The 141390-nt window shown below is 50.9% G+C and overlaps 3 protein-coding genes, 2 long non-coding RNA genes and 3 pseudogenes across 7 annotated transcripts; 3 read left to right on the forward strand and 5 right to left on the reverse strand.

Annotated features, from left to right (window-relative positions):
* Positions 1-7163: 7163 nt before the first annotated feature.
* Positions 7164-16795, reverse strand: LOC148590769 (Fanconi anemia group G protein-like; annotated as a pseudogene). Its single transcript, XR_015914252.1, has 7 exons — positions 16729-16795; positions 16580-16638; positions 16171-16317; positions 9333-9493; positions 9035-9101; positions 8056-8563; positions 7164-7302 (listed from the first exon to the last, which is right to left on the reverse strand). The product of XR_015914252.1 is annotated as a Fanconi anemia group G protein-like (transcript).
* Positions 14807-16053, forward strand: LOC148590770 (endogenous retrovirus group PABLB member 1 Env polyprotein-like). The gene is made up of 2 exons (XM_088538610.1): positions 14807-15355; positions 16000-16053. The coding sequence occupies exons 1-2, from the start codon at positions 14807-14809 to the stop codon at positions 16051-16053; spliced, it is 603 nt and encodes a 200-aa protein (XP_088394736.1).
* Positions 16796-27868: 11073 nt separating the features above from the next.
* LOC104570048 (GPI ethanolamine phosphate transferase 3, catalytic subunit-like) lies at positions 27869-45178 on the reverse strand (annotated as a pseudogene).
* An 890-nt stretch (positions 45179-46068) lies between these two features.
* Positions 46069-53415, reverse strand: LOC104570047 (stomatin-like protein 2, mitochondrial; annotated as a pseudogene). Its single transcript, XR_015914253.1, has 10 exons — positions 53402-53415; positions 52658-52790; positions 52481-52580; positions 51798-51856; positions 51348-51449; positions 48183-48317; positions 47370-47514; positions 47188-47267; positions 46855-46981; positions 46069-46200 (listed from the first exon to the last, which is right to left on the reverse strand). The product of XR_015914253.1 is annotated as a stomatin-like protein 2, mitochondrial (transcript).
* A 725-nt stretch (positions 53416-54140) lies between these two features.
* Positions 54141-59029, reverse strand: LOC104564356 (atos homolog protein B). Its single transcript, XM_088538609.1, has 7 exons — positions 57776-59029; positions 56732-56790; positions 56262-56358; positions 55669-55827; positions 55327-55395; positions 54756-54961; positions 54141-54351 (listed from the first exon to the last, which is right to left on the reverse strand). Exons 1-7 carry the CDS (start codon positions 58853-58855, stop codon positions 54198-54200), a joined length of 1824 nt encoding a protein of 607 aa, XP_088394735.1. The 5' UTR covers positions 58856-59029; the 3' UTR covers positions 54141-54197.
* A 1248-nt stretch (positions 59030-60277) lies between these two features.
* Positions 60278-86689, reverse strand: LOC148590771 (uncharacterized). The gene is made up of 3 exons (XR_015914256.1): positions 86605-86689; positions 62788-62900; positions 60278-60367 (listed from the first exon to the last, which is right to left on the reverse strand). It is a non-coding gene; the product is annotated as an uncharacterized LOC148590771 (long non-coding RNA).
* An 11866-nt stretch (positions 86690-98555) lies between these two features.
* LOC148590772 (uncharacterized) lies at positions 98556-100683 on the forward strand. Its single transcript, XR_015914255.1, has 2 exons — positions 98556-98704; positions 100638-100683. It is a non-coding gene; the product is annotated as an uncharacterized LOC148590772 (long non-coding RNA).
* A 19284-nt stretch (positions 100684-119967) lies between these two features.
* LOC104569122 (uncharacterized) lies at positions 119968-141051 on the forward strand. Its single transcript, XM_088538608.1, has 6 exons — positions 119968-119983; positions 120031-120761; positions 133242-133389; positions 137829-137921; positions 139028-139187; positions 140442-141051. The coding sequence occupies exons 1-6, from the start codon at positions 119968-119970 to the stop codon at positions 140725-140727; spliced, it is 1434 nt and encodes a 477-aa protein (XP_088394734.1). The 3' UTR covers positions 140728-141051.
* Positions 141052-141390: the final 339 nt, after the last annotated feature.

The raw sequence follows: 141390 nt of genomic DNA on the forward strand, positions 1-141390 counted from the left end.
GCAAGAAAATGTAGAAGGAAATTAGTTAATTATCTTTCCTAAGTCAAAGGCACCAAAAGACTTATTTGAGAAAAGAAGGAAGAATTTGAACCCATCAATTCCTGAGGAGCTCTTCAAAGTTGCACACTAGCCAGCTGCAAGAGCAAAACAAAACTTTTACTTCGCTTGTTAGATACTGGACTGTTTTCTCAAAGTAGTCCAGAAGTCTAAGGTCACAACAGAAAATGATGCACACACTGGCTTGATTTTGACAAAAACAATGAAAATCTTCCTTTGCCCTAAGGAAGTGGCAAGCGCTGGCAAAAAGTGAAAGCCTTGCAGACAAAGCTGCTGGCTGTGCACTTTGGCTTCATGTAGCTCTTTGAGGGACAAAATAACCAGGAGGGATCAAACCTTGAGGAGAAGAGGTGGAAGAAGCAAGTAGGAACATTCCAACAGTGGAATGAAGCCTGTGGCAGCAGTGGTTAAGTTCACTGTGTCTTTAAAATTACATCATTTCAGCTAGCAGCAAGGGATGACATACACCCAACATGGTGTTACCTGTCTCTCTGACAGCCTCAAGATTGAGCTCTTGCCAAGACAGACTATGTGATACTGATTCCTGTCTTGGACACTTAAAGGGGAACAACAACAAGCAGGCATTTAGGGCAGCCAGATTGCTTCAAAACCTTTTGGAAACCTCACACAAGACCTAGTAACATGGGTAACATGTTGCAAGCAAGAGGCAACATAATTTTAAGGAAACAATCAAGTTACTAAACCTAACTTTCCAGAATTCCCCTCCCTTTTTCCTCTCTGAAAAGGAGGGTGCAACAGGTAACAAATTAATGTGCATCCATTTCAATGGGTATGTGAACCATACAGACCACTATCCATGCACATTCCTTAAACCCAAAAGACACAAGAAAGGACATTGGATGCACCTACAAAGGAGCTTATGAATCCCATCTTCAAGCCAAAGCATTTTGCAGAGCCTCAGAAGGTCAGGAACTCCCCCAAAAAATTAGCAGAGCTATAAGGCATTTTGAACCAATAAATTATCAAGCTTACAGATTTTGTGGGGGGAACGGTAGATAAAAATAAAAAACTACCTGTAAGGTCCTTTTGCAACAGCATTTGCTCCTGGACACTGGGAATTAACTCTATAGCTAGATGGGAACCAAAAGACATCAGAGAGAAACAAAACTCCTATCTTGCCTGTTCAAAGTTAGAATGTCAATCATCCCAGTGCAGGGGCGGTGCATCCAAAAGCCTTTCCATAAGAAACTGCTACCGGACTTTGGCTACACAAACTGCCATTGAGACTGAGTAGCTGCCCCTGAAGATACAAAGATTATCACAGACCCTAAAAACTCGCTGGGGAACCAAGATAAAAATAAACAGAAGGGGAATACGGCACCATGTGAACGGCACCTTGTAGACCAGAATTTTCAAAACCATAAGTGGTATAAAAGTAGAAAAACAGTTCAAATAGCTTTCAAAATACAGCAATATAGCAGAGGTGCATTTGGTTCCACTAAATGTTAGGGAAAAAAATAGTTAACATGGAAGAACTGTGAATCTGCAGAGTTCCTCGAGTAAGAAGTGAAGTCCACATGAATGTTTTCAGTATATTACTGCACTTAAAGCAATTGAAGAACTTGAATGAACTTAAAAAAAATGGAATAAAAGTTTCCAAGGAACAATATATAGGCATCTAAATGAACGGGGTCAACTTCACTTAACTCATCTGAGTTCTGCAGCCAAAGAAACAAAAGTATTAAAAAATTACACGCCAGCTACCTGGGAATGTGATGTTATTTGTCATAAGAGGAGAATAAGGACTTTGATAGACAAGCACTAGCTAGTCTTTCAGGAGCAGTATAAAATATTATCACAATTTGTCCTTATTTACTCTCTCCGCGGGGGGTCCCCTTGCTGCAAGTGACAGGATGGAGCAAAACATATTTGTGCACCTCAGCCACCCTCGCCCAGGCTCCAGCATCTAACCTGAGGGAAGGAGAGGCTGAACTGAAAACACAAACTGCAAAGCCCACGAAGAGTGGATCTCTTTGGCCAACCTTCCTGTGCACGGTGCCAACCTTCAGTGAAGGGCCATAGCAGACAGCTAACCTAGTTATTTCTTAAAGCTCTCCAATGAGTTTTCATCTATTTCTGTCAGAGAGACTCTGGTCTAAATCCTTCACATCATCATCATCATCTCTTCTACCTACTTGAGTGTTTGGTCAGCTCCCTCCCATACTTTACTTTCCCTGTCCCTGCTTTCTTCCACCCATTCAACAAACCAAATACGAAACGCACCTTCAGATTTGGCTAAGGGCTAAAAAGAAATTCACAGCCTGCTTCAAGCCCGCTGCTCAACAGAGGCCAGAAGTGAAGACAAAATCCCCAGAACAATTAAAGGTCAAACTTGCACTTAAGATCCCGCTGTCTTTAAAACTGAAGAGAATGGGAGCTAGCCTTAAAGACCAACAACAATCCCTTCCCAGTTCCCATCCTTAGCCCACTTTTACTTAAGAAAACAGCCCTATAGCCCCTTTGACATTAGGGAGCAGGAGAAAAACAGAATGACTTTTTACAACTTACATCCTGTCATCATTTCCCTGTGTCAGAGAATCCCTGGTTCCATATGTGATAAAGTCCAAAGGCTGGGCTAGACAGTAGGAATGAGTTAGGACATAAAGTACTTTATGATTAGTGTTTTTTCTGTACTACCAGTCTCTCCATAATATCAGGGAATGACATTTTTTCCCCGAGTAGCCTGTGCTAAATATACGGGGGGGGGAGTCATACACACACAACATGATTTCAGCTTTCCTAATGAAAGTGGTCAGATCTTCTGTATGTCAGTGAGACTTCTTAATCAACTTCCTCATGAACTAGCTTCCAAGACAAACCCGTCAACAGTTTCTTATTGACTTAATCCTGAACAACTGTTACAAACAGAACTATTTTTGACAGATGGGTATTTTTAATAATAATAATAATAAAGAAAAAGAAGATAAAGTGTTTTCCTATTAAAGCAAATAAAAGAGAAATCTACCTACCAAAACAGTCCAGGAGAATCTAACAGCAAGTTCATACCTAACGCTCGAGATGCCCAGTTCTCAAACCCTTTTTCAGGCCAGTACATGGGGAGAAAGCACAAACCTCTTCAGAGGGCCATGCTCCACTCGCTCCTGTGCTGTTACACACTGAACTCACGCTCCCTTCAGCAAGATCGCTGCCAACTGCACCGACCCCAAAATCCCAACTATATTTTTTCCCCGTTACAGAGTAACTTTTGTTGACACCTTAGTGATGAGACCATCACTTCCAACGCGAGCTCTGCCACAGACATTAAATTCTTGACACATCTTGTTGGGGATGACTCAATAGGAGTGAACTGGTCTAAATTTCAAGAGTTGCAAAAGGAAAAGAAAAAGTAAACACAGGGCACTATGGAGACTGAGAGCAGGTGCAAGTCCAACGAGTCACTTCAAATACTACTAGATCCAGAAAATTATTTTCAGGTTCGATTTTTACTGCTCTCGAGGGCCAGGGAAGTGGCCTGCGCACACGGGACGGGAGCAGAGAGGCCACTATTGGCCAACTCATGTTTTTGAGACACGTGAAAGACAATCTCCAGCCCTGGAACAGAGAGCAGCGCGAGGCGAGAATGAGGCGAGGAAAACATAGCAGCTTCCTCAGGTGCCGTACAGCACAACATGTCTGCTCCTCTGCACACTGAGTCACCGGCCAGGCCTGCAGGGAGCGAACGGGGACACGTCCCCGCAGCCCCCTGCCCTCCCTGCGGGCCGGGGCCCGGAGACAAAGCGCTGCCCGGGGCCATGGCCTAGCGCCGCCGGGAGGGCACGAGGCCCGGCGGGCGCCCCGGGGCCCGGCCAGGCCTCACCCTCCCCCCCGCCATGACTCGACACTCGGCGGGGAGGCCCCGGCACGGAGGTCCCCACGGGGAGCGGTCCATCCCCCGCCGCGGCGCGGTCCCGCCTCCCCGGGCCCTGCATGACACAGCGGGATCGGCGCGGCGAGCGGGCCCGACGCGGCGCGGCGCTCAGGGGATAGAGGGAGGCCCGGGCCCGAGCCCGGGCCCGGCACCGCCACCGCGGCCCAAGCCTAGGCCCAGGCCGCGGCCTGCAGGGCGGCGAGCGGCCGGGCAGGCCGCACTTACTCGGATGCCAAGGCCATGGCGCGAGGAGCGAGAAGAGGCGGGCGACGGCGGCTTCTCAGGACGGGCGGCGGCGACAACGGCGAGAACTTCGCAGAGACTGGGACCTCAGCGCCGACTCATCGGAAGGGAGGGGAGGGGGGCGGGGGGGAGAAAGCTCCGCCTGGCGCGCAGGCAAGCAAGCCTAGCAACAGCATGCGATGACCAATGGGAAAATCCACCCAGCAGGCGGCTCAGCCAATCGGGAGGCAAAAGCGGAGGAGAAAGCGAGGTGGGGGGAAGCGCTTTTCCTCCGCCCCGCCCCTCTTCTTTTGCCCACCCAATCGTCACGAGCCAAGCGCAAAGCCCAGGAGCCAATCACAGCGCCTCCTCCGTGTGGTGGTTCTAACTGGCAACACGGCACCGGCAGCCAATGGCAAAAATCGACCAATGGGAAAATTGAGCGAATGGCCCGCCCTGCGAACCGTCTAAGGTCGCCTACCCATTGGCCTATGCCTGATGAAAGGGAAACGAGTAGCGCAGTCAATGGGAAGGCGGAAGGGCGACTGATTGACGGCTCAGGGGGCTCCACCAGTGTGTTGAGCGCAGCAGGGCTCAGCCGCGTGGCCAAGGCTGGGGCGAGACAGGCTGTATCAGCTCGGGGAACACGAACAGGGAATGTGCTCCGAGCAAGCCCGGGGGAAACTGGGAAGTGCCGTGGGGGGCTCTGGCGCAGCTTTCCAGCCCCTTTGGACACTCCTTTTCCCACAGCTCCCAGCCCGTACTGACTCCTTCTGGTGACATCAGAGTGGGAAAAGAGATGCAATCAACAGCTGCTCTCCAGCAGCCTATGCTGATGGTCACTCCCTTGTTTTCTTCTTGATGCGAGGTTCTGTTCCACAGGGCCAACTCGTACTTAATACCTGTGCCCTCCCTCCTACCCTTCCTTTTAAAGTGGGGGGAAGGATGTAGAGCTGGACTGGAGAAAAGCAAGTGTGAGAGGCAGCCCTGCCCCAAGGCTCCAGGTGTCAGGCTCTGAGCCTGGCCACCCCAACCCAACTCAGGCCACACTTACAGGTGACATGCACAGCACCTGGGCCATATGTGCAGGGCCTTGACACGCTTCCCTTCCGAGTCCTGTTCCCAGGGCGCTTCCTCTGGGGCTGCAGGCCCTATTGAGCCTACAGCTTGGCCCGTCCAGGCTCTCGCAGGTTTCTCAATCCCCCCTCTAGCACATGACTTTGTACCTCAGTTATCAGGATATTTCCCTTAAGGAAATGTAGGCCAAAACACACTTTTCTTGAGAGTGACCTCTCCAAGTCTTTTTCCAAGTTATTCCTAGTTCACTCTTCTCTTGCTGTTCTCACCCCTGCAGTTCTCAGTCACTTGTTCCTTCTTGTGGGAGACATAGCCTGCCAAAGACTTGGCTGATGGGAGTTGAGGGACTTTCCTGTCCCCAGACGAGCTGCAGCAGATGCTGGGCAGGAGCAGGAGCCCCTTCACCGTAGCCCACTGCCACAGTGGGGGCTAAGAGCTGTGCAGTGGACACGGCTCCTCCAGGAGGGATCCCGATCCTGCTGCCTCCATTGGCTTGCGCAGCGTGTTAGCGGAGCGGGACCTCAGCACTCTGAGCTTCAGCCAAAACCATTCCCGGGCTCCAACTGGCAGCGACCACGTAAAACGCCAAAGTATAAAGCACAGGTAGGAGCGACGCTCGGACAACTCTCTGTTTCATCCATGTCACAGCTCCCTGGAGCAGGGAATGCAGAGCTGGCCCCTGTTGATAGAGCTGCATAGCCTGTGGTGACTTCAGAAGGGCAAGGATATTTCTTTTGGAGGCGCTGGGACCACGGGCTCCCTGCTCAACCCACAGGCTCACAGCAGCTCCAGGCAGAGTCGAGGCCACTGTCCCCCCTGCAATGCTTTGTTGTGAATCACTCCAGGAGAAAGGTCATAGAAAAACTTATAAATTAGATCTGAGGCTTTTATTAGTAACTTTTAAAGCAACTTTCTTCTGTTTCAGTCCTTTGGGAACTGAACTTAATCCAAGAGGAATTTGGAGTCTTGGAGAAGCCATTAAGGCTTCATGTCATCCTGGTGCAGGCAGGGAGGTTTCAGCAGGTATGTGGTGCTGGGTTAGCTGTTTGTGGTCTGGAGATAATCCTGTATGTCTCTAGCAAGAGATTCATTCTGCGGGAAGGTTGCCTGCTTCAGACACAAAGGGTAGGGCCTGAAAGAAAAAAGGGTATTGCAGCAGTAAGGACTATTCCTTTGCCAGACTCTTACAGTTCATTCCTTTTTCATTGCACAGTCCTCAGCTCTGCCCCCAGCCTTTGCTCTCCCATTTGCTATTGCAGAGTCAGGTTGACTCTCTGACAGGTCTCGTGTGCCCCAGCGAGTCCTGCAGAGCCACAGCCTGGGTAAGCACCGAATATCAGAGCAGAAACGGCGGGAGGGGAAGCTCCTTTGACAGAGCTGTGCTGCAGCTCCAGGCTGGCAGGAGCTGCGCTAGCTAAACCATCTGAACACAGTTCAGGGTTTGCTTTGCCAGCAGGTCTGCACCTCAAAGCAAGGCCCTGGCTGGGTGTGGGGGGAAAAGCCTCAGACATGACTGCGATGGGCGTTCGGAGAGCAGTCCTGACTGCAATGATCCCACCAAACCCCATAGACCCACAGAGTGTCCATGCTACTGTAGCATCCACCAGCTACAGCTTCACCCCGGAAAGCAGCTCCAGCCATTTCTTAACCCTCCTCAAATGCAGCTGCCCATTCTGCTCCCTTCTCTCCCAACATGCCGCAGCCTCCAGGCTGCCAGGCAAGGACATGTAGCTTCCTAGGATGATGCAAGATACCAGCTATCCACCTCCTGCTGTAGTCTTTGTCATTTGAATGTAAGGTCTAAAACATGAGACCTTCCTACTGAAAATATCAAAGCAGCCCTGGAGAGAGAAAACAAACAAACAAACAAAACCCAACTTGTGGCTGTCCTCTCTGTTCCTCAAAAATGAGCTTCTCACCTGGTAAGATCTGCAGGCCGTACTGGAAATCCAGCAAGGTTTCCCTATGCTTCCTCAGCTCCAGGAATTGGGTACCTCGCCCAATGAGGGACAGCAACCCAATCTTCTGGAGCAGCTTCACTTCTGGTAGGAGACTCCCTAGCATGGAAAAACAAAGACCCACACCCCTGGAGATGGCATCCTCTGACAGTCCCTCACCCACACAGCAAGGCGAAGGCAGGTTAGCAGTCAAGACAAGCCAAACATTTGCCTGGCCTGGTTCATCTTCCAACTGCCCTGCTCCTCCATGACCAGCCAGTGCCCAAGCTCAGCCTCTTTGCTGGTTGCCAGGCACATCCCAAAATGATGGCAATAACATTGCGAGAGACTGTCAAGGAACAAGGGACCTTCTGGGAGAGGACAGGCCGGGAGGTGGTAGAGGGTGAGAACAAAGAGCAGCATCAGCCTGGCCTTGGCTTGGCTGCCCATCTGCAGTGGGGAGGGAAAGGCCAAGCCGTGCTTGTCCTAAGAGACCGGTGCTCATGGCATCCACAGCACCTCCAAGGCAAGAAATACATTTGCCAAGAAAGACCAGGAGGGGTGGAGAGAAATCCTTAAAACACCAGGAGCAGCACGACTGGCTTAAATCTATTCCCTGGATCCTGGATTCAGGGAGCTTCCCCGTTCACAGCCCACTTAGCTGTCACCCAGCACATGGGGACAAGGCAGGGCTAAGGACAACCCTGTTCTGACCAAACCAGTGGGTCTCTTCAGAGGCTCCAGTGAGGCATGGAGCTCAGCACACTGTGACAGGCACCTTCTGGGAGAGGTGATGCTGGGCCTGGAGCCTTGCTCCTGTTGCCACCAATGCCAAAACCCCAGGATCCAGACAGAGCCAGGCCCTGTCCATACCTGCTGTTTCAACACCAGGCTGATAAAGCTGGACTCGTAAGAGATCATCAAGGCACCTGAGGGAGGGAGGACAGAGGAACTTCAGTGCTGTCTGCTGCAAGCAGTCACACCAGCCACCACGCCAAGCTAGCCTCTGTCATCCACTGGTGCCCCAGCACCCAGATCTTCATGACCTGCTGAACTGCGTTACAGCCTCCTTGGTCTCGCCCAGCTTGGCCCAGGCCCAGCCCTGGTGCAGATAGGCAGCTGTTCTCCACATAAGGCAAGACAGACTCTCCCTCTTCTGGGACGGGGCCACCAGCCAGCTGTGTCTCTGGAGATGGGCACTCCGGCTGCTCTGGCCTCTCCTCGACTCGCAGTGTCTGTGGGATGAGGTCGGCTGTGCGGCTCACGACCTCCTCGCACACGGTTATGGCATCCTGAGGCCTCCCTACCTGCTGCAGGGCAGATGTGGCTTCCAGGAACACCTCTGGCAGCCTGGGCAGAGTGATCCTCCATCCAGGGGGACCTGGTGTGGAAAAGTGCTCAGACACTGCACTGCACAACTCCCAGTGCAGCAGTGCAGCCCCACGCTTGCTGGGAACACACAGCTGGCACTCAGCAAAGCTCAGACCCACTCCCCTAGAAACTGGAGCCTGCTGGAGGCAGAAGCTGTGGAGCAGCAAAGGCTCAGCAGAGCCAGGGAGGCAAAGCCCTAGTCCTGAAGTGAAGGACATCCAAAACTGGGCCAACAGCTACTTTGGAAGATAATGGGAAACTGTTTCTCCAGTAGTGCCAACTCCAAGGCAGATGCATCACAGGTCAGAGGTGCCAGCTCACAGCTCTCACTGCCCCTGTGCAGCTCCCAACTTGCTTCCTTCATGTCTCAAGCTACACAGTGAAACTGGGAGTTTCAGTTATGAAGCCTGGTACCAGTCCTTCAAGTGGGGATCCAAACCTTATCTCCCAAGGCACCAGGCCAGCTCTTCAAGACACCCACCTGCTGCTGCAGTCCATCCTGAAGCAGAGACAGAAAATCCAGGTAATGTTTGACAGCATCAGCCACCCTGCAACAGGGACAGGACACATGGAAGGAGCAGGAGACCCCACAAAGTGCCAGCAGCCAAGTGTAACCTGAATCACCATCCTGAAGGCCCTCCCCACCCTGCACTTGCTCTGTCTGTGCTGACCATGACTAACAACAGACCTGTAACAGCAACACTCAACTGGAGCACAAAGAAAAGTACAGTTCACAAAGGAGCAGCTTGTTGCAAGAAGAGAAGAGGCAGCTCCGTTACCTCCTGCCCTCGAGACACCTCTGTGCCAACAGGTACTTCACTTCAGACAAGTGTCAGTGGTGGAGGAGAGAAGCCAGAGCTGGCGTGTGGACAAGGTGCTCCATTCGGATTAGACAATGGGGAGCAGGGGAAGCAGCTGCTGGAGTGTTTCTTTCCAGAGCCTGCAAAACAGGAACAGAGACGGTGGTAGATACAGATCTCACTTACTAGGGCACAGCCACCTCCAGGAAGAGCAACCAAGATCACAGAGACAGGCAGACTTTTGCTCTCCACGTAGCATCAGGAAATCTCCGAGGCCATCCCAAGCACACACAACCTCAGGCTTTCAGTTCCAGGTGCTCTGCGCTGCCTGGAACAGCATCTCTCCTCACAGCCACAGACCTAGTTAGATCAGCTCTTGTGCTGTTAGCAGCGACAGAGATCCCTTCTGGCTGTGTTTGTATTAGGGAATTTCAAAAGGCAGATGATCTAACTTGGTGTTTACTGTTCCTGCTGTAGGGATTAAAGAGTTAATATAGAGTGCACTAATAAGCTAGTCAATACTTAGTCTCAAAGTGCAGGAATTCTTGATAAATGGCAGGACAGGTGGCTCTGCATGGAGGGGTTGCCTATCTTCAAGGACTCCTGATATATGGCAAGACGGGATGGTCTGCATGGAGGGGTTGCTTATCCAGAGGTGTCCCAGTCGGCAATAAAATATAGATAACATTGACATGAAAGCAGAACAGGAGAACGGGAGGGGGAACATTTTTAGGGTAAGAACGGTATAAAAGAGGGACGACCAAAGTGGTCGGGGTCCGTGGTGTGACCCCTGCGTGGGAAAGCCCGGACCCCAGCTAGCTGGTAATACTTATTATCTTTCTCCTATTATTAAAAAGCACAATATATCGATGGTGTTTGCCTCTTTCTCCGTCGATTCGAAAACTGGACCTAACATTTGGGGGCTCGTCCGGGATTTGAATACGAGAAAGAAGAAAAAATAGAGAAAGATAATAGGTCAGGGGAGACCTGTGGTGGTGAGCTGACGGTAATCCAGGTGGACGCACCAAAGGATTGTCGGCTGGAGCCCGAGGGAGACGTCCCTCGGACTCCCAGAAAAAGAAAGGGTGGTTGGTTGGGAATACCGTTTCTCCTTGACGAGGGGAGACCGGTTCGGTAAGGGCGAATTCCGTTAATAATCGCCCTTACTGGTTTACTGGCAATTGTATTAATTTTGGTTTTAAGTGACGAGCTTGATACAATGGGACAAGGGAAATCCACCCTTTGTCATTTATGTTAAATCATTTTGGATATGTTAAGCATCGGACACATGATTTATCTGTAGAGGTGTATAAAAACTGATGGGAGATATTTTTGTAAAAGTGAGTGGCCAAGTTTTGACGTAGGCTGGCTGAGAGAGGGAAGGTTAGATTTAAAATTGGTAAGGAAAGTAAAAGAGGTAATAATGAGATCTGGGTCGGAAGGGCACCCAGATCAATTTCCATATATAATCACATGGGAGGACTTGGTTCTGTATCCACCCCCATGGCTGAAACCTCTTTTGGGGGAGGGTAGAAAGAATGAAAAGGTTGATATTTACTTAATGAAAAAGGAAGGGAAAAAGGTGGTATTATCAGATTCGACTTTATATCCAGAAATATTGGATGAAGAAAGCGGGCATAATTCCCCCCCTTACGCACCTCCGCCTGAGGCACGAAGGGAGGTGAGTAGTAGTGATCAAAGGAGGGAGGGAGGGGAAGACAGGGGCCCAGCGTTTGGGACTCGATCTTACCAAAGGGGAGACGAGGGAGGTGTGTCGAGCACCTCTCAAGCTTTCTCAGTTAGAGCAATTGGAATAACAGGGCCTCAGGGACAGCGTACGTATCAATACTGGCCATTCTCTTCTAGTGACTTGTATAATTGGAAAAGTCAAAACCCCTCTTTTTCCGAGAAGCCGGGAGCGTTGATTGATTTATTAGAATCCATCTTGTTTACACATAACCCTACCTGGGATGACTGTCAGCAGCTTTTAAAAGTGCTATTTACGACCGAAGAGCGAGAGGATCCTGACCGAGGCACAAAAGTTGGTGCTAGGAGAGGACGGGAGACCCACCGGGCAGCAGAACCTTATCGATGAAGGATTCCCATTGGTAAGACCACCATGGGATTTTGAACAACCTGAAGGTAGGGAGCGTCTCCGAACATACCGGCAAACGCTGATGGCAGGGTTGCGGGCGGCGGCGCGTGACTTAACTAAAGTAAATGCTGTCAGGCAGGAAGCCGAAGAAAGCCCTGCCGCTTTCTTAGAGAGAATATTAGAGGCGTTTAGACAATTCACTCCTTTAGATCCTATGAAGGAAGAGAATCGGGCAGCTGTCATCTTGGCATTTGTAAATCAAGCTGCACCAGATATAAGAAGGAAATTACAAAATATTGATATATTGGGGGAACAAACTTTACAGGATCTTTTAAAGGTAGCAGAAAAGGTGTATAACAACAGGGAGACTCCAGAAGAAAAACAGGAAAGAGTGAGAAGGGAAGATCGGGAATATCAGGCGAAAGAAAATCGGAGAAATCAAAGGGAGATGGCTAGGATATTTTTTGAAGCAGGAGAAAAATCAGGGAGGCGAAGAAGGGGACCACCACCCCCCAGAGGAGTTGGGGCATGGTTAGGAAGGGATCAATGTGCAATTTGCAAAAAGAAAGGACATTGGAAAAATGAGTGTCCGGAAAAGAGAGAAAGGGGGCCACCGAGAGTACTGGTGGCGAAAGAAGATAGCGACTGAAGGGGCCGGGACTCGGAACCCTTCCCCGAGTCTTAGATAGAATTAGGAATGGAAGGGAAACGTGTAAAATTTCTGGTAGACACAGGGGCTGAATACTCAGTAATAAATAAAGCAGCGGGGAAACTATCAACAAGGAAAACTCGAGTACAAGGGGTAAATGGGAGTAAGGGGTATCGGTGGACATCAGAAAGGAAAGTAGATGTAGCTAATAGACAAATCACGCACTCTTTCTTGTATATACCGGAGAGTCTGGTACCCTTAATGGGCCAGGATCTCTTAACTAAATTAGGGGTAAGGATATATTTTGAGGATGATGGAATAAAAATCAATGACCGGGAAGGACGACCGATACAGGTCCTGACCGCTAGATTAGAGGACGAATATAGACTGTATAAAGAGAGGAAGGAAGAAATTGGACCAGAAACTCAAAAATGGATGAGGGAAATCCCAGAAGTATGGGCAGAGAATTCGGGAGTAGGAAGAGTTAAAAGTAAAATTCCTCTGGTCGTGGAATTGAAACCAGGAGCTCACCCGATTAGGGTTAAACAGTACCCAATGACCCCTGAAGCTCGACAAGGGATAGCGAAGCATATTAAAAAGCTACTGAAAGCTGGCATTCTGTGTAAATGCAAATCTCCGTGGAATACTCCTCTGCTGCCAGTAAAGAAGCCCGGAGGAGATTTCAGGCCAGTTCAAGATTTGAGAGAAGTTAACAAAAGAGTGGAGGATGTGCATCCTACGGTCCCGAATCCATACACTCTGTTAAGTACGATGCCACCAGATATGGGATGGTATACGGTTTTAGACTTAAAGGATGCATTTTTTTACCATCCCCCTGACGGAACAGAGTTAGGAAATGTTTGCTTTTGAATGGGAAGATCCCGAGAGCGGATACAAGGGTCAGTTAACTAGGACCCGATTACCACAAGGGTACAAAAATTCACTGACTTTATTTAATGAAATACTGCAGGAAGATCTGAGTGAATTCAGGAGACAGAATCCTAGTGTGAAATTGCTTCAGTATGTGGATGATCTGCTGCTAGCGGCAAGAACGAAAGAGGAGTGCGAGGAAGGTACGAGGAAGTTGTTGCAAGAATTAAATAAACTAGGATACCGAGTAAGTGCTAAGAAAGCTCAGCTATGTAATCCGGAAGTAACATATCTGGGATATAAGATACGAGATGGTAGGAGATGGCTAACTGATGCCATGAAAGAGACTGTTCTTCGGATTCAGGAACCCAGATCTCCAAGAGAGGTTCGAGGATTTTTGGAGACGGTGGGATACTGCCGTTTGTGGATACCTGGGTTTGCAGAAAAAGCGAAACCTCTGTATGAGGCGAGTCGAGAGAAGCGGACTGGCAGTGGACAGAAGCTATGAGAAAATCTTTTGAGGAACTGAGATTAACCCTGCTAGAGGCCCCTGCACTTGCACTCCCGGACCCAGATATGTGAGCGAAAATGCGGGAGTTGCCAAGGGAGTGTTAACGCAGAATCAAGGCCCTTGGAAAAGGATAGTGGCGTCCAGTTGCCGCAGGGTGGCCCTCATGTCTTAGAATTATTGCAGCCGTGACGTTAATGGTTAAGGATGCAGACAAACTCACGTTTGGGCAAAAGCTGTATGTAACGGCTCCTCATTACGCAGAGGCATTACTCAAACAGCCGCCTGAAAGATGGATAACAAATGCTAGGCTGACTCATTATCAAGCCTTGCTTTTAAACCCAGGAAGAATTATGTATACATCCCCAATGACTTTGAATCCAGCCACCCTCCTACCTAACCCAGAGTATGAAACACCTATGCATAATTGTCAGGAGGTGTTAGCTGAGACTACAACAGTGCGGGAAGATTTGAAGGATGAGCCGATGCAAGGAGGAAAAGTGTGGTTTACAGATGGAAGTAGCTTGGTCGAGCAAGGAAAAAGAAGGGCGGGAGCTGCAGTGGTAAATCAGAACAGAGAAATAGTTTGGAGCCAGCGTTTACCAGACGGCACTTCGGCTCAAAGAGCAGAACTGAAGAACAAAGTGCTGGAGAAGGATATTACAATACAGGAGGAAGAATGTTAATTCCCAAGCAGATGGGACAGAGGATGGCGCAGCAGTTGCATAGTACCACACACTTGGGGGAAAGAAAAATGGGACTGTTAATAGAAAAGTTCGGGTTGAGATTCCAAGATCAGAAGAAACTATTAAGAGAGATAATAGAAGGATGTCAAGTGTGTCAGGAAATGAAGCCATCAAGGGTCAGAAAGGTACATGAAAGTATAAGGGAAAGAGGTGGTGAACCTGGAAGGCATTGGGAAGTAGATTTTACGGAAATAAAACCAGGTAAATATGGGTATAGATATTTATTGGTATTAGTAGACACATTCTCGGGGTGGGTGGAGGCCTTCCCCACTAAGCGAGAAACAGCCCAGGTGGTAGCGGTCCCATATATGCAAACGGGACATTCTGTGGGACAAATGGGACAGTCGATGGGTTACAACAACGATTCCCTGCGTGCGGGATTATCCTTAGGAGCATATGGGGGGGGATCCATCAGGACAGGTACATAAGAGTACAGATTTACTATGGAATAATGATACCGTTAAGGCCTTGCCAGATGGAGTGTTTTTAATTTGTGGGGATAGAGCGTGGCAGGGAATACCTAAGAATGCCTATGGGGGACCGTGTTATCTAGGGCAACTGGCAATGATAGCCCCGTTGTTAACTATGAAGCAGGAACAAAGAAGGCAAAAGCGTTCCCTTGGTTTAACACCGGAATGTAATGATAATGTACAATTAATATCTGTAACTGCGCGGGTCGCCTTAGCTATCTTTGTACCAGGAGCTGCAGCAGGAAATGCATTAAGGGAACTTTCGAAGTTAGCCTGTTGGAGTGAGAAGCAAGCAAATGTGACAACCGAGGTATTGGAACAACACCTGCTCAACCAGAACAGCCTGCGACATGCATTACTACAGGACAGAGCGGCTATAGACTTCTTGCTCCTCGCGCATGGACATGGATGTGAAGAGTTTGAAGGACTATGTTGTTTTAACCTGTCTGACCATAGCCAATCGATTCACCAACAATTGCGCTGGCTCAAGGAACACACTCAGAAGATAACACGGGAAGAAGGACTGATAGACGAATGGCTAAAGTCGTTGTTTGGGGAACTACCTGGATGGATATCAGGACTGATAAAAGAAGGATTGCGCATATTTGTAATTCTGTTATTACTGTTACTGTGTATCTGTATAATGTGGAAATGTGTAATGGGGGTAATGGAAAAAGCTACAAATCGAGTTAATTCTATGCATATAATGTTCATGCGACAAACTCAGAAGAATCGAGAAAGGATTCTCTGATATGAACAAAAGAAAAAGGGGGGAATGTAGGGATTAAAGAGTTAATATAGAGTGCACTAATAAGCTAGTCAATACTTAGTCTCAAAGTGCAGGAATTCTTGATAAATGGCAGGACAGGTGGCTCTGCATGGAGGGGTTGCCTATCTGCAAGGACTCCTGATATATGGCAAGACGGGATGGTCTGCATGGAGGGGTTGCTTATCCAGAGGTGTCCCAGTCGGCAATAAAATATAGATAACATTGACATGAAAGCAGAACAGGAGAACGGGAGGGGGAACATTTTTGGGGTAAGAACGGTATAAAAGAGGGACGACCAAAGTGGTCGGGGTCCGTGGTGTGACCCCTGCGTGGGAAAGCCCGGACCCCAGCTAGCTGGTAATACTTATTATCTTTCTCCTATTATTAAAAAGCACAATATATCGATGGTGTTTGCCTCTTTCTCCGTCGATTCGAAAACCAGACCTAACACTGCCAGGCGGAGCAAGGCTGCCACAGCGAACACACACCCTCTTACAGAGGCAACGTCTTTTAAAGGCCCCTTTACTAAACACTTTAAGAGACTGATGTTCCCCAACACCGAAGCGTACGCTCGCAAGCCATCAAGAACATGAACTCCAATCCAGAAATGTTGCCTCAGCAAACAGCCAGGTGCTACGCAGGGGGTCCTGACCAAGCTCAAAAATGACCCTGAGGCCACACCTCTGCAAAAATGGGGACAGCAGACAAACCTCACAGAGCACAGCCAGGGCCTGCAGCTCCGCATCCACCTCCCCCAGCTCGTGGTACACCGCTGTGGCATGGGACAGGGCAGGAAGGCACTGGAAGTCCACCTGGAGGGCCCGCTTGAGGTGCTGAAGGGCTGTCTGAGGCTTGCCCTAGGAAAATGGCAAGGAGTGCACATAGCACATCCGGGCCATTACTCAGCAGGATGCTCTGGGATATTAATTTATGAATATTTATTGTAAACGCTATTTGCTTCTCTTTCAATCCGTATTTCAAGCTTCCATTTGAAAACACCCTCACATGCCTAAATCACGTCTACATTCACATGTGTTGCCTCCTCGCTGAAAGTGTTATTGCCACCATAGAGGGGACCTTTTGAGAGGTCTGTGCATGAGAAACTCCAAATTTCCCTACCCAAAGGAAGCCCCAGGGCCAGTCTGAACACAGTGAGGCAGCATTGGCTGCCCCAGGAGCTACAGGTGCAGCAAGACAGCAAGCAAGAAAAAATGTGTGACAGACAGAACACAACAACCGGAGATGAGATCAAGCACCTGCTGCCCCACCGGGCCACGTGGCTGCACAAAAGCTCTGCTTGGCTCCCATAGCACTATAATCCAGCAGGAGCTGCATGTCTGCAACCAGGCAGGCACCAGAAGACAGACGGAAGAAAGAAAAATCCTCAGAAACCCCTCATCAGCCTTCTAGTTTTAGCAGGATCCGTGCTGAACCCAGTCACCTACCTAAAGCCAAGGAGAGGTAGAAGAAGCCCTGTGGCAAAGCAGAGGCTCAGCTAGGGAAAAAGCAGAGGAACTCTTTGGAGATGCGAGGCTGAGGCTCGCACACCCAAAGGCTCAGCCTGGCCGTTTCCCAAGGGAATCCCAAGGTTGGGAAGAACAACCAGGATAACAGCAGGGGGAGGGGGCCCTGGGGCAGGAGAAAGGGACAGGTCCCCTCCACACAAACAGCCGCCGTGCAGAGAATCTCCTTCAAGTCTTGGGCGCTCTGAACTAGGGACACGGAAGCCCCCTCGGCAGGTATTTTCCATGCTCCGAGCAGGGAGAGGAGTTGGGTCTTCCCTTTGCTGCAGGGAGCTCTCCCTGGGTCCTGCAAACACAGAGAGAGAGGGGAGAACATCAGTGCTGGGACAGAGGGAAGCACAGGGGCAGGGAAGCTCTTTGCCAGCATGCTAGGGAGTTATGTCCTACCACCCCCCCCCTCATCCTAACTATGACCTGCTTGGGGGAATAATTCCTTCCTCTTGCTGGGCAGCATCTCCCACCTGAGAGCGAGGGGCCCCTTTGGGACCTCTGGCAGAGCAGCCCCCATGGAAGCTGGTCCTGCTGATGAGCAGCAAAGGTTGCTCTAAGACATGCCATTCAGAGCTTGCTCCCTGCAGAGGCTGCGGCTCTGCTTGCAGCCCCCTTCCAGCTGAGTCACCCGCCTCGCTGGCGCCTGGTGGCCAATGGCCCCGGCAGGCAGGAGCTATTCTGGGACCCGCTAGGCTAAGCAGGGCTGCCAGGGCAGGATTACTCATGCTGAATGAGAAGCACCGAGGGGTTCAAGTCTCCAAATGCCACAGCAGCATTTTGGAGGTTTTATGACAAACATGGTATTTCTGCCAGCTCTGTGTCCTTTACCAAACCTGCAGGTGGTTATTTTGGTCTGCACAGATGTAGCTGGGATGCACATTGAGACTGCTTGGAAGCTCCCAGGGATAAGAGTAAAGCTAAAATAGAAGCCCCTCAGCCACGGGCCAGATAGGTCTCCTGACATGAACAAGCAATTCAGACACTGTCCCAGAGGCAGAAGGCACAAGACACCCAGACAATTTGGCTCAGTGCTAAACTTTAAGCGGATTGCTTAAAAAGCATCAAGCACCAGCTATGGAACAGATCAAGCTGCAAAATCAGCAGGAGAGGAGGAAGAGATGACTTCAGGATCCCCCCAAGGCGAAGGAAAGACACATCCTGCAGCTGCCTGGTCACCTCAGCACTGCTCAGGTGTCAGAAGAGGCCGGTGACACTTCCCAGGTGGTTGGTCGCCAGCCACCACGCTCCTTGCAGGGCACCCAGCCGGTGCAAAGGCGCCTGCAGCTCTTCAACAATCACCACCTGCAGCACCTTCTGCCACAGCTTCTCAGTGCTGAGATCCTGCCCAGCGGCCCTGCAGGCCTCCAGGACTGTAAAAGAAACAACCGTGAGGCAATAGGTCTGTGCCTTGGAACAGACATCCTCCCAAGAGTGGGAGGAAGCCTCAAGCAAACAGAGGCTCTTCCTAGCAAGAGATGGGAAAGGGTTTCAGAGCTTGCCTGGTCTCAACTGGCTACAGGAGCTCCCACAGTTAGTCCATTAACCCACACCAGGCGGCACTGCTCACTGCCATCACTGACACCGTCCTAAGGCCACTAGCCCAAGAGTGAGCAAGCAAGCACTAACACTGCAGGCCTGACTCACAGCCCATTTCAGCAAGTTTCTTTTGAACCCAGCACACCATAATTAACAAAAACTTTGTTAGAAGCTTGGCATTTTATGCTTCGAAAACTCATTTCTGTCATTTAAAACCTTTGGCTCATCCCCATGGGCTGCAGCATGCACATATCATCCATATCCTCAGACTGCTCCATGCTCCTGCCATTCCCTACAGAGCCAGCCTTCGTTTTACACAGTCTCCCCTTCCCCTGGCCAGTCACTTGACATATTCAAAGCAGAGAGAATGTCCTCATCTCTGAGCAGCCCCTGTTGTATTTCTTCTGCTTCACCATTAATGGCACAGTCAGATCATAGAATCATAGAATCATAGAATGCTTAGGGTTGGAAGGGACCTCTAGAGATCATCTAGTCCAACCCCCCTGCATACGCAGGGACACCTAGAGCACGTGGCACAGGACTGCATCCAAGCGGGTTTTGAAGATCTCCAGAGAAGGAGACTCCACAACCTCTCTGGGCAGCCTGTTCCAGTGCTCTGTCACCCTCACTGTTAAGAATTTTTTCCTTAAGTTCCTATGGAATTTTTGGTGTTTCAGTTTCCGGCCATTTCCTCTAGTCCTATCAGTGGACACCAATGAAAAGAGACCATCACCGTCCTCTGCACTCCCTCCCTTGAGGTATTTATATACACTGATTAGATCCCCTCTCAGCCTTCTCTTCTCCAGGCTGAACAGGCCCAGCTCCCTCAGCCTCTCCTCATAGGGCAGATGTTCCAGGCCCCTGATCATCCTCGTAGCCCTGCGCTGGACTCTCTCCAGCAGCTCCACATCCCTCTTGTACTGTGGGGCCCAGAACTGGACACAGTACTCCAGATGCGGCCTCACCGGGGCTGAGTAGAGGGGCAGGATCACCTCCCTCGACCTGCTGGAGACGCTCTTCTTAATGCAGCCCAGGATTCCATTGGCCTTCTTGGCCACGAGGGCACACTGCTGCCTCATGGTCAACTTGTCGTCCACCATGACACCCGGGTCTTTCTCCGCAGAGCTGCTCTCCAGAAGGTCGGTCCCCAGCCTGTACTGGTGTCTGGGGTTATTCCTCCCCAGGTGCAGAACCTTGCACTTGGCCTTGTTGAATTGCATGAGGTTTTTCACCGCCCAGTTGTCCAGTCTGTCCAGGTCCCTCTGGATGGCAGCGCAGCCCTCTGGGGTATCAGCTACTCCTCCCAGTTTCGTGTCATCAGCAAACTTGCTGAGGGAGCACTCTGTGCCTTCATCCAGGTCATTGATGAATAAATTGAACAGGGCTGGACCGAGGACTGACCCCTGGGGGACCCCGCTAGCTACAGGCCTCCAACTAGACTCTGCACCGCTGATCACCACTCTCTGGGCCCTGCCATCCAGCCAGTTCCTAATCCACCTCACTGTGCACTCATCTATCCCACACTTCCGGAGCTTGCCCAGGAGGATGTTGTGAGGGACGGTGTCAAAAGCCTTGGTGAAGTCGAGATAGACGACATCCACCGCTCTCCCCTCGTCTATCCAGCCGGTCATTTCATCATAGAAGGCTATCAGGTTAGTCAGGCAAGATTTCCCCTTGGCGAATCCATGCTGACTACTCTTGAGCACCTTCTTGTCCTCCATGTGCTTGGAGACAATGGCCAGTATGAGCCGTTCCATCACTTTTCTGGGGACGGAGGTGAGGCTCACTGGCCTGTAGTTGCCTGGGTCCTCCTTCTTGCCTTTTTTGAAGACTAGCGTGACATTGGCCTTCTTCCAGTATTCAGTCACCTCCCCTGTTCTCCAGGATCTTTCAAAGATGATGGAGAGCGGCTTAGCTATGGCATCTGCCAGCTCACGCAGCACTCTGGGGTGCATCCCATCAGGGCCCATGGATTTGTGGGTATCGAGGTTCCTTAGGTGCTCTCTGACCCAATCTTCCTCTACCCAGGGCAAGTCTTCCTCTCCACCAGCTTCTTCTCTTGTCCCTAGGGCCTGGGGCTCTAAAGGGCTGCCCTTGGTAAACACCGAAGCAAAGAAGGCATTGAGCAACTCTGCTTTTTCTGTGTTATTTGTAACCAGGGTGCCCATCCCGCCCGCCAGCGGACCCACGTTTTCCCTGATTTTCCTTTTGCTGTTAATGTATTTAAAGAATTTTTTTTTGTTATTTTTAACGCCCCTTGCCAGCTTGCCTTCCAGACGTGCCTTAGCTTTCCTTGTCGCATCTCTGCATTTCCTGACTACGTTCCTGTATTTCTCCCAGGGGACCTGTCCTTTTTTCCACGTTCTGTATACCGCTGCCTTCTGCTTGAGCATTGCCACAAGCTCCCGGCTCATCCACGCAGGTCGCCTGCCCCCTCTGCCTGCCTTCCTACACACAGGGATGCACTGTTGCTGGGCGTGGAGGGAGTGCCGCTCGAAAACTAACCAGCTCTCTTGGGCCCCCCTGCCTTCTAGAGCACTAGCCCAAGGGATTCTACCGAGGAGGTCTCTGAAGAGGCTAAAAAGTTGGCCCTCCTGAAGTCCATCGTTGCAAGGCTACTTACAGCCCTGCCACCTCCTCGTTGAAGCCTGAACTCCACCAACTCATGGTCACTGCAGCCGAGGCTACCCCCCACCTTCACATGTCCTACTAGGCCCTCCCTATTTGATAGCACGAGGTCCAGTAGCCCACCTCTCCTCGTCGGCTCCTCCACAACCTGCGTCAAAAAGTTATCGTCAACGCTCTGCAGGAACCTCCTGGACTGCTTATGCCTGGCTGTGTTGTCCTCCCAGTTGATGTCGGGGTAGTTGAAGTCCCCCATGAGAACCAGGGCCTGTGACCATGAGGCAATATCCAGCTGCCTATAGAAGGCCTCATCAACCTCCTCGTCTTGGTCAGGTGGCCTGTAGCAGACACCCACCACAGTGTCTCCCACATTAGCCTGCCCTCTAATCCTTACCCACAAGCTCTCAACTCGCTCATCCTCCACTCCCACGTTGAGCTCCATGCATTCCAGTTGCTCTCTCACATAAAGAGCAACTCCACCACCTCGCCTTCCCAGCCTGTCCTTCCTAAAGAGCACATAGCCTTCCATGGCAGCGCTCCAGTCGTGCGAGCTATCCCACCACGTCTCTGTGATTCCAATGAGATCATGATGCTGGGACCGCACACAGATCTCCAGTTCATCCTGCTTATTCCCCATGCTTCGCGCATTGGTATACAGGCATTTCAGGGAAGCAACAGAGGCCACAGGTTTCCCAGGAGGGGTGAAAGAGGACCCTCCGTGATCATTTCCTATCCTCACTTCCCCACTAGCATACTCCCGCTGGACGCCATCTGACCTGGGCTGTGCGGTACTGCTTGCCGTGTCAGTGTGCCACTCCCCTTCCCCCTTCTTGCCTAGTTTAAAGCCCTCCTAACCAGGTTGGCCAGCCTTTTGGCAGAGACGTGTGCCCCTCTTGCTAAGATGGGTCCCATCATTCCCCACTAGCTGGTGGTCATCAAACAGAGTCCCATGGTCATAGAAGCCAAAACCCTGTTGCCAAGCCCAGCGGCGCAGCCACTTGTTAAGCTGCCATATCCGCCTTCTCCTCCTTGAATCCATTCCCCTCGTTGGCAGAATAGAGGAGAACACTACCTGGGCACCTGTACCTTTGATGGCCATCCCTAGGGCTCTGAAGTCTTGCTTGACGTCCCTCCTTTTCCCCATGGCATCATTAGCGCCCACATGAAACAATACTAGAGGATAATAGTCAGACTCCTGAAAAATCCTTGGGAGCCTTTCTGTAACATCCTTTATTTTGGTCCCTGGCAAGCAGCAGACCTCTCTGGATGAGGGGTCCGGTCTACATATCGGTGCCTCCGTGCCCTGCAGCGTGGAGTCACCCACGACGATCACCCGCTGCTTCTTCCGGGTGCTCCTTTTCTCTTTAGGGGGAGCAGCCTTGCAGCATGGATTAGACTGCCTCTCTGGAGAGAGCCCCCTAGACGGGCCTTGGTTCAAGGCCTCCTCTATCTGATCCACATGTTCCAGGGCCTCGTACCTGTTGAACGTGGTCACCGGTGGAGGTGAGGTGGGCCGTGGAGGGGATCTTCTGCCACCTCGAGTGGGGACCCGTTTCCATTGTTGGTCATCCCTGGATACTGTTAATTCCACCCCCTCTGCCCTAGGGCAAGAGGGCACTGGATTTCCTGACTGAATTGGGGGGTTCTCAGGGTGGCTTTCCTGGGAAGACTGCAGGATGCAGCTCCACCAGTCTATTTCTCTTTCGCATTCCCTGATGGCCCTCAATCGTCCTACCTCCTCCTTTAGCTCCACCACCAGGCTGAGCAGGTCATCCACCTGCTCACACCTAAGGCAGGCTGTGCTTTCGCCACTCCCCGGTAACGTGGAGAGTCTCAGGCATTCCCCACAGCCAGAAACCTGGACCGCTGCATGTTTCTGTGGCAGTTCAGTCTGGGTCGCCACAGTCTTCCTGGCAGAAGCTCTCTGCCGAGTGGAGACCATGGCTTTACCTGATCTCCCGCAGCTAGAAGAGTCCGGGGAAAAGATTCTTTTCCACACCAGAGGGGAGACTCCCTGACCCCTGCCTGCACAAACTGCCGCACTCCTGGTCGCTCGCGCTCCCTGGGGGCAGCTTTTGAATTCCCGCCTGCCCTGCCGGCTCCGCCCCCGCTGAGTCAGAGCCGCCTCTGGCCGGGAGCTCAGCACTGCCCGCACGGGGGTCGGCGCTGGGGCTGCCTCTCGCTCTGTTGTTCGCCTCTAGACAAGGAGCTCCGGGACGAGCGTCCACTCCAGAGCCCTTCCCTTCGAGATCAGTTCTATGATTCTATGATTCTGTGAATCACTTCCACCGTGTGGGTTTCATTGCTGACGGGGGAATGAAAGCATTAACCAGATACAGAGTGATACCCAGAAGAGCTTAGCACCTTTAAGAGCACTTTGCATGCAAAGCTCTCAAATTGCTTTCAAGAACTGGGTCCTTCCCCCCCTCCCCCTTTTATTTGTATTTATTTTTTATTCCCAGAGTGGGTATCGAGGCACAGAGAGGTTGATAAAATAAAAAACAATCTTACTGTAATCCAGGTAGCGAGTCTAGGAAGAGAGAGCAGCCTCTTCCTAACTGCTGCCCGCACTGCTCCCAAGAGGAAGGGGAGACACAAACCCTAAGAACATGACAATTCCTTGGAGTAAATAAATGAAACGTCCAAGGAAGAATAGAGAGACAGGATGAAGCAAAGGACATGCAAACAGATGCTAACTGCCTGGGACTGAGACACACCATGTTGATTGCCTGAGGCAGTGGCATCTCTTGGCATTGCCTCACAGGCGGCAGGGACAGGCTCCAGGAGCCCCAGCCCTTTGCAGTGGTTGTGGGTTTCTGGGGACATTTTCCAGGCAGCGCAAGCAAGACAGAAATGCTTCCACTGCTCCCCCACACCAGGTGTGTAGTGTCCCGGCCCCAGCCTGGCACCAGGGAAGGATCCCAGGGGAGATTTCCCTCCTCGGGAGCAGGTGGGAGCCACTGTCAAGGAGGGTGCGGATGCGACGCTTCCAGAAGCGGTAGCAGCTGTTGAGGAGCGTGGGATGGAAACCTCTCCGCTGAGCACACTGAGGGTGCCACCTCCCATGTCATGTGTACCCAAGGGAGAGGCAGACTGGAAATAAACTACTTGGAGCATCTGCCTCCAGGGCAGATGAACTGTGTTGTCTCTGAACTGTGACACCAAGAGAGAAGTGTGAGAGACTGGATCTTGTCCCAAAGCCCTGGCCTACTCTCCAACCACCTCTGTGGAGGCCCGCATCAAGAACAGCAGTACAGGATGCCTTGTTAGCAGAAAATCAACCTCAAATATGGCAGCCCAGGTGTCTTGTTAATTAACCTCAAGGACAACAGTACAGAACATCTTATCAACAGATAAGGAACAAAGCAAGAAAAAAGAAGAAAACTGCAACTGCATGGCTGGTGCGTGATTAAGAAGCTTATTAGATAATCTTGACGTAATTCTTTATACTATTGGCTTAATTAGCAACTACACTTCGCGTGCTTTTTGCAAATAAGGAAGTATATCCGGTTTAGTACAGTATTAAGTTGTATCTGATGCTTAATAAAATGTCTCTGGTTCATTATACCAGAGTCCATGTGCATCATACACTGCACACCTCCAAGGGCATCCAACCTGGATTTGCTCAGGGAGCAGTGAAACCCTGGGAAGGTACCCTGGGAAGATGGCTGGGAGCAGGGAGGGGAGGGAGGCCAGGACTGCATCTGAGTGCGCAGCTCTCACGAGGGTGCCAAGGGAGAGCCAGCAGGTTCTGGAGGCAATCTCAGGGTCACCCCGGCACATCCAGAACAGCAGTCAAATGGCCAGCTTGAGGTCAGTTTGGGGATGGCTACTGAAGACTCAAAATGTCAAAGAAAGAAAGAAAGGAAGAGCATCTCCAGCCCTTGGACAGTTCGTCGTCTTGGATCTAAGTTCTTTGGTGTAGCAGCTAGGCTACCTTGGCAGAGCAGCAAGCACAATGAGTAGCCAGTCCTTGCTCCTTGACATGACTGCAGTGGTAACAAATCCAGCTGAAGAAGCGACCTGCATCACTAGACCCCCATGGTGACACTGGGGGGATGAGACTACCTTATTTCCAGAGAGGAGACTTAGGCATCAGTAGGCAGAACAAGTGTCTGAAGTCCCTCAGAGAAGCCTGTAGCTTTTCAATCTGGGCTCAGATGTACTAGAACAGGAAATGACTAAAAAAAAAAGTGCTATTTTTGACTTTAAAAGTCAGAATTTATATTCTGCAGTGGGGACTTAACACTGCCTAGTAAATCTCTGGTGAGATGCATGCGTGTTTTCATGGAGGTAGAGCTCTCCTCTGTTTTGCCCCAGCATCCCTGGGCTATAAGCCCACAGCCAGCCAGGAATGTCTCCAGAGGGACACCGGAGACTCGGGAAAAGGATGCCTAAGTGCTGGCCAAGTGCTCTGACCACACACAAAGGGTGCATGGAGGCTCTTCAGCACAACAGTAGCCACAGAAAGAACAGCTAGTCCCAGATAGGAGAGAATGGCACCCAGGGGCCTGGGTGGCGGCAGCAGCATCACGGGCCAGCATCACAGTATTAGCGATTGTAAGGATTTCTGCCAGCACAAATACATTCAAGCGGCAAGTTCCCGACCAGGTTGTGAGGTTACAACAAGGCCTATTTGGGCCACAGCCTTGGGGGTTGGCAGCGGGTGTTATCTGGACTTCTCTTCACGTTAAATCAAAATTCAGTGCACATCCCTTCTCTACATACAAGTGCACCCCTCACTCATCAGCACGGCCCCACTCAGTACCTGAGAACCATCTGGCCACTAAGCAGACTCAAAATAGAGCACACAACCCATTTTAAAGGCAGGATTGCCTAAGCCAAGCGTGGGCTGCTACGTTCTTTCACAGCACAGTGCCCAACTACACGCTCCTATCCACTTCCTTACACCAGCACTGCTACTCACGGAACCGGGCAGGGAGCCAGCTGCAAACTAAGTCCTGCTTTTGTCAGCTAAATCAAGCAAGAGGGGCCCATGGGGCAGGGGAGATGCAAGGCAGTGGTGGGAGAGCACAGCCAGCGGATCATGAGGTGGTCAAGCCCTGGAAGCCCAAGATTTGAGCAGTTTAAGCCTCTCTTGAACTGCACCCAGCACCTGGGCTAATGTTACCCTCCCACAGGGGCTAAATACAAAAATAAACCTGCCTTTAAGAGATGCTTTCCACAGCCTTCCCCAAGACTCTTGACAGAGACGAGGAAGAGCCTGGACTTACACTAGCAACCTGCAACAAGAAACTCAAGCAGGGACAGTCAGAGACCATTAATTAAAAATCCAATGGGGACTGGAAACATAAATCAAAGTAGCAGTCCTAAGCATATGGTGTTCATGTCTGTCAGAGCAGAGAGTGGCCCTAACACACAGTGCAGGTAATTTGCCCTCCACCAGGAGAAGAGATGAAAGGTTTCATAGCACCAAGTAATGCCACACAGCGGTTCAGGGTAGGGAGCAAGGAACTCCAACACCCATCAAAACTGCAGGGGAAATTTGACCAGAACGTGGCCAAGAACTGTGGTCACCATCCTCTACCTCTGCGCATGAAGAAAGAACTACAACTCCTCCTGATTGCAACCAGTCATGATCAGAATTAGGATAGTTCCCTTGCAGCACTGAGTCCCCTGCAGAACACCAAGATCCAGAGGGAGAGAAGCACCATCTATGGGATCAGAAATGCTATAATCTGCAACGAGAGGGTTACATCACCCTTCAAGGTGATGTAACCCCAGACACAAATACCGATGGGTTAAGCCACCTTGAAGAAAAGTTCCTCCTAAGGGCTTTTGAGCAGCTGTCCTCAGGCATCAGTGCCCACAACAAACCTACTCCTGCAGAGTTAGGACAGCTACTTCGGCCTCCTCCTTCCTGTTGACATGAGTCAATATGGGAATGGGTCAAATGCTCCATCACTACATCCTGCTGCAATTCAACCATTCCCAATCAACAGCTAGGACAAGCTCCTGAAGAGACCAGGAGCCCTGGCTGCTGCAGCCCAGTGTGTGCAGAGCCAGCAGGCCGAGCCCCCTGTGCAGAGGTTCTCAGCCACAGACAGGTCTCTGCTGTCCCCCTTCCAACGAGCTGAGCCTGTTTCAGGCCGCACAAGACGGCGGGGTTGAGAAAGACCAAGAATATGGTAGTAAACACGGGTTACCACAGAGCAACCAGCAGACTCTAGAGCTGGAGCAGAGCGGCTGCCACGGAGACCCCATGAACGAGTGTACACACCACCACGTGCACTTGGATTCGAGCGTGAAAACGAAGCGTGCAAGGAAGAAACGAGAAGAGATGGTGGCTGCAGGACCTGGTTACACGGCTGGGTTGTAGCCCTCCCTCCCCTCCTCCGCACAGGAAGGTGCCCCTTCCAGCAGGTCCCCGTCCTGGTACAGGCAAGGTAACATCCCAGGCAGTGTGCTGGCCACGAGGCCTCTGGCTGCAGATGGGCAGAGCTGTGAGGGAAGCAAGAGCAAGGCCCCTGGCTGGCGCTGCTCCAGAGGGGCACTTCAGGACTCCTGTGTCTTGGCCTCCTGCAGCAGCCGCCTCTGCTGTTCACAAATGCCCAGCAGGAGCTGCAGCCCAACTACTGGGAAAGGCGCTCCCGCAGAGCACTGCCAAGAGCAGGGAACAGCTGGCACCTCCCTGGGCGCTGGAGACAGCCCCTGACTGCTGTCGACAGGCACTCGTTGCTAGTGGCTCTAGAATCCTGCCAAGTCCTGGGAGGCAGGGAGACAACCACAGCCTTGGTCGATGAGCAGGTCAGGTTCCCCACGTCTCCAACGCTACCTGAGCTGGAGCTGGCTGAACCAGGTGCTGACTGCACAGTCTACACGCATCACCAGGGAGATCCCCAGCAGGAGGCAGATGCTGCTCACCACGAAACCCAGTGATTCAAAGAGGAACCTGGGGGCACAACAGACACAGTGAGGGGTCATCCAGCATTCCTGCAAGGACAAGTTGTTCTGCCCTCACTCCCAGCAGACTGACTTTCCTGACAGTAAGAGGCTGGTAACACCTCACATCAAAAAGTCTAATTACATTTACCCCCCAGCAATGGATGCTACCTGCAGCCTGGAAGCCGAGCAGGCCTAAAGTTCCCTGGTGGTCTAGAAATCTGTGGGAGCATATCTAAGTAACGGAGGCTTCCTGATGGAAGACGGATACGATGAGCCGGACTAAGACCAAGGCGAAAAGATCGTGGGAAAGTCACCAGCTGCAAGAACACAGAAGTAGGAGAGGAAGAACCTGTAAACAAGCTTATCAGTGCAGGATAGAGGACTGTGCGCGGGCCAATCATGTAAACGCGTGCCCCGATATCTACAGCCAACCTAGTACGGTAGAAGACGCATGGACAGTAGTATGTAACCAATTACAATGTAAGCGTATGCGTGGCTAAATGACTTAGCAGAAATGTAGTAGATAAATAGAGTGCTGTAACGCGAATAAAGTGATTTCTGTTAGACTCATATTGAAGCCTTCAGGAGTCATGTCTGGCCTCCCGCAGATGGTGACCCCGACGTGATATGATTTCAGCGCATTTGAAGAGGGACGCCCCGACGGGAGCACCTGGTTGGGGAACGGCTCGGCGGGACTGAGGTCCGGGACGGATTGGGTGGCAATCTGTGAAGATTTGAAGATTCGTTGCAATGGTCACCTGGTGGAGGTGAGCAGCTGGGGCAGTCAGTAACTAAGGAAGAAAGTGCAATTGTTAAGCTCCTCCTGCATATTCTCTCTAAGAGAGGAATTAAGCATGATGAACAGACCCTCTGCAAGCTTTTGATCTGGTGCAGAGAGAATGGGTTCAAAGCCGAGCCCCACCTAGCATTCGATGTGGAGACATGGGAGGATGTAGGGCGACAGCTCTGGGATCATATCGCTGACAGGGATAAGCAGGCCAGGGACCTTGCTACTATATGGAAGCTGGTCCTGTCTACCTTATCCGATATGAAAGCAGAAAGCAAAGCGGCCGCCGGAGCCATGGCAGCCTTTGCGAGCACTTCAGGACCGGGACCGCCACGTCACCGAAAACTGCTGGTGTTTGGAGATCCATTGCCAACCTCCCCACCCGCACCTGCCCCCGCACCCCCGCCCCCGTCTACGCCATCTGTGCCCCCGCTTCCGGACCCCCCCAGCAAGCCTGAGGAACAGCCCAGCTGGGTCCAAGACTTGTTGGATCGCCTTGAAAACTTAGAGAAGGGGGCTGGGGAAGGAAAGGTGAATGAGACCAAGGAGCCTTACGTTGCTGAGGGTTTGACAAAACCCGGAGGGGTGGTGCAGGGAAAAGCGGATTGCGATCCCCAAAGTCACTGGAGGGAGATAAGACTATTGCTAGCGGAGCAAGGAGCATTGTCAGCATTTCCTGTGATAGCGGGTCCTCAGGGTCAGCCAAATCAGTGGACACCTTTGCCGTTTGATTTAGTGAGAGAGGCACGTAAATCGGTACAGCAGTACGGCTTACACGGTCCACAGACTGTTTGTGAATCCGATACTGAGAAAGAGATTTCATCCGTCTTTTAAAGTGGGCGTTGGAGAATTGTAACGCTTTAAGTGAGGACAGAAACCGTTATTAGGGCTATTCTTTCTATTTGCTATGTTCGTCTGCATTATGTGTTGTATCCTTTGTATATTGATGCTGACACGAGGTATGGTTGAAACTACCATGAAAACGTTATCTGTTTGGGTCCTTCACTACAATAGATTGACCTCTACAGCTCACAGGGTGGCATGTATTGGAGGTGGAAATTTGTATGATCTGTAGAGTCATAAAACTATTGTGCGAAATAGAATCCAGATCTTGAGAAAGAAGATGTTTGCCTGCCTGGGCTGAGCAATAAGGAGCGCGGAGGCGGCTGCTCAGCCAGGTTCACAGCCGACCTCCTCCAAAAGCAGTTGCAGGCGGCTGATCAACCGGGCTTGTAGCCAACTTAACTGCAAACATCCTCTAAACTAGTTTGAAGGTCACACACCCGAGAGGGAGGGAGATGAGAAAGGCAGGACCCTCAGACAGGGCTGGGACCTCTTACTGGTATGAGCACCTGCGCATCCAGGAGGGAAGGTTATGTGACTGAAGGCGGAGTTTGTCTGCCCCCTGGTCTGCCTGCTGGCACGTACTGGCCCTACGTGGCAGGATGCACCGGGCATAAACAGACAGTGCGGAGAGAGGGGGGGCGAGACTCCCAACACTGAGGCCCACGTTGTCTCTGCGGGGACGCCCGCCGAGTTGGGAGCCTGTCAGCAACCCTCTCATCCACCAACTTGAGAGAATGTTCAGTCTCAGTATCCTGCCGACAAGTATTACCTCAAGAGTAATTATTCATACTTTGCTTCTTTAATGTGCTTTCACCTGAATAGCTGTAGCCACCTTGTTTTGTGTGATTATTGCCGAATCCCAAGCCCATTCGCAACCTAATTGGCGACGAGGATGGGATTCGGCAGTTGAGACAGTGGAACTCACTAGCGGAGTGCACAGCTACGTGAGGTCGTGCCACTGGATAGAAACTGTGTTTGTGCTGTTTGTGTCTGTGGTCATTAGATCTTTATTGTGCAATATATATCAGCAGAGAGGGCTGAATAAGTACAACCAGAAAGTGCAGAATTTGAAAGCGGGAAAGCCAGGAATAACTCAGACCGCGGCACCCCCCGCCCACCCCCCCTACCAGTGGAGGACTGGGAGCCGTACTCTGACTTGTATCCTTGGAAAGAGACTAGGGAAATACTTCAGCATGGGAAACAAGAATGAAGTGACGGCCAAGCTTCAGTGCGACTGGCACAGAAGGATCTGCAACAGTCCTTACAAATTGTAAAAGCCTCAGTTGCTACTGGAGCGGAGGCCTCCTTAATATATGGAAATCCCAAGCAATTTCTGGGGAGGAAACCAAATTGAAGCTGTGCAAACATAAATAGAAATGGAAATAGAGAACCTGCCAAAAAAGACTGGGACATCTTAATATTCGATTTAAAAGACTGATTCTTTACCATACCATTGCATCCTGAGGACCACAAAAAAAATCGTGTTCTCTGTACCCTCCGTTAACAAACAAGCCCCTATGCAGTGATATCATTGGGTAGTGCTTCCCCAGGGTATGAAAAATTCACCCACCCTGTGCCAGCTCTATGTCTCGTGGCCATTAACTCCCATCCGTCAGATACACCCTGAACTAATGATCTACCATTATATGGACGATGTCTTAGTAGCCGGAAAGCATCTGGAGGCAGAAAGTCTTCTGACAGAGATGGAAAAGATCCTAGGAGCGGGAGGTCTGCAGATAGTGCCAGAGAAAGTACAACGGCAGCCAGCTTGGCAGTACCTGGGCTGGGAGATTACCAGAACAGTTGTTAGGCTACAAAAGCTCTTTCTACGAGCAGAAGTCACTACCCTAAACGATGTGCAGAAGCTCCTGGGCGATATTAATTGGGTACGCTCGGTCTGCGGTATTTCCAACGCGGATATAGAACCCCTCGTCCAACTCCTTGGTGGGGGAGGTGGAGTTGATGCCCCACGTGAGCTTTCCCCCAAAGCAAAACTAGCACTACAAAGGGTATCCGAAAGGGTATCAACTGCATATGCCAGTCGCTGGGACCCTGATAAACCGGTGGGTTTGCTCTTGCTAAACCACAACCACTGCCCGCTGCTGTTATTGATGCAATGGTTTGAGGATAGAGATCCCCTTCATATACTCAAGTGGATATTTTTGCCTATTCAACCCAAGCATACGGTGACAACTTGTTTAGAAGCTTTTGCACAGCTGATAATGAAAAGACAATCTCGGGCAGCGGAAATAGCAGGATTTGAACCCAGTTTTATCGTTGTGCCATTGGCTGCAGAATACCTACAGTGAGCTTTACAGAACTCTGTGCCACTTCAAGTTGCCCTCTTGGACTATCCAGGGCAGGTTAGAGTCCACCTGCCACCCCATCGTTTTATGGCCGCAGTCAAACTTGGACAGTTCGAGGAGCGCCCTCCTCGACGATCCCCAACGCCGGTTAAGGGAGTGACTGTGTTTACGGATGCCGGAGGGAGATCACAGAAGTCAGCATTAACCAGGAAAGAGGGAGACGTCTGGAAGGAGGTGGTGCTATCAGACTTCAGTGGTTCCACTCAACAACTAGAATTACGTGCTGTCGTCATGGCTTTTCAGCGCTGGCCGGATCAGGCCCTGAATGTGGTCTGTGACTCCCTGTATGTAGTAGGTATTGTTCAACGCATGGAACGCGCAATTCTGAAAGAAGTTAGCGATGCAGCTCTGCTTGCCCTCTTTAAAACACTCTGGCTCGCGCTCGACATACGTGAGGCACCATATTTTATTACACATATTCGGAGTTGTGGGAGTCATCGAAAGGAGCAGGGGCTTAAGGTTTAGGACCAGAAGCCATTTTATTGAGCATCAGACCAAACATATATTCTCCGAGTATGTGAGCATGCACTGTCCACGCGCTGTCCACGCGCTCCCTCTCCCTGCCTCCAGCCAATTCCTTGACTCTATTGCTATCTGGGTCCAATCCTGCTAACGGACAACAGGTAACCAACCAGAGATCGGTGCGTCCAGTCTGTGTTTTAGGTTTCTCTATCTGCTAATCTGTTATTCCTAACTTTCACAGTTTCTCACTCCTAACTTTCACCGTTCCCACAGCTTCTCACAGTTTCTCATGGTTTCTCAGTTTCCCACATGGAGTCACACGAATTTACCAGGTGAGCTGACAGAGGGAAACCAACGGATGGATCGGCTGGTAGCTCCAGCATGGACGGGCCCCACGCCGGATAAGTTTCAACAGGCTCAGCGTTCCCATCAATTTTTCCATCAGTCTGCCAAGGCGCTACGACAACAGTTTAACCTGACAGATGCTGCGGCACGAGGGATTATACAAGCTTGCCCTGATTGTCAGCAATTCACGGGTGGCCGCCCGACTGGGGTGAATCCCAGAGGTACTGGTCCGTCGAAACTGTGGCAAATGGACGTTACCCATATACCGGAGTTCGGCAGACTAAAATATATCCATGTGTCAGTTGACTGCTTTTCTATGGCCGTCTGGGCCACGGCACAGATGGGTGAATCCAGCAAATATGTTCAACGCCACATGCGGGTGACTACGGCAGCATTGGGAGTCCCACAAAGGGTAAAAACTGATAATGGGTCTGGCTATGTCGCACAAGGGACACAAGATTTTTTCCATCTTTGGGGCATAGAACATGTTACGGGCATTCCACACTCCCCTACTGGGCAGGCCATAGTGGAACGTATGAACCAAACGCTGAAATGCCAGCTTCAAAAACAAAAAGAGGGAGAATTGGGAATTATGCCTGCAGAGAGATTGGCAAAAGCAGTATATGCTTGAAATTTTTTGAGACTACCCCAGGACAGCCTAGTCCCTCCAATGGTCAAACACAGGGCTGGGCTAAAGGGAGCCCTGACAGAAGTAAAATCAGGCCCATGTAAGGTGATGCTGAGAGACCGGAACACAGGAAAATGGACGGGGCCTTTGGTCTTGATAACCTGGGGAAAAGGGTATGCTTGTGTCGTTACAGATACTGGAACCAGGTGGGTACCAGCAAAGTGGGTGAGACCTTGGCTGGAAGCAAACTCGCATACATCAGACGTAGCAGGCAAGCAACCGGTACCCTAGCTGTGGAAAGTGTGAGCCTGCAGAAGAACAACATGGGAGGACAAAGTGTTACTGTTGTTAGTAGCTGTATATTGTGGCTTTTAGGAGGTAGAGTTAAAAGCAACATTATTATAGGAGCTGATGCTGCTTTTAATGGACATGTTATGCTTCTTAGGCAGATTGTTAATTATACCCAAATCAAGAGTTGTTGGCTTTGTGGGACAGCAGATCAATTTGATGCACTGGTGTTAGGTATTCCTTTGAGCAACTGGCCAGACCTGAATCCATATAGCCTACTCAATACGTCATATCAGTGTACACAGGAGAATGTCGCAATGGAAGGAAAGCCCTTTATACTTCGATTGGTTAGTAACACGGTGCCTTATATATATTATAACTTATCAGGCCCGAATCTAGGCACCTTTCAAAACAAAACAGGCCATTGGATGACCATAAAGCTTAAATTGACCCATAGTAGGGATATAAATTCTGCAAGTAGCTATTCTATGGGAGTAGGAGACCAACACTGGGCTGACTATTTACGGGGGAGAGCCACCACGAATACATATCTAATATTGATCAGTCCGGCAAAATACTCACAGATGTCCAAGACATTTGGGATCACGCAAAGATTTTGCATAAAGTCACAGAGGATGAGGGTCTGTCATGGTTGGACAATTCATTAAGTGGATGGGGAATTTCAGGATGGTTTTGCTCATTATTTAGAAGTGTTGGGATGGTGTTGTTGATTCTATGTTGCATTCTGCTAGTTGTGCCTTGTTTATTGAAATGTGTATCCAATATGATTGAGAATGCTGTAAAGAAGGTTTGGCTGGTTCAAGAACAAAAAGGGGGAATTGTGGGAGCATATCTAAGTAACGGAGGCTTCCCGATGGAAGACGGATACGATGAGCCAGACTAAGACCAAGGCGAAAAGATCGTGGGAAAGTCACCAGCTGCAAGAACACAGAAGTAGGAGAGGAAGAACCTGTAAACAAGCTTATCAGTGCAGGATAGAGGACTGTGTGCGGGCCAATCATGTAAACGCGTGCCCCGATATCTACAGCCAACCTAGTACGGTAGAAGACGCGTGGACAGTAGTATGTAACCAATTACAATGTAAGCGTACGCGTGGCTAGATGACTTAGCAGAAATGTAGTAGATACATAGAGTGCTTTAACGCGAATAAAGCAATTTCTGTTAGACTCATATTGAAGCCTTCAGGAGTCGTGTCTGGCCTCCCGCAGAAATCATTTAGGAAGACACTTAGGAGGGATTTGGAAAACTTTAAGACACCCAGGACTTCGCATGCCTCAGCTAGCCCATGCCTTAGAAATGCCTCATTTCTGAGCTGGTAGCTCTACATTGGCTCCCTACCTTGAATATTTTCCTGCTCACTGCCCTGCCTGGCAGGACTGTCCTGGCCGGTCTGGGGATCCCAGGGCACTTTGGCTATTCCCACTCGGGCAGCTTACCAGGTATGTGGTAGCTCTGCATGTTCTCAGAAGTCAAAACTAGGAGAAATTTCTACACTGTGGTTCAAGACCAGCTTCTCGGCTAGAAACTGGAATTTATTTGGGACAGTCCTATAGCCTCTGCTAAGTAAAAAGTCAGTATGAATGATCGCACTCCTCTGTCCTTAATGTCTGCACACTAATTGACATCTTGGGAATAAGAGCCCTAATCCGGCATCAGAGCAACTCCTGGGACTTACTTTGGGGCAAAGACCTTCCAGACCATGAGGTGCCTCCTGAGGATCACAGCTGCACAAACACAGGCCAGAAGCTGTGGGGGAGACGAGGAAAAACAGGTTACAAATGACTCTGGAGAGACCTCCTGGGCAACGGATGCACATTTGAAGAGTTCTAAACTGTGCACACCTGAGGGGCTAGAACAGTACACATCAGAAATAGGCAACACAAAGAGAATTTCCTTCCACTGTGGCCTCAAATGAGGAAAGACAAAACAGCTAAGCTGCCCTAACAACTCACTGAGAGGGGCGTGTGTGCCCTCCTGTTGTAAGGGCTTGCCCCTTCCCTTTTACTGGTTATGGACTGACCATTCAAAGAGATGATTTGATGGGCTAACTCCCAGAAAGCTATTGACTTCTTTCATGAGGTAAGTTTTCTGCTGTTTAGCTATCTACACCATCACAATATGGGTCAGATGAGTCAGCTAGTGCAAACGAATATGCAAGGTCAGGAAGCAGGATTACAATCCTGCAGCTTCTGAGCAGATGCCTCCATTCTGCAAGGATGGATCTGAAAGGCAGCCTGATCTGCACTGCTGCTTTCACCTTGGAACCTTTCCCGAAACAAAGGTGCTGCTGAGAAGAGGATCTATGCAGCTGCCCTTCCACCTGCACCCACGTCAGCCCTGGCCCTCTCTCTGTTCTGGCTGAATCCTCATTATGTCGAGGTGCCCTGGGCTCTGACCACCCACCCCTCTCCTCTTGGGCAGCCCTCCCCACAACCATCTGCCTCTGGCCATATCTGCATGCCCAGGATGAAGAGGTACTTCAGCCCCAGCTGCAGCAGAGAACCTCTCCGGGGCCTCCCGCAGCCTCATCTCCATCATGTGCTCCTCTTCTTCCAGCAGCTCCTCCCAGGGCTCCTTCCTGGACTTCTTCCTCTGCGTGCTGGGCGTCTCACACACAAAGGGCCAAAGCAGGAGCAGAGGGCAGACAACTGCCTCGAGGACAAAGGCACAGGGAGATACAGGGAGCCCGGAGGTGAGGAGCAGCCTGTGCTCGGCCACCACGCTCCAGGCATGCAGGAAGCACATATTCTGCTCCAGTCTGACCCAACTTCATGGAGCCTGCAGGCCACAGCAAAGATGTTGCTCTTGGGCTGACCAAAAAGAAGCTGGGAGCTCTGCCGGCCTAGGCTTAGTGGCCCGGGAATAAATTGATTTACCTGCAAAGAGAATGTGGGAGGCAAATGTGTTGGCACCCACCAGGACAGCAGGCAGGAGGTTTGTGCTGTGGTCGAGGTGGAAGCCCACAAAGGCTGTGTTCCAATGGATGGCTGGAAAGATGGGCTGGTGGCCTGTGGAACAGAAGAACTGGGAAGCAGCAAGGAGCCAGGGGAGGACTGCATACCAGGGCACTGAAGAAGGCTCTGAGAGACAGAGACAAATAGAGAGACACGCAGAGATCAGCATTGAGGAAACAAAGAGATCCACGGTCTAAAACCGCACATTGTGTTTCCTCCCAGGTTCCCTTCCCAAACTAGTCAGTTCCCAGCACAGGGAATGGCAAGTAGCCAGACATCCCCTCCACACTCTGCCCTGCTCCCAGGGCTCTGCCAGCAGCACTGAGGTTTGGTGGCTCCTCACATCCTGGAGAGAGGAGATGGGTAAAGAAGAAACCCCTTCCCTGATGCAAGGGACTCCTCTTCCTCCCAAGGAGGGATGGGTGAAAAAGCCCCTTCCCTGACACAAGGGGCTCCCCTTCCCACACTGCATCCCTGCTGCATACGCATTTTCAGGGGATTTAAGCAGCTCTTGTAAACACAGGAGCGATCAGCGCACCCCATTCCTTGTGAGCAGAGATTGTGCCCTGCCTCCCCCAATGGAGAAAAGAAGAGGCCACTGGAGACAAGGCCCAGACCACAGCCCAAGGCAGACCCAGAGGATGCTCTGCTGAGCCCCAACTCACTCGCGTCTCGAGCAAGGCTCCTGGCACGGGCACGGATGTGCAGCAGCACGAAGGCCTCCAGGAAGAGGAGCAGGAAGGCGAGACTGAGCCGCTCGCTGTGCAGCAGCAGCAAGAAGAAGCCCAGCAGGGTCAGCGCTATGACCAAGGCTGCCGAGTACACGCTGCCCAGCCCATAGGCCGCCACCATGGCCTTGCAGCTGCCCCGTTCCAGGCAGCTTTTCAGAGACTCCTGCATCCTCTTGTAGATCTGAGGGATGACGCGCAAGAAGTCAGCTTCTGAGCCAGCAACGCCCAGGTAGGGGGTGAGGATGGGCCCTGCCGACGCCCGTGTGTCCTTCACAAACACCATCACAGGATTGCACAGCAAGAGCAGCAGCCCCATGGCCATGAGCCCGTAGACAGCTCACGGAAAGGCAACAAGCGCCACATGCACCAGCTCCTGCAGCTTGCTCAGCGAGTCCTTGGCGCTGGAGGCCACGGCCCAGTAGCAGGCGATGAAGACAGCAACCAGCGGGAAGCCCCAGCGCACGAAAAGCACAGCGGGGTTGGCGCTGTTGAGGTTGCCATGGTGGCGCAGCCAGCGCTGCACACCAGCCCCACAAGCGAGGCCATGCACATGAGGTAGAAGAGGTTCTTGGCCCGTGCGTTGCACAGGCTGTCGAGGGGGGCGAGGAAAAGAGAGGGCCGGCACTGGGGGATTTCCTCATGGCACTGGTGGAAAACAGCGGAGAGGCGCACGCAGAGCAGAAGCACGGCCACAAGGTACAGCAGGGGCCAGCTCTCCCTACGGTAAGAGGAAAAGCCGAGGAGCTGCTGCTTGGGGCCTTCTGGAACCGTCAAGCGACCGTCCCAGTGGAGTTTCCCCACCAGCAACATGACCAGTGAGGCCAGCAGGAATGGGGTGACCCAGGCCTCAGCCACCACAAGGCTGTCAGAGAACATGGCTCTGCAGCGGAAGAGGAAGATTCCCATGGGAAAGGCCAGCCCCAGCCATGCTTGCAGATGCTGCCTCAGGCCAACGCTGGCCAAGGGGGGGATGGCTACTTGCCAAACAGGCTCGCTTGGTCTGCTGGCCCCACCAGCACCAGAAAAAGGCCACCTGAGAAACTGCGGCTGCCCATGACGACACTAGGAGGAGATCCAGCCCCTCCTGGATGAACGTACAGGCCAGCCCAAGCAGCACGGCCGCGATCAGGCCCCAGAGCAGTGGGTACAAGAGGCAGCTGCGATAGAAAGAGTTTGAGACCATGGCCAGCCCCGAGGTGACGTACCAGAGCAAGCAGGAAGCAGTAATGAGGGAGCAGCCCGCCGCCATTCGCAGCGGGTGGAAGCAGGCCCAGCTCCGGGCGCATACAGCCCATGCCTCCCACAGGTAGCGCTGGAAGCGACCCAGCAGGTTGCCCAGCCTGGCCTCCAGTTCCGGAGACACCAGCTTTGCCTCTCGCACGCGGGCCAAGAGCTGAGCGTGCTCTTCCGCAGCGCTGGAGAAGATCCCCTGCAGGTGCTGGAGCTGCTCCGCCGGCAGGTCCTGGGCCACCAGCGAGTAGGAGCGCAGGAATCGGTCCACCTACAGGACAGGGGACAAGATGAGGCAGCAGCACTGGGGCTGCTGAGAAAGCAATTTCATCGCCACTCACCCCGCAGAGCCCTTCAGCACGGAAGCAGCCCTGATGTGCCAAGCCCTGCCCTGTCCCTGGCAGTGTGGCCTGGGCTGAGCACCCAAACACAGCATGTGGCCAGCATGAAGCAGAGCCCTGGCTAAGGGAACTCACCTCTAAGGTGACATACCCATCCTGACAAATACATCCATGTGTCTCAGCTACCCAGTTCTTAACTTGCTGGGGACACTTTTGTTAATGGTACACATTGCTAAGGGGTTTTGGCAGAGTCTTAAGTAACAATGAGGGAAACTTCCCTAAGTAGTTCAGGTCATTACTAGCTGTTAATCTGAATCCTCTGTTAGCCTTTTCCTAATTTTTCTGAGGACAGACAGCAAATTAAACAGCTTTCAGCTGATCAAGCCAGACTGTTCCCTATTTTTGAACATGAGTGCATTAACCCACTGTGCCATGAGCCAAGAAAAGCTCATTCTGCCTCCGCTTTAAGTCAGCAGGAACAGAGCCCCGAATGTTGCAAAGGGCACTACCAGGGCCCAGCACCTGCACAAACATCTAGGAACGTACGCCAGCACAAACCCTATACATCCACGTGCCTCCCAGCCACCTCAGAGAATGGGCAGAATCAGCCCATGCACTAGACAGACCCTCTAGCTCTCCCATAGGCTGGCACGAGTCCCCTGTCATGCTGCATTCAAAATCAAGGCCACCAAGCCAGAAACCTCCTCAGATGACCAAGTGCAAACTTTCGAATCCGCAGGACTGGATGACATTAACTTCTAACAGATGATGATCAATATTTGTGGTGACTAATGGACAGGAGAGCACACTGGCATCATCCTTAAATGACAAAGCACCCTTCTCCTCTATAAATACACAGTAGAGATGCTGAACACTTCTGCCTTCCCACTAGCAATCATATGGTCTCCTGCTCTTCACTGCCTTGCCCCAGGGGTGTCCAACCTACACATCACGGGTTGTATCCAGGCTACTGGGCCCAAAACAGAGCCCACACTGGGTTGGCTTCTTCCTTGTACAGCCCTCAGGTACAGCAGGGAGCTGCCTGGGGGCTGAAGGAGTTGTTTTGGGGCCAGGAGCGTGATTCCAGCAATGAAGAGGTCTCTCAAAGGTAAGTAGGGTCTTACCAGAGAAACAGGCTCCGTAATGCAAAGGACGTGCAGCAGATCTGCTCCTGCAAAAGCCAGGAATGACACCAGGCAGTGCTCCACAAAATCATGCAGACCTGCCCTGGCACATGGCTTTGCTCAGGCTTCTTTTATGCCTGGTATATTCCCAATCACTCAAAAATCTTGGCCCTTCCAGCCATCCAAATGTCATTCAGCTGTGGGGTTCTGTATTCTGCAGCACTTGGCACAAACTGATCCCACTCTATCATCTCAAATTATTCTCTCTTATTACTTAGTGTTTGTTTTATTTAACCCTTCATTGCTGTTTTCCTTCTGTCACTGAGTTAGAATAGTTTTCAGCTAAAACAATTTCTGCTCCAAAATTGAAGCAGAATCAAAACTTTGCACTCTTGAATCTCCACTAATGAAACTTGCCCCTAATCTTCCTGAGCTCTGAGGAACCAGCCTTCCCAAATAACCAAGCCCACCTCTGACTAGCTGGGACCAACCCTTATCCAGAAAGGCACACGGGCGTCCAGGCTAGCGATTTCCTGAACTACAGCTCATCACCAAGTACTAAACTGGATCTCCCAGATCGCTTTTGGAGACTGGTGCTGCCTTCTGCTGGAGAAAACCCCACAAGGAGGAAACTTGTTGGGAGCCGAGCCGGATTACAAGACACGGACTCAATATGAGGTTAGATCTTGCTCCGTTTATTAGCCGAAGTGCGCGTATATTTATACCTGCAAGCATCTGAGGGATTTCCAGGCTAGCTATGATTGGTTGCTAGGGGGGTTGCTAGGTCCCGGCCGCATAGGCTCTTCTCAGCTCTGCAAAGTTGTTTACCCGAAACAGCTAGCTCCTCATTCCCAGCTAGCTCCTCATTCCCAGCCGGCCAAGGACAATTCGCTAACGCTCCCCTGTACATTATCAGCAAGGCGCAGGTGGTGCAGATCCTCAGCACAGCATTTCTCTACAGAAACTCTTCTAATTAAGTTCCCCATGGAGGTAACTGTCCCACCCCCACCAAATAGAAGAAACTAAACAAACTTTAAAAGTTTGCTTTTAATCTCCCCTTGCCCTCTTGTTCAGTACACAGGCCTGCAGTAGGTCCTGCCTAGCATTGCCATCAACCAGCGTCACAGAGCTTGTCTGAGAGCTCCTATGTGAGAAAGAGCAGACAGCGAATTCCCAGAAGAGCCAGGACCCTACAGCTCAGCCCTTGGCACTGCCCCGTGGCTGCCAACAGGTCTCAGCCTTCTGGGTCTCACCCACCCACACGAGAGCTCGGCGAGAGCCCGGCCGCACCTGCTTGGTGTTGACATGATAGACCAAGAGCTGCTGCAAGGCTGCGGACACGGAGTCACCGTCCCCGGAGAAGAGCTCAGCCATCACCTCGCCGATGCTGCTGTAGGGGATGGGCACTCCCAGCAGAAAGGCCACGGTGGGCACCAGGTTCACCTGGGGAACGGCCTTGGGCTCCTGGAGAGACACGGGAGGAAAGGGGAGCTTGGAAGGAAGGAGCCCAGGAACAGCTTTTCACCCAGGCCAGAGGGCAAGGGCACGGACAGCACCTTGGTCACATCCCACCCCCTCCCTGGAGGCCAGGGGAGCCGCCTGCCCTGCCACGCACTCAGCCCTGCAGCAAGCCAAGGCATAGAGATTCACTGAAGAAGTGAAATGGTCCAACAGAACCTGCATCCATTCCACCTGTAGTCTGTTTTTTGTGATTTTTTTTCCTAATAAGCTGGATTTTGCTTGATACAAGATGATACCGATCATATTCCTGTCTTTTAAACTTACACTACCTGCACCCTGTGCCCGACTTTCCCCCACCCTCTCTAGAAGGGTGACAGACTCCCCGGCCCTCAGTCTCCATCATTCTCTGTATCCCCACGATGCAGTTTTCTCCCTGGAGGTCACCTCGGGCAATGAGCTAACCTCCCCCCCAGGATCAACATCCTCTCACCTCAGGAGAGGCAGTGCCAAATAGGGGTGTTTTGCTGTACACAAACAGTGCTGCATTCACTTCTTTCTCGCTGTCCCCACCATGGTCTCCAGTGTCCGTCATGCCATGGTCCCCAGCCACCAGAAGCAGGGTGTCATTTCCCAGATGATCTACCAAGGACCTCTCGCCAGGATAAGGAAGGTCAGCCCCAGCCCTCTGGGAGGTGGGAGAGGACATGGTGTCCACCAAGCCTGCGTGCACCACAAAGGTGAAGCCTGCACAAGCAGCTGAGTAAAACTACGTGCTGCTGCAGAGCCATAACAAGGGAAGCAGGAATCTGCCCTTTTTCCCCACTCAAACTGACAAAAGCCCCTGTGGATGCATCCAGCAGAATGAATGCCCAAGTCCCAGAGCAACACACATTTCATAAACAAACTGAAAAGCCACAGCCCTTAGAGCAGTTTTTTCTTGCCCAGATCCCCCACAAATGGCAGCTACTCTTTTTGCCTATACAAAATAGGATTCAGAAGGGATGTCCCCAGCAGGAACAAGTTTCAGGCTGATCTTTTTTGGGGTTTGCGGTTCCCCTGTGGACATTCATGCGCTGACATTGTCCTGTGGCACAGCTAGGGTTCCAGCTGCTGCTGCTCAGGGCCATTCCCTGCGCTAACTGGCACAGTAAGAGCGTTCCCTGTTGCCCTCTGTGCCTGTAAATGCTCTAGGAACCACCCCACCAGCCTGGGCAACGGCAGAGCCAACCACAACCACATCGATCACCTGAGCATCTCATTCATCTGGATGAGCTTCTTAGCCATTTCAGGATGGTCAGGTCCATGTTTGTGCCCACAGTGGTCCACGCCGAGGAAGTGAGCAATGAGCAAGTCCCACTCGCCACCATCCACTGCAGAACAAGAGCAACTTCACCCTCTCCCCAAGATCTGAAGCCTCAAATACCCTGCTGGGTGCCCAGGCCTCCCAGCTCCAGTAGCTGCTCCAGAAGGTCCTGGGGCTGCCCAGGCAGCCACCGATCAAGGTTAAGCTTGAAGGAAGAGATGCCCCTTCTGCTCCACCCTAGCAGTGTATTTCTAGGGCAGCTATAGAGGTCTAAGCTGTGGATGAATTCCAGCAAGCCAGGCCTTCTCCCAAATGGAAGAAAGGCATTTAGAGAAATGGTTTCTTATCCCCAAAAGAGGGTCTATCTGTGGAAATCCAGCTAGAGCACTGTAATCTACAGCCACAAGCAGGTGAGAGTGCCCACTGCCATTCCACAAAAAACAAACAAAAAACAAACAAAAAACCCAACCACCCACACCCCAAACCATTTCTACCTTGAACTCTTGTACTAGGACCCCAGTGTAACAAAGATTCAGCCAATCCCTGGAGAAGAGTTACTTACCAGTTGGATAAAGATGCTGCAGGATCCTATCATCAACAATATGAAGATCCCTTCACACTAAAAGAAGGGAAGAAATACGAGCAGAAAAACTTCTTGGGGAAGAGTCCTTCCCAAGTGTCATCTCCCATGAAGACCACTCTCCTTCCTGGGGAAGCAAGGAAGGAATTAACAGGAGCAAGGAGCCCACCAGAGTCATGCTCTTAGCCAAACTAATGCAAAGAGTCTCGGCAGATTCAGGAGAGTGGCTGGAGCACTGGCTGTTTTCCAGCCCGCACTCAAAGTGACCGAAAATTAAAATTTCCCACTGGTTGTTAGCATGTCTGAATGTCCCCACCAAAGGCCTCACAATCACACTGTAAAATATGAGACAAAAGAGGTCTATGGACAGAGAGCAGCTGAGCAGAAGCCTTGAGTCCTAGGCTCAAAATTTGACAACAGTGGTGGCTTTTCAAATGCAGGGAAAAGTGCAGATGTTTCCAATTGTCCTTGCTCTGCTTCCCCTATCCTGGACCAGCCACCCCCTCCGGACTTCCAGAGAGTCTCCCCAATCTGGGAGCAGGAACCATTTCCTCCACAGCTGCTGCCACAGCACGGAGTCTCCTTCCAGTGTTTTCCACCACAGATTTTACTGTGTTTGCTCCTCTTCCCCTTGCATGTGAGGTGCTGACAACTCAGTAGCGTCACCCCAGCCCAGGTGCTGCTGGTAGTTGTACCACATAGAGTCCCGGCAGTGAGAACTGCGCCCTATCCCTCTCTCCTTACAGATGCTCCTGAAGGCTACGTTCTCCGAACACACATACACAGCACCGGATCACACAGCAAATAAGATGAGGGAGTTGCCCAACAGCTGCAGGCAGCTGGCTAGGCAGGCTGCGTGACACCACCACAGCGAACCTGGCACCACCACCTCCCACCCCGTCGCTCCCCTGAACGCAAACATGACTGACTGGCAATGCCCTTGGCCTCCTAGAGCCATTCCTGGTGCTGACCTTCTGCCAGTCACCAGTAGCATGGCTGTTACTACCTCTTTTCTCATCACCTTTGAGGAAATTCTACCCATGCTCCAGCTGCATGGTAATTAATTTCAAGTAATTGCTTGAACAGGCAGGGATGTTACAAATAGTCTCCTTTCCAGGGAAAAAGAAAAGCAAAGCTCCTCCTATAACGCCTACTCATGCTGGATACCCCCAGCGCACATACGCACCGTTCTGCGCCAGCAGGTTGTCCTCCTGGATGGCGTAGGTGGTGAAGTTGCTGCCCACGTCAATGAAGGTGGGCAGCGAGCCAGCGGCAAGACCCTTGATGCACTGCATGGTGGCCATGGCGGGGTTGGCTTGGAAGCGGTACAGGCGGCCGTGGCAGGGCTGCGAGGCTGCCAGGCGGTGCAGGAAGCTCAGCTTGTTTTGGTAGGGCAGCGGGCTCGCGTTGGCCGGGTCAAAGGAGGCAAACTCGAAGTGGAGGGCGTCGATGAGAACGAGCACGGCCTTGGCGAAGCGCCAGGGCAGCCAGCAGGAGCGCGGCAGGAGGCTCTGCCAGTCCCACCACAGCGGTATGAGCAGGTCCACGCAGGAGCTGCTGTGCGTGAGCTCGATGCATGTGAGCAGGAAGCCACTCGTGAAGAGCCCGAGCCTGGCCAAGAAGAGCAGCGAGACCCAGGCCAGGAAGGACAGCACGGGCCAGCGCTGCATCCTGCGGGGAGCAGGGGCAGGCTCGGCACGCAGCCACCTGCCCCAACGCGCCTGGAACACCGCCCCTGCCCCACAGCACCCGCGCGCCGGGCACCACCTGGCCCCATGACCCGCTCCTGCCCTCCACCCCCCTACCCGCCCCAACTGCCCCCCGCGCGCGGGCCCCGCCGCCCCCCCGGCGGCCGCAGCCCGCGCTACCTGCAGCCGCCGCGAGCCACCGCCTCTTCCCCCCCCGCCCCGGAAGCGGCGCACGCAGCGGCGGCAGCGGTCCGGTTCATCCCGCTACGGGCCGTTCCCATCCCCAGCGGTGCCTCCGTGGGACGAGGGGGCCGCGCTGCTCCTTGTGGTGGGCAACCGGCCTGGCCAAATCCAACCGAGCTCCTGCTGCCCCTGCCTGGAGCCGCCCCAGCACCTGCAGAACAAAAATAATTAACAGGCGAAGCAGCCCCTGCAGCTTCCCGGCTTCTCTGAGCAACAGCAGCAGGTGCTGAGGGCACCGGCCAGGACTGCCCGGCCAGGATATGCAGGAACACACCGGGATGCAACCAGGACCCCCCCATTGCCAGCACAGATCCCAGGACTCCTCTCCATATGCAGCCCCCAGGGGCACCTAGCAGGATTAGGATGGACCCAGTCTCACCCTGCGCATTTTGCCTGGGGGCAGGTCCCCCTCCCAAGCACCATGAGGACGTGCTGCATCCCCAGTACCCATCACCTTTATTACATGATTAAATCCAAATACAAAATAAGAACCAAAAAGAGGAAGAAAAGTATCTGACTGGGGAAAGCAGCAGCAGAACAGGAGCCCCTGAAGTAGGGCAGGCCCTGGGCTCAGACCCCTCCCTGGGGGAAGCTGCCACAGCAGCATGTTCAGTGTCCTTCCAGCCCTGCTAGCTGGAGTTCACCTGCTCCACCTTCGGCACCTCTGTGCTGGGCACCTGCAGGCCCTTGGGAGCTGGAGGTTTCTCATCCTGGATCTTCAGGGCTTGCAGCTTGCTCAGTGTGCTGTAGATGCCCAGTGTCTGAGGGAAGTCAAAGAGGAGAAACTGTGCACTGCAAGCACAGGGGAGTAGCCTGCCTCTGGAGAGGACCCTGCGGGATAGCAGGGACAGGGCAGGACACGGAGGAGGACTGTGACAATGCAGGCCCCATGGGGCAGGCAGGGACACAACAGCCTCTAAAGGGCCTGTGTTCAGGGCCTCAATGTTTCCGTGCTACGCTGCAATGTGAGAAAGCTCCGCTGAGAGCACATCCTGCCACAGCACCAAGGCACCTTCAGGAGGTGACCCGAACCCTTGTTTGGGGCAGGGTGAGGGACGAGAAAGAAGCAAATATACATCTAAAAGAGATGGTGATAAAGTCAGCCTTGTCCTTCAGCCATCTTATCCTGGGTTGGAGGGAATGGTCCTGTCTGCTATTGCCACAACTAGGCCCTCAGACTCAGCCAGGGATTGCCACAGCAGAGACCCTCCTGTTACCCAAGGGCTGTGAAACATGTTCCAGCCCACAGCTGGGAAATTAATTAATTAATTATCTGGGCCAAATTCCTCCTCTTCACTATCTACCAGCACTACCACCTCCTCCACAGCAGCTAGGGGCTGCTGGGCTGTGCTCTCCACCTCCCTCAGGCTCCAGTTACCGCTGGGAAAGGAGGAGGTCCCTCTGACCAGACTGACCTGTGTGACCATGTTGGTGACGTTGCTGGTGCTGGCTGGCAGCAGGAGCGTGTTGGAGTCCTTGGCCAGCTTGGAGAAGGCGCTCACATACTACTCGGCCACGGAGATAGGCGGCTGCGCTGCCATGCTGGGGACAGAGGGCTCGTCAGGGAGGAGGTGCCAACACCTGTGCCCGGCACCTGACTTCAAGGCTTCACAGCTCCTTGCTGCCAAAGAAGCTGGCAAGGAGGGTCTCAGGGAAAGCTGGGCGCTGCCCCGACTTCATGTCCACCCCTCCCTTCACTAGCACCAACATTTTGGCTGCTCCAAGGAGCTGGGACTCCCTGCACCCACCTGCTGTGCCAGAGCAGCCGCCAGGAGCTGAATAGCCTCAGCCTTGGCCTGGGCTTTGACCAGCATGGTGTTGGCTTCTCCTGGAAGAAACAATCTGCTGCCAGAGAGCAACTCCCTTCAGTTGAGGGCTACAGGCCCCCCAGGCCCTGGAGCTTGTAGCACGTTCTAGGCTGAGGCACTACCAGCAGCTTTGTTGATCTGTTCGGCCTTTTGAGCTTCCGATACCAGGATCTGGGCCTGCTTCTGCCCCTCGGCCACGTTGATGGCAGATTCCCGGGTGCCCTCCGACTCCAGCACTGTCGCCTGCTTCCGTCGCTCTGCCTCCATCTGCAAACACAGCTTGGATGCTCGTCTGCCATGGCCAGTCCGGGGACATCCGCGGGGGAAGCACAGCAAGGACGCGCTCCCATGGCCCTGCCTTGGGAAGCACGGCAGAACAAGGGACAAGAGCGCGACCAGGAAGCGCTGAGCGAGCCCGCGCAGGCTGGATCTCCTTCCTGGGCTCTGCTCACCGCAGCATGGAGCCCAGACCACAACCTGCCACGCTGAGGGGTGTCTCCTCCCTCCTGTCACCCATGGTGACTGAGTGCAGGGTGCTTCCCATAGCAGTGCTGGCACCACCAGCTCACAGCAAGAGGAAACCGCTTTTGGTTTGGCCTTCCTCCCAGCCCCTTCCAGCAAGACTGGCAGCTCAAGGACAACACTTGCCCTGGGGTCTGGCTCCCAGGTTTTCCCAAGGGAGACTCTCAGAGCACTGGAATTTGCTTCCCATTAGAGTCCTAGGGATTTTAGGGTGAGCTGGCAGGCCTTTGAGTGTGAGGTGTAGGCCACCACTGCAGAAATAAGGATGGGAATAATCACTTGTTTGCAGTCAAAGAGCCCACAGCTCCCCTCACAGCAGGAGGGCCCCGTGCTGCCACTCTGGAAGGAGACTGGCCATGCTGCATGGGACGGGAGGCTTCGCTCTCATTCCAGCCTGCCCCAAACCACCAAACCTGCATCTGCATGGATTCCTTCACGCGAGGGGGCACATGGATGTCCTTAATCTCGTAGCGCAGGCACCGGATGCCCCAGCAGTATGAAGCCTGGTTGATGGCATCCACAATGCTGGCATTGAGAGATTCGCGCTCCTGCGAGATGCGATAGAAATAGCAGAGAGGAAAGAGAGGAGCGCGAGGAAACAGTCAGACTCCTCCCTTCATGGGCCAAGGTCAGCCAGAAAACCCCAATTCCACAGACACAGGGCAGGGCCAACCCTTCCCAAGGCTCATGTGAGCAGGCTTCACCTTCTCCCTAGGGCAGCACTGCCCAAAGCTGCAATTGGTGAGAAGCAAACACCTGGTGAACATCTGGATACAAACATCTCCCAGGAGGGCAAACAGCTCCCGCTTCTCTCCAGCAAACACAGCACAAGGGGCTGAGCCTGGGGAGCCAGGACACTCATCCCTGAGACTGGGGCAGAATCCCATAGCCCAACAGCTGCGTCTGGGCACACATCACCCATCATCTTTTCTGACTAACCAAGAGCAAAACCAGCTTCCATCAAATAGAACCACCAAAGTGTAGAGGGATGGCTAGAGAGCTGCGTACATGGCTGCCCAGCAGGCCTGCTCAATTCCAGCCTTCAGGTTTCAGTGAAAGAACAAAGGGAGTGCTAACTAGGAGATAAGAAAGTAGACCAAGGTCAGAGGGAATAAAAGAGCTGTTGAACTAAAAGGATGAGCTAAACAAGTAAGGGGGGCTGTAAGGGTCTGAGTTAGATCATTGTCTACCAATTAGGAGCCTGTGTAATTACATCACTAATTGTTAAGAATCATATAAATGTACTGCATGAAAAGCTAATAAACGAAGTCAGTTCCAGCTTCTATGAAGTTGATGTCTGGCATTCCTGACCCGCTCCAAGCTGCAACAAGTGGCGCCCGAACAGGGACAAGATTCCGAACAGGGACAAGATTCCGAACAGGGACCTGGCGCAACGGTGCGGGATTCCGGAGGACGACATACGGGTGCAGCCGAGTGATCCGACCAAGACGGGGACCGGAGCGGGTAAGCCGGCCGTGATTGCGCACACGGAGAAGACGGCGTTGGGGGGCAAGAAGCTGGGGCCCGTGACGGAAAGACGTCGTCAGGGAAGGGCTAGAAGCAGAGACCCCGGTGTACGTACAAAATGGAGCGAGAAGCTGCTGTACAATTGCTGCGGGACTTATTAGCAAAGAGGGAGGCAGCAGTGAGCATGAAGAAGCTGTATGAGCTGTATAAATGGGCTAGAGACAAGGGACACTTGCAAAGACCCAAGCTGAAGCGAGGGGGTTCTGAGCCCCACCATCGCCCAAAGGACATCACAGGTCCACCGCCGGATCGTGAGCCTCCCGAAGCTGCGAGCAGTGTACCTGTAAGGGCCTTTGCAAGCACTTCAGGACCGGGACCGCCACGCCACTGAAAACCGCTGGTGTCTGGAGATCCATTGCCAACCCCCCCGCCCGCATCCTCATGTGTGCCTGTGGCGCCTGCACTGTCTGTGCCCCCACTCCCGGACCACCCCAACGTGCCTAAGAACGGCCCGGCTGGGTCCAGGACTTGTTAGATCACCTTGAAAAAAAGGAGAAGGGGGGCCGGGGAAGAGAAGGCGAATGAGATCAAGGAGACTTATGTTGCTGAGGGCTTGACAACAGCCAGGAGGGAGGTGCAGGGGGATTTGATCTGTCTTTTAAAGTGGGGGTTGAAGAATTGTAATGCTTTAAGTGAGGACAGAAACCGTTATTAGGGCTATTGTTTCTATTTGCTATGTTCATCTCTATTATGTGTTGTATCCTTTGTATATTGATGCCGACACGAGGTATGGTTGAAAGGTGGAAATTTGTATGATCTGTAGAGGCATAAAACTATTGTACAAAACAGAATCCAAGACCTTGAGAAAGAAGATGTTTGCCTGCCCAGTCTGAGTGATAAGGAGCATGGAGGCGGCTGCCCAGCCAGGCTCAGAGCCGACCTCCTCCAAAAGCAGCTGAAGGCGGCTGCTCGACCGGGCTTGCAGCCAAGTTAACTGCAAACATCCTCTAAACTAGTTTGAAGGTCAAACACCCGAGAGGGAGGAGATGAGAAAGGCAAGACCCTCAGACTGACGGTTGCGACCACTTACTGGTATGCGCACCTGCACGACCAGGAGGGAAGGTTATGTGACTGAAGGTGGAGTTTGTCCACCCGCCCCGGTCTGCCTGCTGGCACGTACTGGCCCTACGTGACAGGATGCACCGGGCTTAAACAGATAAAGCAGAGCGTAAAGGGGGGGGGGGGCGGTGAGACTCCTAACACTGAGACCCACGTTGTCTCTGCGGGGACGCCTGCCGAGTTGGGAGTCTGTCAGCAACCCTCTAATCTGCTAACTCAAGAGAATACCCAGTCTCAGTATCCTGCCGACGAATGTTACCTCAAGAGTAATTATCTATGCTTGGTTTCTGAAATCGGATGGGTGACAGAGAAAATGGGAGAGGCCTTAGCTGGAAGCAACCTCACATACATCAGATGTAGCAGGCAAACAGCTGGTACCCTAGCGGTGGGAAGTGTGAGCCTGCAGAACATCATGAGAGGAAGAAGTGTCCTGTACTACTAAGCAGGCCTTGCTGGTACAAAAGAAAAAGGGGGAATTGTAGAGGGATGGCTAGAGAGCCGCGTACATGGCTGCCCAGCAGGCCTGCTCAATTCCAGCCTTCAGGTTTCAGTGAAAGAACAAAGGGAGTGCTAACTAGGAGATAAGAAAGTAGACCAAGGTCAGAGGGAATAAAAGAGCTGTTGAACTAAAAGGATGAGCTAAACAAGTAAGGGGGGCTGTAAGGGTCTGAGTTAGATCATTGTCTACCAATTAGGAGCCTGTGTAATTACATCACTAATTGTTAAGAATCATATAAATGTACTGCATGAAAAGCTAATAAACGAAGTCAGTTCCAGCTTCTATGAAGTTGATGTCTGGCATTCCTGACCCGCTCCAAGCTGCAACACCAAAGCAAGACCTGCACCCAAAGGTTGACTAAAAAGGATGCCAAGAGTGCTCCAAGAAAAGGCAGTTTTGCTGTTAAATGTGTCAGACTGTCTGCACAAGCCCCACGGAGTCCAGGAGATGCTGCTGGATGCTGACAGCGCCGTGATCCCTCTCCCCAGCTCACCCGGAAGGCTCTGTCAAGGGAGAGTTTGCCCAGTTCAGATCTCATGGTAGTCTGTGCCAGCTGGGTCACTGCATACTCAGGATCCTCCACCCCGTAACTGGCCTGCACAGCAGGAACAGAAAAAATAAAAATAAGTCGTGGGGTTGCTGAAACAGATTCCGAAAGAGGCAGAATTAGTCAACAGCACTAAGACAAGATGCTGCCACAGACGCCCCCCTCGAGGAAAAGCAGAACCCTGGCCAAGATCTGCCTTTCCCTCTTCCCTCTCGCAGAGGGACCGCAGGGAACAGGGTGCTTGGCCTTCGCCTCACAGTGCACAGTGCGTTGGGTGTCTCAGCAAAGGGAGCTGGGAGAGCTTCGTGTGCTGGGCCCAAGGCAGCCCTGGACTCCTGGGGACTGAAAGTCGCCTTGTGCCCCCTGGTTCAGGACTCAGCAGGACAGCAATAGTACCTTATAAGGGTCCATGACCCGCAGATAGAGCATGCCATCGATCTGCAGGGTGACGTTATCTGCCAGGAAAGAACAGCATATCCTGCCACTGGAGCAGCAATGAAAAGTGGGGGCAAACACCCTCCTCCCCAACAGAATTAGCAGAGCTGGGCAGGGCCGTCCCCTTCCTTCCTGGCATCAGGAGGAAAAGAGGCCACTCAAACCTCCCTGCGTGAAAGGCTTTATAAGAACCCCATCGTTGCTTGCAAAACATCTCATTTTGATATTTTATTTTTATTTATTAAAAATATTTTTATATTTTTAGTCTCAAGTTGCCAGATCAAGACATTTTATACTGAAAATGTTTTAAAAGATTAAAGAAATAAATATACACAAAAAAGCCTTAATACTAGAACTGAAACAGAGCTAACAATTAAACAGATTTGAATTTTTTACATGTATGAGAACTGAGGACATGCTATTTCTGGTTCAAGGCAGGAAAACATTTCGGATCCAGCAAATGGCTTCCTGCGCAGCTCTATTTAACCCAGCAAGAAGGGGCAGCAGCTACCCAGGGGAGAGGGCAAAAGGGACCCCAGGGATGGGGCCAAGGGTTCGATGCTGGGATAGCGACGCTCTTCCCTGGACTGCCTCTGGCTCTTCATGGAGCAAGAGGGGAGGAGTGGGCCAGGGCTTTTCCTTACCCAGTGTGACGGCGAACTGCTCGGGGACGTTGATGACTATTTCCTTGAGGCTTTGCACGTAGCGGATCCGGTCGAGCAGCGGGATGAGAAAGTTCAGGCCCTGGCGGGAGAGCAGCGGTTAGGGCCCGGATTGGCTCCCCGCGCGCGCGCCGGGCTGCGAGCGCCGCGGGTCCTTACGGGCTCCAGGATGCGGTGGAAGCGGCCCATGCGCTCCACGACCCAGGCCTCCTGCTGCGGCACGAAGAGCACTCCCACGTTGACGGGCAGGCCCGAAGTGCCGCGGCGCAAGCCGTTCCGACCCCTGGCAGCGCTGCGGGGAAGAGGAAGCGCAGGAGGTGGCGCGGGGGGCGGCGCGCCAGCATTGCCCCGCGCTGCCGGAAGCCACGGGGAAGGGCCCGGCGCTCGGGGGCGGCCCCGGCCAGCGCTTCCGCGCGCGGAGGCGGGCGCAGAGGCGGGGCTCGGTGTCCAAACCAGCGTTTAATAAGTTAAAAACAAACACACAAGGAAGGGACGCGATCCCCCTGCCCGCGCCCCGGGCGTCCCACCTGCCCCCCTCCAGGGCCTCTGCTCCCTCCTGGGGCTGGACTGGGCTGGGACCTGGCCCCGCTCCCTGCCCTCGTGGGGGAGCTGGGCTGGGGCTGCTCCACCAGGATCCTCCAGGGAAATGCAAGGGGCCCTGAGGCTGCTTTTACCTGACACCTGCCTCTCCTGGATCCTGGCCCCCTCTCTCCAGCTTGGAGCCCCCCTTCCCCTTCTCACACCTCCAGCCCCAAGGTGATGGTTTGAATCCCTCTGCTCCCTCTCTTGCCCCTACTCCCCTACCCCAGCCTGGCCTCCTCTGCCCACCCCGGATCCCACTCTTGGCCTGTCTTTGCCCCAAAGACATTCTTGGCAGCTGCAAGGGCAACAGGATTCACTCACACACGCACACCCATGCACACATGCAGACAGCACCAGGCCAAGAGCCTGTGGTGATCTCCACCTTCTCCTACAGTCTCTATCCGACCTTCGTGGAAGAGCTGCCTCTGCTCTTCCAGGGACTGTCCCAGCCCTCTGTGTCACCGCCCCAGCCACATCCCTCCCAGCCCTGGCTTCTTGGGATCTGCCTGGCCCTGAAGGGGAGACAGGGCAAGCCCCGTGAGGATGGTGCCCAGCTTCCCTAGGGCTTTTAACACAGCCCCGTGGCAGGGGACACCCCCTCATTTAGGGGCAGGGAGGAGAGGGTGACCCACAGTGCTGCACAGAGCCTGCCCCTGCCTGGGGACATCATCCAGTGCCTGCCTGGCCAGGAGGGCGAGGGGAGAAGATCAGCACCTTCGACCCTCAGCCTCTTCCACACTCCCAGCAACAATGAATACGAACCCTTCTGTACTTCCAGCTCCCCCGCCCAGGGCCTGGCCCAGGCAGCCTCATCCCAAGACCCTCTTCCAGGCTGAGCTCCGAGCTTAGAGCAGCACTGGCAAGACCTGGCCATGTCTCTGGAGCACAGGGGCTGCTCCCCAGCCCCAGCTGGCAAAGCCCCTGGAAATCCCAGTGCTGCCCCAGGGCTCAGCTCCACTATCCATGGTGCAGAGAAGGACGGAGCCAGTGAGCAGGGCGATACTTCAAGGTGGCGCCTGCTCTCTGGCCCTTTACTCGTCTTGCTCTGAAGTGCTGGCGCTGGTCTGGATGCCCCCCAGCGGCCCTGGGCAACACAGAAGGTCAGGCGGCTCCGCACTCAGACCCAGGGTGAGTAGCAAGGGTTCCTTGGCATCTCCGTGAAGGATTTCAGTTCATAGGGGATCCCCGAGTCGACCTCAATTGACTTGCGGGAGAAGAGCAGCCGGATGTTGTCATGAAGATAGATCTTCCCCGACTTGGAGCTATGAAACCTGAGTGGGGAGGAAAGCAGAGGAACCTCAGACTTGCAAGCAAGGACATGGCAACCTCAAAGGGACCCAGTAGGAGCAGAGCAGGGCAGGGGACACAACTCCAACTCAGGAAGCTTCTTCCCACCATCTCCCTTGCCTATTTCTGTTCCTGGTCAAAGTGGCCACCACTCTGCCTGCCTCCTGAGGGACAGAGACCACTGCCCTAGGGCAGGACAGCAGCTCTAATCTCTCCGTAGCCCGTCTAGTGCAGATGGCCACCATTCCCTGCTCTTCCCCAGGGCTACCAAGTCAGGTCATCCTCCCATGATAGTGGCAGGACTATTTTAGGAGGATGCAAGAGAGAGGAGCCTGGGAGTCCAGCAGCGACCCCAGACCAGTTGTCTGTCCCTCCCAGCCTGCCCTACCTCAGGTGCATCAGATAGCAGAGGACCCTTTGGAGTGGGCCAGTGCCTGGTGGGTTGTTGGAGGCCGTGGCAGCCCCCTCCTCTTCCCCCACAGGCACCAGGAAGATGCGGTGGCGCAGGAAGGTCATGTGATTGGCCGGCATGTCCTGGAAGTTGTACGTCACCAAGAACATCTTCACCACAGTCTTGTTGGGGTTAAATAAGGTCTGGGAGCAGAGATTGGAGGAGGGGAAGAGTCAGATTAGGAAGTGCCCAGGACATGAAATCTACCCCCATGCTCCCATTTTATCCCCATGGCACCCACATGCTCTGTTATGGAGACCCCAGCCCCTCCTCATGATCCTTATGTCTCCCACCCCCTTGCCTCCCTGCCAGCTCCCTGGGGACCCCATACTTCCCTTCATAGTGCTCTCTTGGTGGCCCTACACATGCTCTGCCCAGATCTTTAGCTGTCGCCCCACCAGAACAACAGAACAGAGCAGTTCCTTCCCAGGGCTGCTCCAACACACAACACAACAGGAGCCTGCCCAGACCTCTGCATGGCACTGCCAGAGGCCAGGGGATGACTCACCACTTGGATGGTTCCAGCTTTGGGGACACTGTAACCCTTCTTTCCCAAGGCCTCCAAATCGATCACTCCCTGGGCAAAAGAAACAGCACGTGAGAGAGGGCAGAGGCCAATGGAGAGCCTAACTGGGTGCTGCTATGGGGCCCAGAGCCCTTCTCACCAGCGCACGGTGGGACAAGGCAAGCGGGGACAGGCTGCAAGAGGGTGCTCAGCTCAGTCTCTCTCTGAACCAGGGAGAGGAACAAGCAGCAACCCAGAGGCGATGGCAGAGGACACCCAGTGCCTGGATATGGCCCTTGCTAATGTTCCCCCCCAGCCAAGCCCAGCCCTTCCTCACTGGCGTACCAGGAAAGGCGAGGGCGCACTGTGTTCAGAGATGTCAAAGTAGGTGACGTCGACGGGCAGGGTGGCATGCTGGGGGCAATAGGAGCCGCTGGCTCCAATCTCTGCTGTGAAACCCTCGATCCTCCCTGACGGTGCAAAGCAGCCTTTCAGGATGGACTCCTGAGAGAGGAGGGAAGCGTTACAGAGTTACGGACCTTCAAATGCCAGGCTTGCCCCTCAACACCAAACTATATTGGAAATTGCATCCATTTCCACCATGAGCACACCTGGCTGTCCTCACACAGCTCTGGGCTCTCCCGGGACTGCCTGTGAGGCACCTGTTTCTGAGATGGGCTCTACCTTTGAATAGGGGGGCTGAAACCAGCCACCTAACGCCAAGAACAAGTGCGAGCATCCTAACCTGGCTGGTCTGCAGCAGCCTTCTCCCCAGGGCCTGGGGGACAAGTTCAGCGCACAGCACTGTGCCAGGATGTGCTTGAGTGAGCTGTCCTGCCGGAGACAGACGCCTCTCCACAGAACCAACCCCATCCTGCAGGGCTCGACACGCTCTCTCCTGCACAGCGGGCGGTCGCAGCCCAGGTCACAGCTCTTACCTCAAAGTTGCCCAGCAGAGTGTGACTGACGGTGGTGGTGGCCCAAGGGGCGGCAGAGGAGCGGGTCCCCCTCCAGAGGCTGCTCCGGAGATGTCGCCTTTGGGAAGAGGGAGAGTGTCAGTGCCGGACTGGGGAGCAGGCAGCCCTGTGTTCCTTGTGTCCCCAGGGACGGAGGCCCTCACCTGGCAGAAACAAGCCCTGTCCCTCTCTCTGGGTCCCCATCTCTCTATAGCAGAGGTTGAACAGACTTTCCCACTCCACAAAGCGCAGCAGAACCTCCCCTCCACCCCACAGCCCTGACTCTCATGGCAGGGAGGCACCTGGGGCAGGGAAAGGACAGGGATTCACCCCAGCCCTGACCCTCCCAAGTGGCTGTAGAGTGCTGGGAGCCTGGTGCCACGAGGCCATGCTGCTGCCCCCAGGGTCCTGCTCCAAGGTCGGGAGGGCTCCTGGGCTGCTGGGACACTCACGATTTGAGGCGCAGGCCGCTCTTCAGCCTCCTCCTGACTGCAGTGCAACCTGCAGAGCTCTGCGGGGATGCAAGACCAAGAGCCACGTCAGGGCAGGGACTGGGGGCTTCACATCTCCAGGAGGTGCCACCCCCCTGTCCTGCAGCCCCACAGCAGCCCCAGTGGATCAGCTGGGCTCCCATGCGCAGCCTGCCCCAGGTGTCCCTGCTGGGGGCACGGAGCTTCCAAACCAGGACCTGGCTGCACGATCAGGTCCTTACCCTCCTAAAGGGGCTCTGCTAGGGAAGGGGGTGCTGTTGCCCAGGCCGCACTCAGCCACCTGCCTCCCATGCTGCATAACAGGTCTCCCAGCTAGCCCCATTTGGACAAACAGGGAAGGAGGCAACGGTACCCTCGCACTGCCAGGGACAGACAGGCCCAGGCAGAAACACCCCCTTGGGTATCCTAGCAAACAGTACCACCTACCACAAAGCTTCCCAGCCAGTCCAGGTCAGCCTCCAGCACCAGGTTATTCATGCACAGCTCATGGCAACACTGCTGGGCACAGGGTTGTGCTCACCCATCCCTGCCCACAGCCACAGGCCTGCATGCAGTAACCAGGGATGTTGGAGCTAGGGCCACGCTGCTGCCTCCTTTTACAGGGTGTCCCCTTTTCAGGGATTTTCCCTTCTGGAAGCCGCACAAAGGGCTGCACAACACAAAGGGATGACAGAGCCGCCCGGCATGACCGAGCTGGAGGCTCGAGGGAAGCTGCCGGAGAGCCACACTCTGGGAGGGCAGTACTGGGGGCAGGCAGGCTGGGGGACAGTCCCCCAAAAGGGCACCTAGGCAGGGACAGTGCTGTGCCATGCAGGTGGCACTGCTCATCTCCAAAACAGTGCTAAGCACCCTGCAGAGCGCTTGCCTCAGGGCTGGCCAGCAGCCACTGCCTGGCTTGCACCAGGGCGATAGCACTGGGACAGGCCTGGCCCCTGGGCCACCCTGAGCGCTGGGTGTCCCCAGGCTGCACCCTGCCTCTCCCCACCCTCCATGGGTGACGCTCACCTTGGCCGATGGAAGCAGGTGGTTCCAGAAAGGGACCCCCTTGGCATCAGTGCTGCAGCAGGCTGTAGGCACGGAATGGCACAACAGGGCCCTCTTCTTCCTCGCCGGTGGGGACAGGCTCTCGTCCATGGAGCAGGAGTCAGCCGTGACCTCCCTGGCTGGCAGCAGCTTCCGTTTGGCCAGGCAGCTGCTCCCGCTGAGCTGGCTGCTCCCACAGGGTGTCTTCTCCAAGGAGCTCAGGCTGCTCGGCTCAGGGCTGAGCGCTGTCTGAGGAGCTGCCGGCTCCTTGCACCCGTTGGCCATTGCTGGCAATTCCCCTTCTCTGCCAGTCCTGCTGCTGGAAGCAGGGCTGTCCCCCAACTTCCCTCTCTTCCCACCAGAGTCTGCCTGGGGTGTTTGTGCAATGTTGTGCAAATCAAGTTCAAGTAGGTTGTGGCCACTTGCCTGCTCCCCATTCTCCCCATAGTCTCTGGGCTGATGCCCTGGCAGGTCAGGACAACTGTCTCTTGTGTGCAAAGTACTGCAAGCAATGTGCTGTGGCCAGGAGGACGAGGCATCCTGCAACCCGTCCTCTCTGCTGGCCTTGGGACTGTGGCTCAGGCTGCCCTTGCATCGGTGCTCCACTACCTGCAGCCCACTGTGAGAGAAGTGCTGAGCAGAGCCACACAGGGACAGCTCCTCCACCAGCAGACCATCCTCAAAGGCATCGGCATCATCATCCAAGAAACCTGGCCCGGGACCCCCATCCCACTTGCCCTCCGCCCCCCCACCACCCCAGTGAGTTCGTTTGGGATCCCGCATCCCTTCCAGAGTTTGCTGCTCAGGGTATCCCCGCTTAATAGCTGCCCGGCTGCCTGTCCGTTGCTCTGTGCTCTCAGAGGAGCTGGAGAGGTGGGAGAAGATGGAGACCTGGTAAACCTTCTGGCGCTTGATCTCTGTCTCATTGTAGCCCATGAGGATGCTGTGGCAAATGCAGTGTTGCGAGGAAGGCTCCAAGGCCACCTCTCTCCCTGGCCAGGACAGACCAGAGTCCATGCTGCTCTCTGGGGGCAGGGATGTCTCTGTATGAATGTGCCGCATGAAGCCTTATTTGGCTGGACCTTGAGTGGAGCTGGAGTCAAAACAGCCTGTGCGGCAGCAGGGGAGGGACAGTGAAGTGCCCGGGGCCGCAGTGTGAAGGCAGCGGGTGGGAGCTGCACCCACCTTGCTCAGGATGTCCAGGTGAGCCTGCTGTTATGGGGTGCACTGCAGCACAGCATCTGAGGGGACAGAGCAAGAGGAAGGAGATGAGCCCAGGATCCCGGTCCTCAGGCAGCCTTCGCGCAGCAGGGGACATGTTGGGATCCAGGCAGCTCCACATACAGCCCTGCTCAGACCTGCCTCTCTGGGGCTGGGAAGGGGAACCAGCTCAGTGGGGCTCCCTGGGGAGCTTGGTGGCATCACCCACCTGCAGGATCAGCTCTTCCTTCCTGGCCTGGGCAAAACAAGGAGTCTCCAGCTGGGATGGAGGCTACTGAGGACAAGTCTGAGCGAGTGGGGAGGAGGGGGGCCTGCCCACTGCCAGTGACTCGATGTGCTCGCGCTGCTCTGGAGCGCAGGAGCCGGGCAGGTCAGACCAGTCCCAGGGGCTCAAGCCTGTAATCAATCACCCCTTTGGGCAAGAGCAACGGGATCTCCAAGCACTCGCCAAGGAAGCCTCCCCCAGGCGCATACGCTGAACTAGGCAGGCTGCTCTGCGTGCTTCCAGCCTGCCTTGGGGCCAGCACTGGGGCTGTGCATCCCAAGGGAGCCTCATCTAACGCTGCAGCTAGCTCTGAGCTGGCTGGAGCAGGGACCTCAAACATCTGAACTACCGAGGTGTGCAGGTTAATGGCATCTCCAGCCTATCCTAACCTGCGATCAGCAAGCTGTTGAAGCAGAGCTGACCACAGACCCCTGCACTACCCATCCACACTACCCATCTCCATGTACCTTGAGAGCTTGGCCTACTCTCCACTACATGGGGCCCCAATTTTGATTTTAAGTCCGGTTTTGGAGCCACCTGCCAGCAACTGTCTGCCATGATAAATACTGGAACAGTCACAAGACCTGAGAAGATGGGAACTCTGCAAAAAATCACCACCAAGCTGTGAAGCTCCGCAGTCTGAGAAATAGCCTAGGTTTGGCAGCTCTGACTTCAGCCTGACCCCACAGCTCTGTATGGCTCCCATGCAAAGTCTTGGGGGCAGGTATGTGATAGGGAAAACAATCCTTAAGTGGGTCAAGGCTACCTGGGGACTGAGGCTGCTTTTACCCCCACAGTGATGGGGATGGGAGGGTGAGAGGCCGAGGCAGTTGAGCAAGGATTTGGTGTAGTGATGAAAGGTGCAAACTGCTGCACTGCGGCCTGTCCTGGCTCTGCACTCCCCCCTCTGCTCCACACTGGGCTCCCCATCCTTCAGTGGAGAGTCATTGGCACAACGAGCTGAAGACACCAGCGAGCCGGGCGCCCCCCCAAAAGCAGCGTGGCTGCCAGGGACTGGCTCCCACCATCACGGCGCGCCTCCAAACCTCCGCACTGTCCTCTCCAGCTCTTCAGGCTCCACAAGGGCTCTGACGGGGAAGGAGAAAAGAAGAAGCAGGGCTGGAGTGACTCAGAAACTCACCAAGAACAGGGCAGGAAGCAGGGCACCACCTGCATGTGGTGTCACACAGGCAGAGAAGCAGTATTTATGTTCAGCCTCTCTCAACCTCCCAAATTCAAAGACCACATAGGTCTACAGGCCATCTCAGGCAGTATCATCAACATGATTTCCATTTAAACAGCAAATACTTTAAGGTAAGCTGTGAATTCTTCATATCATGCTTAAGGTTGGAAGGGACCTCTAGAGGTCATCTAGTCCAACCCCCCTGCACATGCAGGGTCACCTAGAGCACATGGCACAGGACTGCATCCAAGCGGGTTAGGAAGATCTCCAGAGAAGGAGACTCCACAACCTCTCTGGGCAGCCTGTTCCAGTGCTCTGTCACTCTCAGGGCTGAGTAGAGGGGCAGGATCACCTCCCTCGACCTGCTGGAGACGCTCTTCTTAATGCACCCCAGGATCCCATTGGCCTTCTTGGCCACGCGGGCACACTGCTGCCTCATGGTCAACTTGTCGTACACCAGGGCGCCCAGGTCCCTCTCCGCAGAGCTGCTCTCCAGAAGGTCGGTCCCCAGCCTGTACTGGTGTCTGGGGTTATTCCTCCCCAGGTGCAGAACCTTGCACTTGGCCTTGTTGAATTGCATGAGGTTTTTCACCGCCCAGTTGTCCAGTCTGTCCAGGTCCCCCTGGATGGCACCACAGCCCTCTGGGGTATCGGCTACTCCTCCCAGGTTCGTGTCATCAGCAAACTTGCTGAGGGAGCACTCTGTGCCTTCATGCAGGTCATTGATGAATAAATTGAACAGGGCTGGACCGAGGACTGACCCCTGGGGGACACTGCTAGCTACAGGCCTCCAACTGGACTCTGCACCGCTGATCACCACCCTCTGAGCTCTGCCATCCAGCCAGTTCCTAATCCACCTCACTGTGCACTCATCTATCCCACACTTCCGGAGCTTGCCCAGGAGGACGCTGTGAGGGACGGTGTCAAAAGCCTTGGTGAAGTCGAGATAGACGACATCCACCGCTCTCCCCTCGTCTATCCAGCTGGTCATTCCATCATAGAAGGCTATCAGGTTAGTCAGGCAAGATTTCCCCTTGGTGAATCCATGCTGACTGCTCTTGAGCACCTTCTTGTCCTCCGTGTGCTTGGAGACTACAGCCAGTATGAGCCATTCCATCACTTTTCTGGGGACGGAGGTGAGGCTCAATGGCCTGTAGTTGCCTGGGTCCTCCTTCTTGCCTTTTTTGAAGACTGGCGTGACATTGGCCTTCTTCCAGTCCTCCGGCACCTGACCCGTTCTCCAGGATCTTTCAAAGATGATGGAGAGCGGCTTAGCTATGACATCCGCCAGTTCCCGCAATACTCTTGGGTGCATCCCATCAGGGCCCATGGATTTGTGGGTATCGAGGTTCCTTAGGTGCTCTCTGACCCAATCTTCCTCTACCCAGGGCAGGTCTTCCTCTCCCCAGGCTTCTTCTCTTGTCCCTAGGGCCTGGGGCTCCAAAGGGCTGCCCTCGGTAAACACCGTAGCAAAGAAGGCATTCAGCAACTCTGCTTTTTCTGTGTTATTCGTAACCAGGGTGCCCATCCCGTCCGCCAGCGGACCCACGTTTTCCCTGATCTTCCTTTTGCTGTTAATATATTTGAAGATTTTTTTCTTGTTATTTTTAACACCCCTTGCCAGATTGCGTTCCAGACGTGCCTTAGCTTTCCTTGTCGCATCTCTGCATTCCCTGACTACGTTCCTATATTTCTCCCAGGGGACCTGTCCTTATTTCCACATTCTATATACCGACACCTTCTGCTTGAGCATTGCCACAAGCTCCTTACTCATCCACGCAGGTCTCCTGCCTCCTCTGCCTGACTTCTTACACACAGGGATGTACTGTTGCTGCGCGTGGAGGAAGTGCCACTTGAAAACTAACCAGCTCTCTTGGGCCCCCCTACCTTCTAGGGCTCTAGCCCATGGGATTCTTCCGAGGAGGTCCCTGAAGAGGCTAAAGTTGGCCCTCCTGAAGTCCAGTTCTTGTTGCTTTCTTGTATTTTATACCCCTTTTGCTTGCTTACCTTCATGAAAACCTGTGCATTTGGGAAGATTCCTACTTATTTTTGGTGACTACTTCATAGTTTGCTATCCAAGATGCTGCAGATCAGCAGCCTCTTCAGGCTACAGGTCTCATGGCCACCTCCCAGCCCTTTACGCCCACAGCACCTGTCACTTTGTGGCCCTACAGACAAGGGGAAGGGCTTGCAATTTCCTTCCTCTAAGGAGCGATGTCTGGCAGGAAGGCAGAAACCAGGAATCTGACAGCGCTGAGCCGTGATGGCTCCCCACCAGCTCCCTCAGAGCAGAGATAGCAGCCCTTTCATGTGCACAGCACTCACCTGCTCAAAGCTGCCCTTGATGCACAAAGGGGATGTGTAGATGAAACACAGCTTCTTGGGCACAGCCACGGCTTCCCTGCAGTCATAATCCACCAGCACCGTGCCTTTGATGCCTAGGGGAGGGCAAGGAGAAGAGTCAGCCTGGGAACAACCTGTGGCATGAGGCCTCCACAGCGAGCACAAGCCCTTAGGAACCTCTACCCCAACAATGCAGAGGCTGAGGGTAGAGGAACTGAGGGGTAAAGGGAGGCAGCGCTGCCTGTCACTGGGCCCACACACTCCCCAACTCTCCTGCCATGTGGCCCTTGCCCAGGGCTTCAGTGCAGCAGCTGTTTGGAGAGCAGCTGCTGTCTGTCCAGCTGGGTGTCCTGACTGCAGGAACTGTCCTGGAGGCAGCCCTTGCCTCACATAACCCTCTACAATGCAGCAGGCACCAGTCAGGCTCCGTGTGAAGGCCACGTCTTGCCAGCCCATCAGATCACCCCTCAACGAGTCATTGGGCACTGCAGGATCTGCATCCCCCAGAGCCACTGCTCTCCAAGCAGGGTGTAGATCAGCACCCAGGTAAGAGAAGTTCATGTCCAATTTCCCAACCCAGCCAGTATCTCCAGTGCACAGGACAGGAGTGGAAACAGCTGGGCCAGGCAGATGAACAAAATCCTTGAAGGGATGGCTCAGAAACACCGAACACCCAAACATCCCCCATTCTGGCACCCCGGTATGGAAAATTCTGCAGGCTAAAATCTTTCCGGTTGGAGTCCTAGTGTCAGCAGGTCACTCGCAATGCTCAGTGCAGCACTGGGGCTGACCCCGGCTAGTCTTTCATTAGACTTCCAATGGCATCTGTAATTAATAGGCACTTGCAGCCAGTCCCCGAGAGCAGGGCAACCCGAGAGCCACTGCCAGCGGTGCCAAGCAAAGGGCATCGCTAAGGATCAGCCAGGACACAGAACTGATACACTAGCTCCTGGAGAGCGTGCACAGCAGGGAGATCTATTCCGGAGCACGTCAAGTGTCCCACCTCAAGCTCCAACAGCAGCTCTTTATAAAAACACTCCTCCTGGCACCTTGTGCAGGGCCTGTGTGAAGGTGCGCAGGACGTCAGTGAACACCCACAGCGGAGGGCCATGGAGGGACGTGGAGGTGCTAACTCACTGTGCTCTACCTGCCTGGCACATGAAAGACTCCTGCACCTGGTAGCTGTTCCCTCCTGCGCCCCGGGACAGATCTGCACTACCTGCATGGCACAGCCGCCCGCTGAGAAGCACAGCCAGCAATGGGCAGCAAAAGGGTTTGCACGGCCCAGCCAGAGAAAGCCACATCCTCCCGCATGTGTCCGTGCCGGGACGAAGCCATGGTTTCAACCTGCGTCATTTCTCTCTCCTTCCTGCGTTCCTCTGTGGTCGCATCCCTCCCAGGTCCTCAAGGCCTGGACTGAGACATTTGCTCCCAGAGGCAGCTGCATTTCAGGAGGACGGGTGATGCCAGCGCTAGCCAGTAGCACCCACTGCTGCCCATTTTGGCAAGCCGGGCACTGTTGCCTAGGCCTTAGGCAGGAGGGGGGCAGGAATGCCCTTGCCCCAGAAGGGTTCCCTCCGCCTGCAAGCGCAGCCTGTGAGGGGCCGCCCTGCACGTGCCCTTGCAGGGCTGCCTGGCAGCCTGGGACAGGCGGCACCGTGAGGAGGAAGGAGCAATCTTCCTCTATGGCACTGCCACCAGGGACACAAGCCCACTGTGTCCTCTCCAAGGTCTCCTAGCACCCGGCTCCACAGCTGCATCAGACACAGCTTTCCTCTCTGCATCTCACCTGGCCCGCTTGGAGAAAGGGGCAGGGAGCCCCCAGTGCCACAGGACCAGCAGGGAGAGGCACGTCCCAGGTGCTGGCACAGAGGCATTTGGGGACACTGAGCTACCAGACTCCGAGCAACAAACAAACTGAAGCTTCAATCTGGTGGCAAGAGAGCAGGATGGCAGGAAGGGTTCCCAGCTGGGCAATGCGGCAGCCAGGCTGCACATCGGGCTGCAGCCAAGGGCTCCAACTTGCAAAAGGATCTGTTGCCATTTTGACTACACTGCACCCTGCCAAGGGACAGGAGAGGCAGAGGCCTTAGAAAGCAGAGCCTGGCAGGGCTACCAGCACAACTCTGGTGCGAGGAGGAGGAGGAGTGGATTCCCTCCCACTCAAAGGGAACCCACAGCTCCGGCACGTCTTGCACCACACAGAAGGAATCCCTGAACTGACCTTCACTGCCTCCCTTCCTCCTGCTCCCTCTCCTGGGAAGTGCTTAGGAAACCAAACTTCCCCAGCTTCACTCGAGGGTGAAGCAGGAACCACGAGCAAGGAAAGAGAGGGACAATCGTGACAAGAAGTCAAAAGATGAGCTTTGGTAGATACAGAGCATAAAGACATGAGAAGTGCAACAGAAACTGCTGGAAACTGATAAGTCACGGCTCCATCAGTCCTATCTGGACCAATAAAAATATTTAATAGGGGAAAGCTAGCCAGGGGAGGTGTAAAACCACAGGCTCCCGGCACGTGCTAAGGGCCGAGCTTGAGAAGCAGGCAGAAAGTTTCCATCAGGCCCCTGGGGGATGGCGGCAGCAGCAGCAGCGCTGCCACCAGAGAACGGCTGCTCCACGGCCTGCAGGAGCGGGTATACCACAGCCAGAGATGGGAACCACTTATAGCACTGTCCATGGCGGAGATGCCAATCCATGGAGCAACCCCTGGAGCGAGGGAGATGCTCCAGCAGCAAACTGTACCTGAAGGGAGAGATGAAAGGAGTAGACCCAGCTCTTTCTCTTCCTCCGGGTTTGGATTAGGGGAAAAGGTGCCCGCACTCAGTGGAAACAAGGCGGGGGGGGGGGGGGGGGGAGATGGTGCAGAGGCAAGTGCTGCTCTCCTCCTGCTGTACCAGATTTATGCAGCTGCAGGGCCTTGCTCAGTGCTGGCCCCTGTGCAGATAACAGGGAGGAAGCCCCAGCCCAGAAGGGAAGGATGGGGCAAGAGGGAGTGCCCTGTTAGAGGCTGCCAGCACCCAGAAATCATCAGAGACGGCCTCTAGAGATGCAAGCCCCCACGCTGCCCTCCGCCCGTGCCGGGGAGGAGCTGCTGCCCTTCCTCCCAGCCCGTGGGAGGGGACACAGTGCGGAAGCCCGGAGGCTGGAGCGGTGCTCCCGTGGGGAGCCTCGCTGCAGCTCCGGCGGGCGACCGTGCACCCCATGGGCTCCTCGGCCTCGCTGCGGGCTGAGGTCTGCCCCACGGTGCCTGGCCCGAGGTGCCGCTGCAGCTCCATGGGGACTAAGCCCTTCTGCTCGGCCGACCCAGGACAACACAATGAAAGCTCCGCAGGCAGCCCGGGAGGCTGGAACAGAGCCTGGCGCCCCCCTTGGCTCTGCCCGCAGCCTCACGCGTGTCCCCTCCACGCACCTTGCCGGGGCGCCTTGCACGCAAACCCAGACGCTGACAATAGCCTGCGGGCAGCAAGGGGGCTGGCCGCCCCGCACGCAGACCCACTGCGCAAGAGCCACCTGTGCAGGGCTCCCCGCGCCGCCGCTGCCTCCCCTCCACGCAGCCGCCCCTCGCCCCAGCGCAGCGCCGTCAGAGAATGAAAAGCGACTGAAAAGGCGGCAGGACGCGCGGGCGGCTCCGCGGAGCCAGCGGCACCCGCTGCCCGCCCAGCCCCGCCGGCTCAAACCTCGCGGCACAGGCAGTAGCTCGAGCCCGGGGCAGGAGCCCCCGGGAGCTGCCGCGCGCCGGGATCCCACGCAGCAGCCGCTCGCGAGGAGCACGGCGCAGGTTGAGGACGGACCTTTGTCTCTGCCTGCCTGCCTGCCTCGCTCGCTCGCTGCTGGAGGAGGAAGAGGGGGGCGGTGGGGGACAGCGAACAAAGATAACACCCCTAGGAGGGATGTCACAGTCACGTTAATCACTTGGAATTCCAGCCAGCACAGACCTGGGCGCTGCAAATATGGGCAGCAAATGGAGATGCTCAAAGCTCTGCAATAATTGGATCCTTTCACAAGAGCACAGGAATTCAGTCCCCACTGGAAGTCGAGAGATCAAATACACCGAGAGGCAGGCACAGCACAATCCGTAGCCACCGCTGTATCCCGATCCGCAGCCGCCTCCCGCTTCCCGCCCCCCTCCCCATTCCTTTGCACTGCTCTAATCTCAGGTATCCGCTTGGCACAGGGACGGCGCGGGAGGACCGCAGCGCAGAGCCCGTGCCCCGAGCTCAGCACTGTCCCCTTCCCATCCAACTTACTCCACTTGTGGCAAGGTGCGGACACGCTGCCAGGGGAAAAGAGGCTTTATCGGAGGAAAGCGGCAGCCTCAAAGCCCGGCTGGAGCGGAGGAGCAGCCCATGGAGAGGAGCCCCCCGGCGGCCCCCGGCACACGCAGCCTCCCGCTCGGCGCCTCAGCGGCGATGAAAAGGCACTGAGGCTTCTGCCAGAAAACAAAGAGGCAGCGGCAGAGCTGGGGGTGGGGAAAACTCTGCTGCCCAAGAGGATCCCTGCGGAGACAACCGGAGGCTGCCGGGCTCCGGCACCGCCGCACACCCCCCCCCAGCCCGAGGTGGCACCCACTCACCCGGCCAAGGCGTCCGCAGGGGGCCGGCTCTGGGTCCCCTCCCCGAGGAAAGGCCGAGTGGGAAGTGCTGCAGGACCGAGCCAGGCCCAGGACTGGGCTCACTGTGCTTCACCAAGAGCGGCAGCTTTTCACCTCAGGGTAACGGCTATGTGCCACTGCTTCCGAGGGTACGGCGCGGCCCCTGCCACGCGGGCGAGCTGCATGGCGAGGGCAATCTGCAGGGCTCAATTGTCAAAGTTGGCCTTGTGGAAGCATGGCAGCCTCGCTGCCCTTGCCGCACGGCCGCGGGACTCACCCTGCGGCAAGGGGGAAGAAGCCTGTCGCTTGTTCTGCGTCCAAAGCAAGACCCTAGTCGTCCACGTCCATGCAGGGATGTGTCCATGGGCCCCACCTCAGCTTTCTGGCAACCTCTGGAGGTGGCAGCCCAAGCAGCCTCAGTGGCCAGACAACCACACAGACTGGCTGCTCCGTTCCAGGCCTCGCTGCCAACTGGAACCAATGGGATATTTTTCATTGCTAGCAGTTACCAAGTCATGTGGACATGCATCCAAGCACTGGACGGCCACAAGGAGCCTCATAGGTCCTGACGGAGGGGCAGGGTGCGCTGGGTGACAGGGTTGCAGAGGGGGAGCCCTGTGAGGGAGCCGATGCTCAGAGTGCTGGGGGAAGAGGGCAGGACAATCTGAACAGCTGGTGGCAATGGAATCTCTGCTATCTGTGCTCTGCTCCCTAGCTCAACACTCACCTCCTGCTCCTCGCCACCCTACACAACCCCAGCCATTCCCAACACCTTCATCCCACCTTTCCAAGCCAGCTCCTCTCATGCCCCCACTCCCCATCATCATCATCCACATTGTTTGTGCGCACACACACACACACGGATACCCTTGCTGGGGCAGCACGGCTCAGTGTCCCCTGAAGGGTACTATTCCCCGCTCCCAGCCCAGCCCCTGCCCTCCACGACCACCAGACCTTGCCCTGTGTACACGCACCCCCACGCATGTCCCCAGAGTGCCCTTCACCTGTGCTCTGTCCCCTCCTCATCTCTGTAGCAAGTGCTCTAACCAGCCCTCATCTTCTCCATCCCCGACCACCACTCACCTACCTCCAAGTCTTGCCAGCCCAAGCCTCTTTGCTCACAACTCATGAGACCCACCAAGCAGTCCCTGATACCCATATGGGAGAGCAACAGGAACATCCTTCTTCCAACACCCCCTAAACTGTCCTAGGAGCACTGCAGAGCAATGAGGACAGCCCCAGGGATGCTGTGTTACCTGAAGCAGCTCTTGACATGCAGGCCTCAAAGCTGAGCGCTGAAAGAGGGAACTGTGCTGAGAAGGGCAGCAGGGATTGTGCAGCAGCGTCTACCCATGGAAACTGTCCCCTCACAGTGCAAGCCCTCTTGCGATACGCTTCCTATTACTGTGAGAGCCCTCCAAGGGAGGTGCCTGGGCGCAGGCGCTTGGGGCTCCGCTCCACGTCTCGAAGCTGCAGCCTGCAGATAAGGCAGCAGTGGCGACGTTCAGTGGATTTTCCATTGCCCATGCTAGACATCGACACGTATGGGGGGGAGGAGATATCCTATAGACATACACATGCACACCCATCCACCTCATTTGTCCCTTTCCAGATAGGATTTAGAAAGTCTCAAGTCTAGCAAAAGTCAAAGTGGGGATACCAAGTAGGTATTTGGGCTCTATACTTGCTTGACTGTAAAGTGTTATCACAGAGAAAGGGCATTTCCACTCAGTTCAACATCCTGTACTTTGTCAGATGAGGGCAAGGTCTGTCCTTCCGGCAAGCCTGAAGGAAGGGAGAGGGAAGAGAGCTGCTGAGGCAGCAGGAATGGGTGTCATCACTGCCACTTGAACATTCATATTGTTGCCCATGCTGGGGGCAAGAGAAGGGGTGCACAAACCGCTTCAAAGGCGAACAGGGGAGATGAGGAATTGGTGTGTCCACCTCCAGTCCCGAGGCACACGCAGGCCACTCATGCAGGGCGGCAGGATGCAGCACTGCATCTGCTCCTGCTGTGTCCCACAGAACCAGCAAACACCCTGCTCCACATGCACAGAATTGCTCCTTGGTTTTGCAGACAGCAAAGCCCTCTGCCCCACACCCTCACCACCACCCTATAGCTACGGCAGGGCTCTGGAATAGCAGCCCAGGGCTCTGTGCAGCAGTGTATCTAGGCTGCCCATAGGGCTCAACGCTCAGATATTGCATGGAGACGGCAGCACTCAGGAAGCCAAGGCCCAAGCAGTGCCTCTTGTGAGAGGGAGGCCACAAGGGACCTGCCCTCGGGGCTATCAGGAAGGTGCAGCCCATATGGACCATGCAGTGCAGGCCATGCCGACATATCAGCATCCTCCATCTTCGTGGAAGCAATAGGGAACAGGGCTGGGATCAAGCCACAGCTGCATGCCCAGACAACCTTCCTGCACAAAACAAGACAACTTCCCTGTTACTGCTACAAGCCATGCTTTGTTGCACACCTTCAGCAGGAACAGATAAGCTCAGCGATCTCAGGAACCAGCTCTACCATGGCAACTGGGCCAAAATAGCCCTTAACCCTGAGGGCAACCATGCCACAAGGGACACAGACCCTCCAGCTCTGACGTTCATAGGGAGATGGAGTCTGCAAAAGCCCTGACAGCTTTCCAAGGAATCACCTACTGCCAAGCCACACAGTGACCTACCCACACAGATGGGGATGGACCTCAGGGGCCTCTTGGCTCAGCCCATCAGACCCTGCTGCTCTTGAGCGTTGTAACAGGGATATCCAAGTAATGGAACAGTGCCCAGAGCAGTATTGAGCAACAATGGGACTGCAGGGAGATGCAGCCAGGGGCAGGGAGAGAGCACAGCTCTGTGGCCCCACAGCAGCCCAGCACCAGCAAGCCCAAGGGACAGGCCTAGATGAGCAACTTGACAAGGGATCTGCAGACAAACGCAGGCCCATGGAAACCTCCTAAACAGTGCAAACCCACATAAAAGTGTCTTGGGAGCCTGAATGTTGGGCACATCCTTCCAGTTTCTGCCGGATGGAGAGGCTCATGCTGCTGCAGGTCAGTGTGCCCAGGCTCTGCAGCCACGCGCAACCTCCTTTGCTCCAATTTGTTACCCTGGCAGAGGGGGACAAGGCAAGCACTAAAAACCATTTTAGTATTTACACACCAGACATGGCTTCTGGAGCATTAGACGCTATGGTCAAAGTTAGGAGACTCAATAAATTGCAGAACAGAGTCGTTTCTGAAGACAAGGCTGATGAGGCTGCTGGCAGCCAGCCCTGCAGGACAGGATCAAGAAAAGAGCAGCCATGAGAATAAAAGGCTGGCAAAGCAACAGAAAGTACTGGGAGCACGTAATTCTTTCCAGACAGTCCTCCATCTGCTCCCTATCTGCTTGGGACAGTCAGGCAGCCGGAGCCTTTAAAAGGACGGCTGGTGATTTCTCCTCCGATCGCCACTGCCTCTGCACCCGAGATGGGCTCCCCAGGGAAGATAAACCTGGAGCCCTCCCCACCTGGAGGGCCAGGGGCCTCCGCAGCCTCCTGGCAACGTGAGCATCCCCTGCAGATCACAGCCCCGTATCACCAGCTGAGCGGGCAGATGGGTTTTTGCCCTGTGCTTTATTGCCTCTGTGCCAGAGCCAAACTGCTCAGACCCATGCAGGTAGTGAAAACCAAAAACACAAAAACTCCAGTGCTCTGGAGAGGATGCTGCAGCTAAGAGCAGTGGATGCAGAGCAGTGCAGGCAGCAATCCTGCTCAGGCAGTGCTGCTGCCCTCCAACACTGCTGAGAGACAGACCCACAAGAAGGGCTGGTTCCTGCTGGGCCAAGATGCAGCAAAGGGGATAAACAGAACAAAACCCTGAGCTCTCTGCTCACCTGCAGACAGGCTGGTCCAGCAGACCCTGAGGTGCAACACTGTCAACTTCCCTGAGAAGTGCAGATCTGTGGGATGACACAGGTAGGAGGGGACCTCATGGGGTCCCTGTCCAGCCCTGCTCCAAGCGAGGCTGAACTTGAGCAGGTTGCTCAGCACCTGGCCCAATCGAGGGCTGAAAGACTCTAAAGTTGAAGGTTGTTGCCCTTGTCTGGGTCTGCTCTAGTTTTTTTTTTTTTTTTTTTTTTTTTTTTTTTTTTTTTTTTTTCCCCCCCCTCCTCCTCCTAAAATCTGACAGGAATCTCCCTTGATGCATCTTGTGCCACTGCCTAATATCCTGTCCCTGGACACTTCCCAGAAGAGTCTTGTTCCAGCTTCTCTCCAAATCCCCATCAGGCAGCTGCCAAAGAGATCTCTTTGCTTTGCCTTCCCTTGCCCAGGCTGTGGGCAGCCCCACGGCTCTCAGCCTGCCCTTCTTCACTCCGACCCACAGCCCCTTGGCACCTCAGCTGAGCTCTCTCATTTCTCTCCAGCTGACTTACCCTGGGGAGCCCCAAAGCTCCTCCACAGACACCATAAGCAGTTCAGCTTCAGGGTGGGGAAGGATGAAAAGGGAGAGAAATGCGTTAGTCTGCAATTAGTCACACACTGGATCCGGGAGCGTTGGATCCTCACAGGCCTCAGGGGGAGAGGTACCGCCCCGGGGACAGAGCCCCCGCGAGCCAAGGGGAGGCCCGGCATTTCAAGGAAGGGGTGCGAAGATCCGTGCAATGGCAACATGCTGACCTGTTGACAAGATGGGGACGCAGAGCCAGCGTGGGGAACAACATCCACTTCAAGCAGCACCTTGGAGGAGCTCTCAGCCAGGCTGGCCTCATCCAGCCCTGACAGAGATGCTAAGAGGCAAATTCCTCAAGGGAGCACCCTCGCTCTCGACTCACCCTGTAGCTTGGAGGAGTGGCAGAGGGTTAACCTGCAAGAACTGAATTCACAAGCTGCGGCAGGCAAAGCAGCTCACTGGGAAGAGGGAGCAGCCACCTGCGGCAGGAGGGAAGCCACTCTGCCAGGCTCGGCACAGGGACTCCACCACATCCTATCCAGCAAGACGTACCACCGCATGCAAGCGTGTCCTCCTCTCAGCTGGAGAGGTGGAAGAGGCTGCAAACAGAGTGCACTGCAGCACGGCAGCCTGCCACAGCCCCAGGGCAGCTCCAGGCCTCCGGAGCATCTCTGAGGAAAACTGGAGCCTGTTAACCTCCATCCCTCCTGGCCAAGCACATAGCCAAAGAGGACAGCAGGTCCTGTGCAACAGAGCCCTACAGACACAACTTGCCACAACACTGAAAAAACAGTGGGGACTGTTTTGAGAATTTGATCCACAGCTCTGCTTGTTAGAGATACCAAGTGTAGTTTTCAGTTCCTGTCACAGCGTGCCCATGTCAGCCTGTACCCAAGGTGAATCCTAAGTACCTGCTCCAAGAAGTTTGGCCCTAAATATACAGAGCTTTAGCTATGCTGCTGTGGCACCATATGGCCTCAGGAAGTGATGGGCAGCCCCTTCTGAAGAAGCCAAACTCACTGGCAACCAGCTAGGAAAGACAAAAACAAGACAGTCCAGAATAGGACCTTACATGAGAGAAGCAGCCCTCCACAACCCCCTCAAGCATCCTCACAGAGCCCAGACCACAGAAGGGCTTTTGGAACCAGCATCCCCCTGTACCTGCAGGGCATCATCTCACACCAGTTCTTCCCATATGCCATGATCACTCATTACAAAACTATCCATTTATCCTTCTCTGTCCCAGCAGGGATCATTAATTTTCCCATCCTCCTCCCACTCTTCGAGCGCAGGGGAAAGTTAGGGGACAGGATGCGACCAGAACAGGGACCTGCTTCATTTGCCCAGGGCTGGCTGCACATCTCACAGCCTCCTGGGGACAAGGATTCAACCCATGTACCTGGTCACTCCCTCACGGAGCCTGTCTTCAGTCTCACACCACAGGCCCCCCAGGCCGGCTGCGTACTGAAGGCAAGAGCAGATTTGGCACTTGCCCAAGCCCCACGCGACACGTGACCAAGCCAGATCCTAGGGATCCTGGCCCGTTCCCCCCTGCTCCACTGCCCAGACCATGCAATCTCTGCGGCAGCCACGGGCGCCACGTTCACCTGCCAAGCCCTGAGGCCTTCTCAGCTCTCCCCCGGCACCCTCATCCCATTGCCTGAAGCTGCAAGCCTGGCCTGCAAGGCCCTGGCTCCCTTAAAGCCCAGCCCTGGGAGGGCACCTGCCTCTGGCTTCCCCCTGACTCACTGCCCTGTGATTCACCCCCTCCTCCTGCCTGACTCACCCCTCCGTGCCACAGCCCTGCCACGGCCATCAGGGCAATGCCGCAAACTCTGTCAGGCAGTGAGGCAGGCAGGAAAACTGGCCAGGTCACACCAAGCGCCTCCATCTCCCGCGGCAGCAGGGTCAGAGGTGATGCCGCTGGCTCAAGTCCACCACGGGGGGGACAGGGCAGCAAGGCAGCCCAGGAGTGCTGCCATTGTGAGCAGGGCCAAGAGTGAGGCTAGGGGAGGGTTTCCTCAAGGCTTCCAGGCCACCTTCCAGGCGACGCTGTCACTTGATCAGGCCTTCGGCAGCCTGTCCCCCACCCATGGCTCCAGGTGGGTTCCCCCGCAGGGCTGCAGGCAGACCCATACGCTCGCTCCCTGCCCACCCAGGCCAGGCCTTTTCTCCACCTGGGTCTCCAGGTGGCTGCAAAAGACAGAGCTTTGAAGCCCAAGAGCCTCCCTGGGAAGGAGAGAGGAGGGGGCCCCTCAGTTCAGCTGACCACCCGGCTCTGCTAAACAACAGGGTGGGCAGTGGAGCGACCAGGTGCCAGGCACAGAGCTCGGGCAGAGGGAGACTCTGCTGTGAGTGTCCTGAGAGGTAGGAAGAGCCTTCTCCTACAGCAGGGCTCTGCTCACCTGGCTTCGGCTAGCGCCATGGTCCTACAGGGCCTGAAGCCTTGGTTGGTCCCTGAGCCCAATCAGCACAAGCTACATGTGCGACAAGCCCGTCTCTGCAAACGACCTCTCACCCTAGCAATTCCCTTAATACTAGGGGCAGTGGCTCAAATAAAACAAGCTTTGCCCCAAATCCTCTCCCTTCACACTCACCCCAGCATCGTTCCCTTCCAAAGGCTCTTCTAAACACGGCCTCTTTCTTAGGAAGGACCAGAGGAGACGGAGGCTACAGAGGAAGATTGGGTCAGAGAGCACCTAAGGAACCTCGATACCCACAAATCCATGGGCCCTGATGGGATGCACCCCAGAGTGCTGCGGGAGCTGGCAGATGTCATAGCTAAGCCGCTCTCCATCATCTTTGAAAGATCCTGGAGAACGGGGGAGGTGCCAGAAGACTGGAAGAAGGCCAATGTCACGCCAGTCTTCAAAAAGTCAAGAAGGAGGACCCAGGCAACTACAGGCCAGTGAGCCTCACCTCCGTCCCCGGAAAAGTGATGGAATGGCTCATACTGGCTGTAGTCTCCAGGCACATGGAGGACAAGAAGGTGCTCAAGAGCAGTCAGCATGGATTCGCCAAGGGGAAATCTTGCTTGACTAACCTGATAGCCTTCTATGATGAAATGACCGGCTGGATAGACGAGGGGAGAGCGGTGGATGTCGTCTATCTCGACTTCACCAAGGCTTTTGACACCGTCCCTCACAACATCCTCCTGGGCAAGCTCCGGAAGCGTGGGATAGATGAGTGCACAGTGAGGTGGATTAGGAACTGGCTGGATGGCAGAGCTCAGAGGGTGGTGATCAGCGGTGCAGAGTCCAGTTGGAGGCCTGTAGCTAGCGGTGTCCCCCAGGGGTCAGTCCTCGGTCCAGTCCTGTTCAATTTATTCATCAATGACCTGGATGAAGGCACAGAGTGCTCCCTCAGCAAGTTTGCTGATGACACGAAACTGGGAGGAGTAGCCGATACCCCAGAGGGCTGTGCTGCCATCCAGGGGGACCTGGACAGACTGGACAACAGGGCGGTGAAAAACCTTGTGAAATTCAACAAGGCCAAGTGCAAGGCCCTGCACCTGGGGAGGAATAACCCCAGACACCAGTACAGGCTGGGGACCGACCTTCTGGAGAGCAGCTCTGCGGAGAAAGACCTGGGCGTCATGGTGGACGACAAGTTGACCATGAGGCAGCAGTGTGCCCGCGTGGCCAAGAAGGCCAATGGGATCCTGGGGTGCATTAAGAAGAGCGTCTCCAGCAGGTCGAGGGAGGTGATCCTGCCCCTCTACTCAGCCCTGGTGAGGCCGCATCTGGAGTACTGTGTCCAGTTCTGGGCTCCCCAGTACAAGAGGGATGTAGAGCTGCTGGAGAGAGTCCAGCGCAGGGCCACAAGGATGATCAGGGGCCTGGAACATCTGCCCTATGAGGAGAGACTGAGAGAGCTGGGCCTGTTCAGCCTGGAGAAGAGAAGGCTGAGAGGGGACCTGATCAGTGTCTATAAGTACCTCAAGGGAGGCAGTGAGGAGGATGCGGCTGGCCTCTTTTCAGTGGTGGCCGCTGACAGAACTAGAGGAAATGGCTGGAAACTGAAGCACCAAAAGTTTCATAGGACCTTAAGGAAAAGTTTCTTAACAGTGAGGGTGCCAGAGCCCTGGAACAGGCTGCCCAGAGAGGTTGTGGAGTCTCCTTCTCTGGAGATCTTCAAAACCCGCTTGGACGCAGTCCTGTGCCACGTGCTCTAGGTGACCCTGCATGTGCAGGGGGGTTGGTCTAGATGACCTCTAGAGGTCCCTTCCAACCTTAAGCATTCTATGATTCCTCTTCTACAGCCCAAGTGGCAAAAAAGAGCAGCAGCGCATCCCTCCACAGGGCAGAGAGCATATTTCAGGCCATCCAGCTGGGAACTGGCAGCAGAGAATTACAATTACAGAAAGAGAATTTCAGTCTGAATGTGGATGAGGGTAGTTTGCTAAGCTGCAAGTATGTGAAGTTGATGCATCAGCTGAAATGCTTCCTGCTCACAAGGGCTGGCACACAGATCACTAGCTTGACAAAGTGACACCTACCAAGGCATACAGAGGAAGTTGCTGCTTCCAGGAACTCCTGGCTAGCTCATCCTTTTCACAGCATCACTTTGCTGCCTACATTTCTCCATGCCCAGGGCTTGAAAAAGTAGAAAAACCTCAATGCCACAATCTTACATTCTTGCTGCAGTGACCTGCTCAGTAAAAGTACAGAGGCTGGAAGGAAGTACGTGCCTATCTCTGCCTTTTCCCTCTGCCAGGGACCTAGGGAGATGGTCAGGCTGGTCCCCACGGCTCATGGAATATTCCTGGGAGCACTTTTAATCTCCTGAGCAGACCACACTGAAGCGCTAGCCCTTTGTTCCTAAAAATCACATCCAAGGTTATCTGTTCCAACAGAAAGGACCAGATGTGGAATTTCTTTAAATAAAAGCTTAGATTGGGGAGCACATGTCTGTGGCAAAGGATGAAGCTGAATGGCCAATCCTCTCCTAACCCAACCTGGAAGAGTTTTAAGGATTAAATTTCCTATTCTGGTCAGTAACACAAATTCAAGTTTGCTAAAAATAGAAAGCACACCGTGTGGCTTGCAGCTGGCGCTTGCCCTTCCTCTGAGCTGGAAAACCCCATGGTCTTGGCAGCCCTGTGCAACCCGCCGGCGGGGGGGCCGCGCACGTTGACTCAGCACACCCTGCAGCCTCCTGCACAACCTGCGCACGCTGCCCCGCTGGCTCGCGCCGCCCCACGCTCGGGATGGCAGCTCGCCACCTCCTCTTTCCACCTTGCTGTGGGAAGGGAAACGCAGCTTCCAGCCAGCCATCCCTCCCCCTCCTTCGTTTGCTGTGCCCCATGTGGCAGCTCGCACAGACAACACTAAGCACAAGGGCTAGGAAAGCAGCTAGACTAGGGCTTTCCTGCTTAACTATACATGCAAAATCCAGTTCTAGCCTGGGCAGGTCATTTTAAAAGCCAACTTCCCCCTTCTGTCAAAGCGAAACCTGCCTGCAGGCACTTGGGACTGTGGCCTCTTCTGCGTTTTGGAGGTGTCCTCCCTGGGGCAGGGCCTTTCGCCTCTGCTCATGCAGCCTCCACCTGCTCAGAGCAGGGCAGAGTGCCCAAGTGCTGACAGCGTTGGCACTGCTCAAACCCATGGGGGAGCAGCTGCAAGCACCTCCTCACCCCACGCTTGGATATCTCTTACAAAATACCTGCCTGCCCCCTCTGCCAATCCCCTCAGATGAGACGGCCTTATGCTCTTCCCCACAGAACATTAGGCATCTCTCCTCCAGCAAGAAAAAGCTCTTTCTTCCTCCTTTTCTCCAACAAAGTTCCACACAAGGATCCTTCCCACCAGGTCTGTTTCCTCCATCTCAGGCCTCCCCTTCCTCCAGGCCCAAGCTCCCACTTCCTTTGCCCTTATCAATACAGCCATCTGTCCTTATCTCCCAGTTAATGTCACCAGACTGTGGGGACCATGTGTCCTCTCTCAGCCTGACCTGGTCAGGGAAATTATTCTGCATTGCAAAAGGGTGATTCTTCACAGTATTTGCCACAGCACTTGACAAATTAACCAATGGCCCCTACAGCAGGGTCAGGAATGGTAGAGCACAGCTTCACCATTTTCATGTCAAGGAGTAAGATATGGAAAAGTCCTGTGACTCACCTGAAAACCTCTGGGCAGAAAGCCTGAGCTAAGTACACAATCCAAGCCTCCTGGCTCCCATGCTTACACTCAAAACACTCATGCATCTCAAGATCCAGTGCCAGTTTTAACTACTCTGGTCTTAAAGCTATCCATGAACTTGCCCCCTCCCCCGCCTTTTTTTTTTTTTTTTTTTTTTTTGGCATGTTCCAGTAAAGACTTAGAAACTCATCCTTAGCTCACAAAGCCGGACCACGGGATCTATGCAGTGGCCTCAGTTTGGCTCTGTGTTTCACCACACACCTCCAAAAGCTCTTTGGGGCCTGGCCCATCAGATAAGGCCTGTTAGGACCTCGTTTCAGGAAGCTGTAAGTGCAGCCTCTGCTCTTCAGCTCTAGCTGAGCTCAGGGAGCACACCAAGGAGATCAGCATCCCCTAAAATGTCTAGATTTGGGGCAGGAGCAAATCACCACCCACCTACCTTCCAGATAAAGAGGCTGATTATGAAGGCTTGTTCGCATAGGATCCAGTTCACACAATTCACTAATATTATTAAGGTTTACTGTTTCTCTACTGCATTTGTCATGATCACAACCAGGTTAAGAGTCCCAGGCTCTTGTCTGGTTGAGCAGGATCACTGAACAGGAAAGCAAAGCTCATGCTGTGGAACAGTTGTACACTGCTCACTTACACATTTCCTGGGATCTCTCTTCAGCTTCAGGTCACTCATTTGCCTGATTCCATCTTCCTGGGGACACTTGAAGAACAGACCCTTCCAGTTCCCCCTGGGAAAGCGAGTTCAGGTGGTATTTCCTATTACTACCATGTGAAGCACCACATTCCCTTCCTCCCCTCTCCCAGCTCTATTACCCAGGACACAACCTATTAGGTTAAATTCATTATCCCCTATCACATCATAGCACTGTCTTTTCATTTCTCTCTTAATACACATCTGAGACATATCAAGTTCCAGACAGGCTCACTCAAAAGGTAATTCCATGCTTTTCTCTTAAAATGTGTGACTTGTAGAAATCTTTGCAAGTGCTGAGGAAAAAAATATTTGAGGGTTCATTTTATGACAGAATTCAACTTTTCTCTCCAGACCATCACTTTGGTTGCACCTTTCTCAGACTCTGGATGGTGACGTTCTCACCACTGCTTGTATTTGTGCAGCGCCATCAGCAAGCCAGTGTTTGGAGCTGCCTTGTAGGGAAGCTTTCAAGGGCAAAATGTCTTTTCTTATCCAAAAGCAAGCAGCACATGAGTACAGGCATTTCCTGGCACACTGTTATTCCCTGCTTCAAGCCTCTGCTGCAAGACAGGCCTCTGATATCAGCCTTCCTACCGGAAGCATCACTGGGTTTTCTTCGGTTCCTCTAGCAGTATGATATTGTCGAGAAACACAATTAGAGAGAGCTGTAATTTGTAATAAATCATTCCTACTGAACTGCCAGGAAGAGAGCTGCAGAGGAGAAAGGGGAGAGCTATTCCAAATCTGAAGTTTATTTGCTCAACCAATACAAGCCATGAAATAGCCCTTCAGCTACAGGAAACAGGCACAGCAGTAAGTGAAGCACTTGCAGAATGGCAGCCTAATACTACAAATTCACATCTTCTCTCTATGAAGACTCACTACATGGCCAATCCCTTTAAATCCCAGGGGGTAAGCCTGGGGGAGAGGTAGGCAGGCCAGCCCAAGACAAAAAGCTAACAATATGCTAGTTCCTCAGAAACTGTTAATATTTTCAGCTGTTGCATGCTCCTAGAAGATGAATTGGAAAAGAAGAATCTCTCAGACCTACTACTCAATGTCGCAACCACTTTCTTTTACTGGCAGCCAAGCAGAGAGGGCCACAAGAACCAATTTACTCTCTTGCCCACTACTGGTCCAACTACCCCCATCTCACTACTGATGGAAACACTGGCATAGAAAGGATGCAAGGGAAGGGCTCACCTGTCTGTGCTACTTTCTTCTCTGCCTAGCTCCAGCATTGCTGATTGTCAGTAAGAAAACCTCAGTACAGACAGCACAGATATTCCCCAAGTCCAAGACGAGCACAGAGCTAGCTCTGATGAACTATTCTTTATGCATCTAGCAGACGGCAATGGCTGCAGAGCACTGCTGCGCTCAACTATCTCATCACAATCTAGGGAACGTAAGTAGAAACACCCACCGAGCCAAAGTTTCTTTCTGGGCTCAAGGACTCACCTTTTCTCTACCGAAGTCCCCAGCACTGTTTCAACAGTGGCAGCATTAGGGTTGCTGCCGATGCCCAGAAGGACATTAGCCAATTTTTCAGAGTGACACTGTTCAGCATGGTGTTCCCACCGGACTATTAGCAGACACACATGTTCCAGACCAGCCTAGGAGATGGCAACAGCGAAACGCAGCGTGCAAGTGCACAGCACTTTCCAAACTCCAACAGGACAGCTCAGCCAGAAGGAAATCTCTCTCGGCTGCCTCTCCCTAGCTTGTTCCAGCGCTGCATATCTAACTCCTCCCCGAGCTGATAGCTGACAGAGTGACCCCACTGCCTTTGGGCTTTTCTGTTCCTTTGTGCTATGCTTAAAAATGTATAGAATGAGCAGGCAAAAAAGAAAAAGAGGGAGTAGCCTTCAAAAGATGACACAACTATAACTGAAGTCACAGCACTCAAGATTTCCAGTCTTAGACAAGGATCTCAGCATGCTAAATGCTGTATAAACGCAAAACAAAACCCTCAAACCCCAATCTCTGTCCTAGAAGCTAGCAACCAGCCCACCAGCACTTCAGAGCCTTCGCCACTGGGCTCTGCTGCCATTCCATGGTATTTCACAGTACATCTGGGGCCTCAGACTGGAGGAAAAATCAGAAACACTAGGCTACAAAAATGCGCTCAGAAGGAACTACTGTTTGACTGGATTAATTTTGGTCACATTCTGCCATTACTGTGCCCATAATATTTTTTATGCCAGTTCTAGCACCAGTTCTAGTGATGAAGGTCAAATTAATTAACAGCAGTTCTTGAACTGTCATTTTGAAAATACCCTTAATACCATGTAATGCCAGACTCAGCTTCCCCCACAAGAAGGGAGATTCAGTGGCCAGCTCAGAGCAAGCAAGCTGTTCCCCTTCGTAAAGAACAGGAACGTTCTTGGAAGTTGGAGGGAGGAAGGGCAAAGCCGTCTGTCACGAGCAGCTTTCACTTAGGTGTGGAGGCCCCCATCAAGAACAGCAGTACAGGATGCCTTGTTAGCAGAAAATCAACCTCAAATATGGCAGCCCAGGTGTCTTGTTAATTAACCTCAAGGACAACAGCACAGAACATCTTATCAACAGATAAGGAACAAAGCAAGAAAAAAGAAGAAAACTGCAACCGCATGGCTGGTGCGTGATTAAGAAGCTTATTAGATAATCTTGACGTAATTCTTTATACTATTGGCTTATTTAGCAACTGCGCTTTGCATGCTTTTTGCAAATAAGGAATTGTATCTGGTTTAGTACAATATATAAGTTGCATCTGATGCTTAATAAAAGGTCTCTGGTTCATTAGACCGGAGTCCGTGCACATCATACACTGCACTTAGGCTCCATCTTCCAGTTTCCATCTACCTGTTTGTCCTCCCTTGGAAACACCAGGGTCTGCAGTCCAGGGGACATTTTACAGACAAGTCTAACACATTTGGGAGTTTACGATAGATGGGACTATAGCATAGGGCAGAGTTGGGCAGTCTATACACATCTTAAAATCACCCCAAAAACAATGCAGACTCTATGGCAGACTGTAGAGTGAAACAGTTTTCATTGGCACTCCTGAGGTTTTGTCTTCTGGGCCACAGGTGGAAGGAGGGCTCACAGCTCGGGCAAAGGATCATGACATTTGTGAATACAGGGCTGCTCAGGCAGCCCAGACATGCATCCTTTCCCCTCCAGTTCAGCATGAACACCTAATCCCAGCTGAAATCCCACCACAGACACCGTAACAGTGTCTGTGTTACGCCTATAACAGACCCACATAATTGACCTGCACAAGTTCAGAGCATCCTCTGAAAGTCACATGTGCTCTTTACCCTTCAGGACTGGGGACAGAGCTGAGGGCAGGATGTTGTGATTCACTGCGAGCAGTGACCTTTGAGGGGGGCAGCGAGAGAGGTTTACAGCTCCCACTCTGGTACATGTTAAGATGAACAAGTTTTCCTTGCTTCCAGGCAGTCTCTTCCCCCTAGCTTACACTTGAGGCTTTAGGCACTTTGCAGAAGACAGGTCAGGTCCCAACCATGCTCACATTGTAGCCAGGCTGCAGCTTGGCTTCCTGACTTATTCCCTCCATGCACGGACCTGGACAATGCTCTCTGCTGGGTTTGGTAACAGGGATGAGGCCCCGTGTCAGGGTCTGGTAAGGGGTATGCCCTTACACAGCTTCAGAAATGTTTAACTCTTCCTTTACCTGCTCTAGACAGGAGTCTCAGGGTCATATCACACAGTTAATTAGAGCTTCTGCTTTCCATCAGCCTACAGATACCCTGGAGCAAGGCAAGCAGGCTACATGGGACGGACAGCATGGCACAGGGCCAGGCATCCTTGGGCGATGCAGAGATGGCCAGATCCACTGACACCAATCACCTGAGGATGAGCAAGGGCAGCAACATGACAAGCTAGTCCCTGTGATCTAGCGAGCAGGTTTAGAAGAGCAGCTTCTTTTGGGCTGGGCCTGCTCTGTAACTCCAGGCTCCAGACAGAACAGGCCTCCAAACAGGAGCTGCCTCCTTGTCCCTCAGCAAGGAGGAACTGGGCAACCTGTCCCTCCCAGCCACCCACCCCGAGGCAGCTCCCAAGGGGCCTGGGGAGAAGAGCTCTGTGGGGCTCTGCACGCCAAGTTAGCATGCAAGGAGCCCAAAGGCACAGAACGCAGCGCACGACTGGGACAGGAGGGCAGGAAGGAGTTCCCAAAGGCAGGACGGGATAACCAGCATGCAGGGATCCCAGCAGCTCCGTGCTGGCCCCAGCTGCTCGCCGGTGGCAGCAGGGGCCAGGGAACATGGCTGCCAGCAAGGGGTTGCCATAGCAACCCCAAACCCATCCCACTGCCTCCCTGCTTTTTGTCTCTGCTCCCCCCACGTCGCTGTCCCCAACACAGTGCAAGCTCTACATAACCTACTCTTGGGCTCCCCAAAAGCTCCACATCACCCTGAGGAGTATAACAGGACAGAGGTGCCATCCTCCCTTCCCTTTCACTGGGCCCAGCGCATGACACCAACCTGCTCCCAAGGTGCAATTTGGGAGCCCCAGGCAGCCAGACCAGGAAGCACAGAGACCCCCAGTTCTCAGCCCCCAGTGCATTGCATCAGGGAGGATGCTCTGCCACTCGGTATTGCCATCTATCCAGCCCAGTGCTCCCACCCTGCCTACCCCATGAGGTGACAAGCAGCCCCCAGCCCAGCCAGCCCCCTCACACCATCACCAGTGGCACAGGAGGCCTTTCTGGATGTCAGAAAGCTCCACGCACCTCTTCCATGTTGTGCCGAGGCAGCCCTGAGGGAAGCAGAGATCCAAGATTCTTCTTGCTGCAGCCTAGCAGACATCCCTTAAGATATCTCCTGTCCCAGCCCATTCCCATGTTAGGCAGATCTGCTCTTCTGCACTTAGCTTTGCTGTGGCTTGAGCTGGAGATAAGATCTGGCTTCACTTCCTGTCCTAAAAACTGTTGTCAACTGTTGCTATGTGCTGTTAAACAATTATTAACACAGCATGTAAGCAGAGTTCACCTCTCTCTCTCCTTTCCTACAGAGGCATGAGATGCAAGGGAAAGACAGAAGACCCTGGTAACCTGCATTCAGGTGTGATACCTGCCAACATCTTTGATGAATTATTTTAATGGCTTAGCAATGGATTAAAATATATATATGTGCGCGTGTGTGTATATCTATCTCTCTGGAAAAGCTCAGCTTCCCTCCCCACTGCTGCCCCCTCCCTTGCCCTTCCTCAGGTCCAGGAAGGCCCACCACAAATGGTTACATCATTTGAGCATTACAGCAGCAAAGCCTCAGTTCTGATCCTGGGTGAGTCATGGGGCTCAGGAGACCATACAGCTTCCTTCTATACCATTAACTATGTCTTGGCCCAACTTTATTTTTAGTCCACTGAAAACTGCAGAGCTGTGTCTTGCCTCAACGTGAAACTTAGCAAAGCTCAGCACTAATCTCAGCTCAGCTGGGATATGTGACAAAAATAACACGAGCAGGTGGACACCCAAACGCTCAGAGGGGCCCAAACTCTTGGGTAAATAAATAAGGGAGAGGCCAGAAGGCGCCACTCTGTGCTGTGCTTGGTTGGAGAATGTCAGCAGCAGATGCCACACTGCCATCCAGCCACATAGAAAAGGCCAGAGTAGCGCTCACATCTCTTTCTGTAGTGGGTCTTGGGGTATTTTCACACCCAAAGGCTTTGTGGGAGACTGCATTCTGTGTGGATGCATCCATCGAGGGCAGCAGGAATCAACTGCTGCAACAGGAGGGATGCTGCATCTTTGGGAAAGCAAAGACAGGGAAATCGGTAGCTCATAGCCAGCTTCCTTCTGTGCAATGCATGGGCATTCACAAAATCCAAGTTCTTCCTAGTACCTGAAACACTATGGACCTGCAAAACCTCTGCACACTAGGATACAGGACTGACACAGCTCTAAGAGCCAGCAGGACTGAACACAAATAGGAGTTCAGAGGGACACAGGCAACGCTCAGAGGCCTAAAATTAGCCCCAGCAAATGATCCTCTACTCCATTCTTAGGAGCAGGGAGAACTGAACAAGGATTCGGCTGTCCCAACACTCCCAAGAACTTACTCAGCCTACTAGTAACAGGCACAGTAAGATAAAGAGGGGATTCCTCACATAGCTCCAGTTCCAGTACCCATGAAGAACCTGGACCTCCATCTCTGAAGGGGCATCAATATTTCTTTGGCATTTCCTGTGGAATAAGACCTAGTACTAGATCAGCTAGTAATGCTGGACAATGGTAGCCAGAAAGTGCTAAAAACAGACTGAACAGTGTCACGCTGACCACTTTCAGTTGAGGTTATAACCCCCTCTTCACCAGGGGTATGGAGCTTGTTTACAAGGGCATCATGTCTCATTTTTGCCAAAGGCACCAAAAATCTATCCAAAGGTCTGCAAAGTAGAGCAGGAGGCAAAGCGATAAAAAAAAAAAGACAGCAATGTGCAGGGATCTCTGGGAGGAGGGAGCTATGGTTAAAGCACTGGAGTCTCAGCACAAGAGAATTGTGCACATGGAAGGGAGAGTTCATTCACCAAGTCTGTGAGCAAGCACAAACCTCAGCCACTCACAAATGGTCTGAAAAGCAGTTTATGCCATGTCCCAGTACTGCACCCAAGCTCATTGCCTGACACTGGAGAGAGCCCTTGGGCTACCTGAAGCTTTCAGAACCAAGAATGAGTCCCCCCTAAAGCAGGGAGTCTGCCCCTCATTTTGGCAGGTTTATCACTATATCCTCTACACCAGGACCAGACCATCCTATCTCTGCACCAAACCTTAGCAGCAGTAAGATCTGGGCTTACAGGAATTTCCAGGCAAAAGAGCAAGGCACAATGGAGTCAATGACCTAGCAGAGAGCCCTGCATCCTGGCCCAAATTTTCTTGTCAGACAAGTCAGAGAATCACCACAGGGAAAAGGCAAGGAATTCTTGCCATCTGCTGGGCTTGGTCTTCCAACATACAGCCCTGTCATATCCTAAAGAGCAGCTCTCCCATGTAACCTCTCCTGGCTGAGCTGCACTTGAGCATTCAGGTATGAGAAGGGCTCAGTTTAGTTTTCCAAAGGTGAGATCCTGCTGAAGGCTCTCTTCTCAACAGGAGCACACTCTGCAGGTTGGTGGGCACTACTGCACCCTACTGCACACAAACATGCAGACACAGGCATGTGGAAGGAAGTTCACACTCATCACAACTTGCTCCTTTCAGGTCACTTTAGATCAGTGAGGGCCTGATCTCCAGATTCCTTGACAGTGGCAACAGAAAGGCCACCAGCTCTCCTAAAATACTTCTGAGCCTCATTTGCCATGGTCACAGGCCTGGCCTCCATTCTAGAGTTAAAAGAGCTTAAAAGGTACTGCCTTTGAGCTTCTTGACCACATGCGGGGCTCAACAGTCTTAACAGGACAGGTCACAGACACCTGCCACACTGCCAGAAAGGCAGGAAGCAGAAACATCCAAGCAGCTGGGCTCTGCCAACACCTGCTGCAGTGACACCAGCCCCACAGAGCTGACCCAAGCATTGAGGAGAGGGAGGAGGACAGGACAGTGCTCCTAGTGACCATCGCACTGCCATGGTAAAGGAAGGGAAGCAGGTAACGACCGCACTTGTGGAGGTCCGCTTTGGAGATGGTAGTGCTGAATGCCTTGGTAGTGGACGGTTGACCGCAAGGACAAATGTCTTATCAGCAAGGAGCAAAGCAGGAAAAGGAGGAGGACTACAACCACATGTGGAATGTCTTGTCAGCAGATGAGGAACAAAGCAAGGAAGATAACCACAACTGCATGGCTGGCAGGATGCTGATTGATTGTAATTTTAGCAACACTTGTGCTAAGAGAGTATAAAAGAAGTTGGTTTGAGAATAAAGTTGTCTCACTCTGCATCCCAGACTGAGTCCGTTCTTTCGCAAGGTGCAACATGCACTGGTTCTAACCTTGGTGCAGGCTGGAAAAGCCACTTGGCTGTCAGCAGCCATGCCGTGCTCTGGGAATTGCTTGTTCCAGCTGGGCTGGGATGCCTTCAAAGACAAGCGCACAGTGCAGAGAAACGGGTTAAACACAGCTGGGAAATAACCAGCCCACACAAGGGGACCCCTGAACAGCAGACAGTAACTGCTCACACCCCAAGGCGGGGAGGCTAGTGCCATGCACCACCCTGAGCACCCCAGCACCTTAGCACTGGTGAAAGATGCAGTGGGATGTTAAGAGCCCCCCTCTAGTTACAGCTCCCCCATTTCTCCCACCTCACCACCCCAACTCCCTGAGTGACTCCAGGTGAACATGCGATTCCCCCAAAGAGCCAGAGCAGGATCCCTGGGAAGGGCTGCTATGGTCACATTCACTGAATTAAGTAGGAAGTAAAGGACTTTTGACTCTCTCGGCTTTATTCTCTCCCACCCTCTGCAGCTGTGCTTGGCTCCACCACACAAGGCTCAGCCTGTCCTTGGGTGGGTGATTGGCATATGGTTTGGCTGCTAGTGCTTGCTCTCACTATGGTCCCCAGGAGCTACCCACCGAATCAGACTGCACAACACAGAGCCAGGGCAGGAAGGGCCAAACTCTGCTGCTGGCTAAGCCAAAGCTCTCAACATCCTCCACAGACAGAGCCAAATTGAACACCATAGCCCAGGAGACACTATGGCGAAGCAGGAAAACGACAACTACTTAATAGAAACCTCTGCGAGGCTGCCAGAACTGCTACAAAGACATTTGAAACTCCTCCCCAGAGCTGTAATTACAGCCTACTGGAGATCACACTGTGCTAGGCCCTGGTGCCCAGCAGGCCTTAGAAAACCAGGACGATAACAACCTCCCAAAAACCATGTGCAGGCCCCAGAAAGCACTGGCCTTGTGGAAAGGCACCCCGTGCACAAGCCGCATGCAGTGTGTGCCTGTGTATTAAAGAAACTCCATCAGTTCTCTGCTCTGCCATGCTACCTTTCAGGCAGGGCTCTCTGAAAGCTCTAAGCCGCAGCAGCCCAGTGACAAGAATTACTTTGGACACCACTGAGGTCCTGCCACCCACATGTGCCCTAGCCCAGGAAGGGCCTGCGATCCATCTAGCAGGGCCCAGCTGAAAACACGCCCTGGGAAGGAAGCACTTACCCCAAAAGGAGCGAGGCCAGGAGATGAGGATTATCACTTCAGCTCTTGCATTAAAGGCTTTGAATCTTTGCTAATTTCCAATAACAAGAATCACAGGGTTGACATCAGCCTTGGCCTGGGATAAGGATTCGTTACTGAAAAGCACTTTGGGCTGAATCACTACCCTTACTTTCTATGGCACACAGGGCTTCTTTAGAGGCTTCCCACCCAGATATTGTTCTGCCATCACACTGCTTGGCTGGGGAGCAAAGGGGTAGGTGTTAAGGATACAACAGGGGCGAGTATGACTGCAAACCACTAACCAGCCCTGCAAAAGCTCCCTGAAACACAGAGCAACGAGTTCAGCTGCTGTTCATTCAGGATTCACAGCCAGCTGAGAACACTGGCAGAATCACAGGGAAATATATTCACTGGCAGCTAAGCACTCACAAGACAAAGCAAATGGGACTAAAAGAGGATAAAAGGGAAAACAAGGAAGGCAAGGAAGTTTCCCAGCTCAAAACAATAGTTTTAAAACAAACTCCAAACTTTGAGATCAAAATGAATTATCAGAGGTTACTGCCACCTGCTTCACTTGTACATGGTCACAGACAAAACCAAAAAAGAAATTTTAAGACTCAGTCAAATAACAAGGCTTCAGGAAGCAGAAGTGCCAGGTGTTGCAGACAGAAAGGATTACAAACAACCAAGCCCACACAGCTCAGCAGAGAAAGGGGGGTCCCTCTGATGTGATGTGAGGTGGAAAAAAATCAGGCAAAATCCTCCCACAGCAGAACCACACTGCCAAAACCCAAGGAGGGCATCCCCCACAAGCCATCTGCTAATGTACAAATGACTCCCTTTGGGATTTCTCTCTTGTTGCCCTCCACACCTGTCCTGCATCAAACTTGACTCATTAATTCCTCCAGCTGTGATGTCTTTGATAAATTTCACAAAAGCTATGCTGAAAAGATGCTGAGGGCATCATTTTTCTAACCAATATGGCTCCTTATTTTCCCTTCCACATCTGTCACCCCATACTTAAAGACTACAAAAAGTGTGTCTTCTTATTTCAGATCCAGAGACACTCCTGGTTCTCTAGGCACAAAGTAAATTATGGGATCTCCCAAATACCAACTTTCAAGAGTCTGACTAATAACCAACCCCTTGAACCATCCTCTGAGACACAGAGGCAGGATGACAACCCCGAGAAGAGGTCTGGGTGTTTGTGCCTGGTCTGAGAAACAGAGGGCAGGGATGTGCCAGGAGTGAAGGCTGGTACAAGACAAAGAGGAGGAAGGTGAGCGGGGCAGATGCTCTTCCCTGTCCTAGAAGGGCAAGAGAGCTCAGGAAGGGAACTTCCTCCCTCCTGCTCTGCCTGCCCAGAAGGAACAAGACCTGAAATTGCCAAGAAAACACAGTCTGGGAAAGCTCATCACCATATCAGGAGTATATAGGACCTGCACACTTGAATCTGCCTACTAAGGAGGCTACTAGGAATGAAGCAACAACCCTAACAGTGAAATTAAAATCATCCCTTATCCCCTGAAGCCCATCTGTGCTCCCTGCCCAGGGAGCTGAGGAGAGCAAGCGGGGTCCAGATATTGGTGCCTGCTTCCCTTGCAGCAGCGGGTATGGAAACGAGGCGCGTCAGCAGTGGGGCCAAAGCACAGCTGCAGCCCCACGTGCAGCCTCCTGGCAAGGAGGGCAACCACAGGGCTGTGCCAGCCCCGCACATCCTGGCCACCATGGCGCCCACAGGAAGGGACGTGCTCAGAGCCTGGCAGAGCCACCAGGAAACTGCCAGCAGGTCACAAGAGGAGCTGCTGCAGAGAAAGCAAAAGCAGGTGCTCAGTCTCCTCTGCAAAAGCTGCCCTGGTGACAACACGATGTCCCCAAAACCCACCTTCCCCCACCGCCAAGGCAAGCTTTATGGCATCGAGACACTGTCCCCACAGACAAAGTTTAACCCTCTTCCCACGCAGCTCCTGCAGTTGCCTTACCCTCCTGCCCTCCTCCCCGGCGTGCAGCAGCATTGCCCAAACTGGCTGCTCAGCTGTGCGGGAGCTGCATGCTGGGACGTGTAGTCCCCGGCAGGGCCCTCGCGCCCTCCTCACATCACTGCTCTTCTCAGAGCTGGAAAAAAAAAATGAGAAGGCAACAAGGACAGCTTAGCTGCCCTGGTCCCAAAGCAGCGCTCAAGCAGAAGCAACCCTGGTGCTGTCAGAGTTGGAATTTCCTCCCCAATTTCACCTGCCACAACCTCTTTGCCTTAGATATTACCGTGTTTGCTCCACCTCTCTTCTTCACATCAGGATTTGGCCCTGACACACTAACCGCAAGGCCCCAGCTGCCTCTCTTTGCTGAGGCTACTGAAAACAGCTTTGGCAGCTGAGGACACATCCATCAGCAGGTCTTGGCTCGGGTGATATTTTTCACAAAGGCACTGAACAGAAGTTACTTTTAAAGCATCCTAAAAAGCAGCATGGCATTCCCAAAGTGCACACTGCGCACCTTCCACAGCATCAGGAAACTCTATGCTCCTCTAAAAGAAAATATTTTTTTAAAAAAACATGCCCTACCCCACACACACATCACCACAGGGGTTAATGTCCCCCAGAGTTGAGGAGCAAGCACACCCCACTGCCAGCTCCCAGCATGGAGACATCACCCATGTCTTTCCTGTGGGATTTCTGAAAGCCAGTGGTCATGTTGTGAGCAAGCCAGATCTAGGTGAAAGGGCAGAAGGACTGCTGACTAAGGGATAAGTAATTCAGCTGAGAGTCAGATAAGGAGTAAAAGAGCTGAGACAAACAAGTAGAGGGGGACAGTCGTTAAATGTAAGGACGCGTGGACACTGCTAGTTAGCCTATCACACTGTATAGTCAGACGCATGGACGCGGGGTCTTAACCAATCATTGTAAAGAAGCGCTCACGTGTTCCAGGAAGCCTTGCATATAAGCGCGCTTGGAACCCTGAATAAACTGGCACTGCTTGACCACATTGACCGTGTCCATGGTGTCCGAGACCCCCACATCCACACTTTCCTAGTGAGCAGCAGCCCTAGTTTTGCCTTCCAAAAATAACATTCCCAGCAGACTCCAAGCACCACTCTGTGACACCTGCTCAGCCCAAGCAGCCTCAGAGGTGCCAGGTGCCCCATTGTTCCCCTTATGCAAGCACCTGCCCTCCCAGAGGGCCCTTCTGCCAGCAGCTCCTGTCACCAGAGGACGGCAGCCCCTCACCACGGGGGCCAGGCACCCGCTCCAGCACCTGCACCCAGCACGGGATTTATCCCGTAGCAGGTGCAGGATGGGCCGTACGTCCCACTCCACGGCAAGGCCGGAAGGCTCCCCCCAAGGCACGGGGTACAAGAGCGATGCCCACCTGGGGCCGAGCTGCTCCCTGGAGGAGGGAGAGAAGGAGGAAGAGGCCCCATCCTAGCCGCGGCGCCGCAGACACAACGTGCCCTTGGTGGACGACGCCTGGGGGCAGCACCTGAGCCCCGCCCCGCTCGCATCCGGCGCAGGGGGCAGCGCGGCCACCAGGCCGGGGCGGCAGCGGGAGGAGCTGGGGGGCAGCTCCAAGCAGAGCTCGTCCCGACCCAGCCGCGGCTCCCCACACTGCATCCCCACCCGCAGCCCCTGCGTCCACCGCAGTGCCCTGCAGGCGCCGCGCTGCCCGGGCGCCCCCTGCTACAGAGCCCCCCCAACACCCCACCCGCCCCCGGCAGAGGCGCTGCCCGCCACATCCCCCCACTCACAATCCTCCGTCATAGCCCAATCCCCAGGCACAGAAACCAACTCCTCCCTCACATTACCCCCGCCAGCAGCCCCGAACCTTCTAAAACGAGATGAAGCATGGGGCACATTAACCCCTTCAGCGCCGCCCCGTGGTCACGACACTCACCTGCACCGCCTCCTACTGCGCCGCCGCTCCTTCCGGGTGCCCGTGCGGCCACGCCCCCCGCCCCCTCCACGCTGATTGGCGCGAGGGGCGGGACGCGGCGAACCGCGGGGCGGGGCGGCCAATGGGCAGGGTGGTGACGCGCAGTGCAGGAGGCCCATCTCCGACACGCACCTTCCACGTGCGGGTCTGTGATGACAGCAGCTGAAGGAGGCGGGCTCACGTACGGCGGCTCCCCATTGGTCGACGACGAAAGGGGCGAGGCCAGCCGCAGCGACCGGTTTTGGGATTGGGGGGGGGGCGCAGCTGCCCCCCCCCCCCCCCTCACGGCTCTCCTCATCGTCCAGCCCCACAGACAGAGGACCCCCACCCCCCCGCCATAGACCCCCCTCCAGCCCCCATGGATATCCCTGCCCCACAGACACGCCCCCCCCACCCCCACGGACACTGTCTCCTCCCAGCCCCACAGACAGAGCCGACCTCAGCTCCGTGAACATGGCCACATGTGGCCTTAAAATATGAATAGTCAGGAATATTCAGCCAGGGAAAAAGCGTTAAGGCCACAGGCGTTTGCTGCCGTCTGCAGGTGACCCTAGGCTGGGCAGAGTACATATGTCTCCTCATGGGGTACGGTGTGCTTCCACAGGCTCCCTTGCATCACTCGCCCTCCTCCCGCATGGCAGGCTGGACCGTGCTGCGCACACCCAGCCCAGGTCCATATGGGCAAGCCAAAGCAAGGAGAGGGTGAAGAAAGGAGCTCTGAGACCTGGAGCTCAGCCAGGGAGAGACTGCGGGGAATTTTACAGTCCTTGGAGGAGCTGGTAGGAACCAGCTGATCGGAGGCCCCTTGCAAGCCGCACTGGGCAGCAAGGCTGGGCCAGGCCCTGGACGCAGAGCAGTGACTCAGGCCCTCATCCCAGCCAGGTGAGGAGGAGGAGAAAGCCCAAGGGGGAGGCATTGGGTGTCGCTCCCCCTCTCTTTGCAGCGCACACAGGCGTCTGCTCCTGGGGCAGCCACGAAAGGGCTTGCCCCTTAATCTCTCCTGCAGCCTCTGCACATCACAGCACAACCTTGGGGCCTGCTGCAAGTGGCTGAGGGACCCCCCGTCACCTCCCGGCACAGCCTCCTCACACTGGGGTTCTTCTTGCCTCTCATCCCCTGCAGCATCTCACAGGGTGGGGAGCCAGAGGCCAAACCCTGCCTTGGTTTCCCCTTCCCCAGCTGATATGATGCCATCACTAGGGCTTTCCCAGGACAGGAGCCACCTCGGGGCCCCGCGGTGCCCAGCATGGCCATGTGGGTGCCTGCGGAGGTCCCTGGCCCTGGTGGCATGTGGGGCGGTCCCGCGCTGGAGGGACATGCGCTGACTCTGCAGGACCTGCAGGAACCTGCTTTGAGCAACATGCTCGATGTACCTGTTTGACCAAAATGGCTATAAAACCAGAGATAGGAATCAGGCTTTGGGCTTCTAGGTGTCCCTTCCCACCACCACTGCCTGTCACGGTGAGCAGTGCTCCAGGGTGACCAATCATGGGGTAAATCCATGCAGAGATGGGGTCCCTTCCATGCCTGGGATACAGCCTCGGTATTTTCTTCCAGGGAAAAATAAATCTGGCAGCACAGCAAGGCAATGCAGTCCTCCTCCTCCTCCTCCTGCCTGCGTGCACCAGGGAGACCTCTGAAGCCAGCCACACCAGCCTGGGTGTCATAAAACAGTGCTGGCAATGGGGACTGCCACGGAGCATGTCCCCTGCAAGCCCCTGTGGAGGTCCGTGGCCCACACTCTCTGCAAACATGCACCAAGTGAGCGGGGACCTGCCTGACCCAGAGAATTGCCTGTGATGCCCTGGAGCTGGTGTGCTCCTCTGCACAGGGAGGAGGCAGCTGGGCAGCAGCCCAAGGGCTGTGTCTGCATCACGTCCTGGAGGATGAGCCCGCAGGCACCCGTGTGTTGCACCTTGGCCGTGGTGACTCCACTGCCCCACATCTCCCCTCTGCAAGGGGAACTGGGGAGCCAGCACCTACTGGGTGCTGCCAATGTGCCCCAGTCCTGCAGAACCTGGGCTGGGGTGGCCTCAGGGGGAAGCCAGCACCAGGTACATGGCGCTGGCTACCAAGACCTCCTTTCAGAGCTTTTCTGAGCAAATATTTTCAGTAAGACCGCCATGAGGAGGCATAGTAGGCTCCTCTTTCTTCCCTCACTCCCTCTGTCCCTCCCACTCTCCATCCATCCTCTGCAGGTGGATTTTTGTTCTTCTACGGAGCTCCTGGCATGGGGTGATGCAGTGGCATCATCAGGATGGTTCCTGGCAGGCACCTGGGATTTCCCTGCACCCATGGAAAGGCTACTAGGTGCATCTGCACTGCAGGGGCTGCAGTTCCCTTCCCGGGTCTGTCTCAATGCATTCCCTTTCCCATCATCAGTTTGCTCATCTTTAACAAGGACATGTGGGAATGCTGCTGGTGTGTTAGACCTGATTAGAGAGGCTTGTACCAGCCAGTTTTTCCTTTAGATTTACTGAATCTCATCCTGCACCTGTTTGCTCCCTCTTTCCATCCTCATAACCTGAAATTTGACTGCCTCGGATCAAATATTTGTTTTTGTTTTCTGGCACAATCCAAGCACACTCAGCACTTGATGAAGCAGCAGCAACTCATGTGCTGCAGCACCCGAAGCCTCCTAGAGCTGCCACTCCAAACCAGCATGTGCTGGTGGCAAAGCTGCAGCGAGGAGGAGGGTTGGGAGCCAGGCACCCCTGCCCTTTCCTACAAGGCAGGCCCCTGCTTTCCAGGCAATACATCTGGAAAACTGCTGCACCTTTCTGCGTCCAGAAAATCCCCATTGAGCACCCACCCACATGTGACCGCTCACCATGCCCACTTGTGCAGCAAGGGACCGCATGCGCAGCGCAGATGTCTCAGTGCTCCTGTTCATCTGGAGCCCCCGGATCAACTCTCCTGTCCTGAATCACTGCTGTTCACGCAGTGCTCCCCACTTCTGTGTCCTGCTCTGCAGCCAGGATGGGAGCTGGGTGGCTGCTTTGCCCACATCTGGTTATTTCTGTGCTGGCTTCTCCCGCTTGTGGGGAACAGCAGGACATCTCTCAGAGCAAGCGCTTCTTGCAGGGCAGTTCCGGCTCCCAGCACCGGGCTTGGCCCCATGTGCCTGCCCTTCATTGCAGCGAGCGTGCTCAATCCCTCGCTGGGGTCTTGGAAGGATTTGGAATTAAACAGCGCAAAAATCCCTGCCAGCTGCCTACACTGGGGCTTCCTGGCTCAGTCTCGTGGGCGCTGCGCAGCCAGGTGCGCAAGAAAACCAGGTCACCGCCAGGGGGGAAGGCAGGCACCTCAGCCTCCTGCTCCCAAACCTGGGAAGCAGCCTCCATCGGAAAGCGGATCCCAGCGCTGCAAAGGCAGGCAAAGGGGTCCTGGGCACCAGGAGCTCCTGGCTGGGTACAGCGGAGCCTCCTCATCTGGGGCTGAGGTTCCCTTTGTGTTACACTGTGGAGCAGGGGTCCTCAAACTTTTTAAACAGGGGGCTGGTTCACTGTCCCTCAGACACTGTCGGGGGCCGGACTATAGTTTGGAAAAAATGAACGAATTCCTATGCACACTGCACATATTTTATTTGTAGTAGCGCACAAAAAACAGGAAAAAGAATGCAATATTTAAAATGAAGAACAACTGTAATCAACAAAAACAAATAATATTTCAATGCGAACTATGGGCCTGCTTTTGGCTAATGAGATGGTCAATGTTAGGTTCCATATTTGTCATATAGTCGTAGCATATGACATTTGTCCATAGTCGTAGCAAGTGATGCAAGTGTTCATCAGTTAGTCTGGATCTGGTTGGAGATTTCAGATGTTTCATTTGGGGAAAAAGTCTGCTCACAGACATAGGTGCTGCCAAAGATGGTTGCAATTTTGAGTGCATGGTTCCTGAGATTATGATATGTCTCTGAGGGGAGAGATGCATAGAAATTAGTAAGGCTGCTTGATTTGAATGCATCTTTCAGCGAGTCACAAGTCTGTAGTTCGGCCAATTCCATTTGGTAAATCGGATCAACAGTTTCAATGTCAACAGAAAATGGGTTCCGGAAAAGCTGTATGTCCTGTTCATGGAGAGGAAGCTCTTTAAATCTAATTTGAAACTCCTTTTGCAACATTTCTAGTACATCCATACATGTTTTGTTTGGGAATGCAACTGCTGGTTTTTCTGCAGGCAGGTTTTGAGTTGTGGGGAGATGGCAGAAGTTTTCCTCCTTTACTTGATTAATGAGCAGGTCTAATTTGACTTGAAATGCTTTCATATGTGAATACATATCACAGATGAGCTTCCCCTTTCCTTGAAGTTGGACATTGAAATTGTTGAGTAGCTCTGTTACATCTGTCAGAAACGCAAGGTGCCATTTCCATTCTGCATCTTTGAGCTCTGGTACTTCTTTGTTTTTAGAAAGCATAAAATCATAAACCTGTGGAAGTAAGTCATAAAATCGTTTCAAAACTCTCCCTCGACTCAGCCAACGGACTTCTGTGTGGTACAGAATATCTTCATAGGCAACATTTAGCTCAGACAGAAATTCCTGAAACTGTCTGTGGTTGAGTGCATGAGCTCTAATGAAGTTAACAGAAGAAACTACAATTTTCATGACAGAGTCCAGCTTCAGTGATTTACAACACAGTGCTTGTTGGTGGATGATGCAGTGCATGGCTATTGGATGTGAATGGTTGCGTTTGTCCATCTCTTTGTTAATGCGTGCAACCACTCCTTTCATGGACCCCACCATGCTAGGAGCACCATCAGTTGTCACACTGAATAGTTTACCCCAGTCCAGCTCCAAACCATTCATAGTTTGGCAAACTTTCTCATAGATATCCTCTCCTGTAGTTGTTCCTTTGATGCTTTTCAGTGCAGCAAGCTCCTCTGTGACTTCGAAAGAATCATTTGTCCCACGAATGAAAATTAGAAGTTGTGCAGAATCACGAACATCATTGCTTTCGTCGAGTGCCAATGAGAAATAGCAAAGTTTTTTTGAGTTTTGCAACTGCAGATTCAAATTTTCCCCCATTTCTTCAATCCTTCATGTAATTGTAGGTCCCAAAAAACTCACTGTACTAAATAAATCCGCCTTCTCTGGACACATCTCTGGCAACAGAAAGAAGGCATTCTTTAACAAATTCTCCCTCTAGGAATGCTCTGCAAGTGCGCACTATGAGCTTGGCAACTTGATAGCTTGCTTGAAGTGATGATATATTGAGCTGATGATATATTGAGCTTTTGCTTCACAGAAGTATTTTGCTGAGTTGTCAATCCATGTTTCAGTCTTAATATTTTATCTTTTCTCACTTGTCCGACCAAAGCATCATATTTATCTTTATGTTGAGTTTCGTAGTGTCGACGCAAACTGTATTCCTTGAACACAGACACTGAATTCTGGCATATCAGACAAACGGCTCTTTCTTTGTACTCCGTGAAAAAATAATCAGAAGTCCACTTTTCTTGGAATACCCTGCACTCGGAGTCAATGTTTCTTTTTTTTGACGTGATGGTGCGCGCGCTTCCCACTGGTGCTGGCTTGCTTGTCCTGCCTGGGAGCTGGAGGGAGGGAGGGAGGGAGGGAGGGAGAGACGGGGGAGCCGCCCACCTCGCTGATGCCGCCGCCCCCTCCTCAGCCCGGCCGCGCAGTCCGGAAAGGGCGGCCAGAAGGGACTGAAGGAACTTTGCCGCGCCGGGGCTCTGGCGATTCGCCCGAGTTGTCTGGAGTTCGCAGTGCAGAGGCTGCCGACTGAGCTTGCCCGGCAGAGGAGATGCCCGCGCCTCTCGCCTGCCGCGCATCGCGGAGGAGGAGGAGGAGGAGGACGGGGCGGCGGCGGCGCGGTTTGTAGCCGAGAGGTGCCCGCTGGGGAGGGCAGGTCGAGGACGAGGCGCTGGTTTCAGCCCAGTCCCGGCGGGTGCTTGGGGTCTGCGGAGGCGGCGCGCGGATTCAGTGGCAGGAAGTCATCTGCGGCTGCTTGGTTTCCCCCCCCAACCCCCGGCGGGGGGAGGCGGGGGGGTTCTGTAAATACCGGCGGGCCGGATTGAGGACCCTCGGGGGCTGTATCCGGCCCGCGGGCCGTAGTTTGAGCACCCCTGCTTTAGTGGATCACTAAATGTCATTTGTAATGTCTATTACTAGTAATTGTTCTTTTAAATGTCAAAGCATTTCCCTTTATTCGCTGAATCATTAGGTTGACTGCCCTGCTGTGATATCCATCATATGTAACCACTGCACTATTTCATTTTAAATCTCTTCTTAGCAGTAAGAGATGGAAAGATAACTGCACTTTAATGGCTTGCAAGTCACGTCGTTACAGGAGTGCTGCTCATTATATAGCTAAACCCCACATCCAATACTGATATTTCTGTATAGAATGGATCACAGTGGACCAGTTTCAGTCTGTATCGGCCTTCAGGCCATCTCTATGATTTTAAAGGCCTGGCCTATGATAGGTCATAGCCATGCTGTTGTTCCATATTATATCCTGATCTTTATGATATAACACTTTGTGCAGAAGGCAAGTATATGCAAGTCTTTGAAATAAAAAATAACTGCATTTCTAGAAAACAACAAAGGATGATTTCTCCTTATAAGCTGAAAGAACGAACTCTTCTCAAGTGTGAGTGTGTCTGTGTTCCCAGGTGGTGAGCTGTTGGTGGATGATGTGCATAAGCAATTGGATAGCATGTCACTTTATAACAAACACTATAAGGAAATAAGTAGAAAATCTCAGGATTAAGAATATATAACTAAGCGTACAGTTTATGGGCTTGGAATGTTTTACCATATGCACTAGAGGTGAGAGCTGTGCCATAAATAATCTTATTTTTGCTTCTCTCTTACCTGTCTAGCTTTCAAACCCGTATCAATGAGTGTGTCAAGCAAATGTCGGACATCCTCTGTCAAGTGAAAGGAATGGGAAATGCTCCTACTAACGCTATAAACATGGTGGTGCAAGATGCAGATAATGTTCTGAGACCATTGATGGATTTTCTGGATGGAAAGTAAGAGTGTGTTCAGATGTCTCATATGTGCAGTGCATCTAATTGGGAACAGGGTGGAGAAGGAAAATAGTTCCATGTTCTTGGGTAGTTCTTGAAATGTGCAGCCTCTGAATTCTCAGGTGGAGTTAATGCCTTCACAAGTCTGCCTCTCCTCAAGCCATGGATCATATATTTCTTCAGCTTTCCTTCAATACCACGCTTTAATCCCAATTCTCCCTTCTTCCCTTTGGCAAATATAGATATCAGCAAAGCATCATGCTCATCAGGTAGTAGGAAGACTATGAGGCAAGCAGTAAATAATAAGCTAACTAGCTTCAGTTTTCTCCCGTAACACCCTGTAGCCAGTTAGCAAACATACTGTAAAACCTACTTATGTACTAGATGCATTTGCTACTTAGAATCCCAGGATCTCATGTTTGGGTTGTATGTTCTGGTCATACCATGTGCTGTTCTGACTAACAAATAAGCTTTTGCACTAGGCGAGGTATATTTCTTCACATCCACCTTGAAGGAATTGAACTAGAGATCCATTGTTTTAATTAACTGTTGTCATTAATGCTATGTGGTATTATTCAACTGTACAGGGACATTTTGCTGCTAATTGCACATAATTCTTAGTATCAGCTAAACCTTGATCTGTGAAGCGATAGTTTTTAATTATAGTAGAAATTAATTTTCTTGATGATATACAGCAGTCCTTTATTTTGAAAGATGCAGCCAGCAATTTGATAAATACAGTGAGAGAAGTGAAGACTATTTGAAAGTTTGAGAAATAGTTGCCTTGCTAGCTCTCTGTACTTGGTCTTTCCATCTTTCAAGTCACCATGTAGCAAGTGACTCTTTGAGGCATTCAATACATCTAGGGCCTGTCTCGTTACTTTGAGCATTTTCCAGGCATGCCTTTGCTAATCCTGAAAAGCTATCCTCTTTTGTATCCCTGGGAAATTGGGGTTCTGTGAGCTTTTCATCCAGCTGCAGAGCAAGACATTTTGAGGATGGTAACCTGAGCCTGGATTCTCTTCTTCACGCCTCTATGGAAGAAAAGTCTTTTTTAAATGACTCCTGCATCCTACACACATCACATCAGTCCTGTCTCTATTCAGCTTTGTTCACTTACTGTCTAACCAGCTATGGGAAAATGAGAAATTTGGGAGAAGATGTTACACAATGAGGAAGAGTTGGCCAGTGGCCATGCACTACTACTGGCAGTAAAATTCCTGTTTTGCAGCTCTCCACTGTGGGACTGCAAAGATGGATCTATTGTTTCTTGGCCTTTTTGGCAACCTGTACAATGGTAAAGGAGGAATAAATGGGGTAATGCAGAGCTGCTTTATGTATGGCAGGTGCTTGCTGGTGAAGGCAATTGCAACTAAGTGCAGAGGAATCCAAGTAGTTCTGTTGATGTAGTTCTAGAGGTGGTTTGTTAAGGGACTTCAGCTATCAGAAGTTGTGCATTTGCAGGAACTTCTGCATAACAGCCTGGGAAGTATTAATTTAGGAATTCAGCTAAGATCGTTATAATCCCTTCAAGTTTTAAACCGTTTTTCTATATTTGTTTATGACTTTCTCTTATATACTTTGTAGGCTGTATACATCAGGAAGTATCTTCTTAAAAGGAACCAGGATAATAGTAACTGATCTTACCTAGGATATTCCCAGCTACCCAGCTAAGATATCAGTGATATTTTCCACGATCTCCAGGTCAATAAACAGAAATGACAGGTCAGAAATGTCAAGAACACATTTTGATCAATGTCATTAGTACCAGAATTCCAAGGATGAAAACAGACTACCCTATGAAAAGGGAAGATTTTTCCCATAAAGCAATCATTATGAGAAATTGTTTTGGATGGGCACTGATTACATACACATCTCCTTTCTCCTTGCAAATTGCATTTCTGGTACTTACTGAGTTCTTACTCTTTCCTTGCAGCCTGACACTCTTTGCGGCTGTGTGTGAAAAGACGGTGTTGAAGCGGGTGCTGAAAGAGCTCTGGAGGGTGGTAATGAACACCATGGAGAAGCTGATTGTGCTGCCTCCTCTAATGGACCACACGGTAAAGCCTTTTTTCTCCTTCCTGATTCATAGCAGAAAGTGTTACCATTCCCTGTGTAACTCCTTGACCAGCTGAGTCTTCTGTCCAGATGAATCAGTCTGTGTGTTAGCCGCTCTGGGAAGGTGTCTGTAACCCAGCAAAGTAAGAAAGCAGCTGTTAGCTTCAAGGTTTCAAGCTCTGGTACAAGGTTTGTTTCAAGGATTGCAAGATATAGAACAGATACTCCAGAAAGACAGCAATCCAAAATCTATGATCCAAAAATAGTGGCCATCAAGAATATCAGATTACATTCCTAATCAGGAATGGCAATCCTTTGAAGAAAGTGTGTGTACAGGATTATCTAGCAGTTAGTGTTGGCTTCATGGTGCTAGATCAACACCTGTAAACTCTTTTGCCTAATTATCATCATCTTATTAGTCACAATTCTCTTTGTATAATGTGGTTAATTTGGGTTTGCTTTTTAATGACTCCGAGGCTTTAACTACGTTAGGGCTATCATGGCTTTTGTGTCTCCAGTGTTGAAGAGCTGGAAGTGGGCCCAGATAGTTTGCCTTGAAAGGCAGCTTTTTATATAATTGCTCAGCTGCATGGACATGCTCAATTAATGTGTCATGAAATGTTTTGACACCTTAACAGAGGAAAATTAACCTCTTTCCTAATTTTGAGAAATGACAGAAGCTGATTAACTGTAAGTCACGTATGCCTAGCTGCTCTGGGGGAAGGCATGCAGTTGGTAGGTAGTCTAAAGTCTGGGCTATAACCTTATTATTTGGACATGATCCAGAACTTCTTTTCATGCCTGCATTGGAGTGGGCTAGTGGCTAATTTCTGCTGATATATTTTATCCTCATAGTGGGCAGAACAATAGTGTTTTTCACTATTCAGCAGCTGCTTACATATGTTGAGTGGATTTCTTGAGTTGTAGTCTGTAGAAAAGCAACATAAACTTGCAACTTGCACTAGGATTTCCTTGCTTTGAAAGGGAGAAGGTCTTTATCTCTGGCCTTCATGATGACAACTTTAAGTAGAGTTGCTGAGACCCAGTGTGCTGTCATACCTACTAATGAGCACGAGGCACAAACTTGCTAGATGCTACTTGCTCTGAGCTCAGATTTGGAGTGATTATTTCTGTTTTCCTTTGAACTTACAAAGGAGAAAAACACATTAATTTTAAAAAATGTTGGGATCTATATCCCTTTGCTGAACTTCTATAAAAAGGAGTCTTTGGGGAGAAATGCTAAAATTATCATGCAAGAGCAGTGTTATCATGATCCGTTAGGGATGGAAGCAGTGAGATCAAGGGACTTGGAGGGAACCAAGGAGGAGCAGCTTGGGCTTTGTACTTGCTGATTTTCAATTGTAAAGGCAGAGTAGGAGGGTGCTTCAGTGCTGTATCACAAAGAAGGCAATAACTATGTTTAGACAGTTCTGGCCTGCAGGTTGTTGTTATAAGCCACTATTTTGTTTTTTTTGTTTGTTTGTTTGTTTGTGGTTTTTTTTTGTTTGTTTTTACAAGTAGTTTCATGTTGCCATCACTTCATTTTCAAATTGAGACTTTTTGTGCAATGATGCACACCCTCAGTTTTTCAAAATAATGCAAAATGATCATATCTAGATTTTTAGTGCTCTGATCGATTTTATCATAGTGAGCAGGGTGAGCTAGTCTGACCTGGGAAAAGAGTAGCTGTTTCAGAAGGGCTTCAGAAGCTTGTCCACAAAGCAATGAATGAAATGGCCCTTTCTGCAGTCCCTGAGCAGGGACCTCTGGTGAGTCTAGATGAGCTACAAGGATGAAACCCTGCTCACAAAGTGAGGGTCAGTTTTCCTCTGGGACATGGTGCTGTACTCTGTTACCGCCAGGTTTTCATGGTCCTGGTAGTGAAGGTTGGCAGGACTGTAGCTCTGCGCTGGCAGGGTAGAAAAACTCTGGACTTTCTTTTTGCTTTTTTGCTTCTTTGCTGTGCATCTCTATGTATTTTATTTCCTCATAAAGGACAGAACATCATACTCATCCTCAGGCACCGTGACCCACTTTCTTTCCTGCCTTCTGCAAGAGAAGGCCCTAACTGTGCCCTGTGCATGTTTAGAAGCTGTTAGATGGAGTTTTCCCTCCTAAAACTCCTCTGCAGCTCTTAGGAAGTAGAAGATGCTCCTGGTAAAAGAATTCCTTTTATGTTTGAAATATTTTTCTCCCTTTTACAGCTCTAAAAAGTTTACAGAAAACATTTTTAATGCTGGTTATGGAAAGCAAAGGCAGACAGAAGGTTCTCTTTTGGGAATACAGAAGAGTGTTTAACTCGGCGTGCCCTTGTCGCTGCCCAGCGCTTAACGCCTGTTCCTCCCTGGCCTGGTTTATTCCACTTGAATTAGCTCAGCCTGTATTACACAGGGAAGAAAATCTGATCTCTTCCCTTTCATTCTCAGTTGCTTCTAGAGGATTTTTCAAGGGTGGATTTGTGAGAGATCCTGGGCAGCTACTGCCTGTGGATGCTGTAATGGGAAAGGGGCAGTTTTACAGCCTCACACTCCAAGGACCTGAGCTGCCAGTGTTCTCACAACTATCTCCAATGACTGGCTTCTACCTCTCTAAACTCTGACTGCTCGTGGATTGTGAGATTAATAGCAACATGATCTCCAGTAATTCACAGAGCAGTTCACACCTCACTAGCTTTAAGTAAAGATCAACATTTAATTAATACTCTGTATCTTGGATGAGTAGATATGCAAACATAGCTCTCTGGGAATTCCTATTTTGGGACTCAGTGCACATCACTTGGGGATATTTGCAGGACTAGATATACTTTGCCTTCTCTCCCTCCCTGCTTATTGCAAATCTCCAGCCTTTCATCAGCAGCTGCTCAGGTCAGTGAAGAGTTGCTTAACTCGCATAGTGATGATTCCTCTGAAGCCTCTCATTTATTTATTTTGCATGTTACACAGCAGCCCATTTAGATGAGGCTCCCTTTGTGTTTGCTCCTGCTGTGTTTTTCTCCACTCTTGGCACTAAATGAGAATGTAGGCCAGATTAGAAATAAAATAGCTGTAGATAGTGGGTTTTGTTTTGTTTATGTGAGATTTTTTTTGACTGGTTGTTCTTCAGCATCTTCTGTGAGTTATTCTGTGGTGCAGGAGAGTTGCTTTGAGAAGGTTTTCTGAAACTTGTGGATTGCTTAAATGCATCCTCTCGCCTGCAATATCTGGAAGTGAAAAAGCCCAGGGCTGCTCTGTGCTGGGAAGAGGGAGCTGTTCTAACCTTGAGTGAAATGCTCTGCCTTTGACTGCACGAGTCCTGCCGAAGGTCTGTGAGCTGCATACCGGCACAGATCTCTGTAGGAAGAGGAATTTCTTTTCCCTTTTTTATTCCTATTTTAAAACTGACGATCTTGGCACCTCAAAAAGTCTGATTTTAAAGGCTAGTATCTAATGTTCCCTCATGATAAAGCTTTTAAAATGAACTTAAATATTGCTAATAAATTATCAGCCCTCAATCTGTGAGGGGAGAAAAGGAACTAGGAAAGGAATGTATGTTACCATTCTAAACTTCCTTGCATTAGTATGATTTTTTTTTTGAGTTTTCCAAGAAGACTGTAATTCAAAGTACTTACAGTAAGCTTTTGCTTCTTAACTTTGTTTACTCAGTGAGAGGACAATTAAGCTGTGAGGGCTTGAGCCTCTTGGAGTAAAAATCAGTGCAGTTCTATTGGCTTCTAGTAGCTAGACTTTGTGTCATCTGCTGATACTTCTCTGAATGCTTTTCCTGGGGAAAATCCAGTCAAAGCTTTAAGAGAGAGTTCAAAATCTCTGTGCTGCAGACTATAGATGTTTCTGAGTATTCCTGTTTCCAAAAAGTTCACAAGGGTAAGTGGATTTCTTGAAAAGTTCTAGGAAAGTGAACACTGTTTGTTTGTCTCTTCTCTGACTGTGTTTGTCACAGAGCTAGTTAGAAACATTAACTATTAAGGTCTTAATTTCCCCCCATCCTTCATCTTTGACATTTTAATTCTGGGCTTTCTCTCTCTCTCTCTCTCTCTCTCTCACTCTCAACTCGCTCATCATCCACCCCCCACCTCTCCTCATTGGCTCCTCCACAACCTGTGTTAAAAAGTTTTCATTGATGCTCTGCAGAAGCCTACAGGTCTCTCTGTGCCTGGCTGTGTTGTCTTTCCAGTTGATGTCAGGGTGGTTGAAGTCTCCCATGAGAACCAGGGCCTGTGACTCTGAGGCTATTTCCAGCTGACTATAGAAGGCCTCATCAACTTCCTCATCCGGGTCAGGTGACCTGTAGCAAATGCCTACCACAGTGTCTCCCACATTAGCCTACCCTCTAATCCTTACCCATAAACTCTCAACTTGCTCATCATCCACCCCCAGGTTGAGCTCCATGCATTCCAGTTGCTCTCTCACATAAAGAGCAAATCCACCACCTTGCCTTCCCAGCCTGTCCTTCCTAAAGAGCACACAGCCTTCCATGGCAGCGCTCCAGTCGTGTGAGCTATCCCACCACGTCTCTATGATTCCAATGAGATCATGATGCTGGGACCGCACACAGATCTCCAGTTCGTCCTGCTTATTCCCCATGCTTCGTGCATTGGTGTACAGGCATTTCAGGGAAGTAATCGAGCCTGCAGGTTCCCCAGGAAGGGTGAAAGAGGACCCTCCGTGATCATCTCCTATACTCACTTCCCCACTAGCATACTCCCGCTGGAAGCCATCTGACCTAGGCTGTGTGGTACTGATTGCCCTGTCTGTGTGACACCCCCCTTCCTGCCTAGTTTAAAGCCCTCCTAACCAGGTTGGCCAGCCTTTTGGCAGAGACGTGTGCCCCTCTTGCAGAGGTGGTTCCCAGCATTCCCCACTATCTGGTGGTCATCAAACAGAGTCCCATGGTCATAGAATCATAGAATGCTTTAGGTTGGAAGGGACCTCTAGAGATCATCTAGTCCAACTCCCCCTGCACACGCAGGGTCACTTAGAGCACGTGGCACAGGACTGCATCCAAGCGGGTTTTGAAGATCTCCAGAGAAGGAGACTCCACAACCTCTCTGGGCAGCCTGTTCCAGTGCTCTCTCACCCTCACTGTTAATTTTTTTTTCCTTAAGTTCCTGTGGAACTTTTGGTGGTTCAGTTTGTGGCCATTACCTCTAGTTCTGTCAGTGGCCACCAATGAAAAGAGGCCAGCACCATCCTCCTCACTGCCTCCCTTGAGGTACTTATAGACACTGATTAGATCCCCTCTCAGCCTTCTCTTCTCCAGGCTGAACAGGCCCAGCTCCCTCAGCCTCTCCTCATAGGGCAGATGCTCTAGGCCACTGATCATCCTTGTGGCCCTACGCTGGACCCTCTCTAGAAGCTCCACATCCCTCTTATGCTGTGGAGCCCAGAACTGGACACAATACTCCAGATGTGGTCTCACCAGGACTGAGTAGAGGGGCAGGATCACCTCCCTCGACCTGCTGGAGATGCTCTTCTTAACGCACCCCAGGATCCCATTGGCCTTCTTGGCCACGAGGGCACACTGCTGCCTCATGGTCAACTTGTCGTCCACCATGACACCCAGGTCCCTCTCTGCAGAGCTGCTCTCCAGAAGGTCAGTCTGTACTGGTATACATGGGGGCCTGTACTGGTGTCTGGGGTTATTTCTCCCCAGGTGCAGAACCTTGCACTTGGCCTTGTTGAATTGCATGAGGTTTTTCACCGCCCAGTTGTCCAGTCTGTCCAGGTCCCTCTGGATGGCAGCGCAGCCCTCTGGGGTATCGGCTACTCCTCCCAGGTTCGTGTCATCAGCAAACTTGCTGAGGGAGCACTCTGTGCCTTCATGCAGGTCATTGATGAATAAATTGAACAGGGCTGGACCGAGGACTGACCCCTGGGGGACCCCGCTAGCTACAGGCCTCCAACTAGACTCTGCACCGCTGATCACCACTCTCTGGGCCCTGCGATCCAGCCAGTTCCTAATCCACCTCACTGTGCACTCATCTATCCCACGCTTCCGGAGCTTGCCCAGGAGGATGTTGTGAGGGACGGTGTCAAAAGCCTTGGTGAAGTCGAGATAGACGACATCCACCGCTCTCCCCTCGTCTATCCAGCCGGTCATTTCATCATAGAAGGCTATCAGGTTAGTCAAGCAAGATTTCCCCTTGGTGAATCCATGCTGACTACTCTTGAGCACCTTCTTGTCCTCCATGTGCTTGGAGACAATGGCCAGTATGAGCGCTTCCATCACTTTTCTGGGGACGGAGGTGAGGCTCACTGGCCTGTAGTTGCCTGGGTCCTCCTTCTTGCCTTTTTTGAAGACTGGCGTGACATTGGCCTTCTTCCAGTCTTCCGGCACCTCCCCCGTTCTCCAGGATCTTTCAAAGATGATGGAGAGCGGCTTAGCTATGACATAGAATCATAGAATCATAGAATCATAGAATGCTTAGGGTTGGAAGGGACCTCTAGAGATCATCTAGTCCAACCCAACATCTGCCAGCTCACGCAGCACTCTGGGGTGCATCCCATCAGGGCCCATGGATTTGTGGGTATCGAGGTTCCTTAGGTGCTCTCTGACCCAATCTTCCTCTACCCAGGGCAAGTCTTCCTCTCCCCAGGCTTCTTCTCTTGTCCCTAGGGCCTGGGGCTCTAAAGGGCTGCGCTTGGTAAACACCGAAGCAAAGAAGGCATTCAGCAACTCTGCTTTTTCTGTGTTATTTGCAACCAGGGTGCCCATCCCGTTCACCAGCGGACCCACGTTTTCCCTGATCTTCCTTTTGCTGTTAATATATTTGAAGGAGTTTTTCTTGTTATTTTTAACATCCCTTGCCAGATTGCGTTCCAACCGCGCCTTAGCTTTCCTTGCCACATCTTTGCATTCCCTGACTACGTTCCTGTATTTCTCCCAGGAGACCTGTCCTTATTTCCACATTCTATATACCGACACCTTCTGCTTGAGCATTGCCACAAGCTCCTTACTCATCCACGCAGGTCTCCTGCCTCCTCTGCCTGACTTCTTACACACGGGGATGCACTGTTGCTGGGCTGGAGGAAGTGCCGCTTCAAAACTAACCAGCTCTCTTGGGCCCCCCTACCTTCTAGAGCTCTAGCCCATGGTATTCTTCCGAGGAGGTCCCTGAAGAGACTAAAGTTGGCCCTCCTGAAGTCCATGGTTGCAAGGCTACTTACAGCCCTACCACCTGCTCGTTGGATCCTGAACTCCACCAACTCATGGTCACTGCAGCCGAGGCTGCAGTGGGTGACTCCACGCTACAGGGCACAGAGGCACCGATATGTAGACCGGACCCCTCATCCAGAGAGGTCTGCTGCTTGCCAGGGGCCAAAATAAAGGATGTTACAGAAAGGCTCCCAAGGATTTTTCAGGAGTCTGACTATTATCCTCTGGTACTGTTTCATGTGGGCGCTAATGATGCCATGGGGAAAATGAGGGATATCAAGCAAGACTTCAGAGCCCTAGGGATGGCCGTCAAAGGTATGGGAGCCCAGGTAATGTTCTCCTCTATCCTACCAACGAGGGGAATAGATTCAAGGAGGAGAAGGCGGATATGGCAGCTTAACAACTGGCTGCGCCGCTGGTCTTGGCAACAGGGTTTTGGCTTCTATGACCATGGGACTCTTTGATGACCACCAGCTAGTGGGGAATGATGGGACCCATCTCAGCAAGAGGGGCACACGTCTCTTTGCCAAAAGGCTGGCCAACCTGGTTAGGAGGGCTTTAAACTAGGCAAGAAGGGGGAAGGGGAGTATCACACAGACACGGCAAGCAGTACCGCACAGCCTAGGTCAGATGGCGTCCAGCGGGAGTATGCTAGTGGGGAAGTGAGGATAGGAAATGATCACGGAGGGTCCTCTTTCACCCCTCCTGGGAAACCTGTGGCCTCTGTTGCTTCCCTGAAATGCCTGTACACCAATGCGCGGAGCATGGGGAATAAGCAGGATGAACTGGAGATCTGTGTGCGGTCCCAGCATCATGATCTTATTGGTATCACAGAGACGTGGTGGGATAGCTCGCATGACTGGAGCACTGCCATGGAAGGCTATGTGCTCTTTAGGAAGGACAGGCTGGGAAGGCGAGGTGGTGGAGTTGCTCTTTATGTGAGAGAGCAACTGGAATGCATGGAGCTCAACCTGGGAGTGGAGGATGAGCGAGTTGAGAGCTTGTGGGTAAGGATTAGAGGGCAGGCTAATGTGGGAGACACTGTGGTGGGTGTCTGCTACAGGCCACCTGACCAAGACGAGGAGGTTGATGAGGCCTTCTATAGGCAGCTGGATATTGCCTCACGGTCACAGGCCCTGGTTCTCATGGGGGACTTCAACTACCCCGACATCAACTGGAAGGACAACACAGCCAGGCACAAGCAGTCCTGGAGGTTCCTGCAGAGCGTCGACGATAACTTTTTGACGCAGGTTGTGGAGGAGCCGACGAGGAGAGGTGGGCTACTGGACCTCGTGCTATCAAATAGGGAGGGCCTAGTAGGAGATGTTAAGGTGGGGGGTAGCCTCGGCTGCAGTGACCATGAGTTGGTGGAGTTCAGGATTCAACAAGGAGGAGGCAGGGCTATAAGTAGCCTTGCAACGATGGACTTCAGGAGGGCCAACTTTAGCCTCTTCAGAGACCTCCTCGGTAGAATCCCATGGGCTAGTGCTCTAGAAGGCAGGGGGGCCCAAGAGAGCTGGTTAGTTTTGAAGCGGCACTCCTCCACGCCCAGCAACAGTGCATCCCTCTGTGTAGGAAGGCAGGCAGAGGGGGCAGGAGACCTGTGTGGATGAGCAGGGAGCTTGTGGCAATGCTCAAGCAGAAGGCAGTGGTATACAGAATGTGGAAAAAAGGACAGGTCCCCTGGGAGAAATACAGGAACGTAGTCAGGAAATGCAGAGATGCGACAAGGAAAGCTAAGGCACGGTTGGAACGCAATCTGGCAAGGGATGTTAAAAATAACAAGAAAAACTTATTCAAATACATTAACAGCAAAAGGAAAATCAGGGAAAACGTGGGTCCGCTGGCGGGCGGGATGGGCACCCTGGTTACAAATAACACAGAAAAAGCAGAGTTGCTCAATGCCTTCTTTGCTTCGGTGTTTACCAAGGGCAGCCCATTAGAGCCCCAGGACCTAGGGACAAGAGAAGAAGCTGGTGGAGAGGAAGACTTGCCCTGGGTAGAGGAAGATTGGGTCAGAGAGCACCTAAGGAACCTCGATACCCACAAATCCATGGGCCCTGATGGGATGCACCCCAGAGTGCTGCGTGAGCTGGCAGATGTCATAGCTAAGCCGCTCTCCATCATCTTTGAAAGATCTTGGAGAACAGGGGAGGTGACTGAATACTGGAAGAAGGCCAATGTCACGCTAGTCTTCAAAAAAGGCAAGAAGGAGGACCCAGGCAACTACAGGCCAGTGAGCCTCACCTCCGTCCCCGGAAAAGTGATGGAACGGCTCATACTGGCCATTGTCTCCAGGCACATGGAGGACAATAAGGTGCTCAAGAGTAGTCAGCATGGATTTACCAAGGGGAAATCTTGCTTGACTAACCTGATAGCCTTCTATGATGAAATGACCGGCTGGATAGACGAGGGGAGAGCGGTGGATGTCGTCTATCTCGACTTCACCAAGGCTTTTGACACCGTCCCTCACAACATCCTCCTGGGCAAGCTCCGGAAGTGTGGGATAGATGAGTGCACAGTGAGGTGGATTAGGAACTGGCTGGATGGCAGAGCTCAGAGGGTGGTGATCAGCAGTGCAGAGTCTAGTTGGAGACTTGTAGTTAGCGGTGTCCCCCAGGGGTCAGTCTTTGGTCCAGTCCTGTTCAATTTATTCATCAATGACCTGCATGAAGGCACAGAGTGCTCCCTCAGCAAGTTTGCTGATGACACGAAACTGGGAGGAGTAGCCGATACCCCAGAGGGCTGCGCTGCCATCCAGAGGGACCTGGACAGACTGGACAACTGGGCGGTGAAAAACCTCATGCAATTCAACAAGGCCAAGTGCAAGGTCCTGCACCTGGGGAGGAATAACCCCAGACACCAGTACAGGCTGGGGACCGACCTTCTGGAGAGCAGCTCTGCGGAGAAAGACCTGGGTGTCATGGTGGAAGATAAGTTGACCATGAGGCAGCAGTGTGTTCTTGTGGCCAAGAAGGCCAATGGGATCCTGGGGTGCATTAAGAAGAGCGTCTCCAGCAGGTCGAGGGAGGTGATCCTGCCCCTCTACTCAGCTCTAGTGAGGCCGCATCTGGAGTATTGTGTCCAGTTCTGGGCTCCACAGTATAAGAGGGATGTGGAGCTGCCGGAGAGAGTCCAGCGCAGGGCCACAAGGATGATCAGGGGCCTGGAACATCTGCCCTATGAGGAGAGGCTGAGGGAGCTGGGCCTGTTCAGCCTGGAGAAGAGAAGGCTGAGAGGGGATCTGATCAGTGTATATAAGTACCTCAAGGGAGGGAGTGCAGAGGATGGTGCTGGTCTCTTTTCAGTGGTGGCCACTGATAGGACTAGAGGAAATGGCCGGAAACTGAAGCATCAAAAGTTCCACAGGAACTTAAGGAAAAAATTCTTAACAGTGAGGGTGACAGAGCACTGGAACAGGCTGCCCAGAGAGGTTGTGGAGTCTCCTTCTCTGGAGATCTTCAAAACCCGCTTGGATGCAGTCCTGTGCCACGTGCTCTAGGTGCCCCTGCGTATGCAGGGGGGTTGGACTAGATGATCTCTAGAGGTCCCTTCCAACCCTAAGCATTCTATGATTCTATGATTCTATGATCCCTAGGGCTCTGAAGTCTTGCTTGATATCCCTCATTTTCCCCATGGCATCATTAGCGCCCACATGAAACAGTACCAGAGGATAATAGTCAGACTCCTGAACAAGCCTTGGGAGCCTTTCTGTAACATCCTTTATTTTGGCCCCTGGCAAGCAGCAGACCTCTCTGGATGAGGGGTCCGGTCTACATATCGGTGCCTCTGTGCCCTGTAGCGTGGAGTCACCCACGACGATCACCCGCCGCTTCTTCCGGGTGCTCCTTTTCTCTTTAGGGGGAGCAGCCTTGCAGCATGGACCAGACTGCCTCTCTGTAGGCAGCCCCCTAGATGGGCCTTGGTTCAAGGCCTCCTCTATCTGATCCTCAAGTTCCAGGGCCTCGTACCTGTTGAATGTGGTCACAGGTGGAGGTGAGGTGGGCTGTGGAAGGGATCTTCTGCCACCTCGAGTGGGGACCTATTTCCATTGTTGAGCGTCCCTCGATACTGTTAATTCTGCCCCCTCTGCCTTATTGCAAGGGGGTACTGGATTTACAGACTGAATCAGGGGGATCTCTGAGTGGCTTTCCTGGGAAGACTGCAGAACGCAGCTCCACCAGTCTGTTTCTTTTTCACGCTCCCTGATGGCCCTCAGCCTTTCTACCTCCTCCTTTAGCTCCACCACCAGGCTGAGCAGGTCATCCACCTGCTCACACCTAAGGCAGGCTGTGTTTTCACCACTCCCTGGTAGCATGGAGAGTCTCAGGCATTCCCCACAGCCAGAAACCTGGACCGCTGCATGTTTCTGTGGCAGTTCAGTCTGTGTCGCCACAGTCTTCCTGGTGGAAGCTCTCTGCCGAGTGGAGACCATGGCTTTACCTGATCTCCCGCTGCTGGAAGAGTCTGGGGAGAAGATTCTTTTCCACACCTGGGGGGAAGACTCCCTGACCCCTGCCTGCACAAACTGGCGCGCCGCGCCGCGCCGCGCCCCTGGTCGCTCGCGCTCCCTGGGGGCAGCTTTTGAATTCCCGCCTGCCCTGCCGGCTCCGCCCCCGCTGAGTCAGAGCCGCCTCTGGCCCGGAGGTCAGCACTGCCCGCACGGGGGTCGGCGCTGGGGCTGCCTCTCGCTCTGTTGTTCGCCTCGAGACAAGGAGCTCCGGGACGAGCGTCCGCTCCAGAGCCCTTCCCTTCGAGATCTGAATCGAGATCGAGATATTAAGTATGACTCTAGTCACTCAAGCTCCACCTGAATGTAAAGACAAGTATAAAAGGTGAACTAAGGATGAAAAGGTGGGGGGAAGAAACCATCGTAACTCCTGGGTCAGTCGACAGGCTGAGCCCCCTTCCCTCCCCTCGCGCTGGGATGCTGCCTGAGGAGACTAAGAAGTGAGAGAGGAAGAATCCATCATAAATTCTGGATCAGTCGATGCGCTGATCCCCCTTTCCTCCCCTTGTGTCAGGACGCCGCCTGAGGAGACTCGAGACTGAGAGCCCTCTCCCATCTTCTGGGGTGAGTGATGATTGCACATTTGTACATCAGAGCTAGCTAAAACCCCACACTCTAGTAGAGAATTTCCTGTACTGACATCCGAAACCTGCTTTGTAAATGTTGCATTTGAATAAATCATACTGTTTGTGAACTCGACTACTTGTTTGGGGGGAGGCGATCGGACCTACAGTTGACGGACTGTTCGTGAATCCGATACTGCCAGAGTCGAGCTTATAGGTGATTACGCTATTTGGGAACTTGATTCGCTCCTAGGAAGGCGATCGGACCTACGGTCCACAGACTATTTGTGAATCAAAAACCCTTCCTTCCCTTGGAGCTTCCAAAACCTGCCTTCATGGATGCCTTGCCCTTGCCTGTGTTTATCAAGAGCATCTGTTCAGGTATGGAGTCAATAAGGATCACGATCTGTATTGATTTCTATTCCAAAAGCATAAAAGGATGAAGAATGGTGAGGGCCGAGTGGTAGTTGTGTAGGGTGCATTAGCAGGGAAGGTAGGGGTTAAATAGCTAATGTAGAATAAGCTGAGTCTTAGAGCACAAGGACCCATGATAACTGGCAGAGTCCGGATGTCTTGCTCATGGCAGGGGCAGAACCCTTGATAGATGGCAGGGTCAGGATGCCCTGCTCATGGCAAGGTCTGGACCCTTGATAGGTGGCGGGGTTAGGGTGCCCTGCCCTCAATCAGGATGATAGGGGGGCTGCTTATCCAGATGTTTTAATTCAGCAAAATAGATAACATTAACAAGAATGCAAAACAGGAAAACGGGAGGGGGAACACTCTTGGGTAAGAACGGTATAAAAGAGGGACGCTCGAAGTGGTCGAGGTCCGTGGTGTGACCCCTGCGTGGGAAAGCCCGGACCCCAGCTAGCTGGTAATACTTATTATCTTTCTTCTATTAATAAAAGACAATATATCTATGGTGGTTGTCTCTCTCTCCCTGTCAATTCGGATACCGGACCTAACATTTGGGGGCTCGTCCGGGATCCGAATGCAGGGGAGGAGAAAGAGATAGAGAAAGATAATAAGTCAAGGGAGGCCTCAGGGGGTGAGAGTGAGCCGACAGAAATCCAGGTGGACGCACCGAAGGATAGTCGGCTGGAGTCTGAGGGAGACGTCCCTCAGACTCCCACGAGAAGGAAGGGTGGTTGGTTAGGTTGTTTAGGTACACCGTATCTCCTTGACGAAAGGAGACCGGTGTGGGAAGGGCGAATTCTGTTAATAATCGCCCTTACTGGTTTACTGGCAGTTGTATTAACTTTGGTTTTAAGCGACGAGCTTGATACAATGGGACAAGGGAAATCCACCCCTTTGTCATTTATGTTAAATCATTTTGGATATGTTAAACGTCGGGCACATAATTTGTCTGTAGAAGTGTATAAAAACCGATGGGAGGCATTTTGTAAAAGTGAGTGGCCAAGTTTTGATGTAGGCTGGCCGAGAGAGGGAAGTTTTGATTTAGAATTAATAAGGAGAGTAAAAGAGGTAATAATGAGACCTGGGTCAGAAGGACAGCCAGATCAATTTCCATATATAATCACATGGGAGGATTTGGTTCTGTATCCACCCCCATGGCTGAAACCTCTTTTGGGGGAGGGTAGAAAAGACGGAAAAGTTGATATTTACGTAGTGAGAAAGGAAGGGAAAAAAGCAGTACTACCAGATTCGACCTTATATCCAGAAATATTAGACGAAGAAAGTAGGCATAACCCCCTCCCTTACGTACCTCTGCCCGAGGCACAAAGGGAGGCGAGTAGTAGTGATCAAAGAAGGGAGAGAAGGGAAGATAGGGGTCCCGCATATAGGACACGATCTCATCAAAGAGAAGATGAAGAAGGAATATCAAGTACCACCCATGCCTTCCCAGTTAGAACGATTGGAACAACTGGGCCACAGGGACAGCGTACGTATCAATACTGGCCATTCTCTTCTAGCGATTTGTATAATTGGAAAAGTCAAAACCCCTCCTTTTCCGAGAAACCGGGGGCGTTAATTGATTTATTAGAATCCATCTTGTTTACGCACAACCCTACCTGGGATGACTGTCAGCAGCTTTTAAAAGTGCTGTTTACGACCGAAGAGCGTGAAAGGATCCTGACCGAGGCGCGAAAGTTGGTGCCGGGAGAGGACGGGAGACCCACCGGGCAGCAGAACCTTATCGATGAAGGATTCCCATTGGTAAGACCACCGTGGGATTTTGAACAACCTGAAGGTAGGGAGCGTCTCCGAACATACCGACAAACGCTGATGGCTGGGTTGCGGGCGGCGGCGCGTAAACCTACTAACTTAGCAAAAGTAAATGCTGTTAGGCAGGAAGCCGAGGAAAGCCCTGCCGCTTTCTTAGAGAGAATATTAGAGGCGTTTAGACAATTCACTCCTTTAGATCCTATGAAGGAGGAGAATCGGGCAGCTGTCATCTTGGCATTTGTAAATCAAGCTGCCCCGGATATAAGAAGGAAATTACAAAAGATTGAGAGGTTGGGGGAGCAAACCTTACAGGATCTTTTAAAGGTAGCAGAGAAAGTGTACAACAACAGGGAGACTCCAGAAGAAAAACAGGAGAGAATAAGAAGGGAGGATTGGAAACACCAGAGGGAAATGGCTAGAAGATTTTTTGAAGCAGGAGAAAAATCAGAGAGGCAAAGAAGGGGACCGCCACCCCCCAGAGGAACAGGGGTACGGTTAGGAAAGGATCAATGTGCAATTTGCAAAAAGAAAGGACACTGGAAAAATGAGTGTCCAGAAAAAGGAGAAAGGAGGCCACCTAGAGTACTGGTGGCAAAAGAAGATAGTGACTGAAGGGGCCGGGACTCGGAACCCTTCCCCGAGTCTTGGGTAGAATTAGAAATGGAAGGGAAACGTGTAAAATTTCTGGTAGACACAGGGGCTGAATACTCAGTAATAAATAAAGCAGCGGGGAAACTATCGACAAGGAAAGCTCGAGTACGAGGGGTAAATGGGAGTAAGGTATATCGGTGGACATCAGAAAGGAAGGTAGATGTAGCTAATAGACAAATCACGCATTCATTTTTGTATATACCGGAGAGTCCGGTACCCTTAATGGGCCGGGATCTCCTAACTAAATTGGGGGTAAGGATATATTTCGAGGACGATGGGGTAAAGATCAATGACCGGGAAGGACAACCGATACAGGTCCTGACTGTTAGATTAGAGGACGAATATAGACTGTATGAAGAGAGGAAGGAAGAAATTGGACCAGAAACTCAAAAATGGATGAGGGAACTCCCAGAAGTATGGGCAGATAATTCGGGGGTAGGAGAGGTTAAAGGGAAAACTCCTCTGGTCGTGGAATTAAAACCAGGAGCTTACCCGATTAGGGTTAAACAGTACCCAATGACCCCTGAAGCTCGACAAGGGATAGCAAAGCACATTAAAAGGTTACTGGAAGCTGGCATTCTGCGTAAATGCAAATCTCCTTGGAATACTCCTCTACTGCCAGTAAAGAAGCCCGGAGGAGATTTCAGGCCAGTTCAAGATCTGAGAGAAGTTAATAAAAGAGTGGAGGATGTGCATCCTACAGTCCCGAATCCATACACTCTGTTAAGTACGATGCCACCAGATATGGGATGGTATACAGTTTTAGACTTAAAGGATGCCTTCTTTACCATCCCCCTGACAAAACAGAGCCAGGAAATGTTTGCTTTTGAATGGGAAGATCCCGAGAGTGGATATAAGGGTCAGTTAACTTGGACCCGATTACCACAAGGGTTCAAAAATTCACCGACTTTGTTTAATGAAATACTGCAGGAAGATTTGAGTGAATTCAGGAGACAGAATCCTAGTGTGAAATTGCTTCAGTATGTGGATGATCTGCTGCTAGCAGCAAGAACGAAAGAGGAGTGCGAGGAAGGTACGAGGAAGTTGTTGCAAGAATTGAATAAACTAGGCTACCGAGTAAGTGCTAAGAAAGCTCAGCTATGTAGTCCTGAAGTAACATATCTGGGATATAAGATACGAGATGGTAGGAGATGGCTAACTGATGCCATGAAAGAGACTGTTCTTCGGATTCAGGAGCCCAGATCTCCAAGGGAGGTTCGAGAATTCTTGGGGACAGTAGGATACTGCCGTTTGTGGATACCTGGATTTGCAGAGAAAGCGAAACCTCTGTATGAGGCGAGTCGAGAGAAACCAGACTGGCAGTGGACAGAAGCTATGAGAAAATCTTTTGAGGAACTGAGATTAGCCCTGCTAGAGGCCCCTGCACTTGCACTCCCGGACCCAGCCAAGGATTTCCATTTATATGTGAGCGAAAGAGCGGGAATTGCTAAGGGAGTGCTAACTCAAAAACAAGGACCTTGGAAAAGGATAGTGGCGTACTTATCAAAGAAATTAGACCCAGTCGCCGCAGGGTGGCCCTCGTGCCTTAAAATCATTGCAGCCGTGGCAATGATGGTTAAGGACGCAGACAAACTCACGTTTGGGCAAAAACTGTATGTAACAGCTCCCCATTACGTAGAGGCATTACTCAAACAACCGCCTGAAAGATGGATAACAAATGCTAGGCTGACTCATTACCAAGCCTTACTTTTAAACCCAGAAAGGATTATGTATACGTCCCCAACGACTTTAAATCCAGCCACTCTCCTACCTAACCCAGAATATGAAACACCTGTGCATAATTGTCAGGAGGTGTTAGCTGAAACTGCGACGGTGCGGGAAGATTTAAAGGATGAGCCGCTGCAAGGGGGAAAAGTGTGGTTTACAGATGGAAGTAGCTTGGTCGAGCAAGGAAAAAGAAGGGCGGGAGCTGCAGTGGTAAATCAGAAGGGAGAAATAGTTTGGAGCCAGCGTTTACCAGATGGCACTTCGGCTCAGAGAGCGGAACTGATAGCCTTGGCTAAGGCACTAGAAATGGCAGAAGGAGAGCGAGTGACGATTTATACAGATAGTCGCTACGCATATGGGACAGTGCATATACACGGAGCAATATACAGAGAAAGGGGATTTCTTACCTCCGCAGGAAAAGAAATCCGAAACAAAGAAGAGGTTTTGCACTTGCTGTCAGCTTTGCAGAAACCAAAAGCAGTGGCAATTGTGCATACCTTAGGACATCAGAAGAAAACCGATACGATAAGTAGAGGGAATGCAGCTGCAGATAGTGCAGCCCGGCGAGCTGCGTTAGAAGGACAAATACAAAGGGTACTAGCCCTGACTCACAACACTTTAAGAGAAGAAGAGGAAATTGGAGAGGATGAATACACCCCAGAGGAGAGGGAGTGGATTCAAAAGGTCGCAGAAAAGCAAAGTGCAGGAGAAGGACATTACGATACAGAAGGAAGAATGTTAATTCCTAAGCGGTTGGGACAGAAGATGGTGCAACAGTTACACAGTACCACACACTTGGGGGAAAGAAAAATGGGACTGTTAATAGAAAAGTTTGGGTTGAGATTCCAAGATCAGAGGAAAATATTAAGAGGGATAATAGAGGAATGTCAAGCATGCCAGGAAATGAAACCATCGAGGGTCAGGAAGGTACATGAAGGTATAAGGGAAAGGGGTGGTGAGCCTGGAAGGCATTGGGAAGTAGACTTTACAGAAATAAAACCAGGTAAATACGGATATAGATATCTGTTGGTATTAGTAGACACCTTTTCAGGGTGGGTGGAGGCCTTTCCCACTAAGCAAGAAACAGCCCAGGTGGTAGCGAAAAAACTTTTGGAAGAAATAATCCCCAGATATGGGATACCGGTGAGCATCGGGTCTGATAATGGACCAGCTTTTGTGGCAAGGGTTACACAGGAATTAGCCCGAGCACTGGGAACCAACTGGAAATTGCATTGTGCCTATAATCCTCAAAGTTCGGGTCAGGTGGAAAGGATGAACAGAACCCTAAAGGAAACCCTTGCTAAGCTAGTAAAAGAGACTGAAGAGAACTGGGTAACAATGCTACCTTTTGCCCTATACCGGGTTCGGATAACTCCATATGTACTAGACTTTACACCATTTGAAATAATGTTTGGGACCCTACCCCCAGTATATCCGTTAGAGATAAGGAAGGGAATAACTAAAAACTCAGGAATGAGGAAAGAGATGCAGATCTTAAAAGAAATACAAGATGAGTTATTCCCATTACTACAAAACTGGTATAAAAGAAATCAGAAGGGGTCAGAAATGGATATCGAACCTGGAGATTGGGTGTGGGTAAAAAGGCATAACCCAAAAACATTAGAAAGCAGATGGAAGGGACCTTATGTAGTAATTTTAGTAACACCCACTGCCGTTAAGGTCGATGGAATAGGACATTGGATTCACCATTCCCACGTCCGGAAGCTAAACAAAGAAGAGCGGAAGAAAGCAGAGGAGTGGGAGGTCCGAAGGAATAGTAACAATCCTCTGAAATTGAAATTAATTAGGAAAAATGTACAGTAACACAATTTGGGTAATTATGGTCCTGCTAATTATGATTCTGAGGTGTTCTAATGGGATATACAACATAGAAGAGAGAAGTAATATGTGGGTGACTTGGGCAAATAACACAGGGAATCAGGAATTCTGCCTGTCCCTCACCACCGCTAGTAATCCATTCAGAACCTGCTTGTTTGGGAAGCCGGGATTTGATGACAACAGTTTTAAAAAGGTATCTACGGGAAACTGCTCAGGGGTAGTAAGTGCCTCGGAATGTGCCGTAAGGCTAATTAAGGGATTAAATATCTCATTGCCTTGGGACCCCCAAGAGCTCAATTTGATGGGGGCACAAGCAATTGGAAATAGTTCCAATAATTGGACCCAAACGTGTTTTATGTTTGGGGACAAGTTTTTTGGAGAAAAGGGAGGAGTGAGACTCCTGGCACAATGGAACATTATAATTAAAGGAGGCCCTAGGCCCCAATGGTGGAATGCTTCGGGTTGGACTGATGTATCTCCCGACCCAATATTCGACTGGCGTAAGACCATAGGAGGAGATGGAACCTTCGGTCCCATATATGCAAACGGGACATTCTGTGGGATAAATGGGACAGTCGATGGGTTACAAGAACGGTACCCTGCAGGATTACCCTTAGGAGCATATGGGGGGGATCCATCAGGACAGGTACATAATAGGACAGATTTACTATGGAATAATGATACCGCTAAGGCCTTGCCAGATGGAGTGTTTCTAATTTGTGGGGATAGAGCATGGCAGGGAATACCTAAGAATGCCTATGGGGGACCGTGTTATTTAGGGCAACTGGCAATGATAGCCCCGTCTAAAGCTAAGTTGTTAACTATGAAGCAGGAACAAAGAAGGCAAAAGCGTTCCCTTGGTTTAACACCGGAATGTGATGATAATGTACAATTAATATCTGTAACCGCGCGGGTCGCCTTAGCTATCTTTGTGCCAGGAGCTGCAGCAGGAAATGCATTAAGGGAGCTTTCGAAGTTAGCCTGTTGGAGTGAGAAGCAAGCAAATGCGACAACCGAGGTATTGGAACAACTCCTGCTCGATCAGAACAGCCTGCGACACGCACTACTACAGGACAGAGCGGCTATAGACTTCTTGCTCCTCGCCCATGGACAGGGATGTGAGGAGTTTGAAGGACTATGTTGTTTTAACCTGTCGGACCATAGCCAATCGATTCAACAACAATTGCGCTGGCTCAAGGAACACACTCAGAAGATAACACAGGAAGAAGGACTGATGGACGGATGGCTAGAGTCATTGTTTGGAGGGTTACCTGGGTGGATATCAGGACTGATAAAAGAAGGATTACGCGTATTTGTAATTTTGTTATTACTGTTACTGTGTATCTGTATAATGTGGAAATGTGTAATGGGGGTAATGGAAAAAGCTACAAATCGAGTTAATTCTATGCACATAATGTTCATGCGACAAACTCAGAAAGATCGAGAAAGGATTCTCTGATATTAGCAAAAGAAAAAGGGGGGAATGTAGGGTGCATTAGCAGGGAAGGTAGGGGTTAAATAGCTAATGTAGAATAAGCTGAGTCTTAGAGCACAAGGACCCATGATAACTGGCAGAGTCCGGATGTCTTGCTCATGGCAGGGGCAGAACCCTTGATAGATGGCAGGGTCAGGATGCCCTGCTCATGGCAAGGTCTGGACCCTTGATAGGTGGCGGGGTTAGGGTGCCCTGCCCTCAATCAGGATGATAGGGGGGCTGCTTATCCAGATGTTTTAATTCAGCAAAATAGATAACATTAACAAGAATGCAAAACAGGAAAACGGGAGGGGGAACACTCTTGGGTAAGAACGGTATAAAAGAGGGACGCTCGAAGTGGTCGAGGTCCGTGGTGTGACCCCTGCGTGGGAAAGCCCGGACCCCAGCTAGCTGGTAATACTTATTATCTTTCTTCTATTAATAAAAGACAATATATCTATGGTGGTTGTCTCTCTCTCCCTGTCAATTCGGATACCGGACCTAACAGTTGTAGATAGAGCAAATCAGGAGGTTGTCCACAGTTTCAAGTCACAGAGTGTTTCAGCTTGAGCAATTTCAGAAACTGGCAAAATTAAGGAAAAAGTACCTAATAGGTGAAAACAGGCCTGGACTGCTTTTGAAATGCGCAGGGGAAATGGATCAGTGGAGCTGATGATGTTAGTTTAACCTTTGTAAATACATGTACAGTGTACCTCCTACCTCACAGAGTGCTGACTTAAAAGCAACAAATGAACAAGAACTGTAGAAGTAAATGAAACAAACTGACTGCCATAAGTAGGAGGAAAGGACAGTTCAATGATTTTGATGTTATTTCATACTTTTTTATTGATTTAGGGGGCTTATTCATGGCAGTTGTGGTTAAGTAAGAGGGTGAAGGACTTTGAAATAAGGAAGAGTAGTAGATGAGAGAGGAGGACTGTGCAAAGGGTCCATGCTTGACCAAGGGGTCTCTGCTTTGGATTTGCTGGAGACCTTCAGGGAAATGTGGCCCTTGTGGAGCCAGGGTCCCAAAAGATGATCAGATCCTGAGTGATCCTTCTCCCAAGATCCTTATTTCCCTGAGGAAATCAGGCCATCCTAGGAAGGGCCACCCACCAGCACGTCCATCTGTCTCTGAAAGCTCGCAGGTCTGGCCTTCCCAAGCCCTTCTCAGCTGATAGCTGTGACAGCATTTCTACATGCTTTGAACACTAGCCCCTAACAATTGATTACAAGTCACAAGAGCTAAAAATCATCTTTGAGAGGACAGCTCTCCTGACCTACCTATGGCTTTCCTAAAGAGAAAAAAAAAATGATGATGATACCATTGGAGAGGAGTGGTTGCCTAGAGCTATATGCCTTAGTCCTACAGACCAAATCTGACCAGTCTGGACACCAGAGGACTGGAGAGTAGAAGTTTCATAAAGTGATAGATGTGCCATTCGCAGCCAGAATTACAGCAGGCTGTGATTTTATTTTGAGTGGAATAATGGGCACTTCTGACAGTTTAAAGAAAAAGGCAAGAACAGATGAATGGCAAGAATAGAGTGAAGTGGAAAAAAAATAAATTCCAGCATACCCCATAAAGCATCTGTGGGAGGAGAGGCTGGAGATCTGTATCAGTTGCTTTTATCTTTCTAATTTAATTTTGGACTTGAGTCCCTAGGCAAAAGGAGTATTATACAACAGAGAAATGACATGGTGGGGAAAAGGAAAAGTATCTTTACGTTATCACCGTTGTAAAACGGGAGCGTGTGTAAAAATCCATTCTGCTAGAGTGCAGACTGCTTGAAGCAAGATTTCCTGCCACTGGGGTTCATCTCCCCCCAATGTCCCTCTTTGGTCATATAGCATCAATAAGGCTCAGTGTGGGAGGAAGAGCCACTGCCAAGGTTTCTGAGTTATAAAGAAGTTGCTATATAAAGAAGTAATGTCCACTGGAGTTAGTTTGCCAGTCTGTGTCCTGAGAACTGCTCAGATCCAGTTTCTGACTCAGTGTGGGCAGATTGCCATCAGCTGGGTGATCTCTGCTTTGTCCAGGCTTACAGAACCACTGTGTTTGTGTGTATCTAGACTCCACTTGAAATACAGAGGACCACTCACTATGGGTGAACCCATAGGCCATCCTCACACCCAGTCTGTGCAACCTCTTTGAAGGGTGGATCTTGTTTAAGTGGTGACATCTGTGAGCAAGAGCAAGGCACTTAGCAGAATATTGTGATCTAAAGTAGGTCTGGATGTGGAATACTCAGAAATTCACAACAGGCTGACCAGGAGATAGCAACGTGTAGCAGGTTGAGGGAGCTGATCCTCCCTGTCTGCTCAGCCCTGGTGAGGCCACCTCTGGAGCACTGTGTCCAGGGACATGGCACAAGTCCAGCTGCCGAGAGGATTAAGAGACTGGAGCACCTCTCATGCTGAAAGCTTGAGAGAGAGCCTAGGGAAGACTGAAGGAGGATCATATCAATGTGTATAAGTATCTGAAGGGAGGCTGTAAAGAGTATGGGGCCAGATTCTTTTCAGTAGTGGCCAGTGATAGAACGAGAGGCAACAGGCCCAAACTGCAACACAGGCAGGTCCATCTGAACATGAGAAAAATCTTTTTGACTGTGAGGATAACACAGCATTGGAGCAAGGTGCCTAGAGAGGTTGTAGAGTCTTTTTCTCTGCACATATTCAAACCCCATCTGGACACAGTCCTGTGCAAGTGCTCTAGGTGACCCTGCTTGTGCAGGGGGTTGGTCTAGATGGTCTCCAGAGGTCTCTTCCAACCTCAGCCATTCCACAGTTCTGTGAAATGCTGGGTTTTTCACTAGGTAATGAATTTGCAAGGAGTCAAGATGCTGTGACTGGTGTTGGGGGTTGTTATGTAAAGTTGTTATATCTGTGAAGCAATTTGCCATGTTCAAAGGAAAAAGATGCAGAGCTTGTTTATAACCTTTTCTTTTTTCCCTTTTTTTCTTTTGTAACTTGCAATCATAGGGTACACAGTTGATTTTCAGTGCTGCTAAGGAACTGGAACACTTGTCAAAGTTGAAGGTATTGTTGTGCATGGCTTGTGTTAACATGCTTGTGTGTAAGCATGACAGTATAGTAGTGCATAACATGTCTTGTGCTTCCAGTGGTTTGCGGATATGTTTAATTACAGAGAATGTGTGCTTTGAAATGCTGCTAACATTAATATTGCGCTTAAATTAGCTGTTCAGTTTTCCTCCAGATTTAATCAGATGAGTACTTTATATATTCAGTAGAAATAGCAATCATTTATTTTATATCACTTTAAAATGAAAAAGTAAAGGTCTCAATATCTGGCCAATGCCTCTGCATCCCCTTGTGTAGAAGGGAGTCCCTTGTGTCATCTGTTTGTAGAAGTCATTACTAGTGCTCTTGATAATGAGAAATCAGTAGAAAAGTCTATTTTGCTAGCTATTGATGAGGGAATTAGATGCACTGTTACAAAAATAACTGTTACTTCTGGAGAAGAGCCTGTGTCTGTAAATTCCTACTGTGTGGGCTCTCTTTACAAGCAAGCTAGCGTTCAGCACGAAGGCTGTGTTGACGTGTTTTCACAGTGCGTGACGTGATGGTGCATGACATGAGCATTACTAAGTGCATGCCACCTCATCGTAAGCCAATGAAGCTCTAATTCACTGCTCACGACAGGAATGGTATGAAAATAGTGAGACCTTACAACATCCAAATTGCAGCACGCTGTGGTTCAGATTGTGCTACAAAATACATCTTTTGCAAGAAGAGGTTTAAATTGGAAGAGTCACAAGGCACAAATGATGCTGAAAGGAAGAGCAGGGTGAATGATGTCTAGGAGGATGGTCAGGAAATTTTTCCCATGGCAAAGGGTGTTCTCCTAAGTGATTAGTGCACTTTCAAAATACATCTGTCTTTTCCCATGACATGCTTTTGTCTCATGCACTTATTATAGTTGTCTTTACACTGCTCTCTGTTTCCCTTGTTTGGCAGACACATTTTACACATATATGTTTATGAGCCAACACAGGATGCAATCGTATAAGTAGTACTTACTAGAAATCCTAGTTGTAATCTGAATGTGCAGGTACTTTCATTAGATGTACATTGTTTTCTACAGTTACATTTTAAGACTGTAATAGAACTGTTAACAGCGACAATATAAACACTTCAAGTGTGGCTCTCCAGGGGAATAGGTGTCCCCTCCTGTCCCTTGTGCTGGAGGATTCCCATGCACTTCCCCAGCCAGGCTGGCCTCTCTGCTGAGGTGGTGGCTCCAGAGGAACGTGCCACCTCCAAGTTCCCTGCATTTATAATGCTCCATGTCGCTTCTGCAGAGACTGTGGGGAGAAATGAGGAGAGAGGAGCTTTATAGCCAGACTGGGAGAGCGGGAGCTGGACCACAGTACTCAAATGACCCTCTTTTGCTGGCAGTTTTTTTCCCACATTCGAAAACAATCACGAATACTTGACATTTGGAGGTGGAAGAATCACCCCTGCTCTCTGCACGCTCTTCTAGCATCAGAGAGCTCCGTGAATTTGCTCCATTACTCTTTCCAGGTTACAAGAGTAATGGTTTGTGTACAGATGACTTCAGCTGCTGTAAAATCCCTGGATTCCGGGACGTAGTCAGTGATATTCACTGGTATCTTTTACTTCCTCGGTATTTTCCATTTACTGGGATTTCTGAAAGTAATGAAGATGCCTCTTATCAGGAATGAGCTGGAAGCTTTACCTGTGTCCATTTGCGCTAGTCAGATAAAGGCCATACCTCAGCAACAGAGTCTTCAGCTCACTTTCTGTGAGGCCCATCTGCGGTAACTCTGCATGCATTTTTAGAAATGCACATAATCATGCAAATCAGCCAAGGCTTGGTGAGTGTTCAAGGCTTTATTTGCATATCCACATATATATATATATATATATATATATATATATATATAAATGCAGCAGTGCAGGTGCATGGGATTTTGTATGTGGCAAGCGAACTGTACACAAGCGTGAATGCACTTGGTCACCTGTATTCTGGAGACTTCTACTTCAGGCAGATGGTGTCAACCAGCACTGCATCCAAATGAGATCTCCCAGAAGAATAAAGGTGTTACAGGAGTGTAAATTGTTTGGGTTTGTATAAATGTAGTGGATTTCTTGCCCTTTTGCATAGGCATATACAAGCTAGCAGGGAAAGCAGGAGTGATTAGGAGCCCCTCTCCTGTGCCTTCTACAGCTAAAAATCTGGAAGAATTGCAGCATGCATTTTAAGCCTCTATTTGTTTTAAAACCGGGGGGGAAAGAGCCCTAGTGAGGCAGATAACTCAGCTGAACAATTGAGGCTGACAGACTTGCTGAGCACAGGCTTCAGTCTTGGTGACAAGTGAATTTTGCAATATGTTTTAAAATGCTGGGAAAGCCACTCATGACTCTGCCACTTTGGTGGCATGTATCTGTTTCCTGTTTATTGTCAAACCCTGTCTGCTTGGTTTGCTTAAATAAAACTGGGCTGTTGCTGCTGTCTGCCCTGCGCAGCCAGGAGCTGGAATGAGTGGAGCAGGGAGCAGCCGTCTGTTCTTCCTTGCACTCTTTCTGGAAAAATCATCCAAGATCTAATTGCACTGTTCTTTCCAAGAGCACCTCTGTAGCCTATAAGAATGAATATGTGAGACCAGGAAAAGATTTTGACTTCATCTGCTTGAAGTTACGTAATTATTTATTTCATGGAAGTATTTGTAGCTTGTTCCTGGCTCGCAATCTGGGAAGTGCAGGGTGGTACTTGCTACAGCCCTTTATAGGAACAGTGTGTGGGATGAGCAGAGGGCAGGAGAAGGGCAGTCATGGGCTCCTCGGGGTGTAGGTGTCAGCATTACCAGTCCAGTCACTTGGCTATTTTTACATAAGGTGTTGAAGTAAATGGCACTGTGAGGAAGCAGTGACGCATTGCTCTGCTGTCACAACATGAACACAGTCAGGCTGGGTGACAGCTCAGCTGTGGGGTGAATGAGCTGTTTTTCTGTTTAGGAGAGAAATGCTGACCCTGTTTCTATTGCAGTGTGGGGGATCTGGCTGGCAGACAGAGCAAGTTGTTTCAGCAGACATGAAAGTCGCTCTGCCTGGGGGTCACAGCTACCCTGACTAAATAGTTGTCTCCATGAGCATGGCCTTGGGCTCTGGCCGATTGTGGTGCTTGATCTCAGACTGTCAGACCGAGAAGGAATGGCTTGCCCTCTGTGTACTGAAGTGTGAAGCCACATCATCTTCAATTGAATTACTCCTTGCTCATGCAAAGAGGGAGGAGAGCTGTTGCTCCCCTAAGGAAAGCTTGTCACAGCAGAAGGTCCTGTACAGCCAGCAGAATCGCGTGCAACGAGCTTCCCAGAGCAGGAACAGTAAGAGTGGAAGAAAGAGAAGAGTTAAGGCATGCCTATAGAGCTCAAGAAAGCACAGTGCAAACTTGTCTGAAGCGCTGCTGGCTTGAGCAGCTGCTTCTGTGTATTTGAATACAGCACTGTGTAAAGATACTTGCTAGAGGTCTCTGAGGAGCATGCCAGTTTGCCTAGCACTGTTCCCAGGCTACAGGAAGCCTCATCTCCATCAGGCTGGAGGAGATGGATCCTGATAGATAACAAGTGGAACAAACCTGAATGATGTAGGCTGCAAGACAGTCATCAGGCCCATCAATGAGAAGTGCACTCATGAACTAGCCAGGCATGCTTCACTTGAAGATAATTTAGTGGCTGTTTCCCCTGAAAAGTGTCTCTTATCAGGGGCTATGCCCCATTTATAGTGGCCATAAATAGCCTGTGTCTGATTTTCCTGCTGCTGCTTCACAAATATCTCTGTGCCCGTGCTGCAGCCCTCAAGCAGCTCAGTTAGTCTGGGTCTGTGCAAACCTACTTCCTAAAATGTGCCACTTTTCCCTAAGACCTAGACTCAGCACCAAAGAGCTCAGTGAAACCCCCAAGGATGAAGCATCCTTGTGGCCTGGAAGGTGTATAACAGTGATATGCTCCAACTGCAAGAAAGAGAAGCTTCCCAAAGCTACCTGACTGGGGTGAGTGATGATTGCACATTTGTACATCAGAGCTAGCTAAAACCCCACGCTCTAGTAGAGAATTTCCTGTACTGACATCCGAAACCTGCTTTGTAAATGTTGCAATTGAATAAATCGTGCTGTTTGTGAACTCAACTACTTGTTTGGGGGGAGGCGATCGAACCTACAGTTGACGGACTGTTCGTGAATCCGATACTGCCAGAGTCGAGCTTATAGGTGATTACGCTATTTGGGAACTTGATTCGCTCCTAGGAAGGCGATCGGACCTACGGTCCACAGACTATTTGTGAATCCGATACTGATTTGATATCTCCTTTCCCCCTCCACCACCACTACCACTACGGCTTTCAAACTGCAACATTTTCACACACTGGTCTTGCCCATGCTCACAGCAGCACATCCATGGTCATGCATTCATTTGGTGTGCATCTTCAATGCAACACACAACTACTTTTTTAAGTAGACATTGCAGTGTCTGCATATCACATTGGGGCACTGGAATAATCTGTGCAAGAACATCCCTTGGCAGATCCACAGTACATGAATTCAAGGAGGAATAACTGCTTTGCCTCCCAGCTTCCATGTAGTTGGCTTGTATTGTAGTGTGATTATGTAGAACCTTTTCAACATCTGCCAACTTCAGAGGATAAAATCACAGTGCTGCGTATCAACAAAACCCAGCATACCCAGCCTCTGGTATAAAATAATGTATATACACAAAGCAGAATGTGCATCTTAAATAAGAAGAGATTGTCTCATTCTCTATAGTGTCTTATCCAGCTACTAAAAAATAAATAATTCACATCAGATTGATGGATTTGTTTCCTGTACAGCACACGTGCGCTATCGGATCTGACAAAGACAACATGAAAAACCTTTCGTAATTAATGAGAGAATTGTTGAACACTTGCATATATTGGCACAAGGCAGAAGAGAAAAGGGAACATTACACAGCTCGGCTCAGGTCCCTTCCTCTGTGGAACGAGATTCAGATTTCAACTTCACAAATTCCCTGGCAACTTCATCATTGGTTCTTTGAGAGAGAATCCTCAGGACCGTGAGTCCGGTTTCATCCATGTGAATCCTGCGCCCGAGTGGGCACCAGCAGGCACAGCTTCCTTTGTCCGCTATGTCTCTGAGCTGCATCACTGCTATACCCAGCACTCGATCCTCCCGAGCAAAGCAGTAGTCCTTCACACACACTTGGAGCTCATAGGCATCGGGGCCATCTTCATTCCCCAGTATGCTGAAAAACACACATTGGTTTGTTAATAGCTTCAGCAGAATACACTGATTTCTCTGCAAAAAGGTGTCAGCAGCTGCCTAGAGTTCTAGGTGAGCCACAGAAAACTCCTTTCTGAAAAAAAAAAAAAAAAAAAAAAAACACTACAAAATCCAGCTTTGGGGAAGTGGGTAAGGGGAGGAAGACCACAGTTAGAGAGAGAAGTGAAATACATGGTATATAGGTGTTTTTGCTGTTTCATGGCTGATAAAGACAACCTGGATATTGAAAAAGAAAAAGCCAACAGTGCTTTTCAGCTTGCCTTTGCATGTGCTTTTGTGCTAAACTGTGAAATGAGAGAAGCAGAGAACATTAAAGCCATGCTAATCATATTTTCAAGTCAGATAATTTGAAACATTTCTGCTTGTGCTAAAGATTGCTTCATTTCAGTAATTAATATTTTAATTCAACAATTTCAGTAATTAATATTTTAATTACATGAAGTCTTTGTTAAAGATTCAGACCTTCCAACAATGCAAGAGCTAATAAAATTAAACCACCAATCTTTCTGATACCTCTAAAGAGAAAAAGGCATGAAAACCTCTTCAGTTAAGGAAACCTGTCAGAAGCAATAAAAAATTATATGGATAGTTCCTCTCTTTCAATATGTTTATAATCTTTTGCTGGTCATTGCTACTCCTCTCATTCTTACTGTACAGTTAGGAGAACACTGGTCTGTAGCTCCTTTTGTTGAGTCTTCCAAGAAGGAAGATAACTTGTAAGAATGAAAGCCAAATAAGAAGAGGTCAATATTCAGTGTTTAGAAAGGCTGTAATTGTAGCCACATAAACACTACTAAATCTAAGGGCTGTATCCTTGGAAATAGACTCAGAAAGCATGTCCTGCAGGTCAAATCAAGACAGAAACAAATATTTAGTTTATAAAAACAAATCCAAAATACACAATGAACTTTTAGCCTCAGCCCTACAAACAAAAGATATCAAGTTCATTAAAATGATGGAGCACAGTGAAATATGTTGATAGGATACCCAATGTGTTTCAGAAAGTAGCCAAAGGACGCTGCTGACAGCATCTCATTCACAGCAAAAACTCCCATATTCTAGATTTTCTGGACAGGACACCAAATGTGGGGCCAAGCTGCTGGCTTGAGTAGCCCTTTCGGTGCTGGCCAAGCTGTTTCCTGAACTGGAGGGTCCTATGTGTGCTCAGCATCTGCACCTTCCAGGTCAGATCTTTAGGCTATTTTTCATACTTACAAGTGGAAAGTTTCATTGTATTTGGGAGCCCAGTTGCTACTCTTGGACTTGGTTGTAAACTTCCTCTTCTTGTCACTCTGATGGGGCCCAATCATGGTAATTTCAACAAATGGACGGAACATGCCGAATGTTTGCCACTTCAGGTCGTTGGCTGCCACAACTGGAAGACAGAGTCAGAGCCTGCTTTCCAATAAAAGCTCATTTGTCCCTGTCACTCTGGGCGCCTTCCCAGCTCCCATCAACTCACAATTCCCTGATCCAGAGGACAAAGTTCACTCTAAAACACGCAAGGGTCCCGATACACATGGGCAGGGCTGTCTTGGATTACGACAGGCTTTTTTGCTCCTGTTTATAGCTCCTCAAAGAGAATTTTACTTGAGACAGAAATTGACTTTTGCTATGTGTAGATTCAAAAAATTAGTCGGAGAAACAGGCATTTGTGCAACTCCATGCAGGTTGCCCTGCTAGTTCTGTGCTTGACGCTAGATCAGCTGCACAATGAGGAAAAAAATAAGGCACTTGGGGCTTGATATAGAAGTCTGTTAAAAGGCAAAATGATATTGCAGGTAAGACCAGCAAAGCATATATTCTGTGGGTTCTTCCAGAAAGCTTTGGAAAACCCCAAATTATTAGCTCTTTATTCCTCATCCACTCCCAGGTTATTGCAGGGGAAGACTGAAGTGCAGGGAGTATCTATGAAAGCCACTTTTTACATTACAGTTTAGATTTACCCTGGAGAAGAGAGCCTTGAAGAGCTGTTTATATATATTTTTAGCAAAAGTTAAGCAAGCTAAGTAGGCTATAGGCAAGCAAGGGAGACCAAAGAGGAAGAGGAAGCCTGGGATAAATCACTGCGCTTAGGCTATTTTCAGGGACCAGTTTGGCCTTCAAGACATAGAGCAGCTTCTGAACTCCTAGTATCTCTGCAATCTCATGACTCATGCTGAGCTATTTTGCAAGTCTTTTCTGTCTTGCTGCCCTGTGCTTTGCAGCACATGCTCAGCTCTGGGGCCTGGTGAGGGCTGCCATCTGATTTTTGCTTACTTCCTATATTGCTGCCAATAAACAACAGGACAGTACATTGCCATGTCACTGCCTGGGCTGGGCAAGCTCAGTTGTTTCTCTACATGTTCCTGTTGTGAAATAGGATAGACAATTCTAAATTTTCATTGCATGGTTTAGCCCCAAAGTATAACGACTTCCAAGACTGGAAATCTGCCTTGATACAACCACAGATGCTGAGTAGTAATGCAGGCTTTCTCATACCTTTCACGGTGACCTTGTGTTCCCCAATTCCTGGATGTGAATACAAGTCGATCTGTATAGATACTTCACTCACAGGATCATCCACACCAGATCCTTTTGGAAGAAAATCTACACCCAAAAATACACACAGATTAGGTTTTTCTTGGCACCTCCTTTGGTTTATGGTCTCAGCAAGACAGTATCCTTTCCACAGTGCACCTTCCATAGCCAGCTTTTCAGTTAAAACTGATAATATTAAGGCAAACTAACATCAGGCTCGCATGCCCAATCTGCATGAAACAATAAAAATCACATCCTGGTGAGAATACTAGGAAGAAAAAAAATAAAGGAGTCCTAAAATTCAATGACGGGCCCAGAAAACAAGGATTGTTTTTGAAGTTCCTCTCAAGCTGTTGAATATACATGCAGGCATTCCAGCGCTGGGCAGCAGCATTCCTCTAATCTCATGGAACCGTGTGCTTGGTGATGGTGGGGAAAACACAGAGGAAGGTGTATAACAGTGATATGCTCCAACTGCAAGAAAGAGAAGCTTCCCAAAGCTACCTGACTTTGATAATTAGAGGTGGTGAATCTTAATGGGAATGTCTTTTTCTCTTCACAAAGGTATTTTCTGGAGCATGTTGTTTGTCTGATTTTTCCCATTACACTAATGATATGATGAAGTAGTGATCTTTGTAGATGGAGGATTTAAATCTGCAAAAACATGAAACAATTTTGTCTATTTTGTGGTTCACAGAATCTGTTGCTTTAGGTGGTACTCTGAGGGCTCTGTTGTGGCTCTTCTTGTATGACAGGAATAGCAGACAGGCGCCTCTCTGGGTTTCCTGAGTGACAAACTGTGATTTAAAAATGTCATTTGTTATATCTGTCCAGTTCTTTCTGTATTTTTCTCTTTGCCTACAAGAAGCAGAGGAATTGTTTGTTTTCCAGTTCAGCTGTAATAGGTGATGGCTCTGAAAGATTCTTAAGTGTTCCTTAAACAGCTGAATTAACACTATGGCCCCATAGCCACAGCATGAATCCAGAGAAAGATATGACGCTGGCAACAGCATAAAGATATCACATGTAATTGTTTGCAGGATCATATGGTGAGAGAAGAAAGTAGAAGTCTCACTCCAAAGCAGTGTGCTGTTTTGGATCTTGCACTGGATACTATCAAAGTAAGTAAGTGGTTCACTTCTGTCTCTGTCCTTCCCTTGCTTCATCCTCAAATACTGGTTGGGAGGATAGTGCCTGTCCCAGTTCAGGAAATGCCAGCAATTTGTTGCTGCTGTTACAGCAATAAAGGCACCAAGTGAGTCATATTGCCACATTTGTGTAAACTTGAACGGGCTCAAGTAACTGGCGCATGTTTGGAGCTGGTATATTTATATTTAAGAGTCTGGGGAGAAGAAAGCCATGAGTGAGCAGTATTAGCTGATCTCAGATAGAGATTTCCAGTGCAGAAGCTATTTTTTTGTCATTTTTTGCTCTTCCATTCCATCTGCAAAGCATCACAGTAAGTGAAGATTGCAGTTCTTCTTTAACCTTCTTCCTTTTTTTGTGTGTGTTTGTTTTGTTTGTTTGTTTTTAACTCTTAGCAATATTTCCATGCTGGTGGGAATGGTCTGAAGAAAACCTTCCTGGAGAAAAGTCCAGACCTGCAGTCCCTTTGGTACACGCTCTCTCTCTACACGCAGACCACAGACACCCTCATCAAAACTTTTGTCCAGACGCAGACAGCTCAGGGTAAGATTCTCTCTCTGTTGTTGGTAAAGTTGAATGGAGCTAACTGTTCATAATTGCTCTGTCTTGTTCTGCCACGTTGCAAAGTGCTTTTGGCAGGAGCGTTTCTAGAAACGTGACAGTTGAGAGCTTTTGAAACTGGGAAGGAGGAAAAAGGGATTATTTCCTGCTCACCATTTACATTTTGAGAGCATGGAAGTATATGAAGTATAAATCCTGAGGGTTGTGTGTTCTTTTTTCCTCAGTTCTCATTTAAGTCACATTTCATGAGTTAATGTGGGTGACTTAGACATTTGGAGTTACTGTGCTTAGACTTGTACAGTGGGAGACAATTTTGGCAAAACCCCGCTGCAGAAGGTGATTGGTGCCAATGTCACAGGCCAGTTTCCAGCTGTTCATGCAGGTCTGACTAATGCTGATTGACAGCAATGCTGTGAGTCGCAGGGCTACATGCTGCCTTTAAAGGGAGCAGTCTTCAGAGAGTGTAATCAAGTACTGTTTTGTGTGCAGCCAATATAGGATACTAGCTAAATGATTCTAAATGTTAAGTATTGAAAGAAAATATTCACTACGGCAACATTTTATAAGCTGCTGGGATGGGTTGCTGGAGTTGTTTGGTAGCTCTCTGGGAAGTGAGGATGCTGTTTCACTGATCTGGAAATGGTAAATAGTTAATTGTCTCTATCTTTCATTACTTTCATGGAAACATCTCTGGATTCTTGCACAGAATAATTTCTGTTGTAGTCAGGAACCTTCATTGGCAGACTTTTAATCTTGCTGGTCTCAGGAGAGGATGCTAATGTTGTTATAGGTTAGGTAGAAAACAGAAACTGATGTTTTAAGATTTCAGGCTGTTTAAGTCTTGGGGCTGGGCAATGGAGCAGCTACAGCAAAAGTCTTAAGACACCATGGGCGCGTGTTTCTGCCACCTTTTTGCTTGGAGTCCTGTTTCTCTCAGTCCTTCCAAATGCTCAGCAGCTGGTGGCTTCCCAGGCCATGCTAACTTGGTGTAGTGCCACACCGAGCACTGGGGACAAGCGGAAAGCCCTCCTTAGCTACCCTGCTTTTGGTGTGTGAATGATATACTTCAAGCTCCTTATTGTGAAGTTCAATCAATTACATCAGCTCTTTCACTTCATAATATGTTTTAGCCTCAAAATTGACAACATAGTCCTTTTCTCCATAGGTATCCAATTATTCTGTATCCCAATTAGAACTGCATCACTAATCGTTAACCTGAGCTCAAGCAGTTATTAAAGGGAAAGTTAAATAAGTCTGCTTATCAAAGAACTTAATTTTCATTTTGTTAAGCAGTCCTGTTCTTTAGTTTACATGAGATCTTGATTTTTCTAACTAGATAAATATCCTTTCCTATACTGCGTAGTGATTCCAATTAAAAGTGGAAAAGTTGACTGCATCCTGATACAAGAATTTTAAGGATAATGTAATCTTCTGTTGTAACGCTACCTTTTCCTCTGTGAAACTACATCTCCTTTTCTTCTGGCTAATTGATGGAGGGAGGTAAGCACGCACTGTGCTCTGCTGGGACTTACAGCCATAGGACTAATCTCTCAAATTCAGGTACCATCCCTTTAGTCAGGTGTTTATACCTGGTATGTTTCAACCTAAGGAAAAAAATATCATGCTGCTAAAGACAAACATAGATTAGTCCCCAAAGGCCTCAGAATTCCTATTATTTTCTCCAGTGTTTGGGGAATACCAGTGTCAAGTATTCACACACCAAAAGCAGGGTAGCTAAGGAGGGCTTTCCGCTTGTCCCCAGTGCTCGGTGTGGCACTACACCAAGTTAGCATGGCCTGGGAAGCCACCAGCTGCTGAGCATTTGGAAGGACTGAGAGAAACAGGACTCCAAGCAAAAAGGTGGCAGAAACACGCGCCCATGGTGTCTTAAGACTTTTGCTGTAGCTGCTCCATTGCCCAGCCCCAAGACTTAAACAGCCTGAAATCTTAAAACATCAGTTTCTGTTTTCTACCTAACCTATAACAACATTAGCATCCTCTCCTGAGACCAGCAAGATTAAAAGTCTGCCAATGAAGGTTCCTGACTACAACAGAAATTATTCTGTGCAAGAATCCAGAGATGTTTCCATGAAAGTAATGAAAGATAGAGACAATTAACTATTTACCATTTCCAGATCAGTGAAACAGCATCCTCACTTCCCAGAGAGCTACCAAACAACTCCAGCAACCCATCCCAGCAGCTTATAAAATGTTGCCGTAGTGAATATTTTCTTTCAATACTTAACATTTAGAATCATTTAGCTAGTATCCTATATTGGCTGCACACAAAACAGTACTTGATTACACTCTCTGAAGACTGCTCCCTTTAAAGGCAGCATGTAGCCCTGCGACTCACAGCATTGCTGTCAATCAGCATTAGTCAGACCTGCATGAACAGCTGGAAACTGGCCTGTGACATTGGCACCAATCACCTTCTGCAGCGGGGTTTTGCCAAAATTGTCTCCCACTGTACAAGTCTAAGCACAGTAACTCCAAATGTCTAAGTCACCCACATTAACTCATGAAATGTGACTTAAATGAGAACTGAGGAAAAAAGAACACACAACCCTCAGGATTTATACTTCATATACTTCCATGCTCTCAAAATGTAAATGGTGAGCAGGAAATAATCCCTTTTTCCTCCTTCCCAGTTTCAAAAGCTCTCAACTGTCACGTTTCTAGAAACGCTCCTGCCAAAAGCACTTTGCAACGTGGCAGAACAAGACAGAGCAATTATGAACAGTTAGCTCCATTCAACTTTACCAACAACAGAGAGAGAATCTTACCCTGAGCTGTCTGCGTCTGGACAAAAGTTTTGATGAGGGTGTCTGTGGTCTGCGTGTAGAGAGAGAGCGTGTACCAAAGGGACTGCAGGTCTGGACTTTTCTCCAGGAAGGTTTTCTTCAGACCATTCCCACCAGCATGGAAATATTGCTAAGAGTTAAAAACAAACAAACAAAACAAACACACACAAAAAAAGGAAGAAGGTTAAAGAAGAACTGCAATCTTCACTTACTGTGATGCTTTGCAGATGGAATGGAAGAGCAAAAAATGACAAAAAAATAGCTTCTGCACTGGAAATCTCTATCTGAGATCAGCTAATACTGCTCACTCATGGCTTTCTTCTCCCCAGACTCTTAAATATAAATATACCAGCTCCAAACATGCGCCAGTTACTTGAGCCCGTTCAAGTTTACACAAATGTGGCAATATGACTCACTTGGTGCCTTTATTGCTGTAACAGCAGCAACAAATTGCTGGCATTTCCTGAACTGGGACAGGCACTATCCTCCCAACCAGTATTTGAGGATGAAGCAAGGGAAGGACAGAGACAGAAGTGAACCACTTACTTACTTTGATAGTATCCAGTGCAAGATCCAAAACAGCACACTGCTTTGGAGTGAGACTTCTACTTTCTTCTCTCACCATATGATCCTGCAAACAATTACATGTGATATCTTTATGCTGTTGCCAGCGTCATATCTTTCTCTGGATTCATGCTGTGGCTATGGGGCCATAGTGTTAATTCAGCTGTTTAAGGAACACTTAAGAATCTTTCAGAGCCATCACCTATTACAGCTGAACTGGAAAACAAACAATTCCTCTGCTTCTTGTAGGCAAAGAGAAAAATACAGAAAGAACTGGACAGATATAACAAATGACATTTTTAAATCACAGTTTGTCACTCAGGAAACCCAGAGAGGCGCCTGTCTGCTATTCCTGTCATACAAGAAGAGCCACAACAGAGCCCTCAGAGTACCACCTAAAGCAACAGATTCTGTGAACCACAAAATAGACAAAATTGTTTCATGTTTTTGCAGATTTAAATCCTCCATCTACAAAGATCACTACTTCATCATATCATTAGTGTAATGGGAAAAATCAGACAAACAACATGCTCCAGAAAATACCTTTGTGAAGAGAAAAAGACATTCCCATTAAGATTCACCACCTCTAATTATCAAAGTCAGGTAGCTTTGGGAAGCTTCTCTTTCTTGCAGTTGGAGCATATCACTGTTATACACCTTCCTCTGTGTTTTCCCCACCATCACCAAGCACACGGTTCCATGAGATTAGAGGAATGCTGCTGCCCAGCGCTGGAATGCCTGCATGTATATTCAACAGCTTGAGAGGAACTTCAAAAACAATCCTTGTTTTCTGGGCCCGTCATTGAATTTTAGGACTCCTTTATTTTTTTTCTTCCTAGTATTCTCACCAGGATGTGATTTTTATTGTTTCATGCAGATTGGGCATGCGAGCCTGATGTTAGTTTGCCTTAATATTATCAGTTTTAACTGAAAAGCTGGCTATGGAAGGTGCACTGTGGAAAGGATACTGTCTTGCTGAGACCATAAACCAAAGGAGGTGCCAAGAAAAACCTAATCTGTGTGTATTTTTGGGTGTAGATTTTCTTCCAAAAGGATCTGGTGTGGATGATCCTGTGAGTGAAGTATCTATACAGATCGACTTGTATTCACATCCAGGAATTGGGGAACACAAGGTCACCGTGAAAGGTATGAGAAAGCCTGCATTACTACTCAGCATCTGTGGTTGTATCAAGGCAGATTTCCAGTCTTGGAAGTCGTTATACTTTGGGGCTAAACCATGCAATGAAAATTTAGAATTGTCTATCCTATTTCACAACAGGAACATGTAGAGAAACAACTGAGCTTGCCCAGCCCAGGCAGTGACATGGCAATGTACTGTCCTGTTGTTTATTGGCAGCAATATAGGAAGTAAGCAAAAATCAGATGGCAGCCCTCACCAGGCCCCAGAGCTGAGCATGTGCTGCAAAGCACAGGGCAGCAAGACAGAAAAGACTTGCAAAATAGCTCAGCATGAGTCATGAGATTGCAGAGATACTAGGAGTTCAGAAGCTGCTCTATGTCTTGAAGGCCAAACTGGTCCCTGAAAATAGCCTAAGCGCAGTGATTTATCCCAGGCTTCCTCTTCCTCTTTGGTCTCCCTTGCTTGCCTATAGCCTACTTAGCTTGCTTAACTTTCGCTAAAAATATATATAAACAGCTCTTCAAGGCTCTCTTCTCCAGGGTAAATCTAAACTGTAATGTAAAAAGTGGCTTTCATAGATACTTCCTGCACTTCAGTCTTCCCCTGCAATAACCTGGGAGTGGATGAGGAATAAAGAGCTAATAATTTGGGGTTTTCCAAAGCTTTCTGGAAGAACCCACAGAATATATGCTTTGCTGGTCTTACCTGCAATATCATTTTGCCTTTTAACAGACTTCTATATCAAGCCCCAAGTGCCTTATTTTTTTCCTCATTGTGCAGCTGATCTAGCGTCAAGCACAGAACTAGCAGGGCAACCTGCATGGAGTTGCACAAATGCCTGTTTCTCCGACTAATTTTTTGAATCTACACATAGCAAAAGCCAATTTCTGTCTCAAGTAAAATTCTCTTTGAGGAGCTATAAACAGGAGCAAAAAAGCCTGTCGTAATCCAAGACAGCCCTGCCCATGTGTATCGGGACCCTTGCGTGTTTTAGAGTGAACTTTGTCCTCTGGATCAGGGAATTGTGAGTTGATGGGAGCTGGGAAGGCGCCCAGAGTGACAGGGACAAATGAGCTTTTATTGGAAAGCAGGCTCTGACTCTGTCTTCCAGTTGTGGCAGCCAACGACCTGAAGTGGCAAACATTCGGCATGTTCCGTCCATTTGTTGAAATTACCATGATTGGGCCCCATCAGAGTGACAAGAAGAGGAAGTTTACAACCAAGTCCAAGAGTAGCAACTGGGCTCCCAAATACAATGAAACTTTCCACTTGTAAGTATGAAAAATAGCCTAAAGATCTGACCTGGAAGGTGCAGATGCTGAGCACACATAGGACCCTCCAGTTCAGGAAACAGCTTGGCCAGCACCGAAAGGGCTACTCAAGCCAGCAGCTTGGCCCCACATTTGGTGTCCTGTCCAGAAAATCTAGAATATGGGAGTTTTTGCTGTGAATGAGATGCTGTCAGCAGCGTCCTTTGGCTACTTTCTGAAACACATTGGGTATCCTATCAACATATTTCACTGTGCTCCATCATTTTAATGAACTTGATATCTTTTGTTTGTAGGGCTGAGGCTAAAAGTTCATTGTGTATTTTGGATTTGTTTTTATAAACTAAATATTTGTTTCTGTCTTGATTTGACCTGCAGGACATGCTTTCTGAGTCTATTTCCAAGGATACAGCCCTTAGATTTAGTAGTGTTTATGTGGCTACAATTACAGCCTTTCTAAACACTGAATATTGACCTCTTCTTATTTGGCTTTCATTCTTACAAGTTATCTTCCTTCTTGGAAGACTCAACAAAAGGAGCTACAGACCAGTGTTCTCCTAACTGTACAGTAAGAATGAGAGGAGTAGCAATGACCAGCAAAAGATTATAAACATATTGAAAGAGAGGAACTATCCATATAATTTTTTATTGCTTCTGACAGGTTTCCTTAACTGAAGAGGTTTTCATGCCTTTTTCTCTTTAGAGGTATCAGAAAGATTGGTGGTTTAATTTTATTAGCTCTTGCATTGTTGGAAGGTCTGAATCTTTAACAAAGACTTCATGTAATTAAAATATTAATTACTGAAATTGTTGAATTAAAATATTAATTACTGAAATGAAGCAATCTTTAGCACAAGCAGAAATGTTTCAAATTATCTGACTTGAAAATATGATTAGCATGGCTTTAATGTTCTCTGCTTCTCTCATTTCACAGTTTAGCACAAAAGCACATGCAAAGGCAAGCTGAAAAGCACTGTTGGCTTTTTCTTTTTCAATATCCAGGTTGTCTTTATCAGCCATGAAACAGCAAAAACACCTATATACCATGTATTTCACTTCTCTCTCTAACTGTGGTCTTCCTCCCCTTACCCACTTCCCCAAAGCTGGATTTTGTAGTGGTTTTTTTTTTTTTTTTTTTTTTTTCAGAAAGGAGTTTTCTGTGGCTCACCTAGAACTCTAGGCAGCTGCTGACACCTTTTTGCAGAGAAATCAGTGTATTCTGCTGAAGCTATTAACAAACCAATGTGTGTTTTTCAGCATACTGGGGAATGAAGATGGCCCCGATGCCTATGAGCTCCAAGTGTGTGTGAAGGACTACTGCTTTGCTCGGGAGGATCGAGTGCTGGGTATAGCAGTGATGCAGCTCAGAGACATAGCGGACAAAGGAAGCTGTGCCTGCTGGTGCCCACTCGGGCGCAGGATTCACATGGATGAAACCGGACTCACGGTCCTGAGGATTCTCTCTCAAAGAACCAATGATGAAGTTGCCAGGGAATTTGTGAAGTTGAAATCTGAATCTCGTTCCACAGAGGAAGGGACCTGAGCCGAGCTGTGTAATGTTCCCTTTTCTCTTCTGCCTTGTGCCAATATATGCAAGTGTTCAACAATTCTCTCATTAATTACGAAAGGTTTTTCATGTTGTCTTTGTCAGATCCGATAGCGCACGTGTGCTGTACAGGAAACAAATCCATCAATCTGATGTGAATTATTTATTTTTTAGTAGCTGGATAAGACACTATAGAGAATGAGACAATCTCTTCTTATTTAAGATGCACATTCTGCTTTGTGTATATACATTATTTTATACCAGAGGCTGGGTATGCTGGGTTTTGTTGATACGCAGCACTGTGATTTTATCCTCTGAAGTTGGCAGATGTTGAAAAGGTTCTACATAATCACACTACAATACAAGCCAACTACATGGAAGCTGGGAGGCAAAGCAGTTATTCCTCCTTGAATTCATGTACTGTGGATCTGCCAAGGGATGTTCTTGCACAGATTATTCCAGTGCCCCAATGTGATATGCAGACACTGCAATGTCTACTTAAAAAAGTAGTTGTGTGTTGCATTGAAGATGCACACCAAATGAATGCATGACCATGGATGTGCTGCTGTGAGCATGGGCAAGACCAGTGTGTGAAAATGTTGCAGTTTGAAAGCCGTAGTGGTAGTGGTGGTGGAGGGGGAAAGGAGATATCAAATCAGT

Source organism: Tinamus guttatus, unplaced genomic scaffold (assembly GCF_059628265.1).
Source record: "Tinamus guttatus ecotype Peru unplaced genomic scaffold, ASM5962826v1 Tinamus_guttatus_pri_ptg001096l, whole genome shotgun sequence".
NCBI classification, from domain to species: domain Eukaryota; kingdom Metazoa; phylum Chordata; class Aves; order Tinamiformes; family Tinamidae; genus Tinamus; species Tinamus guttatus.

Bases quoted from the DNA above. Each gene is read 5' to 3' on its own strand.
- LOC148590770 (XM_088538610.1), top strand. From the start codon at position 14,807: ATGAAGCAGGAACAAAGAAGGCAAAAGCGTTCCCTTGGTTTAACACCG. The intron at 15,356-15,999 runs GTAATGGAAAAA...AAACACTTTAAG, and splicing joins TGTGGAAATGTGTAATGGGG to AGACTGATGTTCCCCAACAC.
- LOC104569122 (XM_088538608.1), top strand. The intron at 133,390-137,828 runs GTAAGATTCTCT...TTCTTCCAAAAG, and splicing joins CCAGACGCAGACAGCTCAGG to GATCTGGTGTGGATGATCCT. The intron at 139,188-140,441 runs GTAAGTATGAAA...TGTGTTTTTCAG, and splicing joins TACAATGAAACTTTCCACTT to CATACTGGGGAATGAAGATG.
- LOC104564356 (XM_088538609.1), bottom strand. From the start codon at position 58,855: ATGCGGCACATTCATACAGAGACATCCCTGCCCCCAGAGAGCAGCATG. The intron at 56,359-56,731 runs GTGAGTGTCCCA...CTCTTCCCAAAG, and splicing joins AGCGGCCTGCGCCTCAAATC to GCGACATCTCCGGAGCAGCC. The intron at 55,396-55,668 runs GTACGCCAGTGA...TCTTTTGCCCAG, and splicing joins GTGCGCCCTCGCCTTTCCTG to GGAGTGATCGATTTGGAGGC.